Source organism: Takifugu rubripes, chromosome 20, assembly GCF_901000725.2.
Source record: "Takifugu rubripes chromosome 20, fTakRub1.2, whole genome shotgun sequence".
In the NCBI taxonomy this organism is placed as follows: domain Eukaryota; kingdom Metazoa; phylum Chordata; class Actinopteri; order Tetraodontiformes; family Tetraodontidae; genus Takifugu; species Takifugu rubripes.
The window spans coordinates 13,646,181-13,785,453 of record NC_042304.1 but is presented as its reverse complement, the minus strand read 5'-3'; the positions used below and the strand labels follow the sequence as shown (position 1 = coordinate 13,785,453).

General features: G+C 44.0%; 11 protein-coding genes and 2 long non-coding RNA genes across 30 annotated transcripts in view; 6 read left to right on the top strand and 7 right to left on the bottom strand.

The window, feature by feature from the left end:
• dnajc6 (DnaJ (Hsp40) homolog, subfamily C, member 6) overlaps positions 1-11,272 on the top strand; it is a 20,203-nt gene extending 8,931 nt beyond the window's left edge. For 3 of the 6 annotated variants that reach the window (XM_029828517.1, XM_029828518.1, XM_029828519.1), the window contains 16 exons: positions 865-914; positions 1,092-1,240; positions 1,860-1,982; positions 2,275-2,408; positions 2,671-2,865; positions 2,942-3,059; positions 3,507-3,586; positions 3,663-3,856; positions 5,056-5,421; positions 5,543-5,686; positions 6,151-6,252; positions 6,384-6,521; positions 6,597-6,908; positions 7,042-7,190; positions 7,347-7,523; positions 9,390-9,527. In XM_029828517.1, coding sequence (XP_029684377.1) covers positions 865-914; positions 1,092-1,240; positions 1,860-1,982; positions 2,275-2,408; positions 2,671-2,865; positions 2,942-3,059; positions 3,507-3,586; positions 3,663-3,856; positions 5,056-5,421; positions 5,543-5,686; positions 6,151-6,252; positions 6,384-6,521; positions 6,597-6,908; positions 7,042-7,190; positions 7,347-7,523; positions 9,390-9,491 — 2,533 coding nt within the window. In that variant the 3' untranslated portion in view covers positions 9,492-9,527. Of the gene's footprint in view, positions 1-864; positions 915-1,091; positions 1,241-1,859; positions 1,983-2,274; positions 2,409-2,670; positions 2,866-2,941; positions 3,060-3,506; positions 3,587-3,662; positions 3,857-5,055; positions 5,422-5,542; positions 5,687-6,150; positions 6,253-6,383; positions 6,522-6,596; positions 6,909-7,041; positions 7,191-7,346; positions 7,524-9,389 lie in introns of all 6 variants that reach the window. The other 3 variants (XM_029828514.1, XM_029828516.1, XM_029828515.1) reach the window with 3 other exon arrangements.
• Positions 11,273-14,059: 2,787 nt separating this feature from the next.
• On the top strand, positions 14,060-35,090 carry lepr (leptin receptor). 4 transcript variants are annotated; one of them, XM_029827573.1, is made up of 21 exons: positions 14,060-14,149; positions 23,338-23,395; positions 23,940-23,992; positions 24,643-24,864; positions 25,697-25,823; positions 26,112-26,302; positions 27,555-27,703; positions 27,851-27,992; positions 28,804-28,964; positions 29,076-29,175; positions 29,371-29,470; positions 29,748-29,962; positions 30,153-30,304; positions 30,699-30,852; positions 31,085-31,167; positions 31,248-31,458; positions 31,869-32,075; positions 32,147-32,230; positions 32,315-32,408; positions 32,613-32,688; positions 33,270-35,090. In XM_029827573.1, the coding sequence occupies exons 2-21, from the start codon at positions 23,382-23,384 to the stop codon at positions 34,092-34,094; spliced, it is 3,360 nt and encodes a 1,119-aa protein (XP_029683433.1). In that variant the 5' UTR covers positions 14,060-14,149; positions 23,338-23,381; the 3' UTR covers positions 34,095-35,090.
• Positions 35,091-40,629: 5,539 nt separating this feature from the next.
• On the bottom strand, positions 40,630-50,656 carry lurap1 (leucine rich adaptor protein 1). Its single transcript, XM_003974409.3, has 2 exons — positions 50,040-50,656; positions 40,630-44,874 (listed from the first exon to the last, which is right to left on the bottom strand). The coding sequence occupies exons 1-2, from the start codon at positions 50,250-50,252 to the stop codon at positions 44,065-44,067; spliced, it is 1,023 nt and encodes a 340-aa protein (XP_003974458.2). The 5' UTR covers positions 50,253-50,656; the 3' UTR covers positions 40,630-44,064.
• A 295-nt stretch (positions 50,657-50,951) lies between these two features.
• On the bottom strand, positions 50,952-53,312 carry LOC115247287 (uncharacterized). The gene is made up of 3 exons (XR_003886343.1): positions 53,279-53,312; positions 53,079-53,187; positions 50,952-51,071 (listed from the first exon to the last, which is right to left on the bottom strand). It is a non-coding gene; the product is annotated as an uncharacterized lncRNA (long non-coding RNA).
• On the top strand, positions 51,480-57,144 carry ttc22 (tetratricopeptide repeat domain 22). The gene is made up of 10 exons (XM_003974410.3): positions 51,480-52,023; positions 52,767-53,206; positions 53,714-54,014; positions 54,141-54,196; positions 54,265-54,380; positions 54,485-54,603; positions 54,761-54,922; positions 55,046-55,198; positions 55,273-56,597; positions 57,049-57,144. The coding sequence occupies exons 2-9, from the start codon at positions 52,944-52,946 to the stop codon at positions 55,810-55,812; spliced, it is 1,710 nt and encodes a 569-aa protein (XP_003974459.2). The 5' UTR covers positions 51,480-52,023; positions 52,767-52,943; the 3' UTR covers positions 55,813-56,597; positions 57,049-57,144.
• On the bottom strand, positions 54,526-56,627 carry LOC115247286 (uncharacterized). Its single transcript, XR_003886342.1, has 4 exons — positions 56,611-56,627; positions 56,376-56,467; positions 54,653-54,820; positions 54,526-54,590 (listed from the first exon to the last, which is right to left on the bottom strand). It is a non-coding gene; the product is annotated as an uncharacterized lncRNA (long non-coding RNA).
• Positions 57,094-58,543, top strand: LOC101073173 (cornifelin-like). Its single transcript, XM_003974411.3, has 4 exons — positions 57,094-57,177; positions 57,543-57,639; positions 57,718-57,905; positions 57,977-58,543. The coding sequence occupies exons 2-4, from the start codon at positions 57,573-57,575 to the stop codon at positions 58,106-58,108; spliced, it is 387 nt and encodes a 128-aa protein (XP_003974460.1). The 5' UTR covers positions 57,094-57,177; positions 57,543-57,572; the 3' UTR covers positions 58,109-58,543.
• Positions 58,544-59,292: 749 nt separating this feature from the next.
• Positions 59,293-60,599, top strand: LOC101073404 (placenta-specific gene 8 protein-like). The gene is made up of 4 exons (XM_003974412.2): positions 59,293-59,434; positions 59,616-59,772; positions 59,845-60,035; positions 60,106-60,599. Exons 2-4 carry the CDS (start codon positions 59,685-59,687, stop codon positions 60,304-60,306), a joined length of 480 nt encoding a protein of 159 aa, XP_003974461.2. The 5' UTR covers positions 59,293-59,434; positions 59,616-59,684; the 3' UTR covers positions 60,307-60,599.
• A 438-nt stretch (positions 60,600-61,037) lies between these two features.
• On the bottom strand, positions 61,038-65,537 carry ttc4 (tetratricopeptide repeat domain 4). The gene is made up of 10 exons (XM_003974413.3): positions 65,223-65,537; positions 64,964-65,081; positions 64,725-64,886; positions 64,565-64,642; positions 64,333-64,457; positions 64,155-64,241; positions 63,860-64,068; positions 63,617-63,698; positions 63,360-63,442; positions 61,038-61,489 (listed from the first exon to the last, which is right to left on the bottom strand). Exons 1-10 carry the CDS (start codon positions 65,331-65,333, stop codon positions 61,390-61,392), a joined length of 1,155 nt encoding a protein of 384 aa, XP_003974462.1. The 5' UTR covers positions 65,334-65,537; the 3' UTR covers positions 61,038-61,389.
• A 159-nt stretch (positions 65,538-65,696) lies between these two features.
• On the bottom strand, positions 65,697-68,424 carry pars2 (prolyl-tRNA synthetase 2, mitochondrial). 2 transcript variants are annotated; one of them, XM_003974414.3, is made up of 4 exons: positions 68,267-68,424; positions 67,341-67,677; positions 66,907-67,152; positions 65,697-66,812 (listed from the first exon to the last, which is right to left on the bottom strand). In XM_003974414.3, exons 2-4 carry the CDS (start codon positions 67,662-67,664, stop codon positions 65,931-65,933), a joined length of 1,452 nt encoding a protein of 483 aa, XP_003974463.3. In that variant the 5' UTR covers positions 67,665-67,677; positions 68,267-68,424; the 3' UTR covers positions 65,697-65,930. The 2 variants fall into 2 exon arrangements, with proteins under 2 accessions (XP_003974463.3, XP_011613440.2); XM_011615138.2 differs by lacking the exon at positions 68,267-68,424 and adding an exon at positions 67,766-67,834.
• A 2,553-nt stretch (positions 68,425-70,977) lies between these two features.
• insl5a (insulin-like 5a) lies at positions 70,978-72,643 on the top strand. Of its 3 annotated transcripts, none has more exons than XM_029827571.1 (2): positions 70,978-71,456; positions 72,101-72,643. In XM_029827571.1, exons 1-2 carry the CDS (start codon positions 71,279-71,281, stop codon positions 72,247-72,249), a joined length of 327 nt encoding a protein of 108 aa, XP_029683431.1. In that variant the 5' UTR covers positions 70,978-71,278; the 3' UTR covers positions 72,250-72,643. The 3 variants fall into 3 exon arrangements, with proteins under 3 accessions (XP_029683431.1, XP_029683432.1, NP_001116338.1); XM_029827572.1 differs by having other exon boundaries at positions 70,985-71,456; positions 72,104-72,643; NM_001122866.1 differs by having other exon boundaries at positions 71,279-71,473; positions 72,085-72,249.
• Positions 72,644-72,925: 282 nt separating this feature from the next.
• Positions 72,926-102,943, bottom strand: sgip1a (SH3GL interacting endocytic adaptor 1a). Of its 5 annotated transcripts, XM_029827997.1 has the most exons (26): positions 102,741-102,943; positions 101,940-101,984; positions 90,969-91,032; positions 90,531-90,555; positions 90,391-90,402; positions 89,876-89,938; positions 89,636-89,696; positions 88,973-89,151; positions 86,507-86,518; positions 85,301-85,322; positions 85,098-85,188; positions 84,894-84,976; positions 84,101-84,181; positions 83,699-83,761; positions 82,425-83,180; positions 82,184-82,302; positions 81,760-81,913; positions 81,097-81,156; positions 79,002-79,061; positions 78,178-78,289; positions 77,825-77,980; positions 77,059-77,194; positions 76,777-76,979; positions 76,601-76,665; positions 75,832-75,996; positions 72,926-75,742 (listed from the first exon to the last, which is right to left on the bottom strand). In XM_029827997.1, exons 2-26 carry the CDS (start codon positions 101,947-101,949, stop codon positions 75,720-75,722), a joined length of 2,775 nt encoding a protein of 924 aa, XP_029683857.1. In that variant the 5' UTR covers positions 101,950-101,984; positions 102,741-102,943; the 3' UTR covers positions 72,926-75,719. The 5 variants fall into 5 exon arrangements, with proteins under 5 accessions (XP_029683857.1, XP_029683859.1, XP_029683860.1 ...); XM_029827999.1 differs by lacking the exon at positions 81,097-81,156; XM_029828000.1 differs by lacking the exon at positions 84,101-84,181.
• An 8,430-nt stretch (positions 102,944-111,373) lies between these two features.
• pde4ba (phosphodiesterase 4B, cAMP-specific a) overlaps positions 111,374-139,273 on the bottom strand; it is an 87,220-nt gene continuing 59,320 nt past the window's right edge. For all 3 annotated transcript variants that reach the window (XM_029827721.1, XM_011615144.2, XM_029827722.1), the window contains 9 exons: positions 126,758-126,870; positions 119,364-119,457; positions 116,887-117,170; positions 116,635-116,799; positions 115,931-116,030; positions 115,675-115,829; positions 115,445-115,567; positions 114,717-114,899; positions 111,374-114,637 (listed from right to left, as the gene is read on the bottom strand). In XM_029827721.1, coding sequence (XP_029683581.1) covers positions 114,206-114,637; positions 114,717-114,899; positions 115,445-115,567; positions 115,675-115,829; positions 115,931-116,030; positions 116,635-116,799; positions 116,887-117,170; positions 119,364-119,457; positions 126,758-126,870 — 1,649 coding nt within the window. In that variant the 3' untranslated portion in view covers positions 111,374-114,205. The remainder of the gene's footprint in view (positions 114,638-114,716; positions 114,900-115,444; positions 115,568-115,674; positions 115,830-115,930; positions 116,031-116,634; positions 116,800-116,886; positions 117,171-119,363; positions 119,458-126,757; positions 126,871-139,273) is intronic.

Genomic DNA, 139,273 nt, shown 5'->3' with positions numbered 1-139,273 from the left:
TAAACAGAAATTCTCTGCCAGAATCTCCTCTCTCCTCCTCTAGTTCAACTCTAATTGAGACAACAGCATTTAAAGTGACCAGCCTGCCTTTTCTATTATTGTCTTATAGTATGATCAGAATTCAGTTCCAGTCATGAGATTTGTCAGTGACGTCTCACTGATGTCCTTCTTGGGGGTGGGCCTCTACTTTTTAAATCTGACCTGCTTCTGCCTATAATAGACAAAGTACTATTTTGGGAATGAAGCAACCCCAGATTTAGAGGTCACGTGGACCAGATCTTCCCAAACACTGGACAAATTCACCTAACCCTAGTCAACAATTTGTCTTTCTTCAGTTTTAGTGGAGGCTTGTAGTGTATGTTTTATGTGTAATACTGAATACTAACTACGCCTCAGGACACATTTAACCTCCTGTTACTCTAAAGTAGACTAGTTGAGTAGCACAGCATTACATAACCGGGTCTACAGTTCCATCAGGGCCATATGGCGCTCCTCCGTGAGCACGCAGAGAAGCCCCAGATCAGCCCTGCTCCAGGGATTTTCTCAGTCGCAACAGCTCGACTCAATCGGATGCACATTAGCCTGCTAAAGTGTTTCGCGTGATACTTAAAGCAGGTTGCCAGGCTGTCATACTGTCGGGTGAAAGCTTTAGATTTAAGATCCGTCCATGAAGTTGTATTTTAGGAGAGTGCGGCCATTTGTGTCCTTCACCAGGAAGGACTGCATGTATGGTATTTGCAGTACACATGTTTCATTCATGGTTTGATATCATATAAAGTGATGTAAAGCCTGGTTTGTCTTAAATACAAGAACCTGAAAAGCAACATGTTGATCGACCTTTGGCTATTTGGTTCTTTGTTACAGGTACACTAAAGGGGAGCTGGACATTGCCTACATCACATCACGGATCATAGGTAACCATGCCTGGAATTGGATATATTTTAGCCTGTTTAGGTTTGATCTAGTCCAAAATATCTGAAAGTGTTTTTTACAGGCAACATTTGTCTGTATCGACCAAAACAAGCATCAGACTCTGAAAGCTGGAAACACAATGAAACCCCTCATTTAGCAGCTGAATTTGCTTTTCCCAGTGATGACCTACCCAGCGGAGTCAGTGCAGATCGGTTACCAGAACCACGTGGAGGATGTTCGCTCCTTCCTCGACAGTCGGCACGCTGACCACTACACCGTCTTCAACCTATCACAGCGCAACTACCGCGGCGCCAAGTTCTCCAACAGGGTGAGTTCTCTTCAGCCCCCTGAGGCCACAGATGGAGCCACTACTGGACGATGACTTCATTCCAAGGAGGGAGTGAAAAACTGAGGAGTGGCTGCAGATGTGGATAAAGCATCTGACAACAGATGATAGATATTTTAGTTTCATTCTTCCTTCTTCACCATATGAAGATGAATAGACTAAATACTAATGTCCAACATTGTAGAGACAGAGCGCTTTTTATTTGGATTATAAGTTTGCTTCTGTCTTTGAGAGACTTTGGGAGATAGATAAAGCAACATTTTATGCCAACTCTGTCACACCAGCTGCAGCTAATCTGCTTAATCCAATCATCCCATCTGAATTGCAACTCAGCCATAAGAATTAATTTGGATGAGGACTCATCGGGGCTCTCTGTTGGTGAAACACTGACACCCTTTGGTTTCACTTACTATGTGCATGGTGGGCCTTGTTCCGCTTGTGTGAAAATGCTGATTATTCTTCATGGCAACACTTTTGTTGCCCTGGTGCTGTGTTGTTCCGAAGCTCCATCATTTCTCTGTCTCTTTTCTTCTGCCTTAACTGTCCTTTCCGCCCTCTGTCGTGCCGTTTTTCCTCACTTTTCCCTTTTTTCATGTCCCAGGTGTCAGAATGCAACTGGCCTTCTCGTCAGGCTCCCAGCCTTCACAACCTGTTTGCTGTGTGTAAGAACATGCACAATTGGCTCAAACAGAATCCCAAAAACGTCTGCGTCATCACCTGCTCAGTAAGAGAAAACACTCATACAAAATTCAGCTTGGTTAATAGCTATGGTGTCATAAAACTGTAGCTAATTTGTTAAAAATGCTTGACTTGATCAAAGTTGGTCAGAGCCGTGCACATACATGTGTTGGTTTTGTTATTGCTAAACTCCTGTGGTCGGCCTGGGACTTGGCGAGTTATCTTCTTATATAACTTTCAGGAAACTTATTTTCTTCTAAATATAGTTTTCTCTTAAACACTGAATGAATTCTATTACTATAAAGGCATTCATCATTTTCTTTGTCTTGGGTGTTTAGGACAGCCGAGCTCCTTCGGGTGTTTTGGTTTGTGCCATGTTTTGCTTCTGCCACCTCTTCAACAACCCCATCCCGGCCATGCAGCTGCTCAGTGCAAAGAGACCAGGCTCTGGGCTCTGGCCCTCACACCGCAGGTACGTATGGCAGCGTTGGTTCTTGTGAGACATACAAACACCATCAACAGTAGTAAGATGTTTAGACCTTCTGTATTTGGCTTCAGTAATTTAATAGTCCTTCTGCTCTAAGTACAAAATTTAGCCAAACTCTCATAAGAAGTTGAGGACGTTTGATAGCCATGAGAGGAAAGATGCGTTTTTAAATGCAGAGTAATAGAGTAAAAGATCAGGAGTGTATGTGAAGTGACACAACAGCAGTGCTTTCCTTCTACCTGTGCAGGTACATAGGCTATGTGTGTAGCATGGTGTCAGAGAAGCCCAGTTTACCCCATTCCAAGCCCTTGGTGATCAAAGCCCTCACCATGAGTCCCATCCCCTGCTTCAATAAGCAGCGCAGCGGCTGTCGTCCGTTCTGCGACATCCTCATCGGCGAGACAAAGATCTTCACCACCGCACAGGAGTACGAGAGGATGAGGTGGGCTGGTTAAAGTGTGGACACTGAAGCAGATTTGGCCACATCCCATCAGCTAAATCAACTGAATGTTCTCCAGAGAACACCGGATCCAGGAGGGTAAGGTGGTTTTCCCTCTGGGCGTGAGCGTGCAAGGAGACGTCGCTGTTTCTGTTTACCACATGAGGTCGACCATTGGAGGGCGCCTCCAGGCCAAGGTAAAGTTTGTGTGATTTATTCTGTGGGTGGGGGGGTTGTGGTACCCGGGTGTTCTAGCATCCAGCATCGATCTGAATTTATCCTACACATCTATCTCTATGTCTTCCATTCACTATTAACCTTTATCCAGTAAACAAGAGGTCAACAAGAGGTTTGCAGACTATACTAATAAAGCATCATACAAGCAAGTCATCATGATATCATTGATAAAATACTGTAAAAATGACAATTAGGCAACAGATTCTTGCAATTACTCTTTAAAAATAAATAAAATCCTAGTCCAAAACCTACAGTCGAAGTTCCTGGAATAAGATCCAGTCTGATATTCATTATGTTCCTTTCAGCTTTGTGGAAAACACATTTTGGCACAATTTTTCATATCATTTTGTGAAACACGTTTCCTTATTCTGTGCTTATATTGTAGCTTTAATTTGTTATGCTTTTAGGTGACCAACACACAGATTTTCCAGATCCAGTTCCACACTGGTTTCATTGCCCCTGGTACCACCATGTTAAAGTTCAACCAGTAAGTTAATCTCTTATGTGAAGGCAGCCTCAAAATGCAGATTTTCCCATCATATATTTATAATCTTTCCCCTCAGGCCAGAGCTGGATGCTTGCGACTCTCCTGATAAATATCCTCAGCTTTTCCATGTGATACTGGATGTGGAGGTGGAGGGGGTGGACAAACAGAAAGACCTGACGCCACCTTGGGAGCAGTTCCCTTGCAAAGATCTCAGTCCCACCGTGCTGTTTTCCTGCCATAAAGAACATCAAGACGCTCTGGCTATTGCTGGTACAGTGTTTATTAATATCTTGGAGATTGATAAATCTGGGTTTGATTGATTAATTGATTGATTGAGAAACTGGTTTGATTCACACCATTATCACATAAGGTTAAATCCTTGATAGACCATCAGCATGTGTGCAATCTGTCTTAATTTGTCCAATCCAAGTCTTGAATTCAAAGGTTTTTTACTGCTTTTGAACCAAAGATGGTAGATTGAGGAACAGACTGTCTCACTACAAATGGATAATCAAAGGATCCCTCATTATTTGATACAAGTGTTCCTACTGTTACTTTTCAAATTAGTAAGAAAAATGGGTGCATTTAGTTATTGAAGTATGAAGATTATTACCTTTTATGTATCATATTCACCTATTATTTTATTAATTTCATGTGTCATTTCTGTGCATTGTCATTAATATGCTATAGTTTTGTTGATGGAATTTCAAAACCAAGTTTAGCAAACAGATACAGTATACAATTAAATCATGAAGTCATTTTCGCTTATATATAGTAGATCTGGTGGATGGTACACTGTTGTGTGCAGGATATAAACAGCTTTACGGGAGTTTTCATTCATGTGAAAACCACTAATGAACTCTCATTTTTGTCCCTGCAAGATGAGATGGAAGGATTGGACTTGGAGGGTAAGAGAGTAGAGGACGCCACAGAGCCATGAGAGAAGCTGTTCAGTGCAGTGACAGTAGTCCAGAGGGGGTTTGCTTCAATTCAATCATCAAAATCACTGTCTGTAATTGGAAATTCCCTTCAATTCATGGATGATTTAACTGAAAGAAACCCCCATCATGCCCGACGTTATTTCAGTTTGGTAGATTGTAGAATTTTCCAATAAGTAGACATGTTTTAGAATAGTTAAAACATAAAAAAACCCAATGATTACTAAATTTAAATATTGCTCCAGGTTAATAGCAGCAGAGGTCTGTAGTCATAAATGTGCTCCCTGTTCCTTCATTAAATGTGCTTCTTCTTTTCCCTGTGCATTGAATTTTTTGCAATAAATAGTCACTCAAAATAATTCTAAACTGCAGCACAGAGTACAGGTAGCAGAGAGCGCCGTAACAGGGGACACTAGTCTGTGCTTTCTGTAGCTTATCTGTAGCTCATTTTTATTTAATTCTCATATTTTGCTTTTCTGCACCATCTCCAGCTCAGTTGCCTTTTCTCTTCTTCTATTTCTATCTCTGCAGAGCCAAGCCGGCCACACGGAGGTCATGATGGCCACCGTGAAGAGAGCGAGCCCTCCGACGATGAGATGCTCTCCCTGTCACATCAGCGGACCAATGCCGGCACAGCCCCCCAAAAACCCGACCCACCCACTGCAAAGCCAGCAGCACAGGAACCTCCGGAGGAAGTGGACCTTCTTGGCCTCGATGGGGGTGGAATTAGCTGCCCGTGTCCTTCATCTCAACCGCCTGCAGCCACAACCACTGACCTCCTTGGGGACTTGTTTGGAGGGCCACCCCAGCCCACCAGTGGGGCGTCGTCTGCCCAGTCCACGCCACATAAAGTCGCCCCAAACACCGCCTCACCCTGCCCATCTCCTGCACCACCAGGTGAGACACATTACAAACTCTGTAATTGTATTCGTTTTAATGATACCTGTATAACTTGTAATTATTTCCACCACAACAATAAAATGCTGGTAAATGATCCTGAAATGTCCGTTTTCCTCAGCCTTTGATCCTTTTGGAGCAGGGCCCATGCCCAAGCCTCAGGACGTGATGGGTTCTTTCCTCGGACCAGGTAACGTGGTGCAGACAGACCCCTTCCTGCATGCTGCTCGCTCTCCATCCCCCACTCTGCAGCCTGCAAGCTTCGGTAAGAAGTGACCCTCTGGCTCTGCTTCACACATGCACATTTTGGAGGCAGTGGGCCCAGCATCGGGGTAAGGCACGCTGACGCATGCGAGTCAGCTGCCGAGCATTAGCCTAGAAATGCACATTTGATCATGCATCGAATCTTTCTGCTCAGCTTACCCACACAAAGGTTTTCCTGTGTAGATTCCTTCACTGTTGTCTATTTTGCGCATGAAGTGTTTGGCCTGTTGTATGATGAGTGTTTGCAGTTTGTCTAATTTGCGGGATTCCACCTCCAGTGCAAATTCTGTCATTAATTTAAACGTGATTTGCTGTTTTTAAGTGTTCATCGCTGTTGTGCGGAAGGCTTTGTTAAAGCAGATCCATATCAAGACTATAAAATGTCCCAGCCTTTTAAAGCTCATCAGTAAAAGCAGAAAATGCATTTGCAGCCTATAGTTGATATTCCCTCTCTTTGCTGAACAGGCCGGAGTTCCCCAGTACCCACCACCACCCCCACTGTCAACATTCAACAGCAGAATCCAATGGGAGGATGGGACTGGAACAGACCTGCAACCACGAGCACAGGTGCGAGCTGGCAATGTAACCCACTGTCATGAAATAAAAATGGGAGGTCACAGACCTGAATAACAACGCCTGACACTAATACTTTATATTTGTCTGAATGGAGCCTTGTTTCATTTTCTGATTGTTTCCAGGAGCTGGTTTTGGTGTGGGCAGCCGGTCGGCCACGACAAGCCCCACCGGCTCAGTGCACAGCACCCCCACTCACTCCGTCAAACCAAACACGCTGGACCCATTTGCAGACATCGGCAACCTCGGGGGAAGCTTCGGAGGTCAATTTTAAGACACGCACCCACTTCCTTATTCTCACCTCTACGCTCTTAATGAAGATTTTTAATTTTCTTCAGCAGGTTCAGGATTCTCCAGCAAACCCACCACTCCTACTGGGCCCACCCCTTTCATGCCTCCCATGGGCTCCCCATCGCGGCCTCCTGCATCCCCCCAGCATACTGCTGGCTTTCCCTCATGGCAGCCAGGTCCTGGCAGTGGTGGAGGATGGGCACCCCAAGGACAGGGCACTCCTCCCCAGCCAAAACCCAGCCCCAGCCACACCCCCATGTCTCACAATTCCCCCCAGAATCGACCCAACTACAATGTCAGCTTCTCTGCAATGGGAGGGGGCTCACCCAGCACAGGGAACAAAGCACAGGCTGGCATGGGTGAGCAGGAGAGGATGAATCACATTGGATGGCTGTTTCCTTTAGATTGTGTCGAAGTTTAGAGAGCCATCAGTAACTACAGCACGAGGGCAGGATGTGAAACTCATTTTGTGTTTTCTTCGCTCTGTAACAGGTTGTAAACCCAAGGCCTCAGATGCCAACTTCGACGACCTGCTGTCTGGTCAGGGTTTTTCAGGAACCAAAGACAAAAAAGGGCCCAGAACTATAGCAGAGATGAGGAAGGAAGAGCTGGCCAAAGAGATGGACCCTGAGAAAATAAAGGCAGGGAACTCTAAACATTTCTCATTTGCAATATGATTAGCGTGTATTATATTGTCGTACGCTGATGTAACATGTAATCTGATTCTATCTTTTTAGTTCATGCATCGGAGCATAACTGTTTTTCTCTTTGGTTCTTCCTCCCTGTTTGTAATGTAGATTCTGGACTGGATCGAGGGGAAGGAGCGTAACATCCGTGCTCTGCTGTCCACCATGCATACTGTCCTGTGGGAGGGAGAGACGCGCTGGAAACCCGTGGGCATGGCTGACCTGGTCACACCAGAACAGGTCAAGAAGGTGTACCGCAAAGCAGTCCTGGTCGTCCACCCTGATAAGGTGAGCAAAATGAAGTCCCCAAATAATTTACAATTATTTACAAGTATAAACTGGCATAGACTCCAGACTTTTATTACAACTTTATTAGCAGCAAAAGTGGGTAACTGCCACCCAGTGTCCAAAATGTGTACTGCACAAAGTGGACGACAAAAAGGAAAAAGAAAATGTGTTGAAAATGTTATGGCAATGTATTTTACTAAACATTTATAAATGCTTAACAGCTGCACAGGAACTTTTTTACACAGGAGAGGAGCAAAGACAGGACAATAACGACAGCAATCAAAACTAAGATCACTGTAAACATGGGATAACCCAGAGATTTTACCATAGAACCCAGCCAGTCTGATAAAGAGCTGCTGTCCTGGTGAACAGATTGCCCGGTCTCAAGGAGGTGAGAGACGATCTCATTGATCGTAGCGTTGTAATCAGGTACAAAGGTGCAACATTCAGAACCGATGACAGCACAAGTTCCTCCCTGGGCTGCTAAAAGAAAATCCAGCGCTGCTCTGTTTTGTAAAGCTAAAAGTCTAACAGAGGCGAGTTCACTCGAGATCAGTGTGAGGGCGCGACTGGTTTCATTCGCTATAACTTCAATTGCGTGTGACAGATCAGCGATTTGGTCCAGTGAAGCCATGACCCCATAGAAAGGAAGAAGGGCTCCCAGGGCGTTCTTGAACGGTGTTTGATGATGGGTCCCAAAGGTGTCCAAAGTTCCTCGCCTCGCCCTTTTGCGAGGAGCTTTCTGTGGCAAGGAGTGAGCCACTCTCATAGCCGGGATGATGTAGGCCAAGCCGCAGCGTCCATTGTAGTTCACGGGAAGATAAGGGTATGCAAGGTTCCCACACACCCAGTACATTCCCACTGGGGAGGAGATGGAGCATTCGGCAGTATGGTGAGCTAGAGCACTAAGCCTCACCTCTCCTGCAGCTTCCACACAGTCCTGAGGTGCCGAGTTCAGAGGATTGAAGTCCATTCTGGTAAAACGCGCGTCTGACCTGAAAGTCCGAAGACAATCAGAGTGTCCGACAAACATCTCGCCGTCGTTCTGGAGACACCATGGGAACGGCTGAGGATTCACAGCTACAGGGACGGGCTTGGGTATCTGGAGGCATCTGTTGCAGTTGGAATGTCCTCCTGAACAATTGAGGGACCTCATTTTGGACAATTTGGAGCACTCTGTGTGAGAGTAAGTCTGAGAGAAGGGAACATGCATCAGGTGGCACGTGTCGCAGTCCGACGCTGGCAGGGCCATGAGAGGCAATCCTTCTCCTGCAGTGCTGGGCATGAGTCCACAGACATAACAGCTGGAGTTTGGGTTTATGTGGCCGGCCACTTGCCACGCCATGTTCAGAAAAAGATTGACGTCGTCTATGCGAACGTCGGGCGCTGTGATGTGGGGACCTCCCACTGTGGACTCCACCAAGACCAGGATTAGTAAATATAGGATCAAAGGCATTTTAGAGAGCCAAGGAGCCACAAAATCTTTGACTGAGATTAAAATAATAAAGAAGCTAGAGGTTGTGTCATTCGAATTTAAGCATCAGTCCAGAAGGAAGTACATTCCTGCGTTAAAGAGAGCGAACAATGTCCAGAAAACAAATTAGGAGGACCTGCAAATCAGTCTTACCCGTGGTTTCTGTCTCCAAACCAGCGTTTTTTTAGTCTACGGTCAGTGGATGCAGACTCTGAGCTCACTGGTGTGCATGTGTGGACAGAAAACCTTCCTTTTACTCATCCCCTTTTATCAGAGCAGGAGCACAAACACACTCCCAGGAGCAGTCAAAGGTCACCCCAGGACCGGTTCAGTCATCTAAACATTATATTGCATTTTATAAGACTGTTTTAAGCGTGTTTTTTTGTTGGCAGGCCACAGGGAAGCCCTACGAACAATACGCCAAGATGATTTTCATGGAACTCAATGATGCCTGGTCAGAATTTGAAAGCCAAGGACAAAAACCACTTTACTGAATATGAGAGAGAGAGAGGAAGTGAGTGAGGGGAGGACGTCGCCGTCATCAGATCAAGTGTGACCCCCACCTTTGATAAGCAGACATCCTCATCACCCTGAAACGTCTGCGTGGAAGGACTACTCAATACTGTTTAACTATCATGGTGCAACTCTATCCTCCTTGTCGTGTGATCTTAGCCCTGAACCATCCCTCTTATCAAAGCAGATGTTGCTGGGGAGTCTGGAAAAACAAACAAATACTTGATTTAAATAAAGAAAAAAAAGTTGCAGTCAAATGACACTGAAGATAAGAGAAAATGTGTCGATGAGTAAAAAGAAGAAACTCTGACACGACTAGCAGGAGGCTGAAAAAGTACAACAAAAGTAGACATTTAATACATCAACAGTGTTTAATTTGATAAATGTGGGTAATGCAAAGAGGTTGTGAAGCCACTTTAAGCTTGTCTACTAATGTGAGCATGTAACCATTGATTGTGAATGATGATTCTGACTGCGAACAGCCTTTTTCTGCAGGCGGTTTTCTGAAGTGAAACCAGGTAAAAGCAATAAGATGAACTGAGTAGGATTGACATGCATTTCTGCTTCACTCTTCTCAACACTCACTCATTCAGCAGAGGAGCTCTGCGAAAGCACAACCCGCCAGCCCGACTCCACGGCTTTAAGAGTGCTCTTTTTTATTTTAAGTGTCTTTTTTTAATTGTTTTTTATAAGATCCTGCTGCATTTTACATTGAAACCAACAGCACACATGGGCCAATTTATAAAAGAATGTAGGGTAGAGTTAACCAGGATGGCACTTTTCTCTAAATGCATTTCTGTAAGATGAAATGTGTGAGAATCCCTGTTTGTTCCTGTTTCCCTCTGTTTTTACCTTAATTCTGCTCAGATGCTGCACATATTTCACATCATCATGTATGTGAACTCATTTCATATCAACAGTCGGGTGTAGCAGAACAGAATACGGTGTTTCCCTATAATAGATTTTCACCTCCAACCTTGTTTGAATCTTCACAGATTTGTGTCATATCCCCAAAATTACATCTGTGAGGAAAAAATTCAAAATGCAGTTGCAAAATGTTTTCTTTCATGGTTTCATGATCGTCCATCTTCCATTTTCCTGTTACCTATGGAGCTCTCAATGCGAGGGCTCTTACTTTTAGTTTAAACTTCTGCTTTCAACAAATGCAAATGGGACAGATAATTGTTTCCTGCACTATACTCTCAGTCTCTCTCCAATCTTAGACCGTTATTTTTTAAATCCCCGTTCACTATGAGCATTTCTTTCCTGTGCTTGCACATCATGATCATTCCCTTGTTGAGGCTTTTTAATTGATGAAGAAATCAAGCATGTGATTACAAAGGAACTGGCCCTGACAGCTCTGATCTAAAGGCTGCTGTTTCCTTTGGTGACTTAACAGACAGGGTGTAGTATACTAGATATGTGTATTTACACTGAGGCCTGACATGTGATTGGACTTTGAGTAGCTCCCTCGCTGACTCAGCCCCCTCTCTGCAGTCACATAGCTATGTTTAAAAGCTAACCTCTATATTGTAGTCAATGGATGTGTGTTGTGTGACGCCGTCGTATGAGTCAGAGTCTGATTTGGATGCAGACGTTATGTATGTATGTATGCTGTAAGTGTTTGCCTGAATGCTGTTCAAGTATTGCTAAACTGTAAAAATTGTTTTCGTGCTCCTTTTGGTTTCTGGTTACCATTTACAGTATGTACATAATGATCATGTGCAGTGCACAAAGAAATAAAGGAGTAAAGAGAAAAGAATGAGATGCATTTAGTATGTGGCTTTATCGTGTTCTTCATTTGGCCACTAGGGGGCAGAAGCGCTCAACTCACGAACTGATATTGAAGAAAACTGACAAATCTCACACGGTTATAGATTATCAATGCATTCTTTAAGGTATTTTAAACATGTACTGTTGGTGTGTTCTGGTTAGTTAATAGACTAGTTCCTATATAAAAGGTAAACTGGACCTTACTAGACTTCATCCCTAAGTGATCATTGGCTAATTCTACTTTGATCTGAAGTATTTATTTATTTATTAAAGTAAAATGGATCACATTCTCCACAATCCTGAAGGGACTTTGGGGAGTTGAAAATAACTACATTTAGTGATTCACCATGGAAAAAAAGGTCCCAGCAGCACTTCCTCACTGAGATGCCACTCCATCATACCCAGAATGGAAATTTTAAGTCTTTTGGAAGTGTATGAACATATTTGTGCCAGACATTTAAATTTGCTGCTGCGCTTTAATGAGCTTAAGTTATTTTTAAACCTGTCGACTGACGTGTTTCAATTAGTGGATCCGTTTCTTTTCTGGTGGAAAATTAAACCAACATCCCAGAAGAAAATAAAGAGGACAGTGAAGGAGGTGGATTTCTGCCTCTCCATCACCCTCGTGTGTGTGTGGGTGGTGGTGGTGGTGGGGGGGGTCCTTCCTGAAATAATTTGCTAATTTTAATATGATATAAACATAACTTGAGGAGACCGCTCTGGATTTTTAGAATAACCAATGAATTAACACTCATTTTCAAACATAAATTTAATTCTAAAGTGAAACAAAAGCCATCATCAAACACAATGACTTTAGATTTCAACACAGGCACATATGAGGTAGAATTATGTGAGCTAAACTTCTGTCAGACCTATTTTTCATCTAAAGTAACAGGGAAATATGCATGTGGAAAGCTGTTCCACATGCATATTCAGCTGTGTTCTGTTCCCAAGGCTCCATGTTGCCATGTTGCCCTCCGAGGGATTCCTCCCCGAGGATGAGGAGGTGGTGGGCGGGGGGGGGATTAAAGCGTGTGACTGTGCTGGTCGTGAAAGGAGAAAGTTGAAACAGGAAGTGACATCATATGACAGCAGGGTGTCATCAGGAGCTGGTTGTAATTACTGGATATTTTGGAAAAGCCAGTGGAGGTTTGAGCATCGCGACGCGTGTTTCCCCAGCGAGGAAAGAGCGGCTGTCACGCTGTCAAAGAAGGGTTTGAATCATTTTAAACATGGAGGGGCTTCCCTGCTTCACTCTGTGGCCTCTCTGGCTTCTTTTGTCACATCTTGCATTTGCTTCGTGCTAATTGTGTCTGATGAACCTGGTATCTCCTCCATAATTAAAAGAGGGAAGTGATCCATGTCCTCTCTGAGTAGATCAGTGATGATGTTATTTCTTGTCATCCTCTCTCTCTGTATCCATCTACAGGTCTAGCCGCCTTTATAGCTGTATGTTGGCCTACTGACCTTCGACCCTGCTGACCCACTCTACTCTTATACCAGCAGCTTGTATTATTAATGTATCTCTATGATCTCTGCCTATTCTCTCCTCTACCTGTCCTCCCCCCTCTCCTCTCTCTCTACCCAGCCAGCCATCAGCAGGAGGACCCCCCCTATATGAGTCTGGTCCTGCTCAAGGTTTCTTCCTGTTAAAGGGGAGTTTTTTCTTGCCACTGTTGCTTGTTGGGGGTCAGGCCCTGGGATTCTGAAAAGCCCCTAGAAACAATTTTGATAAATAAAGATTGATTGATTGATCAGGCTTTATCTTGTCGGATATCTGTTAAGAATCACACAGTTGAACTCGTGATTGAACTGATCATCTCTGGGTGTCGGTAGGGTCCACTTGGCCGCAGAACTTTGTTATCTTCCTGGCAGTTTATAGATAGTGGCCTCCCCCTTTGGCTGCAGCCAGCTGCAATGGAAACCATCAATGGCACCAAGTTAAGCTGGTTTTAAAATAGAAAGACTGTTGTTGGGGTTTGATTCTGAACTCTTAAGGTGGTTGGTTTTCTCCAGTTCTATTTAATCTTGTAAATCAGAATAGAAACATCTGATTATTGAAGAACAAACCATAAATGGATGAAGAGTAGGAGCACAGATGCTCTGTGTCATAATATGTGCCTTGCCTTTGATTTGTAGCATTTATTACTTTTAATTTGTTAAAGTTGTCTTTCAAGCCAAAGAGTAACACCGTCTGCATCAGATATCAAATGTCCTACTTGTTTGTGTTCATGTGATATCTGATTTACAAAGCAGCCTCAGTAGCCTACATGGGATTTCCTCACATCTGTCCAGGAAAGCAACATCTAAGCGCCGCCTCGAGCGGCCTGTGTCTGCAGCAGGTTGGTCTCGCCTGTTGTCAGGTGAACTCACGACAGCTCCATTTTAATGTCCTCGCACCAGCGACTGCGGCAGTGTGATTGTTGGCATCAGAGGAATTATGTGATCAAATATCAGTGGCTACTGGGAAACAGTCACCCAGAGGCAGACGGAAAACCCCTCTGTAGTCAACCACAGGGGTCACCAGGAGGGGTGGAACGCTTTCTCACCAACTGCCTACAATAATAAATGTACAGAAATAGATGCGGCCTTCGTCCTGTAAAGTCACATATGTACCTACATTGCTGAATATTTAGATGAGTGCAAACGCCTATGTGCACGTCCCGGCCTGTGCACGGTGTTGTGACGGGTGTGTATCTTGACACCGGGTGTCAGAAATAGCCCCTCATGCCCAGTGACACACCACTCCACATAAAGCTGCACACTCCCGTCTGCCACATATGTTCAGGATATGAGGAGGCAGGCAGGCGGGATTGTTATTCTTCATGTTATTACCTCGGAGATGTGCGAGTTGGACCCACAGTTGGTAAGTAATGGCCCTAAACATCACAACCATATGAGAGAAAAGACACAAAGTGTCTGAGGAGACATGAGCTGGCAGACTTCTTGTTTACCTGAGCCAATACAGGCAGAAATTCTAACAAAAAGACCAAATCACCCATGTTTTTTGTTGTATCATGCAGTCTCACTCAGTGTATTATGTGTGTTATTACTGCAAACCTGTGATTAATGATGTTATCGCTGCTTTCAGGATTCATGTTCTAGTCCATCAATTTAATTATTCACTGGAGAGAAAAAAGCTTTGGGGTATTTTATTATTCTGCATTAGTTGGTCTAAATATATTAAAGAATAAGCTTGATTAAGTCCCTGGAAATACAAGAATATGATGGAAAGACAACAATTGTGATTTATCACATGCAAATCATGAGCAATAAGTTGGTTTTGCAAAAGGGCTGCTGTATCGGAGGGAGGGTTTTTGAGTAGAAACAGGTTCGGTGACCCCAGCTGTGAATATTGACTCAGCAAAGACTGCTGGTTTCTTCAGAAACTGTTTTTTTTGTTTGTTTGGTTTTTTTTTTGAGGATGAAAAGCTTTCATTCAGAGTTACAGCGACAGAAAGAATGCTTGATATGGTTCTGCAGCATCTGTTAAGGGGACTGAAGAAGTTGGTGAAACAAAAATGGCACAGATTGCTTTCTAAACACTTTTCTTTCGGCAGTGTCAGGGAAATATAGGTGATAGAGATCACAGATCTCCATGGTGATGGAGATCTATGAGCTGTGGTGTTTGCTCACTTGGACCTGCAGGGCTGAATTTAGAGAGAAGCTAAAGCTGTAAATGATTCTTAACCCTGTGTTGATCCAGTTGAACTTCATGAGAACACTGAAGGCTGTCACATTCAGTGCTTTTCTTTTGCCTTTGCTGTTGAACTATACTAGTACTAAATAACTATTTTTTCCCCAGTATAACAGATATTCTCTCAGTTTTGCCTAATACCAGAGTTATGTTCTCTACCTTTGAATGTACACAGCAACACTTTTTCCATATAATTAAGAAAAACCTTTTCTCAATATGTTTTTTAAAGTGAGATGAAAGGAAAAAGCTTTTTCCGTTTAAATAGGTTCTTTGTACCTGCACATTTCACTTCAAGGTCACAGGGAGATGGTGGATTGGCTGATCTGAACCATTATCGTTATGTTCCTCTGTGCTCTAATTTTGGTCGGCAGTGTGTTCCTAGAAGCCTGAAAATGAGATTTCTTATGTTGTTGCTTCCTCTCCGTGTTCTCAGTCTGTTTTCCATCATTATCGGAGCACCACTAGTTATTTACCACCAGGTAAAAAGTCCTCGCATCAGGCCTGATTTTGCATTATTGTGGTGACCTAATTAATTGATGAACACAAAAACAAGGAACTGCGTTGGCAGAGTGTTCCTTGGTCGTGACTCACCAGAGAAGCAAAGAGGTCGGGATGCATTAATTCAGCAGGAATGAAAACAATATGTTCATGCAGTTCAGACTGCAACAACCCAAAAGTGAATGGAATATAACAACAAATGTGTTGTTTCTCTGTTCTCAATGAGGGAATTATGAATTTAGGACCTCAGGGTGCTCATGTAATAGGCCCCTGTTTCACCTGAAAGAACAAAGAACAATGGGCATAACTCAGAGAGATGACTGGATGTTGTTTCCTGTTGCTTGATGACGCAGGTGTTGATGAAGACATTAACAAAGCTACAGACACAAGTGTCTGCTCGGGGAGCTGTAGGCAAAAAGAGAAAACTTCCCTCTAACTACATCCTTATACCCAGTCTTACATCTTCTAGGTCTCCTACCTGGCAGGTCCCTCCTCAGCATCATTCTATCACTGTTCCTCCTCGTACATGTCCAAACCATCTCAGTCTGGCCTCCAAACATCTAACATTTGTCCTCTTTTCTGACCATTACTTCCAAGAACCTCAACATCATCTTGGCCTCCTCTGGCAGTTGTCTCCCGTCTCCAAACCACGCAGTACCACTGGCCGGATCATGACAACCATCAACAGCCCTTCATCACACCTGACACGTTTCTCCCCTCTGTTCCAACATACTTGTTGACCCGAAGCACTTAAAATCCTTCTTTTCTTTTTCATCGAATCCCCATAACTTCACTGTTCCACCCGGATCCCTCTCCGTGGGTCTGTTTTTCACAATACTGCCTCCACCTGTTCTTATTTCTTTGTTTTCATTTTCAGGCTGAGAGAGAATGGCCCATATGGTCCAGATGTTCAAACATAATGACTCATGACTCATCAGCCCTTTCTCTCATTCTGCTTTATTGCGTTTAATTTCTTCCAAGTTTGTTTTCACTTTTCCCCGCAAAAAAAAAGAAAAAAAAAGTGGACGACCGTGATTTTCTCTAAAGACCAAGTGAGAGTTACGCTGTGAGAGAAGGCATCATCAGTGGCGCTGGAATGAGTCACGCAGTGTGTGGAGATTGGATCTCAGGGACAGGTTGTGACTGTGGTTTTATTGCTCCGTCATGCTCTGATGATGAAATTACAGCAGATTTTAGAGCCGAGAGTCAACACAGCGCCAGCATTTTATCACAGCGTAACACACACGCAGGTAGAAAAGGATCTCCTCTCAGCCCAGAGGGTCTGGGTTGAGCAGCTGATGCTTAAGCTTACAACATCCAATATGACACCTTCTCTAATACTGATACACGTTCACAGTTCCTGCTTGAAGTCTTATAAACCAAAAAAATCAAGATGTTATGAAATGGTAGTGAGATACTTAAGGCAGCAATGTGAAGAAAGTCATATTCAGCCTTCAGTTTCTTACGAGAAACCTTGTCAGCAATGTGGCTAATGGTAGCCTGTAACAACTCACGCTGTGTCAGACGCCCACTCTGGTCAATTTCTTCCTAATGTTTAAATCATCCATCTGTGTCCATTTATACAACACCCAGATTTGGGGAAAACTCGACACAATCGCTGAAGTCAGCTCATGAATAGGCAGACGTAGCAGTTGAGGAGACGTGGAAAAGACATCAGAACTTCACTGTGTCAGCACGGCTGCTGCTGATCTGGAGGACGAGGAAGCCAGAAATTAACATGTGAAGGTGCCTCAGGTCCTCATCTCCTGCTGGTAAATGGAAACGACCTGTTGTGACTCAGCACACTGCTGTTATCATCATCCATCATCCATCCACCCTCCCAACGATCCACCCAGTGATCCATCCATCTATCATCCATTCATCCACCCACAGATCCACCCAGTGATCGATCGATCCATCCATCCATCCATCCATCCATCCATCCACAGATCCAACCACCCACCCACAGATCCATCCATCCATCCATTCATCCATCCATCCACCCATAGATCCATCCATCTATCACCCATTCATCCACCCACAGATCCATCCATCAATCCACCCACAGATCCACCCAATGATCCATCCATCCACCCACCCGCCCAACGATCCACCCTCCCAATAATCGATCGATCCATCCATCCATCCATCGATCCATCCAACCTCCCAACGATCCATCCATTCATCCACCGACCCACCCATCCGTCCACCTACCCACCGATCCATCCGTCCACCCACCCACCGATCCACAGATCAACCCACTGATCCATCCATCCACCCACCCTCCCAATGATCCATCCATTCACCCATCGATCCACCGATCCACAGATCAACCCACTGATCCATCCATCCATCCACCCACCCTCCCAATGATCCATCCATTCACCCATCGATCCATCCAACCACCCACCCACAGATCCACCCAGTGATCCATCCATCCACAGATCCATCCACCCATCCTCCCAATGATCCACCCACCGACCCATCCATCCATCCATCCACCGATCCATCCGTCCGTCCACCCACCCACCGATCCATCCGTCCGTCCACCGATCCACAGATCAACCCACCGATCCATCCATCGATCCATCCACCCACCCACCGATCCATCCACCCACCCTCCCAACGATCCATCCGTCCACCCACCGACCCACCCACCCACCGATCCATCCGTCCACCCACAGATCCACCCACCGATCCATCCGTCCACCCACCCACCCACAGATCCACCCACCGATCCATCCATCCACCCACCCTCCCAATGATCCATCCATTCACCCACCCTCCCAATGATCCATCCATTCACCCACCGATCCATCCATCCATCCACCGATCCATCCATCCATTCATTCCTCCATCCACCCACCCATCCACCCTCCCAACAATCCATCCATTCACCCACCGATCCACCCTCCCAATGATCCATCCAGTCACCCACCAACCCACCCAGTGATCCATCCATCCATCCACCGATCCATCCACCCATCCACCCATCCACCCACCCACAGATCCACCCACCCATCCATCCATCCATCCATCCACCCACCCAAATATCCACCCAACGATCCATTCATCCAGCCACCCACCCAAAGATCCACCCAACGATCCATCCATCCAGCCACCCACCGATCCATCCATCCATCCACCCACCGAGCCATCCAACCACCCACCCACCCACCCATCCATCCATCCACCCACAGATCCACCCACCCATCCATCCATCCATCCATCCACCCACAGATCCACCCACCCAAAGATCCATTCATCCAGCCACCCAAAGATCCACCCACCCACCGATCCATCCATCCATCGATCCATCCACCCACCAACCGATCCATCCACCCTCCCAATGATCCATCCATCCATCCACCCACCCACCCACCGATCGATCGATCCATCCATCCGTGCATGCCCTGCACATACATTTTAATCCCATTGAAACATCATCCGGCACCTCCCTTTTGAAGAAATGAACAATATTATTATTGTGAATATCCTATATTAATTATGCTAATTTAGCCTAGCACTAAAACAAGACTGATGTCTGTCCATCACTGTGATGTCTCCTGAACAAGAGGTGCAGATTCACAGGACACAGACTGTAGTCAAATCTTTTGCATGGCTAAATTATGAATGCAGAAGGATGAATATCCACTTATCCTCGGCAGCCTGATTTGGATAGTGTGGCAAACAACAAAAGGACCTCAATGTTAGGAGTCATTGTTCTTATTTTTGGGTGATGGAGGACAGACGGTATTGCTTCTTGTTTTCATGAGTTGCCTTTATAGCTTAATTTATTTGTGATTGTTTATAGAATTGCATCCTTCAGATACAAATAAGTGAATAAAAGCAGTTTACATGTTAAACAGGCTCTGCAGCCATATCAGATGTATTTAAAATAGGTGACATCATCCCCCCTGGATGACATCACCCCAACCAGTCCCCAAGCATGACATCATCCTCTTGGTATGTACTCACTGCAGTGCTTGATGCCCCCTCATGTGGAACTGATTAATAATTCATGAGAGGCTTCCCTCTTTGTGCTGCAGAGACATTTTTCCCACCACAGCCATGAAAAAAAGGCTCCACTCATCTACTTCAGTGACGATGCTGATGCCTAATCATTCAATGGAAACATGAGAGTGAGCTGTTGTCATGTTGATATCAAGCCTATGTCAGCTGTGTTTGAGATGCACACCACCAAATAAATAAATAATGGAGCAGAAGTAGCAGAATAAATAAACATAAACATAAGACTTGGAAATATCAACTGTCAGATTTGGAGATTAAAATAAATAAATACAGAATTGCTGCAGATTCATGTTATGTGAGTTGCTGAAAAGTATTTTTTTAGATGCAGAAAGTACAAAGCTGACAGGATGAGTTCAGTCTTGCTCACAGGTTGGGATGATGTCACTGCAGAGAATGACGTCACCCGCCCGTTTGGATGGGTCCTGCAGGTGTTGCTGTCCGACACGCTCGGATCAGAAAAACACAATGATAAGATGCTTCTGTGCTTACAAGAACATTCTCCTGAGATCCGATTCAACAACCTAATAACCCGAGTAAAGGTTAAAAGTGAGACTTGCTTTCTTCCTCTTCTTACTGATGGGCGTGAGACAGACGCTGAGAAATGCCAGCGGTGGTCAAAGCAGTCTTCAGGGCATTGCAAGGCTGTAATGATGCAGATCCATCTCTATAAAAATCAGTGGGTCGTAAAATTAAAGTGGGGGTGCAGGGGCGAGGAAGCCGTTTGAAAAATGAATTGTTTTTTATGCACGGTGACGCATCCTTCCTACGTCACAGGGCAAACATTGATGCACCTAATATCTCACTGTAGTTTTGTCTTTTCTTCTTCTTTTTGCTCTGTGGTCCATGAGTCTCATGGACTCATGAACAGGCTGTGGCCCATGAGACTGTGTGATGTTCATTTGGTTAACACAGCTGCCCTCACCCTTTCTGCAAACAGTCCTTTCCCTTGTTGGCTTTTCCAATGAGCACCTCAGTCTCTCACTTTGTAGACATGCAGGTCACATGACGTGGAAACAGTTTTAATTTAGACCATTCTTCTTTGACAGATTAGTCAATATATTGGATGGATTCATCACACTAAAATCTGCTTTTGTCGCCATGATACAAAATGCACCCACACACATTTGATGAAGAAATTGGGCTGCTCCAATTCTGATTCAATTTCCCTTAAACGTTTCTGCTGAGATTTGCAAACCACCCCCGTTCTTGAAATCACTGCTGTTTTTATGCAAGTCAGATGTGTGGAACATCTGTAAGGGTGAGGTGGATGGACATCTGGAATTCCCCACAAGACCATTATTCTGTTACGGTGGATATAATTCCAAAGAAAGAGAGAGAGGTCAAAGGGTTTCCATCCAAGAACTTACTACAGTTGAATAACCCCTCTGCAGCAAACTGAAAGATAGGCTTTGACCAAAAATTAAAAAAACAAACACCTGTTTGCAAAGAAAAAAGTTCTTTAGCTCTAAGGAGATGTGTTTAGTGATGACAAACAATTTTAAGATGTTGCAAGTAGCATTTAAGCGATAAGTTTAGTTAAGAAAAATTAATCTTTCCTTTAAAATGACTGCAGATGGAAATCAGTTAGAGTTCAACTGAGTAGAGCTGCACGTTTACCTTGACTTTTGTGATTCTAGCTGATGAAAGTAGACAAATAACAGCTAAACTTCTGCGGAGACTAGAAGTCTACGATTTCCGTCAATGGAGGTTTGTCGTGAACGCGTCACGGTGGGCAGGGCGCCGACGCAGGGCGCTGGGGTGACGTCACAAAGAGGTAGGCGTGTGTGTGCGTGTGTGTGTGTGGGTGTGTGTGTGTGTGTGTGTGTATGTTGGGGGGGGAGCGAGAGAGAGAGAGAGAGAATCCAGTTTAAGTAATCAGACTGGCGTGTGGATTATTTACTCTCCTGGCGGACCAGTTCCCTTCTGAAGCATCTTCCAACATCGACGTAAGTGATCCAACTCTTTATTACGACTCTATCACTCTAATCTCTCTGACGTTATTTCTGTCGCCTCTCGGACCCTAGCCTCAATAACACAGAGGTGGGGAATTACGCACGCTCTTCTCTTACTTTTTATGAAATAGTAACAAGGTGCGTGGTTTTAACAGCTTTCCGTAAAGTACTGTTGTGACTGTGCGCTGCTTCTGCTGCTGGGGGACAGGGACAGAGACAGAGACAGGGACAGGGACAGGGACAGGGACAGAGACAGGGACAGGGACAGGGACAGGGACAGGGGACAAGCTCCGGCGCGCCTCCGGACTGTGAGTCAGCGCAGAATGAATGGTTGGCACAGGGCGCTGGAGCGCGTCCCTGCAGGAGACACGGGCCGGAGCAGCCCTCCAAACACCTGGACAGAATAGTTTCAGGATATCTTCGTCATTGTTTCCCAAGAGAATCAGGCAGGTAAAGCAGCTCCGTGACGATAGAACCGGCACCAATTCAGCCATAACCCGTGTTGCTACTACGCGAAATCACTAGTCTGTTATATATTGATAACGCTATTAATATATTAATAACGTTATTAATATATTAATAACGCCAACTGTTGACTGACTTTGGCTTGTCGGCAAAGTTACTCAGAGTCCATAAAACACTAGGTGATGCTGTTGCCCACTCAGTTTGGAAAATAATCTGTTTTTGTGATATAAATGAGAGATTTCACACCTTCCACGCCAAAAACAGGGTGCTGGGGAGAAAAGTCACTTGTGATTTAAATTGGTTTATAACAAGCGTGTTGCTGCTGGCGGTAAAGGATGACGATCTGTGCTGATTTATCGAGTATTTTGTATATTTAATCGTGTTTCCACAGTGGCAGCTTAACACCTGATGTCGACAAAGGCTGGCAGGGCTGCATATGTATCCGTTTTGGCACATTTTCTCCATAATTAACGGCTGCTTGATGAAAAACAACATGTTCCATCATATTTAAGTCGAGCATCTAAGGGGATCATGAAAATATCTTCCTCACTCAGTTCATCCTTATTTATTTTTTCTAATGACAACCTCAGAACATTGTGACTCCTCAAGCAAATTCGATTTTACAATTGAAACCTGAGGCTGTTCTCAGTTAAGCCTTCAATCATTTTATAGCTCATATTTATCACTAATATGCTCATTTTTTCATACATATGGACCACTTTGAGCCCTTTAACATTCAGTGTTACAGCTGTATAACGGTAGAAAAAGTTTAGTTTTGAGCCTGGAGGTGATGCCTGCCCTAATGTGTTTATAGGCAGAGCTTATTTTGCTTTTCAGCTTATCTCATGGCAGAATCCAACGAAATTTAGGTTTCCTAAGGACACCACTGTAAGTTTCTACTTTAAGAGTGAGAACACACAGACGATTCACATTGGTTCCACATCGCGCACCCTGTCGTTCAGTGATGGAACTGCACGATGTTTGTTTTTAGTACTCTGTCTTATTTTCAATTTATGGAGTTAAATGAAGGACTCAGTTCTCATGGATTCGATATCATCTTTAAGTATGAGAAACACAAGTCAAATGGGGAGCAATCTGTTGCTCTGAGGATTATTTTAGGAAACCACGCTGACACATTTTCACAAGAATTGCTGAAATGATTGAAGCAATTTCACTGCAGCTCTGATTATTGTGCGCTCCGCTGTTAAATATTACAACTGCAAAGATGCGTCCCTGGGGCAGCCTGTGTCTGAGAAAGTGTGGAAACAGAATGGCTTAAAAGCCGCCTGGTTCCGCAGATAATTTGAAATGTTATGCGGATTGATGCTTTTGCCTCTGCCGTCGGGTCCTGTGGTGACACAGCTCTCGTTGATCAAAACTCAAAACTCTAAAATCCTTCTGTGTCCTCAGGGAGATTCACCGCAGCTGAACCTGAGCAGAGCCATGCTCGCATTATGAGCTCCACAATGTAAGTAAGAGTAACAGAAGCGCACATGCCGTCCACGTCTTTATTGTTGCATCACACAATATGATGAAGGGGAAATATGATTTTTCAGACATCATTCCATAGGATGTCTGGCTTAAATTCAAATGTTAACGTATGGAAAAGGGTGTTTTAATTTTATATTGAATCGCACTTAGAAAAAAATGTAGTAACAGGAAGTGTTTAGAGATAATAACATGATAACCACAATGCAGATAAGGCACCCATGCTACAAGTCATGTATTTGGTTGCCCTTTATCTCTCCACATCGAGCGCCTGGCACAGTTGTGTAAGATCCTAAAACTTTCTGAAGCACCATGAACGTGCAAGTCTGACTTTATTCTGCTTTTTCATACATGTCTGCACCTGCCACCTCAGCGCCGCTGTAACCACGCACATTACCTCACGTTCATGTCATTCATCAGTCCCACTTATGTGGAAACTAAAAAGCTGCAGGGTCAATAGAGACATTAAAACCCAGAAACGTCTGATTTTTAAAAAAAAATGCTTCTCTCCCGTGTCTCTTCAGGTTTGGGCGTGTAACGCTGAGCGTCATGGTGCTTGGATTCCTGCTATCCAGAGGTGGGTTCCCACACAATCTGCCAGCTTGTGGCACGTCAAGAAGCAACAGTCTGTTTCTGAGCACCTGCTCATAGAAAACGCTCCATCGCCTCTCCGCTTGTCACGTTTTTGCTCATTTTTGTGGGGGTCTGGCTTTATTGAAACATATTTCCCAAGTGTGGCTCCTCTCAGCTCTCCTTTGACAGTCAGTGTGTCATCAAACCCTTGTGATGACGCTGACCTGAGCTAAATCAATACGGCGATGGTTGTGCACTAGCGAGGAGGGATCCTGTCCTCTCAGCTCTGAGATACAGTGATAAACACAAAGTATGATCACAGAATCTAAGCGGGGTCAATTTATCTCCCATGTTGAATATCATGACACAAATCCTTGCAGTAATAATCCCGTTTTCTCCAGGTTTTCATCATTTGTCATTTGAGTTTTTTTCCACAAAATGCTGAAAAATGTAATATTTAAAAAAAAAAGAGAGACATGTGACTACTGTAATATTGCACCACAATAGCTCAGTTGTTAGCATTGCAAAAAATTTAAGGGGAAGCAAAACATGAACTTTAGGATGACATCTACCTAAAGCTCACGATCGGTCCTTTTTCTGCGTGTTTAATGATTAAAAAACAACTTAAAGCTGTTCTTGTTCTTGTTCTTGCAGGTGTTCTGTCTCTGGAGAACAGTGATGCAGGAGGGCGGCATTCGGGTGTCCTGGACCTCCCATGGAAGGACGAGCTATGCTGTGAGTCACGTCCAGCGTCCACCGTAGAAGGCGCCTCCGCCCCCGCGGAACGGCCCAACGGTTCTAACAGGAGCCTCCCACATGACTCACAGTGCAGCTTCAAGAACTTGACGAGCAAACTGCATCCACTCGAGTTCTCTGGTAGGAGCATGCTCTTAAGAGTTTCTTTGAAATCGCACCAACCCAAAAAAAACAAGCAGTATTGACAGAAGGGGTTGTACTTCCATCCCAGATCCTGGACAGACATCATTCAGTGTTAACAGAACATGCACCCCAGCAGGGATGCTGCCAGCGACAGACGTCAGAATAATTCTGTAATTCTGTTAGCGGCGGCGCCGTTTGACACTGATAAGAGATCAGCTTGAGGGGCTTATTGTTATTTAATGGCTCTTTAGATGGAATCTCTTCCACACGGATGGAATTACATGAATCATGTGTCTGTAATCACCCTGGCTCATGAGGATTCCCTTTTATTACACAGAGCTGTGGATTTTTCATCACCTTGAAAATGTTTTCGCCTCAGATTCCCAGCGAGAGAAAGAGTGTGGAAGAGTGTGGGCTGTTGAGTTTGAGTCACTGTTTGCCTCGATTCTGTCCTCGCGGAGGTGCGGCATTAAAAGGACATTAAGGAGGGTTTGTTTGTACGCATTGATCTCTGTGATACTCCCAGATCGATGGCGATTAGCTGAGACTTTCCACCTTTTTTCAACAATAATTAAACAGTTAAATTGCAGCTAACCTGTCCAGCCGCACAACTGATCAATTCAACATTTACAGGGCAATTATTTAGCTTTGACGATTTAGTCACAGTGGGCAAGATAAAAAGGAGCTTCAGTGTATTCCTGCTGCAGCGCCCAAAGCGTCAGCGGCTCATTTCTCAGAACATCAGTCCAGATATTTTCTCAGAAGCCCCTATTCGAAGGTCGCGCCGGTCGGCTGATGCCACTAACATGCTAATGTAATTTCTTGTCAGGAACGTGTTTGGACATTCTGTGTGGAATTGATGAAAAATGGGAGAATGTAACCTGCCACCTTGAACCGCACGCGCTGCCATTGAGCCTGCCGGACGCAGGTCACATGGCAGTTAGCTTACAGCGTCGGTGAGTACGAGACATTTTATTCTGTTTTTAATCACCTTGCCTAACGGCCCAGTAGGTGGTGTGTTTACATTGATCAGCAGTGGGAGGCTGTGTGATGTCAGTCTGGGGCTGAACCACCTCATGTAACAGACTCATTAGATACGTCACAGACAACTGGACTCATTCAGCTTGTTTTTTAACCTTCAGGCTTTTCCTGTGCATCGTTGTAAATGACAGTTATATTTAAAACCAACCAAGGTTGTTTGCGTGCATAAGCATTATTTAAATGAAAGCATCTTGCATCCACAGCTTCCAGAAAAGCCAGTCAAGAGTCGACAGCGAGGAGGCCGCGTCCGATCCTCCCGTCTTCTGTGAGGCGGAGGATTCTTTCACGTGTTCAGTCGCCCTCGACGCTGAAAGCAGCTTCCACGCGGTGGTTACGGTCACCATCGCTGACGCCAGAGCGCCATCGGTTCTACTCAGAGTTCCTGCACGGCCCGGTGAGACTGTTTGCGCCTCTGTTTAAAGCATGTGACCGTCAGATGATTTCCTTAAACACTGTTGGACCAAAACCCAAATGACGCAGCACTTGTTGGCAAATACATTTTGCGGTGGATTTTTGTGTTATGGTATAGAAAAGAGAGATGAGTCAGATGTTAGAAGCCAGTTCCCAGTAATGTTTTGAAAGTCGCTCTGTTCCTGGCATCGAGTCGAACATGCTCGTGCATGGAAATTGTGAAGAACTCTTCAATGATTAAAACTACATTCCCAAAGCTTCAAAGGGAAGACTCGGGCATTTAAGGAGAAAGTCTGGTTCACTTTTGAATGCCAGACGTGACAAGATTAGCTGAGTGCAACCGCGTGCTGCAAGGTTAGTGCACTTGGCATATCTGCAACGTGGAGTTTTTTTTTTTTTGGGGGGGATTTCCTGTGTAAAAAGCTTGATAGCGATCTCAAACTAGATCGAAAGCCAGTCAGATCAGATAAGAAAGTTAGTTAGTGCCAGTTAAACCTCTGCTGGTGGTGGTGCTTCCAAACAAAATACACAAAGGCTGAGAATGTCAAATTCGTTGGAGCTGAAAGGCAATATTGGGGCTTTGATTACTAATTATGTCAACAGAGCAACGAATAACCGTAAGCGGCAGCGAAAACGCCCAACCAGACAAAACCCAGAGGACCAAGTAAAGGCCCTGACAGAGAAAGAGCAAACCTTATAAAACCTTCCATCCTGGGTTGATTGTCACCAGCTGAGGGAGATTCCAGGTGTGTTGTTGTGCTCCTGATGAGCCGGAGAAGCTGCGATCTACATCCTGATCACCAGCTGATAACGACGAACCAGGAGAACCTGCGATTTAGACCCTAATTGGCAGTTTCAATAAAACGGGTAGATTTAGGTGATTAACACTCAGACTCACATTTCTGATGCCCGTTCAAATAATGTTTCGACATCACATTCACACATTTTTAGTCAATTTCAACAGAAAATATTCATTATTGTAGCTGGAGCAGAGACGATTGTCAAGCTTTTGATAATGATAATGACATTGTGAGCTGGTTTCTCCCAGCGGGAAGGTTTAGGTTATGACGTTTAAGAACCCCGAACGAGTCTTCTGACTTTATTGTTAACCGTTTTATCAATGAAACTGATCATTTCTGATCAGGATCCTTGAGAATACTGACTCTGAGGGTGTTGAAAATGGGTTTTTGATGCACATTTATAGTGACAAATGTTCTGGTTTTCTTTTCCTCCAGTAAAACCAGCTCCTCCAGTCAACCTCTCGCATGTTCAGACCATCGAGGCCGAGCTGATTTTACACTGGGGTGACCCGAAAGACATTAAAACAGACCTGCTGCAATACGAGGTCCGATACTCTCCCGATACCATTCATCCAGCCTGGCAGGTAACAATAACACGAAACTGAGAGCTTATAAACCCTTTTAATCCCATTTTTTGTTCATGTTAATCTTTGAAATTATAACACAGGAACACAAAACGAATGTGTTTTGCCCTTCACACCTTCCTCTGTCTCCTGTTTTTATGTCTCCAGGTTATGTCCGTGTCTGGAGACACCAAGACGTCTCTGGACCTGAAGGCCTGCGTGAACTACACCGTCCAGGTCCGCCGCTCCAGCCGGAGCGATCCTCCGCTGTGGAGCGGCTGGAGTGAAAGTCACCACATCTTCCTGGATGGTAAGAACCATTTTGTGGAGCTCCGTTCCAAAGCTGGACTGGATCATATTCAGGTGTGATTCCAGCTCGGGTCTTGCAAATGTTGATGGTGAAACTCTGGGAGATGCAAAACTGTGCTAATATCGGTGCACTTGAGCAGCTCCAGGTCAGTTTTTCCATAAACAGTCAGATTGATGAGGTTCCTTTCTTTAGTTGGTGTTCTAAGCCTGACTTGATAGCTGTTAGCTGACTCATTTCTTCTAAGAGGTCTGGCAGTTCAGGATCCATCCTTACCTTTAATGATCCTTCTGGCAGATTTATGTCAACGGCAAACTATTAAAAGGGGTCAGGAGCTTATTAGCCAGAGCTGTAAAAGAAGAGCTCATTAGAGTATGGTGGGCATCAATAGAACTGTTCTCAAGGACACTGCTCCTCCACACGTCAGCCATTATGAAATGAAGGAAAATATCAATGAAAAAGCTCTGCTTTGATCTGCAGACAGTGATTTTTTTTTCCTTCAGCAGATTGTTCAGAAAACCGCAAAATGAGAATGTTTGCCAACTCAAAATGGTTTCTTTTCTCTTCATTTGTCTGCGACATGACACAGATGATTCACGTTTGAGTTAGTTCCTTTGTTTGTGCAGACAGGTTGCTGCCGGAGGCGTGCGTAGATGTGGTTACGTCTGACAGTTTAGGGGGCGAAAGAAGCACTTTCTTTTGTAGAAATCCACGAAGAAACTTTCATTGAATGAAAATGACTCAGTCATCTGGTTAGACCTGTATTATTCAGCAGGCATCTACATTGTCTCCGAAATGATGAATGTGTTTGCAGAGGTGAGCTACATCCCTGAGAAAGTGGTGGTGAAAGCGGGGGAGAACGTCACGGTTTACTGCGTCTTCAACGACCACAACTTCAACGCCAGCACGGCCTTGTGGACCCTCAACTTTGACCAGGAGCTTGATTACAGCCTGTACCACCCCATCAACCAGTGGGTAAGCTCCAACTAGCCCAGCCTCTCTGCAAGCATGTCGGTTCATTCGATGAACTTTTAGATAAGTGAAGCCGATGCAAATCCTTTAGGAGTCTTGGTGTTCCTAAAACAGGTCAGTCAGGTCACGATGCGTCCCTCCGAGACGGGGATGTACGACCTGCTGCAGTGTACAAAAAAGAGGATGATCGCGTACAGCCAGGTCTACGTAGAAGGTGAGTCCGGCACCATCAGCACACCCAAAGATGTGGACGCCATTTATGTGCAGCCAAACCACCATCTTAGAACAGGTGGAAGTCCAAGTTTGTTTGCTTTGATGGACAAAGGCAGGAATGAGCATGGCGACATGTGAGCGACGCAGAGCAGAGAAGCCATTAAAGGTGACGCTACGATGTGACTGCTTGTTTCAGGAGCTTCCATCAGCATCAGCTGCGAAACCAACGGCGAAATCGACGCTATGGACTGTAGATGGAACAGCACACAGTGGCTGAACCCCAACTTCAGAACCAGGTCGAGTCTCCTGTTAGCATATGTAAATATACAATATTGTGGGATCTCACTTTTACCAGAGTCATTCGAAAGGAGGAAGTCTTGGATGTTGTTGACATCATTGCTCTGTACTTCTAACAAGTGCGGAAGTTGCTTCACCGGAAAGAGTTTAAAGCGATAGCAGACCAACCATTTTATGTGGACGAAGAACTTAAATAGTTTAGCAAGCTCAAGCTAGAAATAGTGTGGAAGCCTGTAGAGAATATAGGCATCTTATTTCCTTTTCTTTCTGTGGCAGGTGGGCTGACCTGTCCTGCGATGTTATGGAGGAGAGGGAAAGAGCAGGTGACAATGTGGGCCATGAAGGCCCCTCATGCCTGCAGGTGGACTCCAGGAAGAGACTGTGCACCATCCAGCCTCTGAGGACCAACTGCTACAAGCTGTGGCTGGAAGTGTCATCCCACCTCGGACTGATCAGGTCTAAGCCTGTCTACCTGACCCCCAACGATCACGGTGAGCGATGGAACCAACACCTCGGGACTCATTCTGCTAAAATGGCTCCCCCTCTGTCTTTTAACCTGTTTCTGGGGTTTTAACCATTCCTTCTTGGGCTGGAATTTCTGTGTTATTGATTGTAGCCAATAGAATCAATAGTCCGTTCGGTCAAAAGACCAAACTCTCGCTTGTCCTTCAACTCCTGCAGTGAAGCCACACACACCCACGGACGTGAAGGCCGTGAGCAGGAGCGGTGGCGTCCTGAATGTCACATGGAAGCGTCCTTATCTACCCGTAGAGGTTCAGTGTCAGTTTCGGTACCACTCCCCCTCTGCCGACCATCCCAAACCGGACTGGAAGGTGAGCTTGCACCAAATGTGAAGTTCAGATTTCAGCTGAAAAGCAACCTAATGGAATAATTCCAATATTGAATCAGGCCAACAGCAGAAAAACATACCGGTACTGTCCCAATCGTTCGGGTCAGGACCCAGCTGGTAAAAATGTCTCCCAAATGGCAGATAATCAATAGCCTTTGATAAAGCCAATTATGGGTCTGTATCCTGTTCCCCTTGATGAAAATTCCTTCCTTTGGAATGCTATGAGGAGGAAGATGATGAAGACATTCTCTCTGTTCATATAAAGCAGAAACATAAATGAACCAGATGCTTCCTCTTCAGATGAGATGTCACCGTTTCGTTTCTGTCAACGTTGCACCAAAGGAGAGATGAATAACTCTAAAAGGTCGCTGCTGCAGGTCCAGGCGATCGTACGGGAGCCATGGGCAGAGGTCAACGTCTCGGATGTGTGCCGGGTGTTTGTGGTGCAGGTACGCTGCATGCACATCAGCGGCGCCGGCTACTGGAGCGAGTGGAGCCCCTCGGTGTACTCCTCACCTCAGAACAGCAGAGGTACGCTCAAAGTCAATTTAAAATCCTAAAAAATCACTTTTTAAAAGCAAAGCTAGCAGAAACAGGTGTGTTCCATGTAAAGATCCACCTAAAATTATTTTTAGGGTGATGTGCTAATACTACTTTTATTCCTAATATAGGCTAATGTTAGCATTTTACCTGTATAAACAATCATACACACAAGTTCTTATCAGAGGTAGAAACTCTTGTGTCTTTGGCCCCTCCCACTTAGCCCCTGAGCGCGGCCCTAATTTCTGGAGATTTCTTCAAGACGATCCGCACAGAAAGCAGACTAACGTCACTCTGCTGTTCAAGGTACGCAGTCCGCAACCAACATTTGCAGGCTTAGAATTAAACCAAAGCATTAAACCGTGACCCTCGCTGCTCCCCGCCAGGATCTCCAGACATCGGGACAGCCGTACTGCGTGGAAGGGTTCCTAGTTAAGCGACTCGGCTCCACCGGCCCCGTCCAAGAACCCATCTTGATGCAGTCTTCTTACAGTTTTGAGTGGAACCAGATGCCTCAGACCGTGACCGTGGAAGCCTTCAACAGCCTGGGAAGCTCCAGCGACAACATCAACATGACGCTGGAAAAGTCGCCCAAACGTGAGTCAGCCGCCGTCACCCTGGTTAAACCTCGAAAGCTCCACGTGCAAATTATTTTGTTCTAAACAGGCAAAAGACCAATTTCCTCAGAATTGCGCTGAAATCTCGACCACGCACTGAAGTTCCGCACAACTAATCACATTTTTCTCAAGGGATTTTGTAACTGACATTCAGATAAATTCCCACTCTGGGTAGATTAAGAACGTGCGTGGAAACATCTCGGTGGAGGTTCCAGTTCTGCTCCGATGGAGGTGCAGCTGCCATTAGCTTTAAAGCACAATGGTTAGGTTGGCCCTCAGGACGGACCCTCCATCTGGCCTTCTGGTTATTGTGCAACTGACGTACAAAACGACGCTTCTTCTAAAAACTGCAGCACAAGCAGACGGAGTCATGTGTTTGGTCGTTGGCAGGCCGCTGCGTGCATCACTTCAGTGTGACGGTCATCAACAGCACCTGTGTGTCTCTCTCCTGGACTCTGATCGACAAAAGCTCCCCGCCGATCTTCATGGTGGTCCAGTGGTCCCTGCTGTGGAAACAGGACTCGGGCCGCCCCAGGGGCCAGAGCACAGACACGTGGGTCAGACTGCCCTACACGGACGGTCCCACCTACCTGGGAGGTAATGTCTGGTCTGTCGTTGGGCTTGACAGTGTGTGAAATGAGGAATCTTAACATGTTCTGTCGCATCAGGACATTTCTTTGGTTCCGAGGACTACGGCTTCTACCTGTACCCCGTGTTTGCTCATGGAGAGGGGGAGCCGGCGTTCGCCACAGGTAGGAACCAGCAGGTACCTGTGACTTGTCAGTGGTTCCAGTGTCGTGTTTAACAGGTTGAGGTGTGTTTTGTGTCTGTGACAGCCACCAGAAGAGACCCTGCCATCTACATGATGTTGATGATGATCTCTTTCCTCTCCATTGTCCTGTTAATCAGCCTCATCCTCTCCCAAAACCAGTAAGCTTTCAGATCAAAAAAATCACAACATCATGACTGGTTAGCTCCAAAAACAACCCCAGAAGTGCAGATAAAGATCTAAGGTCATAGAAGCAGCACAGTGGGGTGTTTTGGAGCTGCAGCTCTTCTGAGGCACCACGATGAGAAGACGCAGATGGAAGGAAAGAGTGATGGAAGCTGATGATCACTTTCTTTGTTCTTCAGGATGAAGAAGTTAATGTGGAAAGATGTACCCAACCCAAACCAGTGCTCCTGGGCCAGAGGAATAGACTTGAACAAGGTACGATGTTCCCACACACACACACACACACACACACACACACACACACACACACACACACACACACACACACACACACCCAGTGCCCATGTGGAGGTGCTGATTGGTTGATTCCCTTAGCTTCGTGAGCCTGTTCACGTGTTAAACTATCTCCCTGCACCATTGGCAGATACTGAACCTCTTATCTTATTTAAATGTTTCCAGTCCCCCACAGAGGTTTGGTGAATAAACACACCAAAACAACCAAAGTTCTCCTCCTTTAATGAAGAATGGTGCAATGTTTTCTTTATTAGTTTATCCATCACTTATCTCGGCTTTTATTACACACACACACACACACACACACACACACACACACCCGGAGGAGACCGGCAGCAATTATCTCTATGCTAATCAAGCAATAATAAATGAAACCTCTTAAAAAGTTGCAGACAGACAGACAGACAGACAGGCAGGCAGGCAGGCAGGCAGGCAGGCAGGCAGGCAGGCAGGCAGGATATTGAGTAAACCCACATTGCGGCTTTATTTGTAACACGTCTTGAGCTCAACAGAATACCAACAGTTTTCTCTGCCTTTTCCAGGCCAACGCCTTTGACCACATGTTCCACCCTCCAGAAGGCTTCCCGGCCTGGCCGCTGCTTCTGCCCCCTGAGAAAATCTCCAACCTCGTCATCGTGGACAAGGCTGATCTGTCAGCTCTGAGCACCCCTCCCGATCCCAGCGTGGCCTCGTCGGTCCGTCTTCACGGGGAACCCGACTCACCGGTGGGACAAGCCTGGCCTGAGGAGAGCCATCTGCTCCCAGGTGGAGATCGTTCTTCTCCTCCAAATCTGGATTATCCAACCGGTTCAGCGCCAGATGATGGCAGCTGCCCAGCAGGTGTGACCGACAGCTCGGCCCAGTCGTCAGTCATCTATACCGCGGTGCTGCTCTGTGGTCCAAAGCAGCAGCAGCAGCATCATCATCTGCACGACAAAGATTGCAGCTGCAGCAGCTCCAGCGATGAGGGTAATTTCTCTGCCAACAACTCCGACATCTCTGCATCTTTCAACGGCGGGCTTTGGGAGCTGGACGTCCCACGGCGCTCCTGCTGCTACAACTCCACGGAGGAGCTCTCAGAAAAACCCGAACAGGGCGACAGGGACGTGGGAGAGGAGAAGGACTTGTATTATATCGGGGCGGACTATGGGGATGAAGACGAGGAGAGCGAGGAAGAGCTCAATGCTAAAATCATTCAAACTGTGCCGCTGAACAGCGAGGGCTGTTCCGCAGAGTCGCGCCGCCTGCTCGAGCTCACAGAGTCCAAATGCGACTTCTCTCCTCTGTACCTGCCTCAGTTCAGAACTGCCCCGAGCTGCACGAGGCAGCTCTCGGCTAAACCGCAGGAGGGACGATGCCATCCGTGAACCACGCACACTGCACTTCTGTGCATATTTCTTTCCATCCTGTAGCGACATGAGTCAGCCTCGACCAAAAGTGGGTTTCTGTTGAATGCTCCGTCAGCCCTGCTGAGGTGCAGGGCTGCGAAACCGGACAAGTACCTCAATTTACATTAGAAGTGTGTGTTCATCAATGCTGCTATTGTGTTCCGCGGGACCCAAATCATGGTTAGAGCACAAGCTTCTTTCTTTCTTTCATATTTTCTTCATTTCTTTCTTTATTTCTTTCTTTCTTCCAATACTTTTGAAAATGTAAAGCCTCAGTTTTGTGGCTGTTTTTAAGCACTGCTAACCTCAGATGAGTCACACGACACATCTGATTTTATCAGTGTGACTGGAAAACATGACAGTAGTGTATTTTTAAGCTACTGGAACCATTGGCTGCACTGGTGCTACTCAGTGAGCAAGAGCAATGTAAAAGGTGTGAATGAGAAAAACCATAGACGAGTGGATCCATTCATCTGTCTCACAGGTGCTTCATATGCTCATGCTTCAAAGACAATAATCAACGCACAACAAACAAGTGAAACAGCTGTTAATCGGCAGTTTTTCCAAATACATAGGACTACATAGGGAACACAGCTCTGATATCCAATGTTGGTGTGACTAAATAGTGATTCTGAAACTGGAGTTTTATATATTTCAGGTCATATATTTGAATTTCCTGTGGTGTGGTGTGGCGTCTGCACAGACTGTCCATACAGAAGTAAATTTTTTTTTAAATGTACTTTGATGTAATGTTTTTGAGACTCTGTTACAGCTTCTGAGAAATGTGACGTGTATTTTATCTGTGTTTGTTGCCAAAAATACACAAACCTGGTATAAGGTATAAAGGGAAGACAAAAGAATGTATATTTAATGTCAGAGGAAGGCAGAAAATTGATTTACCAATTTTATTGTACATAAAGATGCTTTGTCTATTTTTATCAGTGAAAATAAAGTGTTTTGTGCCAGAATATGAAATGTGTAGGATGTTTAAGAGAAGAAAAAACAAAAATGTTGTTTTTAACTAGTGACATACTGCCCTCTTGTGGTCGGCTTTTCAAATTACACCAGAAAAGCAGACGTCTGTGCAGTAACGGGTATTCTCAGAAAAGAAACACAAACAGGAAAAACACTGGGAGTAAAAACGCTGCTGACAAAATATAAGATTATAGGCGACAATATGAGAAAACATCAATGTCACAATGTGTGGCCCCTGGAAGTCCAACAGTTCTGAACCAACAAGTGCTTCATGCCAGTAAATCTGACGGGGGAGGGGGGGGGATTCAGTTTCAAATATATCAGCTGTTTGGTTGGTTTGTTTAATTTGGCTTGATCATATATTAAAGTATCTAATTGAAACAATGGATTCCAGAACTTAGGTCAAGACTGCGTCCGTCCACGCTGCAGCAGTTTCCACGTGTATTTCCACTGTATCGCCGCTAGAGGTCATTGTGGCCCCCGTGTAATCACGTAGGACGTTAAATTTAAGAAGTTGAAGTCCGACATGATTTTCTTAGATCAATTGTATAATGGTGAAATTAAAGCAATGTGGGTGGAAATATATTGGTAATCTATAAAGTAATATTTTAAAAATATCTTCAGGCAGCCACTGCAGTGACACTACTATGAACACGAACCTAACAATGTTTTAAATCATAAACGTGCTTTAGGCAACTAAGGAAATGTTTCTTTATCCGTATGTAAAATAAATAAAAAAAACAAACAAACTTAAGTTCCGATGTATTTACAGATTCTAACCAGCAGAGGGCAGGACATCCACTCTTCTGGTGTGCTGCGTGTAGGACGTGGATATTTAATGGTCCTCTCTGCTCCAGTGCTGGTTCTTTTGTATTCACCATACATGGACACAAAAGTGTGGGCAGAGCCTGACAGACAGCACACAGGCCCGATGCCCTGCTTGGTTAGCTCTGGTAAAAGGAAGAAGGGAAACATCAACAGAGGGGTGAGAAATTAGAGTTTCTCTTCAAAGCTTTTTTTTTTTCCCTCCCCCAACAAGTGCATTACGATGACTTCTAAACTTCTGAGACGCTGATCAGAAAGTCTCTGGATGCAAGTGGTTTGAACCATGATGGAAGGAAATGTATTCATGTATAAAAAGATCAAATAGCCCCGATGAGGATATTGCGTCTGGTCACCTAACCCCGACTCCCCGTGACCTACCAGCAGCAAACCAGTTTCCAGCTCACTGCTCTGATAACCAGCAAAGTTCCACGGGGTCTCGAGAGAAAGGGCAGCACATGTGACAGCACTTTTGAGCTCTGTCGATCTCTCAGCTGTGGCAAATTAGCAAATTAGCAACCCAGACCAAACAAGAGCAGACGACCTAAGGAATAAACATGTCAACGTTTAAAATACTGCAAAATAACTTAAAAAGGAGACTAGTTCTCAAAAACATGGTTCAGGCAAAGAATCGGCAAAGTTACTCTTAAGACTGAGCTTTTCCTCATTACAGCACATTACAGACAACAAATGACTGTTAATGTTTGTGCTTTGCAATCCTGTTTATGGCATCTATATAAAAATCAGGGAATATTCAACCATTTATATTCCCAGTACTAATCTGATGCTTTATTTTGTGGTATATTTCTCCAGGAAGCGGTGGCATCATTATTCATGCTCCAGCTCTTGTCATCAAACCCATTAGAGAGAATTAGGAGGAAGATTATCAGTTTGACGCTGTAAATCCTTCATTGATTTCCTGACATTAATTCGTGCATTAATGGGGAAGGGGTTTAGCTACCGAAGTGTGTCCACGTTACTTCTGAAGGCCTTAACATTTGGGGTAAAGGTCAGATTAAAGACCACGGCGTTGGTGACGGGGACTCGCTGTGCCCCCGGTCCCACAGTTTCCAGCCTCTCTGTTAATGTGGGCTAAAGCTAAAGCTGAGTGGATGTATCATGAGGCACGAAAGCATCTGTATCACCAGGTGGAGGAGAGCAAGAAAAACAGGGAGCGGGTTCCAGGCTGAGAACGGAAGGGGAGAAAGGCATGTCAACAGAAGCTGAGCTGACCTCTGGGACCTTTTGTTGGGGCCCATTCTGTGCTGGATGCCTCCGAGAGGATTTGGGAGACGTGCGTATTTACTCTGTCAGACTGTAAATACGAGCTTCAAGTGTCTATGATGGCTGCCGCTATTTTATTTAAGGGGGAAAATGAAGCATTTTAAATTAAATTTAGCTGAACGGAGCAGTAGATCAGTATTTCATAGTGTTGTCAACCATTCTAATTGCTTCATCGGGGAATCCAGGACCAATAGAACATTTAATTAAAAGGAAAACGTGTTTTTCTTACGCTGCATGTGCGTAATATCCTTTTGCTCACGGGGAGGATCATTAATATAGAGTTACATGGAGCAGGTCTGGACTTTTCAACACTTACACTGTGACGTAATGAAATACACAAAAGGTTCAGCATGCGGAGTTTCTGAGCGGTGGAAACGTTTCTAGATCAGCAAAAGTTGTCTTCATCACTCACTCACTCACTTTTTCCCTCCTAACTGGGTCGGAGGGACGAGATGCCTCCAGATCAGTGAGTATGTGTGTCACAAAGCATGTTTGTCTCTGGTTAACAGGGTGAAAGGAGCTCAGCCGAACGACCTCTTTTCACTCTGACACTCATTTAAGGTCTAATTGCTTCGAGGTCCACAACAGGCATGTGGCAGGGCACCACCCCGAGCCTCCGTGCACTTGTTTTCATGATCTGACCTCCCCTCATCCTCTCAAAATATTCCTTTGATGTGAAATAAAGTAAAGTAGGATTTTAGCCAAAGGGTTGAGGTGGGAGGCAAAGCTCCAGTTTCAGAGACAAAATTAAATATGACACAAATAAATCTGTTTTATTTGACAACACAAGGACCTCAAAGGTATTTCAGTTGTTGTGGTGGAACAAGAATGTCAGGAACACATGATCAACACTCAGTCTTTAAGAAGATTAGCGCTACCACAACCTTGAGCGGGAATCCTCAGCTTCATATTTCATGTCGGCCACCGGATGTTTGCTGCAGACGCACGTTAACCGACGCGAGTAGCTGATGTACGCGCGCGCACTGCTAATCTCGCTAACACAAAACAGATGGCTTCAACCCACTCCTACTTCACTGCAACCATCTCCCAATAGCCACTGAAAACTCTGACAACTGCTCCCAGAAAGGCCAAAGCCGGGTTCCCTCGCTCGGTGGGAACGCCGCGGCCTCGTTCCGCCCCTTTGTGTGTTTCCTCCGCTTCCCATTCAACTGGAGTATAAACGCTCCACAGTAGCTCGCAGCTAATGGGGCCGTTTGGTGCTGATTCTGCCGTCCGGGGAGTTAAACAAGCCGGACAGGAGTGAGACATGCAAAAATAAGGGTGGATTCTGTTGCTGAAGCCGAAGGGCGCCCGATAGATCAAAACAAGTCACGAGTTGTGTGTAGAATTTCTTCCAGGTTACTGAGACGGACTCAAACACACGGAACTGTGAGGAAAGAGTCCAAAGAGCTGTTGGCTTCTGTCAATCTTAATCATCGTCCATCAGTCCAGCAGCCTCTGCTGACACAGGTGATAAAACCCAGGCAAACGTGGCTTATGTAGGTGTGTGTGTGTGTGTGTGTGTGTGTGTGTGTGTGTGTGGAGGGTGGCAATGAGACAACACAGGTGAAGGAGAGGAGGACACAGGTGGAAGACATTAATCAGGCAATCAGGAAGAAACTGAGAACAGCTCTGCTAATTAAAACAGGACCCCAACGAAACACTGGGAGACGTAGACGAGCCAACTCAACACACACACACACACACACACACACACACACACACACACACACACACACTCTAAAATGCCACAGGTGAACCATCGGTTTTTGAGTTGAGTCGAAGGCCTCAGTGAGTTACAAATTCCATGAATGAATCCCATTTTCAGTATTTTCGAATTTATTCCTGGAAATCCGTCCTCATTCCCGCGTCCTCAGTTGAGACAACACAGGCCCCGACCTGCGGTTTCCATCCTCACCACACTGGGGCCGGGGAGAGGGGGGAGCAGGCGCGTCCAGTTTTGGAAAACTCATTTGAAAGGCTGATGTCAGGACACTTGTGGTACCGTATACGACTGTACTCTGCCCCGTTAGGACCGTCATCCCTAATCGGATAGGACTGCTTTTTCTGGTCAGATTAGATTGTATGTTGGGAAGGAAGGAAGGAAGGAAGGAAGGAAGGAAGGAAGGAAGGAAGGAAGGAAGGAAGGAAGAGTAACTAAGCAGCCTCGGCTAGCTTCTAGCTCAATTTTGTGATGTTTTTGCTGATTGTAATTATTTACACCTAAACTCAGTCATAAACTTTCACAATAAAGTTTTTTTTCCCCGTTAAATTGAACAATTTAAAAGAAAACCAGAGTCAGCTGATGTCTTTGTCCATGTGGTCTCCATCAGTGTCTCCTGGGTCCTCCACCCTGTCTTGGAAGCAGGAAACATTTCTCCTTCCCCACTGTTTCACTGTGCTTTTACAGCCTGTCCTTGTTTGTGCGCATCACACACACACACACACACACACACACACGCACACACACACACACACACGCACGCACACACACACACACACACACACACACAACTTGTCAGCCTTTTTAAATGAAGACAGGTTGAAGCGCTCGCACTTGCATGACCACTTGGGTGACACGTACAGCGCCGACACAGGCGCCAACGCCGGCCACAAACCGTCGGCCTGCTTCGATTAGCAGAGCTGTGCATTTCCAAAGAGCCGCTGTCAGTACGGACACAAATCGATGGCTCGGGCTCCGCTTTCTCTCCGGAGCAGCACCGGCATTCCAGAGAGTTTGGACTCCATCGTCCTGTGCAAATCATAACATTCATCAGTCCTGTTAACACACCCGTTAAATATTATCAGTAATATAAACCTCGACCCAGCCAATCAATGGGAGGCTCCATCTAGTCCCATTAACCAACCTGGAGTGGGACATTTACCTGCTCCTGGAGTGGGATCACAAACTGGGTTCAGATTACGCAACACTTCCAGATTGGTGAACTTCCAAATTGCTCCCATTTGAAAGTATTTGCTATTTTTTTTGTCTTTCAAAGCAGGGCCCCTGGGGTCTGTTGGGAGCTTCAGAAGCTTCAGACACCAGCAGCGTCTCCTCGTTACAGGCCCAGATTATTGTTATTACACATTAATGACTCAATCACAGGGACTGCTGATCCCAGACCAGAAACATTTTTCCCAGGCTCCATCTTCCATCACCAGCATAATAAATAGTGGGAAGCCTTTAAAGTATAAATATTCATCCTTTGGTTTATTGAACTTCCCATCTCCTTCCACTCACGGAGGGGCGGCGAGGCTTCCTCCAACAGGAAACATCCCGATGCTCCGAGCTAATGCGCTAATGGACGTTCTCTGCAGGAGGACGGGGCCCCGAGTATTGATTGGCAAACGGAGGTTATCAGTAAAGATGGAAGAGCCGGGGGACGGAGAGCAGCTCCAGCAAGATCTGCTGTGCTAATAAAAACACAGGAGCGACATTTAAAATAGGTTTAATCATCCACTGAGCTCACACACGTTACACACAGTCTTATCATTTTATGAGTATTTGTTCAACATTTACACTTTTTGCTGCACAAAGTAATAAAATGCGTCGTACTGGAGAAATAAAAGCATTCCCCCTCACTCAAGCGAGGACTTCGGTCGTGCTCGGTGCCATTTACGTTCTCGTCCTCTGGGAGTTCTTTTTCCTTCTGGACCTGGTTCATTGTGGGAGAGTTAAGTCAACTTGTACCAGGAAGCAGAGGGATGAATCATAAATAAAATTCAAGGAGAGGAAACGTTTAATGGCTCTCTGAGGATCTGTCCATCAGGAGACGTGCACATGAGATGAGCTGTGCTTGTGTGTGTTGTGTTTGTGCAGAGGAGGGAGGAGGCAAACAGCAGGAAGATTGTGTTTAGCTGCATGCGATGCTGCCGAGCTCACTGTTTATCCCCCCATTCTGCCTCTGGGGAGACGGGACAATCTGTCTTTTAGCTTCTGAGAAAGGAAAAAGGCTGGTGGGGACGGCTGAGCGTGTGTACTGATGTGGACAGTGTGAGAGGAGCGTCGCTGCCACGGAAATCTGTCTCTGAAAGGACAGAGATGTGATTGCTTTGGTGGTTATTTGGTCTTGTGTAAATGTCAATAAACCGGTTGGTTAGAACACACAAACACACAGGAACTGCAGCCTGTGGTGCTTTTTATGTCCAAGTGTTCCATTGTCTCATGGTTGTCAACCCATAATTACATCAGGAATGGGTCGGTAGGAGGGCCGACAATAGAATCTGTAACTGTACGCCGAAACATTGACGAGTTATTCAACATTCTTGTTTCTTGACATTTCGCTAAACGCGTCATGACTGCAACAGCTGGCACAGAATCAACCACAGCCAGGAGAGCTGAAGCCTGCCCGTTTTATCGTCATGGCAACCGTGCGGCCGTCCACTCATCGACGTAACGGGGCTTGTTGTCTTGAGCCCAGAATAGCTGGGGGTGGCCTGGCACCTCCAGGCCCAGGAGGACACCATCAGATTATGAGATGAGCCTTTGAGCGTTGGTCAGACTCCCGTTCTCATCCTGGCACGCAGCCATTAATACGGCTGTATTAAATAATCAGGCCACAAGCGTTTCCACCGCAGCAACAGCCAACGCCGTGGTCAGTAAGCGGTTTACTCTCCTTATGAACCATACCTCCATATAGCTGGACGTAATGGGTTTTACAGCTTGGGTCCCTGCACAAAAAAGTATTTTCCCACATAGGGAACAGGCTAATATGAGGAGGGAAACCACAAAGAGGCAGAGCAGACAGCCTCCTGACAGCCGAAACACATGCTAAACAGGTAAGTTGGAAATGACTTCATGTCTGTAACGTGGCTGGATTATATATTATTACAATGATGAGGACAGTTAGAATGTGACTATATATAGTAGCATTCTGCAGCAGTGCTGCGGCTGTAGTCATTGACATTTAGAGGGAGAGATTCATGGACCAGTTTCACCACCGCGTCTCCCAGACTGGACTGAGGTGTTGGATCCAGTGAAAGGGCTCAAACACACAACTTGTATTTAGCACCTGTCCTGCATGTAAAGATGTTTCGTCACAGCTTTTGACAGCAAGTCAATTTAGGGTCGTTCTGAGTTGCCAGACTGGGGCCGGAAGAATTAATGATATAGTTTAGCTATTAGCTGCTAATGCTGCAGATTTCTCCTCTCCCTGTTAACATTATGCTGTTCCCTATATCGGCAACATCCAATCAGATTGCAGTATTTTAATTAAAAACTTTAACAACTTGGTATAGCTTTGTTTTCTGGCAGAGCCATTTCGATCTGTCTCTGCACAATCTCGCCCATGCACAGGCGCGGTGGCCATGTTGGACCTCAAACATCAGCAATAAAAGAGAGACAGACTCAATTTTAGTCGTTGCATCGTGCAGCGGGCTCAGATTTCAGTGTTGAGCCCACTATTGGAAATTTACCTCTATGATTCAAACAACAACATTGATACACCACATGATTTACTTTTAATCCTGGAGAGAAAACTTCTGACCGCTACGGATGACTCTTCAGGGCACGTTATGTTAGAGAGTAAACACGAGCTACGCTCTTGTGGTGGATTTCACTGTCACAGCAGGAATGTACCAGCAATACCAGATGGAACCACGCAGAAAATGCTCTCAAAAATTTGGGACGACTATTCCTATCCCAAGCACGTGCACATAAACACACACAGATCTTCTCTACACAAAAAAAACTGCATTTCTCCTCTGATTGGATGAGCTCTGCTGCCTGTTTCTCACCATTACACCAATAAAGTTCTGCAGAGGACATGCAACATCCACCCAGACAAACACCACATTCACCAGCTAACAGGGCACACAGGCTCTAAAGAGGAGGCAGAATGAATAAAAACATAGCCCATAAACTCAGATTAATGGCAACAGTGCAATCATGGCAGGAGGGAGAATACAGACACGTGTAGTTAAGGTTCACATCCATTAGGCACAACATCTGCTTAGAAAAACAAGGACTTTTTTAAAAAAACTGCAATTTTCGCCTACAGAAGCCAGAGCCTCTCCCCCTCCATCCTCAGTGCAACAGCCTGCGTTTTTAAAGACTTTTTATTTGGGGACATTAACACACACACAAGGACTCCATTGGATAGTGTTTAATACTTAGATTTCTCTTTCTGATTAGCATTATATAGTATATTATATTGTATATTGATTATATACCGTGCAGAACTTAACACTCATTTATGATTTGATGGGGAACTTTGGTCAACTTTGGGTTACAAAGAGTCTGTTGTTTTGAGTTTAAAGGTGTTTCCACAGAGCAGACAGCTCAGTTTGTTCCAGTTTTTCATTTATTTGGGTTCTCACTGTTAAATGAAGGCTTCCAAAACAACTATCCTTGGATTCTTCTGGGGTTCCAGAAGAGGGGCGCAGTTGGTCTACAGGAAATACTGAGAGATGGCTGGACTGGAATCAACTGGACTGGACTGCACTTAGTGGAAACATGGTTTTAGTTGTAGGGCTGAATCAGTGCTCATTTTTGAGATTTTAACATGATCAGCTGCTTTGGATGAGGGAGACTTATTATTAAATAATTAGATTTCGAAATCAAGCATACGGAAATCACTTTCCGGCTCTCTGGCATGGCATCGGAGTGTGCTTTTGAAAGGGAACGGAAAGTACGGGGAAAGCAGGGAATGCACGGCATGACCCTGAGACAAACTCTGACAGGGGGGGTTTTAGTTGTTGCAGAAGGTTTCAGGTGCGTCCACCTAAAAACTGACATCAGTGTTTCATAGAAAGTCACGGCGGTCAGTCATCATCTGTTTGACAGCCCCAGTGTTGAGTCCGTATGTGCGTTTGACCAAAAGATCTTCTTCTTCTTCTGTTTCAGTGTTCTGGGCCTCTGTAGCTGTCCTCACAAAAACGTCACATCCTCTTGGGACTGCACCCACCGCCAGTGGGCATCGTACTCCAGGTGCATTTTACCGTTCATCTTACAGGTATCCATGTCGATCTTCCCATTGGTGTACGGTTGCAGTTTGGGGCTTTGGGTGGTCCCGAGTTTGTCCTTGAGGCCTGGACAGGTTGGGCCGCCTGTCTGCTTGGTTGCTTTCTCCAGGACGCCGTTAGACTTCACTACCTGAGTCTGTGCGTTGCCCTTGGAAACAGGACTTCCTTTACCTGCCTCCGCAGCCTTGGTGCAAGTGTCAAGCTTGGGGGCTTCAGGCTTTTTCTGTGGAGAGCTGAGAGGGATCTCTGATACCCCTGACCCAGTCCCTGTCGTCACATTCACGGGAATAACGCAGGTGGTGCCAGTCTCCAGCCCTCCTTTCACCTCTGTACCATTTTTAGCCCCGCCCCCAGTTTCACTTATTCCAGCCTGACTTCCAGACCTCGGCCCGGCGGTCCCGAGGACTCCCCCCATTCGACTACCGGCCGTGATGACCGACTCTGAGCTGGATGGACAGTACTCGTCCATGTCATCTGCCAGGGTGTCCAGGTAGCTCCCGATGGAGATGTTGTCCAGCCTGTCATTGGGGTCTTGCAGGCTGCTCCAGGAGCCCCTCCAGGAGGTGTCGCCCAGGCTGTACTGACTGCTGGTCAGGCTGCTGCAGCGGCTCGTCAGCGTGCTGCGCTCTTCCATCAGCCACTTCACCGCCTCGATGCCTTCGTGGACCGCCAGCAGCTGCTGCAAGATCTTCACGTCCACCGAGCGCAAATGAGCCTGCAGGCAAAACAGCAAGATTTAGCAGGTTTCTTTAGTCAGTGCACATTAAAAGAAACTTTTATTGTAAAACTTTAGCTCTCACACAGTTATACCTATTTATAAGTCTTAAACTCGTGGCTGTTTACAAGTATATGCCTGTAAAATTGTGATTACATTAAATTACTCGCTTCGCTCATTTCGATATCGTGATAAAAATGTTGTCAAAGTGAAACAGACAAACTGAAGAATGGGACTTGGAGTCTGTAGACATTTATTTTAAGCCCTGGCTCCACAGGGAAGCACAAACACCATTATAACGGTATTAAACCTTAGCAGTTCACCATAATTGGAAGTAAAATCCAAGACAAGCTGCTGGGCTGAGTGTGTGCAGTAACCACTGTGGAAACAAATATGGAATGTGTAGAGGGGAGAAATGTGGAGATGGAATTAAATAAAACAAAAAGAGGCCTGAGAGCAATGAGCTGTGTATGTGGTGCATTTAGCTGCTCGTTAACTGCAGCAGAGGCGGAGATTAAAACTGGAAAATGTACAGTAACCGTTCCCGAAGATGATTCACCATAATATCATGTTTTAAACAGCACACAGTGACAGTCAGGGCCCAGAATCAGCATCTCCTGATGTGTCTGTGGGTGAAAGGTGGAGAAAACTGACTGATAACTGCAAAGAAAAGGCTGTAGTCAGGGAAAATCCCTCTGCAGACTACACAAGCCAATATCGACGATATCTACACCGATATTCCAAGATTGCAGATGACGTCTGCTTGAAAATGTAGTTTTTGAGCCTCTCTGCTTCGAACTTTATCTGTTTTCCCACGTGTTCCTGCAGAGGTATGCGAGTATTGCGTCAGACTCTTCCCCTCTCACCTTAATGATGTCCGTCTCTCTGTTTTGCACAGCCTGGGTCTTTATGACCTTTACGTTAATCAATCAGGTAGTAAAGGGAAGCTATTGATTCTCCCAGTCAACCACGCTGTTAATCTCTGTTTCTTCCATCTGTACACAAGGTGGTCTTCAGAAAATAAGTTCTGACCTCTCATGTATCAGAGGTGGCGTCTTTTTACTGGAGTCACAGTTCAGGACATCCAAGATTGGGGGCTTTAGGCTAAAAGGATCCACTTTGTTCTCTTGGTGTGCCGATCAGACTTTCTGTGGTAAAAACCACATACGTTTGATTTACACGAGCGTGTTACCCTCCAAAGGTTTGCAAAAACATTTCTAACGTAAGATCCTGTTATTTCTCCCGTTTTATTTCTCTTTCTTTCATTTGTCGAAAGGAAGTTAAGTTTCCCTTTGGGAATTTCTGTGATTTATGGAAGCATTCGTTTCCCAGAGGCTCCTTCCAAACTAAACCATCAGCACTCTCATCCAAAACATCATATTGAAGTGAAAAACAAGCCAATTAAATTACTGGGATATTCATGCTTTTGCAAGCTACTTTTGTTTCCCAACAGCAGAGTGTCTGATGTGTGGAAATTTCAGACGTGTGTCATCGTCCACGGATAAATGTGTCAGAACAAATTCCATCTGGACACGTTTATCTGAACATTGTTAGTGTTTTAACCCAATCCAGATGAGCTCAGCTCTACTCTGCAATGCATCAAATAAAACCTGACAATCCCAAATAGGAGCTTAGGATGCTACTGCAACTTTCCTGTGCCTACGAGTCCTTTATGCTACATAGTGAGGAGGATTTGGAATTATTTGGGCTGGTCCTCACACCAATAAAGGGCTGCTGGAGGGCTCAGACTTGGTTTTAACAGTTAAAAGTGGGTTTTGGGGCTGGGGAATACATTATGTCTCAGAAAGATACAAAAACAAAACTCTGTGTGTGTGTGTGTGTGTGGCTGGGGCCCAGTCAGACCTTACGGGTGGGGTTTTGGGTTGAGGTCTGAGGTTTTCTGGACAGAATGCCTGATGCGGGTGGCAGTAAAAGTAGCTCCACATCTGTCGCTTCTGGCGCCAAACTCAATGTTCTCTCACACTCGCAAAATCTGTTGTGACGTACGCGTCACACTACCATAAGGTAACACCAAAAGGGAAAGAAACTCGTCCCTTAATTCCTCTAAAAATGCACGGCGAATGTTTCCTGTGGCAGCAGTTGGCATGAGGCGAACATCCAGGAGGGAACAGCCTCGAGCTGAAACACCATTAATCATCTTTTGTCATTTTATGCCACCGATTTACAGCCAAACCGATTTTAGTTACCCAGGCATGGGGCCAAACACGGTCTGTTTGATCCATAGGATTCCTGCAAACCCATTTTCCTGCCTTTTATAATCACGGGTGTTTGAATTTGTGTGTAGAAATGCATGGGGGGGAAACTCTTTGTTACTATTCTGCACTTAAGTTTCAGTTTAACAGTCGAAAAATCTGCCGGTAACTCCAGCAGCAAGTAAAACCTGTGTGGATATTTATCTCCCCCCACATCAGTAATAAAATGGAACGACCCAGGTTTCCGCTACCTGAACCGGAGCAGGCTTTTTAGAGGTTCTGGTCTGGCTTTTATGAGCAGAAATTCAACATATTTTTTACATTGACTAATACGTGAGGTTTTATTTTCGTAGTTTTGGCAATTGTTTAATCTGTATTAATAATAATACGTTTGAAGCCCCTCTTGGCTGACCGTCTGTCTTGCCTCATCCATCTTTAGATGTTTTTGTAGAGCCGTCTTCCAAGTCTTGTCGGACTGGAAAATTAAGCAGCAAGGAGGCCCGGAATAATCTCTACTTTGGGAGTACGTTATGGCACCGCAAGCAGCATGACAGCCGAAACGTGACGTGTGACGCAGGCTCTGCCACGCGGCGTGAGGAGGCCTCCCAGTGCTGCGCAGCTACCGAGCAGAGTGCTGATTCACCACCAGCAGATGACACACACACACACACAAACCCGTTCTCTCCGGCACCAGCAAAATAAACACACTTCTGCGTCTGCACAGTGTCTCCTTCTCTTTGTCGTGTCCTTTCTTTCTGCTGTAGCTCAGGCCTGGTGCAGACATATGGCGACCTTGCAGCGGAGCCAGCAGAAGGTCTCCGTAAACCGCCAACTGTTCCATCTGTCGATTATCACCTCTCTAAAATATCATCCCCGAGTCTTTTCATCCTCTCTGCTTCAGAGTTTTATTATTAAAGAGAAATAGTGCTTGCACTGTGGCTCTAAGAACGCTCCACCGGCTATTGCTTTTGTCTCTTTCACTCCCTGTTAGGAAAAGGCGCCGACACGAGGAAGACATCAAACACATTTCTGAGAGGCGGCGGAATCCTGTTGATCCAATTCCAGAAATATAAGCGTCCGTGTCAGTTTAATAATGTTAAATACACAAAAACTGGGAAATAAAACACTGTCAATACTCAGCTGCTGCCAATTTCCGTGTGTCTGTTAATATTAACTCCATCACCACACCAGCTAGCATGTACGCTAACAAGTCTGCTTGTTCCGAACTAGCCGAGAGGACCTGAAGATAATCCAGGGGCAAACAGATTTCCACTGTGCATTATTAATGAAATAAAGACATTAGTATCATGCTCCCATACTTTTTATGAGCGACAGGTTTAAAAATTGTTGCGGACAGGAGGAGGAGGTCGGGTGACTGACCAATGATATAATTTGACATTAAGCCCAAATGAATGCCCCAGAGGAGGAAACCAGCAACCAGCAGACAGAAAAAGGAGACTGATTCTGATTGTGAGTCCCTGCAGCTCATATCCGCAGCACAAGGCTGACTTTGCACTGTCCTTCATCTGCACGGGGACAGAGACAGAGCGATGAAGAAGCAGGAGCAAAATTCCCTCACTTCAGGAAAAAATACGGAAAAACACCGTGTATGTGTTGGGAACAGGTAAAAAATGGACTAATCTCATAACATTCACACACAGACTGAATGTCACTTCCACCCAGTGAGCGAGTGGTTCTTAATCAAGCCCCCTTCAGGCTGCAAAAACCCACATCCTCATTAACTGACAGTAAAATAACTACATTTTAAAAAATTCCACTCGTTAGAGGGTTTCTGCTTCCAAACTCACACTTCAAGCACGTGCTGACATCAGCGTCTTGACAGCCAGGCAGGTGTGCTGTTACAGCCCGATAATTAAGCTTCCTACATCAAATGATTCAGCTGTATTCGTTCAGGAACGACTTCACTGCAGACAGAACCTGTGCTCATCGGCGTGTTACTATGGCTACAGATCTCTGGCGGCAGCGACGTCCAGGTGAACGGGACAGAGGGGCTGAACACTGAGAGCTGCCATTGGGAAATAAGATGAGAAATCTCCATGAAAGAACAGCCGTTGGCATGGCAGAGAGCCATGAATCAATGACCACAAAGAGACTCTACTCATTCAAATCAAGTCAAACTTAAAAACACATTCATACAAAAACCCTGATAAAAGGCCAGCGGGAACATAGTCAGCATTGCTGTTAGCATAAAGTACACGTACGCAGTCTCTGTGTGGCGACTGGCTGCAAAAATTTGACAAAAAGTAGATTTGTGATTCTGAACGGGACGAGTGTAAAAATATACTTATTCCTGCCAAAATTTGCACAAGAAGACTGACTGTTCCACAGTCACTACTGGTTGCCTGGCAACTTCACAGTGACGACAAGGCTCCAGGAAGTTGCCTGGGACCTTGTCATCACCCACTCTAATAACTGGCACACGAGCCCCCAATAAGATCATCATGCCTTTATCTCCCATTCCTCACTTTATCGCCACGCTAAATGAATCACACTCATTTATTTACAAATGATATTTGACATATAAGGACATGTGTGACAATAAGAACTTGCTTGTTTTTAAATTCTGCTGTGTTTCCACGTGTATATGAATTAATGAATAAAAACATTTCTGTTTTGCATGCAAAAGAAGTAAAAAGTGTGTCAGTTTTCAATGATTTATTATAATATTAAGACTAATAATGCAGCAGAGAAAGTGAAACCTGGGCTTTGAATAAATCAACAGGGCAAAAAGTTGCTGTTAAGATAGAAATCTAAGATTTATCCGTAGCTCAAATATGGTTTTAATCACATTCGGAAACTAAACATGACATTTTATCCTTTATTTAATCGACACCAGCTTGTCATTTATTTGATTAGTCAATACTGTGGAGCCTTTCACTGAATTCCATCCTGGACAACAGGGCACACGCACGCACGCACGCACACACTTACCATCTCCACCTTCAGTTTCCTGATCTTCTCGTCCAAACTCATCACCCCCGGCTCTTTACTGCCGTCCTGCGCGGTGCTCAACTTGGCGTCTCCCCGGTAAGAGGACGCCTCTTCCCGCATCCATCGGAGCAAACCCTCGGGGGTCTTCCGGCCAATTTTCACCTCTATATCTTTCAAATCTGGGACGCTCTCGCTGACTGTGCCTTCATCCATGGCGCTGAAGACAAACGTTCGCCCAGGTCTCTGGAGACTGTTCCCTCCTACAGGACTGGGGCTTTGGCATATGCGCCTCCAGCTGAGAGTGACTGCGCCAGCGGAGATAAACAGTCGGACAACATCAACGCAAATTCCGCCACAGCGTTGCTGTCAGCAATCCCTCTCCCAAAGTCGCTTTTTGTCAGTGAAGGGAAAATCAAATCAAATTTTATTTCCTGGGGTTTGCTGGTTGTGTCCACCTCGGAGTCAGCTGCTGTGAGCCGCTGGAGATCTTTAAAACCGAGCCTCACTGCGCAGATTCCACCTGCATGATGAGAGCAACCAGCAGCCGCAGAGAGCGACGAGCCCTCAGACTGTCAAGCTGTCACCGCGGAAACTTCCGCTTCCGGTAAGACCTTCAAAGTAAAGCATAGGAAAGGAAGTGGCGCCGCCTGCCAAAATAAAAGCTGCGATGAGTCTGCTTTAAAATATGTTGAATTAGTGGCCTTTAATAATCCATCAGTTGAATTTGTTAGTGGAGATTATTGATAGTTACATTAAATAACCAGAAGTTGAAGGGAAATTTTCTACTAAAATCCCAGTAAAAAATTCTATATCTATAGTTTTATCTAGAATATCTTTCAAAAGCTTTTTAGCTTTAAAAAATGTAACTTTTTAGGTGTTCTTTATGAGAGTGATTTCTTACCCTCAAAAATGCCCCAAGTCACTAAATTTTGTTGTGAGGGTGGACAAACAATTCCACTCTGGCGCTTGGATACTTGGAAAATGTCACCAATCCCATCAACTGGTGCAGTTGTGCTTTGAGCTTAGATGTACCTGTGATGAGGCATCTTGAAATAAACTATTCAGATTCACTGAAGGCACAAATTAAAGTTAAACATGTGAAGTCTGCATTAAAAACAGAGATTAATTAATATTTAAATCAGGATTCAGGATTAGCATGGTGGTTCTTAACATGGGATCTATTGTTTCATCTGAGAAGGAGAGTACAAAACTGAGATTACAGCATCATCCAAACCTCCTGTGCTTTAAAAAAGGTTAAAAACAGCTGATAAACCACCTTTCAGGGAGAGTTTAGGGGCTTTGTTTGATCCTCTATAGTCCCTGTCAGTGAATCACCCCTCATCCCTGTTTCTTTTAAAAATATGCATCACTCCAGCAAAAACAAGAAATTAGGTTAACAAGGGGTTACGTTGAAAGCAAAAGCACCTTTATCAGCACGAGGGACACATTCTAATCCAGCTTTAAGAGCAGTATTTCTAAGGTTACGGGGATTAAGGGGGTCACCATCTTCTCCATAATACCTTTGTTTTTGTCGCCTACTCGCTGGGCTGTAAATATCTACAGTAAATTCTGCATTCATCTGCGTACTTGGTGCACAGAGACAAATCAAAGTTTCTGCATTGTTGCCAAGCAGCCAGCCTACCATCTGTGAGGGCCACCATGGCAACAGCAAATGTTTTAGATTTCTGTACTCCCACGTTGCACAAATGCAAAAAGGCTGCCCACGAAGAGCTACAATAAAGCGGCAGGGAGGTTGCATAAAACCTGCAGGTTCTCTGATGGTTCAGCAAACCCGCCTGCTGATGTGGTGCGGAGGCCCGAGCTATCTCCTCAGATCTGTGTGTGGCTGTTTGGGACCAAGCAGCCTAAAATACCCACTGTGTGTGTGTTTTCACCTGACCTTTTTCCCTTTAACCAAACTCATCTCTTCCTCTTTTCAGGAAACCTCCGACGTTCCTGAATAATTCATCGATCATCTTCCCAGGTCGGTGAGCAGCAGCTAAACACGGCTGCAGTCTGTGGTTTGTCATCCACTAGCGTTAAAATCAAAGCTTTAATCGACGTCCCAACATTTTGTCTTACGTTAAGATGCTTTTCTCCAACATGCAGAAATGAATGCACTCCCCTTTAAATTGTTTCTCTGCACCCAGTTTTGCATTTTGGAACATATTGTCATGATCACACATCGATGGCCTTACACATACTTTCAGAGAGGAATCTGATCATATCTATTATGGTATGTGATAAGTACAGTCTTTCGTTCTACAAACAAACATTTTTCTTTATATCGGCCTCAGGCATCATTAAAATGGTCGAAATTCTTTCATTATTGTACAAATAGTGAGAATGTTTTGTTTCCTTTGTCATTCTTGGTCTCAATGGTTTACATTCTTGTGCTGCTATGGCAACATGCAGAGTGGTGGAGGTGTAGTGTGTAGTGAGCTGCAAAATTCTAAATCACTATTCTCAAGCTTGAACTTCTAAATACTGTATAATTATAATGAATGTAATATTTTGTCAGAATGAACTTTAAGAGGCGTCAACTGATATTTCGATGGGATAAGAAACAAACTAACAGATTCACAAATCACTCATTCAAACGACTTTTTGGGCCAAAAGGCAAAAGACTTTTGACTCGTGGAAAAGGCAAAAATTTCACTTGGCTTGAAAAAGTGTGGGGCCGGAAATCGGTGTCCCTCCAGTTTACGCCACCTTCAACACTCCCAGGAATAACCTGTTGGACCTGTCGGCATCCAGATGACAGGAGTGGGTGGATGTGTTCAGTCACAGCACACAAGGCTAGGCAGCAGCAGCAGGTATTTTATTATGAAGGCTCAAAAAGGTTAAGAGAAGCTGAAATCGTCAGAGCTTCACCTCTCCGTTTTAACAGCAGCTGAGAAGAAGATGGAGGCAGAGAGCGCGGAGGATATCGAGTTTTTGATGGAGGACATGGATTACATCCCCGGACACTTTCACCTGGACCTCAACCTCAACTGTGACCCCGCTGGGCCGGCGAGGCTGAGACTCAGGGACACCTACCTGAAGCAGGAGAGCCTGCGGGGCGAGCTGGAAGCTGAGGTGGGATATCTGCAGTACGCTGTCCGCAACCTGCTCGGCCTGTTGGCCTTTCACATGGAACGGCTGGACACTGCGGAGGAAATATTCAGGTGAGGTCAAAAGGCTTTTGTTTCAAATAAAAGGCGGTTTCAGATGCAGAAGATTCAGAAAGATGGAGTCACCCTCATACACCGCTGCTGATGAACATGACACGCTAAACAGCTACACAGGATAAAGAGGCTTAATATAACCTTTAAATGAGTGGAGTAAATCATCAACCGAAATCATGGCAACGTATTCACAGATTTAAAAATGATTGGTGTCAGCATGTTTGCACTGAAAGGGCTCGTTTGGCTTAACAAATACACACGATGGACTCGAAATGTTGTCCTAGCGCAACTGCGATTGTATCTATTTTGTTAACCCTTGACAGACTGTGGTGAAACACCGCGATGCAACTACTCATCCAGGTGTGCCACAAGGGAAAAAAAAAAAAATCTTATAGTGAAACGCAAGAACCAGCAAACACCTGATAGTGATCCACATGAACCAGGAGGCTACGACAGAAATGCAAAATCAGTCCTATTGAAGCTAACCTGAGTTTGTTTGACTTTCAGAGGCATTTGTAAAGAAGACCCCGGTAACCTCAACGCCTGGGCCAACCTGGGATGCGTGTACGACAAGATGGGGAGAGAGCTGGACACGGCTGAGTGTGTGGAGAAAGTCTCACACCTAATGGGCTTAGATGGTGGGGGGGCCTCTCAGGAGGAGACCAGGCTCCTGGCTGCTCGATGTTTGGCCGAGCAGGCTTATGTCTACCCCCATGACGTGGAGCTGGGCAGCGAGGACGTCCTAAGAGAGAGGCTGACGGCGGCTCTCAGCCACTACAACAGAGCCCTGCACTATGGGGGTCAGCTGGTGAGGCAAGATCACATCCTAGCGGAGTAACACAATGCAAATATATGTTAATTTAGAGAGCACATCAAACCAAAACTCAGCATGCAGATGACTATACACATTGTTGACAGATCAGATGTTTTTCAGATACCAACAGAAGAAAAAAGAAGCTGGTATTTTAAAATGGCAACCATCTATATAAGGTAAAATCTAGAACCGAGGGTGAGCTCTGTGGAATATTGCCTTGTATTAACGTGTTCGCTTGCTGTAGACTGGATGACATTGTAAAGACCAAAGAGGACTCTGAATATTCCAGACTCTCTCACTACAACAAGGGCCTGAAACTTCTCAAAGAAACACTCAGGTCTGAGAAAACACGAAACAAAGGTGAAACCATCCTGAGAATCTGCGTGTAGCTTCCCTCTTGTGCCTTTGGAGAATATTTACAGACCAGGAGGAATCAACTTAAGCTTTGGATTCTGTTCCCTCAGCTCTTGCCTGGTGTTACGTTGGCGTCATGCTGGAGAGAAAGGACGAGTTCGACACTGTTCCCATGTCTGTGCACGACTGTGGTTTCTCAGCCTCTGATCCTCTGTCCTGTTTTGGAACAGTATGTTTACCCTCGTGTTCAGATGCAACATAACTCTGAACTATTTTACCTCCAGAATGTGGTAACTGCTGGGTGGAGTCTGAGATGCTCTTAGCTTCAGGAGAATGCCGTGGTGTGTTTTGACGATAACTAACAGCGAAACCGTCCGTGTGCTCAGGCCATAAACTTGGCCAGCGGCGATGCGTTCACCCTGAACCTTCTGGCAAAGATCTTCTTTCTGTTGGGGAAACATGAGATGGCCACTGGGATCTGCAACATGGGCCTCAACGTGCTCCCAGATCCAGAGTTCAACTGGCAGGCGTACTGCACCCGAGCCAAGGTACTGCAGCCAAAAATACACAGTCACAAGGCAAAACGGAGCGAATGGACACATCAAATCAGGCTCAGGAGTGATGAAAAGGTTTTGATAAGGGTGCGAGAAGCTTAACAGTTTTTCTTGTAGATCAACATGATGATCTATGTCAGGGAGTTGGAAGAGGCAAAATATTCCCAAGGTGGGCTCCCCGACCGACAGAGGCTCACTGCGGCCAGGCAGGACTTGGACAAAGTCCTAACAGTGCGTCCGTGTCTTCGGACCCATCTGGAATTGGCCCAGGTAAAGATGCAGATTTGTAGTGAGCAGCATGTCCACCAGCATCAGGAAGTTCAGTGTTTGTGGCTCTCCCTCAGGTGTTCTACTACATGGGCGTAGATGCTCTCCAGGAAAGCCTTTTGGTGGACGAGGCTGCGGTCAACAGTGCACTGGTCAGTCTGTCTCACGCTCTACAGCTGGAGCTGGGTGAGAGCCTGCCGGATCTCCACATGCTCAGAGGACGCTGCCTCCTGTTGAAGGGTGAGGAGCAAAACGCTGCCGACTGCTTTAAGAAGGCCATGGAGTTGGAGAGACCAGGAAGCAGGGACACCACAGCCCTGCGCTGCCTCCTGCAGGCTCTGGTGGCTCTGTTCATACAGGGAGGCCCCGACCCCAACCTCACCATCACGCAACTGGAACTGTGGCTGCAGAAGGCCGAGGAGATGTACCCAGAGGACTCTGTGAAGGCAGAGCTGAGGCGTCTTTACAGGACTCACACATCCGAGGTCACGGAGTTATCCAGAGCTCTGATCCAGACAGGAAGGCTGAGTCTGGTGAGACGGTTACTGGAAACTCTGGTGCCTAAACAGCTGGTGAAGAAGAAAGCTGCACTAGGAAGGTCTTTCTCCTATGCATGAAATAAAAGTGACTAAAACGATCCAGAGGCCTAATATAGAAGCATTTCACAAACTAACAAAAAGTCAAGGACAAAGATGCTTGTCAAAGGCTGACAAGTATTCTATACTTTGTTATATTTGTTCTGGTGTGAGGACACAGAGGTGCTGTGGTCGGTTCTATGCCTTTCTCTCTCCTCTCTTTTATTCTGGTGCTTTATACAGCTCCTTCACACGGACCACAAACACACAAGATCCAATAAATGGTTACTCTAAGTTTCTGATGGGTGGGTGGATGGATGGATGGATGGATGGATGGAGGGATGGATGTGTGCCTACCGACCTGTCCGTACTCGAGACATTTGAATGCTCTTCCACTAGTAACCACTAGGTGGAGTCATACACCATTTAGTTGTAAATCCAGGTTTCATTGATTGAAATAACTCCTGAAATAGTATAAATACTTAATCGAAATCAGGATTTTAAAAGGCCAAAACAATGTTTGTTTTTGAGGCAAATTACGCGTTTCTTGTAAAACGCTAAATAAATTAACTGAAACACATCTGTTGTGCATATTTTGATCATACTTGTGATGATGCAGCGCGTATGTAGCTGTGGTCGGGGATGTCGGACGCTCAAGGAAATGGATGAGGCTCAACACCACACCTTCTCTAAGCTTCTGTGACAGAGGTGAAACACAGCACCGTGTTTACACTCAAACCGGTGTGTGAAGAAGTCAGGCAGAAACTTTATATACCCAAAATAGGTCTGGTTGGTACAAAGCATGCCAATATTAAGGAAGACTACAGGTTTGTTGCCTACCTTTAGCAGAAGTTGTGTCTTTGGCTTCTCATTAAGCATCAGAGCAGCAGAGAATTATAATAAATGCAGAACAGCTGCAGCAGGAGGGGGAGGGGTTAGATTACTGTCCTGGAACAATTTAACAATTTTTAAGCCTTTGTGATCCTCCCTGTTATATGGTGCACTTTATAAAACCTATTTTATTTTTTGGGGTTCTTTAAATGAGTCGGCTTTCTTTTCCGTGGGCAGGCGTGAGCGCCTCAGGTGCTTTTAGGGTGGGTCAATAAGCAGAATACTGCAGAAATACACCCGTTCAATCTGCAGACTTCAATGCATTTTTCAACAACAACGGAAAAGAAATTGCTTTCCAACCGTAATAAAGTGTGGAAGAAAATGTGAGGAGTGGAGAAATGTTCATAAATAAACACTTGATTTCCATGCCTGCGTTTGTTTTTAAAGCACTAGTGGACCCAACACCTCTGACTTCAGGTTCGACTGCATTGTTTCAGATTTTGTTCAACATACTGTACCACTCCTCTCGCCAGTCATACTTCTGTCACTACCTTCGAGGTAACTAGGCTTAATCAGGTAAGGTTACAGGCTCGCTGTTAAAAGAGACAGTTTTGCTTGCTTTATTTTACAATTTAAACCGACCTTAATCAAATAAATCATATAGATTATGAGTAATTTACCACGCAAGGTTATAATTATGAATTTGAATGACAATATAGGACTGCTGAGTGGATCTACTTATCATTGAGTTGTGCTTGTGCCTAAATGCAGATGTTTCCAGAAAATTGACTCAGCTTTTTTCTCCCCAAAACAAGCTGATTGTTTCTGAATTGACCCTGTTATGATGAGAAATATAAATATAAAAATACAGACCAGATGAAATTGTGCCTTATAGAGTTGCTATGTAAAGTTACAAATCTTCATTTCTGCCCATTTCGTAGGTGTTTTTGGTCTCTGTAGTGTAGGAAACAATGGCAGTGCACGCAGTGACTGAATGGAGCAGCGGCCTCCTTTCATGCTGTGATAACTGCAGTTCTTGTAAGGATTTGTCCCAACTAAATGAACATCTTTTCTCCTTCCCTGTGGAGAGTTTGCTAAAGGCTGCTTGTTTTTCAGGCTGCTACGGGTTCTGGTGCTGCCCCTGCCTCGCCTGCACGGTGTCAGGGATGGTTGGAGAGAACCGCTGTCTCCCATTGTGTGACATGTTCAGCCCCGCCATCCTGTCTTCCTGTGGGGTGCCACTGTTCATTCCTCCCGCTCTCCTGTCCTTGAGGGTCGGAATCCGGCACAAATACGGCATCAAGGTAAAGGACGTGCGAGACCGATGCCAGATTGACTTGGAATAAAACTTAATGTGCTAAAATGTTTTCTGCAGGGTTCTTACTGCAGGGACATCATGACTTCCTGCTTCTGCGTGTGGTGCTCCTGGTGTCAGATGCATCGTGAGCTGAAATACCGCAAGAAGAACCCCACTGTGGTCAACATGCAGCCGACCCCAGCCAAGTAGCCTCCAGGAAACCCTCCTTTAGACCACTAAAACCACTTTGTAGGAACTGCGGTTAAGAGGGACCTAATCAGAGCACTGGGTTGATTTTAAACTGCGTGGCACATTTTGAACGTTTGGTTCCTCTACTGGTAATTGTGCAGCATGAACATAAAATTAAATCCAACATCAGTGCTGTAAAACTAAATCATGTGGATGGCTCCATTCCTAAATGACCAGAATGCTTTTTATTTTCTTTTGATTTGGTGGTAGAGGTCCAAGGATATAATCTTTCTCACCTTTTCCAATAAAAAAATCTATCAAAGTGATTATAAAAGTGATTTATTGTAGATTATTCTGTTTTATCCACCAGTTTTGTGTAATAACTATGCAAAAGTGTTCATCAAGTATATTTAAATAAATAAATGGATTCTATGTCAAACCATCATTGGACATCATGAGAAGAAATAACTTTTTCTGTCTGTCTCCTTAAATGTAAAAATAGTGAGCAAACTTTGCGTGAAAACACCAGCAGAATGTATCAAGCCTCCAATATTCTGTATTATTCCCCACAAAAGGACTTTGTTCAGGGTTTGACAAGAATAAAAAATGGAAAACTGAGAATCACTTAGGAATGTTTTAATGCTGCCCAGGATCAGCATCATTGTAATGGAAGAGTCCTTCCTCAGAACACATCGTGGTACCAAGACATGATTTACCAGATCAGAAAGGAAACAAAAAACACCACGCATGTGACAGCTCATAAGGGGCCTTCTCAGCTGAGATTCATCACTGCCTCACAAACGGAAACGAGAGAGAGCAGAATTCTTCCAGCATGTCTGGAACGTCCTCCCACTCCTCTGGGACTGTCAGGGGATGTTCTGAACCAGCAGGTTTGTGTCGACGGGCTTGTCATCAGCTATCAAAAACAGGGCAGGACAGACCAAACCCTGCTCATTTGACTGACGTGATGATGTGGACTTTACTCCTTCTCATCGCTTCAGGACAGATCTTCTTGATGGAGATCTGCTATCGAGAGTGTTTTAATAAGTCGCAGCAGCTTTATTACGCCGGGCTCGCTGTGATGGAAGCGCTGGGTGTTTGTGATGATGTAAGATGCAACACAGGAAACATTAGAATTTGATGTGAGTGTGAAGACATTCCTTAAAATAACTACACACGTGTCATAAAGTGCAGCTGTACAGCATTGTTTATGTTACATCCTTTGACCTGACAGACACACACACGTGCGCACGCACACGTGACGTCACAGCTGATCCAGAGTGTAACCTTTTAGTCACAGCTTCAGTTCAGGGTTCAGGATCTGAGGAGGCTCTTCAGCTCTGTCAGGTAAGACCTTTAAATGATGAATGTTTCATCTGACACCCGGTCAGAGCGATACAGGAGAATATTCCACAGTGGGGGGGGGGGTACATATTCTGTAGTTAACCTCTATTGAGACTGACTTTAGCGTATAAAGAACAGACAACTAGCCTGCTGCCATTTGGTCTCTCCTTTGAACTTGCTGCAGATCAGTCAAGGCTCTAGAGTCCCCGATACATGAAGATTTAGATTAGAAGTGCTTGTCTGTGCGGACAGAATGAGAATTGAGCATCTGCCAACGGCTCCAGAACCGTGGACAGACTGGCACACCAGCGTGTGCGACTGCTTTGAAGATGCCAGCACATGTAAGGATCAATGACGCCGACTGGTCTTATCCAGCGCGTGCACCACTCTAGCGTGTCTGTGTGGTTCTGCAGGCTGCTACGGCTTCTGGTGCTGCCCCTGCCTGGCGTGCACGGTCTCATCCAGGTCCGGGGAGAACACCTGCCTCCCGTTATGTGACCTTTGCAGCTTCAGCCTGACTGCAGCCTTCGGGATTCCGCTGTTTGGCGCTCCTCCTGCCGCCTTGGCTCTCAGGGCTTCCATTAGAAACAGATATAAGATCAAGGTGTGATGCGAGCGGAGCAATTTCCAAAACTCTGGGTGAGGATTAAAATGCACCGTCTCACTTTTGTCAGGGGTCACTCTGCAAAGACGTCGCCGCCTCCTGTTTCTGCGTGTGGTGCTCCTGGTGCCAAATGCTCCGGGAGCTAAACTACAGGAGGAATAAACCCACCGTCATCAACATCGTCAGTGTGCAGCCAGCTTCAGCCGCGCAGCCTAATCCAGTGATACACACATACCCGCTACACACAGGGGTGCTGGTGGCCCCACGCTGAGCCTCCCGTCGGCCTCGCCGGAGGAAACGTGAGCGCCGCTTGTTTTCTTTCACACAAAACGACTCTGACATTCCACTAATTTAACCTCTAACTCAATTATGAGAGCAGATGCAGATTTATCTTTACAGGACCACTACGGATGCTGTGTCAAAAAATAAAGAAAAAGATTTGACTGCTCGTGAATGATCAGAAACTGCCTGATACAAAAGATAAACTATTTCATATATAATCATTGCTCAGCTTTTTTTATTCCACAAAATGTTGGATATAAAGTAATAAACCTGTTAACCCCACTTTCACTATTATTATTCAAGTAATTCTGAGTAAAAACTGTGTTGGTAAATGTGAGAAGCAATATTCAGGTGATACATGGACCTAAATATCAAGAACCAATATGTGACAGATTAGTCAATAATTTTCTCCTGCTTATTGACAAATATCCTAAACTTATTTAAGTGCCTGATTTTATATGCAGTTTTTTTAATTGTCCCTGTTAGATGAGAAACATCCACGATTATGATGTGTTGTGGTGTAAACTAGTCTCAGCAGAGTTAAAGGTTACCACAGAGCCTTGTTGACTCATTTCTGATTGTTATTGGTTTGGTCTGCGTTTACCTGTTTGATTTTATTGTTTTTAAATTGATACGGTTTGTGGTATTTAGGTTCAACCCTGTTTTAGTGTTTAATGGTGCATTTTTATGATCAAAGAAAGAAAAAAACAGTTGAATGCATTGATGTTTAACTGTTTAAATTTTTGCACCATTTATTTACAGCCAGTCTTTAGGTGTGATGTAGTACAGATGTAGAGCTGGTTTGTTTTCTTTGCATGTCTGAAGCTTTTAAGAGGGAAATACAAGTGTAAAATCATCGTCAATGGTCGATTTCAACGTGAACCTTTCCACAATCTGATAATCTCTGGTAGTTACCATGGTGATAAAAACAGATTAAAAAACAGCCACCTGTGTTGGACCAAACCAGACACATATATCTTACTCTGTCATTTCGGTCCCGGACTATTTTTTCCCCGTTACGCTTCTTAGATGATTGAATTTCATAATCATTTAGATTTGAAGTATGATCTTCTCAAGGCCTGTGTATCTTCTTCCCAGTTAAAAACTGCTTAGAGAAGGTGGAACCCTTCACCAGCACGATGAAACTGGGAGTGCCTTCCTTCACAAAGAGCCTGTAAACATAAGATGGGAAATCAGACCAAAAAAAAGTTAAAACACAAATCATAACAAAGACTTATAATTCTAAAGTGTCCTCTTGTACATGCCTCGAAAGCACTGGACTGTAGATTAAAAAAATGAGCTATAGGAGCACAGAAGAAGAAAAATTTGGTGAAATTCGAACAGCACTTCCCCCCTTTGTTTCCTTAACAGGAAGAGAGACAGTCAGCAGCAGCCAGGTAATTTAATGAAAATGTCTGCAATAATCAGAGCAAAAAGGAGCCACAAATGGGCTCAGAGGGAAAAGAGTCATCATTTGACATGACCATAAAAATCACTATCAGCCTTTAGAACCAGGAAAACAGGCTTGGCATGGCCACATTAGTAATCAACGGTGGGTGAAATGGTTAAAATAGAAGATCAGGGAGACATATTGACAGATATCAGCTGAGATTTTGTCCCTGGAGGTCAGCTTGTCTGTCAAAGCAGGAACACCCCCTCCATCAGTCACTGATGATTAAGGGGTGTGGTGCAAGTGTGTTGTGCACCAGGCTGCTCCACCTCTAGTCTACTGGCGCTTGTTTAATTGTTATTCTGAAGTGTTAGACCAGACCGGGTGGGAAAGGCATCTGTGGTGGTCTGCTGTGATCTAAAGAGGTTTACACATGGAAATTGGCTGTTTTTGTCCGATTTTCCCCCTTCCCGGCCAAGGACGGGAAATGGCCGATTATCTTATGTCGTCTAAGATTATCCTGCATTCTCAGGCGTGTCAGGAGCAAATTTGTCCCGATAATCAGGGCCAACCATCGTAAATGTTCAGTCTTTGTGTGTGTGGTCAAAGCTGATGACTCCCAAGTCAGGAATTTGTGAATTGTGACAAGGAACGGAATGTAGCCAATCAAGAAGGGAGCTGAGGAACACAAAAGCAGGAGACCCCAAGGTAGTTTTCTCTGTCAACTGGACTGGGTTTCTTCTCTTATCACTGGGTCTCCTGGAATGGTGTGAATGGCCACCACCTCTGTTTAAGGATGGTTTTTCCAATTTAAACAGAGGTGGTGGCCTGAGGCAATTCCTATCACCCACATACAATGCAGTCCTCCACTCCTTCCAACAGCAAAACAAACATTCACACCATTCCAGGAGACCCAGTGACTCATCACCATGTGATCCAGCAGACAAATGGGAGACACCTCAACAGAAACTAGGTGAACGACCCGACCAACGACCCTGCTAACGACTCTCAGGTGACCACCCAGATCATTAGCATGCAGATGGTCCACAGGGGCTATATATTTTCAAGCTCTCTCCCCAGCGATTTCAGAACTGAAGAAGCCTTCTGGATAGAAGGCGAAACGTCTTCAAGAGAAGAAACCCAGTCCAGTTGACAGAGAAAACTACCTTGGATACAATGACCTGGATGACTGAGAATTTACACAGACAAAAGCAGGAGAAAATAAAAACAAGCGCACATGTGCATGCTGCTCCTCTCTCTTCTCCTGAGATAATGGGAGCAAACCACACACACAGTACGATCAAAACCGTGTGTGTGTGTGTGTTGGGGGGGTTAGAGTTAGGGTTGGGGGGGGGGGGGCTGCAATGCATGCATTCTGATATTGTCTAAATATCCTTCAGAGTTTTACGCCTGAAACAGAACTAAAGTTGGGCTTACTGAGGACATAGAATATGCCAGGATCTCTAAGATGGTCTAGATCTCTTTGCCCAACTGCTGACAGGGAAAGTGGTAGACAAACTTTTGCCCGTTTGCTTGCAGTGCAGGGACAAAAGTGATGGTCACAGCGATTAAAATGTTTAAGCAGAACCACAAACACAGTGTGCTGCCACCGTGAAAGAGGTCAAAGCTACAGAAAAAGAAACAGGATGTACCTTTTATGCTGCAACACTTCCAACAGGGAAATCTCTGGGTTGACTTCATATAAATTCTCTGTCATTTCATCTTCAAAGTACAGCTACAAAGCGAGACAAGGGAGATTTGATGAATTAGAACAGAAGTGAAACTAATATTTCTGATAATAATATAACAATCTATTCTATTTTTGAACTTCAGGATTGCGAAAAATAAATAACTGTGAATAACATTTTCAAATAAATAAAACATTCGGGCTTTCAGTGGGGATACAAACCTGCAAATTTTGTGGAAGATATTTTCGGTCCGCATCCCAGGGCGGAAGTTCTTCAAACATCAACGTTAAGTGATCCCTGAAACTGAAACGAGCAAGAAAAAGAAACAAAGATGACTGCGACCCGTTCATTAAAAAGTACAGTCTAAAGATTGATTCATTTTTACAGCAAAGGTTAGCAACAAATGCTAACTGCATTTATGTTGTCTACATTGAGCAGGAAAACCAAGTGAACAAGTGTTTTACCAGGTGTTCTCACAGAAAGCAGAGATGAAGTCAGTCTGCTGATGTTCAGGATAGAGGAAGAGAACCGGCCAGTGCAGGGAGCCCTGCTCATCCAGGAAAACCTGAGCACCCGTCACTGTGCTCGAGCTCAACGCTGTGGATGAACCTTCGTCTTCACTATCCGACCCGCGCTGTGGTTTCACAGGTTCAAGGAGCTTAATGCCTCGATCCTGAATATTCACAGAAAAAAAGTCAGTTGTTGGATAGGTTCAACTGTTCAATTATGGAAGTATAAAATCAGAAATCTGAACCTCACCTTTATAGCGGTTTTAAGTGCTTCTTCCTCATTGTGCAGCTTCTTCTCCTTGAGTTTGGCCTTCCTGGCATCTCTCTCTGCAGCTCTCTTGGGTACAAAAATGAGGTGGTTACATTTGTTTGGAACTACCAACCTCCAAAATTTAGACAACCCCCCAGCTGTTTAATAGAATTTATACTCTGTGTTTATCTGCTGCTGTTCTCAGCTCTAGCAACTTGTTGTCAGCAGGATGGGCTTTGAGTCCCTCATCACACCACTGGATGGCCTCTGCATAGATACGCAGCGCTATGCAACACTGAGCACCTGCATAATCACACACACACACACACAGAATTGTTTTATCTCTTTTGGGTAGCAAATTGCCAGTGGAAAACACGCACATGGTGTATTTTTTTTCTTCCAATACACACCTCTGATTAAGGCTTTAAGATGGTTTGGTTTGATTTTCTTTGCAGCTGCAGCATCATTCAGTGCAGAGCGCATGTTACCTGTGCCACAGAAACCAGATAAAAGTGTATGAACACATCTGGTGTCAGAACATACATGCAAAGTTAAAAAAGTAAAAATTACCCAGGTGGAAATGTGCTGCAGCCCGGTTGGTGTAGAGAACAGTGTTCAGGTCATCGTCCTCACATTTCTTCTTTAATGCCCCACTGTACGCCAAGAAAGCTTTCTCGTAGTTCTTCTCTTTGAAAAACGCATTTCCCTCATCTTTCAAACTTTTTGCTTGCACTGTGGAGTAATTATTAGAATAATTATCCCAAAAACTGCTTTCCTGGTGACATTGTTCTGTGCTCCAGGTCTCCTACCTTCTGGAGGTCTGTCGTCATCGTGGACAATCGCCTGTAGACACGCTAATTCGGGGTATTTTTCAGGATCAATCTCATCTGGGGCTTTTTTCATGAACATTGGTACTCTATCAAACTCCTGTGGCATGAAAATATCATTTTATCACGGATATGTCGAAAACCAGTTAGCTACGTGTTTATGGTTAGAAACACTGACGCTAAAACCTACTATGTGCGCCAGTAATGCTCTGATCCACAACAATAACCGATCATTTCTCACCTCTTCCCAGTTGTCTTCGTTAAATGCATTCTTGTATTTAATCGTTTTAAATTTTTCCATGAACTCATCCATGTCATCGTCGCTATCATGTTGCAACCCCGTGGACGCCATTTGGGTAAATAATATATATATTTTTTAAAGTTCCAAGAACTCTATTCAGTGTGTCAAAATCGTGACCGTATCAAATTATAAACTCAATTTTTAACCTATATTGCAAGTTTGATTGCTCCGCTGTACACGCGTGCATTAGGCGGTGCAACGCGAACAAAAGTCCGTGTGGAAACACAACAATAGTTCCACCACTGCAACCGTGAGTTGGTAGTTGTAGCCTCCCTTTGGATGATTACTTCTTTAAATCCGTTCATTATAGTTAATGACATTTTAATAAATGTAATTGGTATCTATAAAAAGTACTAGAATTATCAAAGTACTTAATAGAGCAATTTTTTACAATATGGTGTAGTTAGGACATGAAAATGTTCAATTGTTTTTAATTGCAATGGAAAAAATTAAATATATTATTTATATAAACAAGTTTATGGTGATCAAAAAGTAATAAATAATAGTTTATTGAGGATGAAGAACCAAGACAGCCAAAGAGCATAAACCAAATCCTTATTTACCCACACCTTAGATTGTACTTACTGGATGGGAAAATATAAAAACAATGCAAATAACCCACACATTCAGTTACTTATAACATTTAATTCATATAGTTTCCACTCTTCCCAGAAGATCTAACAGTCCTTCTTTACTAAGAAACATAATCTCACCTGTCTTTTGGCAGATCACCTCAAACCTGGTTGGTTCCTCTAGGGCCCCCTGTCCCACCACAATTACATAGGGGTAGCCCAGCTTGCTGGCATCTTTCAGTCTCTTTCCAATTGTCATCTGTGTACGATCATCAAGAACAACTTCACCTCTCAAAAGAGGTAAAGCATCTGCCAACGTCTGAACCAGTTCCTCAGCTATGACTGCAGCCTTGTCCGCCTTGCTGCCCTTTTTTGGAGGGACAACACACACCTGGTATGGGGCGAGAAGGCCTGGCCAGCGGATTCCCTCCTCAGTTGACATCACCTCAATGGCTGCAGCAAGAATACGTGTGACCCCAAGACCATAGCAGCCCATCTCAGCAACGGCCAACTTGTTTTGGGCATTGCTGAATGTGGCATTGAAAACATTTGAGTACTTTTTACCCAAGTAAAAGGTGTGACCAACCTCTATACCCTTCGATTCTACTAGCGTGCCAGTTCCGCACTGTGGGCAGTCTGTACTGTCTGATGAAACGGTCTCTACGTTAGCAGCAAAGGAGCAATTCCCACAGAGAAGAAGCCGGTCCTCCCCAATGTCCGCTGGCAGCTGAAACTCGTGGGAGAGTTTACCACCGATGTTCCCAGTGTCTGCTTGCACCTGGACGCAATGTAAACCCAGCCGAGCAAAGAGTCTGGTGTACGCCTGGCACACAGATTCATAAGTCTGGTATGCTGCTTCCTCGCTGACATCGAATGAATACATGTCCTTCATGTAGAACTCCCTCCCGCGCAGCAGGCCAAACTTTGGCTTTGGTTCATCTCTGAATTTGCGAGTGATCTGTTTATGTTTTTTCAAAAGAACAAATAAAATGTTATAGCATAACTGGCCATTATCACACCAAATAAAGAATAGAACTCAGGACAGATGGTACCTGATAAAGAAGCAGGGGGAGCTGCTTATAGGAAAGGGATGTCTGATGAGCGACCAGAGTTGTCACCGCCTCCTCGTGCGTGGGGGCCAGACAGTAGTCTCCATCGTGACGGTCCTTCAGGCGCAGCAGCTCCTTTCCCATCAGGTCCCAGCGCTTACTAGCTTTCCAAAGTTCAGCTGAGCACAAACTAGGCATGTCCAGCTTCTGTCCACCAATCCCCTGCATCTCTTGGTCAATAACTCTGATCTGTAGGGAGGAGTTATCATTTTGTTGGGTTTAAACTGACAAAAAGTGAAAAAAAACCAAAAAAATAAATAACAGCAAAAGGCAATATTATACCTGACAGTTCTTTAAACTAATGAACAAATGAAAGAAAGTAAAATAATGAAGACACTAATTATTTAGAGCTAATTACCCAATATTCAAAGTCTTACCAGTTTCTCCATAGAGCGAACAGTTGCAGGGAGGTAGTAGTAACAACCTGGATTGGATGGATGGATGAGTCCAGCCTGCTGCATCAGCCTTTGACTCTTACAGGTCATTTCTCCCTGTAAAGAGGTGTTCTGGCCCACCTCGTGCAGATTTGATGGTTGGTAGAGACGAGACACAAGAAGTGTAGGCTTCATGTGTCTGGAATTGGTGGAAGCAGAAACCGTAGCATGCTCTGCCCATGATGAAAGGCTCCTCCTGGAAAACAGTGATCTTCTATGGAAGCGCTGGAACACTTTTGGCCAGATTTGATTCATTATGGGCTCCATGGAGGAGTCACGCCTGAAAATATATACAACAGTCTTTCAAACATTGTCCAATCATCAAATACGTTATGAAAATGTCACACATTTGCAAAACCAACCCTTACTCAAGATGGAACGTTTATACAAACGCAGCTGCATAAAGACACTGCAGAATGACAACACGAGAAAAAAGTTTGCTCCCATGTGGAGAAACACGCATGCGCAGAAAAGATATTTCCGCAAATTCACAAGAAAATTAGTACATGGTTCAAGTTATTTCTTTACTGAACTCGACTTTTACTACTCATAAAATAAGCTACTTTGGTGTTCAAGAGAAAACCTTGCTATTTTTTTTAAGGATTATAACTTTAAAAAAAAAAACAGTCAAGGTCGTTAAACTCCACACGTCCTTCTTAATTCCATGGAATATTGGAGACTTATTTATGAAAATGTATTGCACATATGATACTTGCATAATAAATCGTGGGGACTCGATCATCATGCTGAGATGCCAACAGAATGGACTTATGCTACTAAACCGCAGCCCTGATAGCCAAGGTAAAGCTCGCTTAACCCAAATGTTCCACCACGCACATTCGATCCAGACATCCCAGATTCCTACTCACCCTTGCTTCCTACTATAGATGTTTCTTAGTCTCCCGCTCAGTTAAATATCATGTCCCTTACACAGACGACAGACTGCACAACATTAGCAGTTTGCCTTCCACAGTATCATTCTCAGCTCTATGACAGAGAGAACGTCTGTTCCGGGGTTAGAGCGCCACCCAGCGGCGTGGAGGGGTACCGACAGGGCGACCTTGTGTTCGACAGGAAAAAATATATAGATAGATTTTAGGATGTTGGTTTACGTATAATTTGAAGATATTTTCAGTTGCAAGTATTTACTGTTTTGGTATTTTGAGAAATCAAACAAATTCCCCATAATAAACAGCAAGTTCTTACAGTTATGTTGCATAATTTTTTTATTGGCACTTTATTGAGCTGAAAGCAGGGAACATTTCATACAAAGGTTGATTTTCAGCCACATTTAAACACATTTAATGAATCATTTTCTCAGTGATCCTACACTCCTGTTCCTATAAAACGTCTTTAGAATTTTGAAACACCAATATTAGCACCTTTTTTATATGTCACTTTTTATATGTCACGAGTTTTTAAATTTCTAGTGACAAAAGAAAGAGACTTCTGATTAGGCCTTCCCACAAATGTTACTTTCATCCATGTCAATCAAAAGGCTGGATCCACTGTTCAGTTAGATCAGTGAAAAGTTAAAAAAAAAAAAACCTTCTTAGTTTACTACTTCAGGAAACCTTTGCCATGTGTTGACATGATGCTGCACAGCACTCTCCGTTAATGTACTTTTGCGGGCTTTTATAGCATTTTATGTCAATTTTAAACCATTATTCCCCCAGTCAATGACACACAGGCAACGATGCTCCTGTCACATGGCAAACAAAGACCATTTCAGGTGGACATGATGAGGGCACCTCTCTCCCTCACACACACACACGCACACACACACACACACACACACACACACACACACACACACACACACACACACACACACACACACACACACACACAGTGGTGGTTTCATCTTTTAATCTTGTCTGTCTTGTACTTTGGTTTTCAGGAAAATGGGCGACTGAATGTCTCCATCAGATATTAAGAATTCCATTATCTTATCAGAAAGCATCAGTTTTGGCTGTTTTATGTCATAAATCCAACAAAAACCTCATTTTTGTATTACAAGTACTAAGAAATAGGTTTTTTGTTTGTCTTCTTGGCCGTAGAGAATTCAACTTTAACTAAAGGAAGTCTAGCTGAATCTTCTTCTGAATTCTCTTCCACCTGGATGACTGAGAACATTCATCCACTTGATAATATAATGATAACTTGATTCATTTGAGGCACCTCTGAGTCTACCAGACGCAAGTCATGATACTAGTTTATTGCTATATTACACATTAGCACTGGTGTAAGTTTTTTCAGTGTTAAAGATGCATAAAACAAAACATGAAGAATTAAATTAAAAAAAGGACTAATAATCATTGAAGAAGAGATATTTAATATTCTAAATATTTGGAAGGTTGTGAAGGACATTTTTCATTTTCTATTCCCCTGAATTTATTGTGATATCATTAAATATTGTATAAAAAGATGTTAGACCAGGATGTTTACTGATAATTTTAACCTTTTTATCATAGCAGCCAAATTTATAAATTCAGTCGTGACTTCTCTGTGATGAGAAGAACATGCAGGAGCTTTGTAATCAAATCAAAGCTAACAGCTTCCCACATTGATCCGAGGAAACCTTTTCAGCTTCACTGCAGCTGCTGCTTTGTTTCTGCCACACATTTTTTTTAAAAAGGACAGAGGAAATACAATAAGTAAAGACATGAAACCCCAAAAGGGCACAACTAAAAATGAATAACAAGCACATTAAACCAGTGATATATTGTTCACCTCCTAAAGTTCACCTCAAATGTGCCCTGAAATGTGAACCTGAAGCCTGAATTTTTGTGGCTGGTGTCCTTCAGGTTAAAGAGGAGAGGTCAGCAGGAGTCTCCAAATTGCCCCTCAGTGCGAGTGTGAGAGTGAATGGTGTGTGTTCTGACGGTGACTTGTCCAGGGTGTTCTTGCTTCTCATTCAACGTCCTCTGGGAGAGACTCCAGTGACCCTGCTTGACCCTCATCAATGATTGTCTGGAGACAGAAGATGGAAGACTGAATAGCTAAAATCATCATTTTAATATAAACACACATAGTAATAGTTTAACAAAGCAACACATTGCAAAACAAAATCCCCGTGTCTGATAGCAAATACGCAAAGGCCTCAAAGGTACACCTGCATTGTGAAAAGGATGCCTGATCTTCCAGTAAAAAATAACAAATATAAACACCGTGATAGCACGGACGCTGTTGTACCGAGGAGGAACATCAGTCCTCCCTTTTATGATGCAGGGACATATTTAACCATGGTGAGACCCTTCAGCAGACACCACCATCATCATAAAGACCTGCATGATGGACTGTCAACATTGACTACTTTCGCCTGGTGTGGCTGTAAAGGCGGCCATCAGAGTGCTGTAAAGAGATGAAACAGCTGCCTGGCTGTGGAGGGGGACCCGCTTCACGTCGCTTAATTAGCCACGCAGCTCGGTGCAGGTCTGGGTAATCACCATCTTAAATCACCCTAATCACAGAGAGGATGAGGACGCGCTCCGTTAATGTGATTGTCAGTTGATGCTGATGGGCGTCATTCTTAAAGTGGTGATGGTGGAGATGACCGGAAACATCAATGGCTTTATTGTCTGAAAGAGAGCTGCGTGCGTGCGTGTGTGTGGGTGTGTGTGTGTGCGCGGGGCCATCCTTGTATTAGATTGGGATCGGCTCTGGGGCCAGTTAGAGGAAGGAGGTGGAGAGAAACCGAACATGGGTGAGCAGAAAGGTTGATGGTATAAAATCCAGAGGAGCGCAAGCATCGCGTCAGCTGGTTCACCGTCGAGCAGCCTCAAGAGGACCCTCGGAGAGCCGCAGACGCCAGGCAAGAGCAGGAAAAGCAGCTTGAAGCCCCAGAGTTACAGCTCCGCTCAGACCGTCAGGCCTCCAGCATGAACGTTCTGGTGGTTTTGCCTCTGCTGCTGTTGGCAGTGGTGCAGGTGGAGCAGGTGAGGGCGGAGGCCAAGGCAGTCAAGCTCTGCGGCCGGGAGTTCCTGCGGGCCGTGGTGTACACCTGCGGGGGCTCCCGCTGGAGGAGGTTCCTCAGCGAGACGGACATGGACGCTGATGGTGAGACAATGTTTGCTGAAAATTTTAATTTTCCTTGCGTCTTTTGTACAAGTTTTATTTTCCGACAGTGCGTTTTGAAATTGAATTATTGGGTTTGGATTCAAGCTCTGGCACGTTTGTTCTATTTTCTGCCAGACTTAATATATATGAAACCTTGTGTGGAACTTAAGCATCTGTTAGACTCACTGACTTTTGCTTCTAAATGAATCCTGATTGATGCCAACAATGTCTGCTTTCTTTAGTTCAGGAGCATGTGCGTTACGGTGCTGTGTGGACGGTTTTACCGTCCTCTGAGTGTCTGCAGAGCAGTGGGTGTGCAGCCCTCCTTTACCTCATTAGTCTGAAGAAACTCACAAATCATGATTAAGCATGGCGGAGCCTCGTTCCACTGGCAGCTTCTCTCTTTATTACCCTCTGTCAAACACAAGCAAACCCAGTTAGCCACCGGTCCTGCTGGTTACTGTACGTAAAGTGACGCTATAGAAGACAAATGGCTGACCTGTCCCTTTATTTCCGTGGCTCTCAACCACACTAGACGGTCCTACTTGGAAATCCTGTCAGGGGAATAATGATGCCGTATTTATTTTGTTTATTGGCCTAAAAGCTGAGGGAGAACTGGATCATCATGTGTTTTATCATGCCAGCAGGAGAGCAGAACAGTTTGGAGAGCCTGAGCAGCAGCAGCAGCAGCAGCCTGAGCCCCCACCTGACCAGACGGGACTTCAACAACATAGTGACCAACATGTGCTGCCAGGTGGGCTGCAGGAAAAGCGACCTCACCTTCCTCTGCTGAGGCCAGCGCCGATTTTCCTCGAGAGACTCTTTTCTCTTCCGTTTCATCTCCATAGAAACCAATCTGAATGTGCTGCATGCGAGGGGCTCACACACACGACCGCTGTTTTCCCAAATCCTCTTTGATATTTTGGTGACGTTTCACTTTGTAGATGTAAATGTTTTTTCTGTGGGCCTTTGTGGAGATGTTTCTGAGCCTGAGCTGCAACCATAAACAATATTACACCACATTAACGTTGATAAAACTGGGAAACAACTGAAACTATCCCTGCATTCACTCAGGACTGTATCATAACACAACATGGGCTTCATATCTTGGATCTTTGTCTTAAATTTCAGCTGTATTCTATGTGTTTATGGTCAAATAAATGTTCTGGCACTGGGCTTACATTCACTGGGGAGTGAGAGGTTTTCTTTAAACGCAGGCACCTGCAGCCATGTGTGGAAATTAACAAATCATGGAGAAGCTTTTCTTCTCTTTTCTGTGAATGAATGAAAACATTTAACACAATGTTGGAACTTTAAATTTGTGTCAGAATCATCAGGATAAAAGGATCTCCCTCTGGTATATCCACCTCCAGAGCAGTGTCTCCAAACAGCCACTAGCATTCCTGCTAATGCTGTTCCGAATACATTTAGCTTATTTTCAGGACAAAATACACAAAAGAAACCGTGGCAGATATCCAGTTATGACTTTTATTGGTTTTTGAAAGAAGCAAACTAAGTTTTAATCTCAGTGCTTTCATGTACTGTACAAACAGCTTGCACATGTTTGAGGTGAAAGAACCAAAAAGAAACCCTCTGTGCATACAGCACACAGAAACACACAGCTGGCCCCCCCTCAGCAGTAACACTGACACCCGAAAGCACAACACGTGGGTTCAGCCACCTTCTTACAGCCTTACAGAGTCTAAGATTTGGAACGTAACACGGAAGCTGCCGATACAGGTACCGAAGATGTAATCAATCAGAGATCGATCGGATGTGATCGGTCAGGTGGTGTCCTTGGTGATAATGCTGTCGTGAGGGTCGAGTTGACAGATTCAAGGGTCAGAAGGTCACCACTTCCTGGCAGCCTTGCCGGTCCAGATTAGAAGAACAGGCATGACTGAGGAACATCATCCGATGGATCAACAGAACACTCATCACCTTACAGGCAAAGAAATGAGGCCAAATCATTTGATTTGACCTTTTTCTGATTTTAATGATCACTTCATTTCCAATCAAAGCACCCTGACAGTAACTGATGTCTTGACATGACTGCTGTTTGATTTATATTTTCACCCAAGGGGTTTCTATGGTGACCAAAACTGGATGCCGACACACAGTAGAGCTCTTCAGCCAGCCTTTTTTCCCCACCTTCAAGAAAGTCAACATTTATCAGCACAGTGGGTACTTTTGTAACACATTGAACTTTTTTTTTTTAAATTTTCTGTTTAAAAAATATGCAGCTTATTCTCCTTAACAGGAGACTGACTGTCTGGGATATACGCACACATGAAATATAAAAGAAAAATGAAAGCATTTTGGTCAACTTAACCTCGCTCCACTACCTCATTCGACTCAGGTCATCTCACAGAGACAATTACAAATATGCAAAATAAAGCCATGGATTCAAGCTCTGGCTGGATGGTCAGTGGTGCATTCAGGGGTTCAGAGCTCAGGCTCCAACGAGGTGAAGCGACACAGGACGGAAAAGTGGGTAGAGTGGAAAATTCAGCATTAAAAAGGTGCGTTTCTCTTTCAGCTCCACGAGGTGTGACTAAAGGGAAATAAAATCTGGTCCCACTTCTTAAATCCTGATCCTCTTGCGGTATAAGTTAACAAACCTCTCCACTACTTTGTTACCGTCTTCCTATTTTACTAAAATGAAAAATTAAGAATTTGGGAAATAGGTAGACTTTTGTTTAACTGAGTTCTCTCATTATTAGGTCTGTTCACCGGTACAACGGAGCCCAGAGACAGCTCTCTTGTAAATTCTTGGAAACTATTAAAGGGGTTCACCTTGTTTCACCCAGAATAACCAAAGAGCAAGAGTCTTTGATTCGACAAGGTCAACAAGCCTCTGGGCCGTTCCCACATGGTTAGAACAAACTGAACATGTCTAGCAGGAGGTCAAACGAATATTCACCAGAGGAAAATGTGGTCTTACTATACAATGCTATCAAAACTGTGATGATTAGAATTCCATCTGCACCAATATCTTGAATGTCTTCGTTCAGTTTCTGGCCCCGTAGCCAAGCTAACTGTCTCTGGCCTCACAATCGGGCTCACAAACTGTTTCGATCATTTAAAATGTTGAAGTGACAAAAGAAAAGCTGATTTCCCAAAGTTTGAAGTGTGGACCTTGTCCATGGCATCACTAACTCTACATTAACACTGCTTTCACAAAGCATAACACAGTATCCAGGAAGATATTTATCTTTTTCTTTTAAATTAAAGCCCCAACCCACACCCATATATAGCTGAAATCTTCTCTTGCACTTGAGTTAAAAAATTATATCTCAAATAAATTCAAAAATTATAGCTTATACTGTACACAGATTACTCAACTACACAGATAACAAAAATGAGAGAAATTCCAATATTTATATCTTTAAGGGTCATACCGTTCAAACTATGTATACAGAATCACATTTTATACAACAAATCATGGTTATCAATAAATAAAACTAGAATCCTGTCATGTATTCTGAAGTCTAGCGCTGTTGCCCAGGCAACAACAGAAAGGCTATATGACAATACAAGGAAAACACCGAAAGTCCTTGAACATATACAGTATATTAGTTATTTCAAATGACACTTTGTACAATAATTTTGTTCCGACGGAAAATTCCTATTTTGAGACCAACACATTGCAGCTGCCGACCAGGCTTCCTGTCTGAAAGTTGCAGAGAATGAAAATTACAGTGTGATTGACTGATCAGTGCACGTAATTCTAATATTACTTAAAAAATGTCACCCTGTAGTACCAGTCGGTGATGACATGAAAACTGTGTCTCCACCCATCATCTGGAAGCTGTGTCAAAACCTTTGCTACTGTATTAAAAATAAAAGAAACACTTCTGATGATTCAGTTGCTGTGAGTTTCCTGCATCGGACTTAATAGTTTTTAAAGATCCTGATGATGTTTGATATCTTGAAATCTCTCTAAGCTTTTCTTTCCATTTTTTTTTTTTTGGTCAGGCAGCTGCTGTAAAATAATAATGATAATAAAAAAGACCAGCGCACGTTGAACAGAAGAGAGCGGACACCCATGGGTCAGCAATATGGATGTCATGAAAGTAACAGAAATACAGGAATTCGATGACCTATTACAGTTCCACGAATCTATATGGATACAATACTGCTGGGTAGGCTGCAGACCTGTTGAGAGGAGATGAGTGGAAAGTCTGTCTGGTGTCAGCTTGTCCTCTGGCTGAACCTCATACCGCTGTGGTCGTTCAACCGTGCTGCTCCCAGGATCACGCTTCAGTTGTCTGCCAGGTATTTACCTGAAACATGAACAACATGACGTTTTTTGGTGGCTTGAAATTTTGCCATAAATGGTTGAATTACCTAAGCGCAATGTTGCTAAACTGACCTGCAGCAAACCTCTTCTTGATGAGAGAGAAGCGGTATCCAGGCCCGGCCAGCTCAATATCACAGCCTGAAAGTGTGCTGCCCTCACTGGTGAACTGCACCGCCAGTGGAGCCGGCTTACTGGGGCCTTCGGTGAGCTGGAATCGTGCTAACAATGACCCTACACCTGAGAAAAGAAAGACATTTTTAAGCTAGACAAAAGGAGCGATTTCAAGGTGAAGGAATCAGACTCTGAAACAGAAGTTGGTTGAAAGCAAAAAGGCAGACTGGTTGTGATGATGATAAAATGAAAAAAGCAGCAAATGGGATTTATTTGAAAAGTAAACTGATTATCTGAATGTTTTTCTTCAATAAAGATAGCAGACGAGACACAACGTAATAAAAAAGTCTGTAATGTTCAAAAGAAGCACAACTGAATGTGTCTGAGCTGCATAAAAGGAAATAAAACTAAATAACGGAGTTTCTCTGCCTCCCAGACTGAGTGCAGCCGGAGGCTTTGTGCTTCCAGCCAAGGTGCGTCAGATGTACTAATCAAACTATGATGAATTTGCTGAAAATAGAAAGTCTGGCTCTATAAACACAGGCTTACGAGTCAGACGTCAGAGATGCGTGTGCTGACGCTACTGTAGAACCACTAATAAACACAAGGGGGCGGTGTTTACTTTACGTTTTCTTTAGGCCTTGTCGAGGTTTTTCATCACACTTTTTAAGAACATATCTTTTTAAAAAAAAAATCATCAATAAAACGAAAGCCTAATCTAAAGACATACCACCGTTTTCCGATTTCTGTGAGATGTCGGGAATCTTCCAAAGGATTCGTTTCTGCTCTGTGTTCCTGTACGAACCAAGACACAGAAAAACACATTCATTAAGCAGATCGTAGGACCAAAAACCTGTAGATAGTAATAACAAATTACTTGCAACAGATGTTACATAAAAACTGTACCATGCTGCAGGAGGTAAGATAGCCTGAAGCTTTGTAACCCCTCCGTCGACTGGAACGAGGAACTGAACATTGTTGAGGGCCATTGGCGTCGCCATGGCTCCTCCATTATACTTGTAGTCTATCCTCAGATCAGTGCTGGTGGGTTCACATCTCCAGCTCACTGCCAGGTTCAGAGGAACTGACTGAGGCCCGTCACATGACACCTGCCCACAGTTCAAGAACACACAACTTAGAGCAACAATACCAGCACGTTTCATCCAAGTGGTCAGAAACCACGCTGACCTGATACTTGAGCATGTCCACGTTGTAGTACGTTGCTTGTGGTTTCTGCTCTGCCACCTTCTTCAAATGGGTTATCAGGTTCGGCATGTTCACCCAGAAGTCCTTGGCGTCATCTTTTGCTTTTGTGGTGGTGTCACTGGTTGGAAAAGTTGAGAAAGATATCGTGTGAATACCTGAACAAGAACAACACAATGTTTCTAGCAGTTAAGGATGTGAATATGCACAACAGTCAACAGTTTACATATCAGGAACATCATTTTTGGATTCGTGGACTAGATTAGAAGCTCTTCTTCTTAAAAACTGAACTATGATGATATCATGATGATTCAACAAGCAGTTTAGATGTTTGTCATGACCTTAGTCAGAATTAGTCATCCTCACAGGTCATCACTAACAAACCAGTATGTTCGATGCGTTCATTTTAAATGTCGGTGAACGACAGATCTAACCTTAACTGGTACATTTATGCTCCCATTTATTGTGTAGTACAACTTTTGTTAAAGCAAAAAGCTATGATATGATATAAACTGGAATGAATTAGAGGGTATTAATATTGAGGCTGGACATCACAGGTGACCCATTTTGACTATATAAGTCATCCTCTTTCAGGTGATAAATACTTATACCATATTACAAAGCATAGATCTGAATTGAATTCTAATTAATAACAATAAAATAAATGAATGTATGGTAAAAATTCAGTGTCAGTGAAAACCTTTGATATTTATCTCTTTGTTCAGACAGTTAGGCGATGATGTGAATTTACCAGCAGAGGAGCTGAGGGTTAGGCAACACATGCTCCAGTCGGCTGTAGTTTGTTATACTGAAGGTTAGCACAGCGGGGGACGGGTTATTGGCAAAGTGCCGGGTGATTCCTGCCGGAAACGACAGAACCATCTCACCTATGATCTTCACAACGCACCTGAGATGAAAAAAAACAAACACTGTAACAAAACAAGCATCCTGTATGTCTCATGTAGCTTTGCAAGCTGATTGATACCAGAAACAGATGGCTAACTTTTTTATTAGGAGCAGTAACAGTGGCAAAGTAAGTGTGAACCCACTGTCTATCTTAAAATACATGAAATTGTTCTAAATGATAACGGGAGTTACACCTACTTGCTTGGATCTGCTCCTTTAAAGAAGGCATTGACCGTCTCTGTGAAAGCAGCGGCTACAGGCAGCGTGTCCTGAGCCCCCATGGTGAGAGGACTGGGCCCTCTGGAGCAGCCTGACAGGAACACAAAAGCATACAGACACACAGGTACAAAGGAAAATAGGTGTAAAGCACACAGAGGAAGTGGGTTGTTTGGAGAGAACAAACAGAAAATATAGAGTTTCCAATCCCCAAAACTCTACTCGTCCTAACAACACCGTGTGGATGAAAGGAGCAATGAGACACGCTGTGTAAACTACCGTGATGAAATAAACATGACAACAAATATAAAGTTAATATCACTGGATGAAAATGGCCGTTCATTTCTCTCTGCTCACTGACTGCGTAATGAACCACAGCTACCTAGAATAGCTCTCTTAAATGCAGGAACAGTACGTTATAAACTGACATGTGCCATGAAACAGAAAGCCAAATGAAGCATTTGGCATAGAGAAGAGTGCATGCTTATTTCCAACATGCTGCTGAAGCTCAGTTTGTCTGACAAGGACAAAGATCAACAAATTAGTGTACAGGAATGTGATTCTTTAGGGCTTTGATAGAAAATTATAATGAACAATTAAGAGGAAGGCTGTAGAAGAAAACCAGGCTGCAGAGTTGAGCTGTTTAGTGGGGGGGCTGCTAGGAGTAAGCATGGGTGGAGGGATGGAGGGGTCTGTGAGGGAGGAATGGAAAGGAGAGGGCAGGGCCAGGCAAGAGAGGGGGGAGCTTGCACAAACGAGCTTCAGAAGAGTGTGCGCACACACTAGCCTGTGCAGAGATAACTTACCTTCAAAGGTTAAATAAAACTTCCCTCTGTCAAACCATACAAGGGATGGCTGGTCATTCTCTGTGTGGGGTGGGGGGGTGCAGGGAGACGGGTCAGGAGAGAGGCACAAGGAGGAGGAGGAGGAGGAAGAGGGATGACGGAGAGGGAAGTGGGTGAGAAGGGGAAGGAGAGAAGGACAGTAGTGTGAGTCTCACATGGCAGGTCTATCAACAAAGGACAATCTAAGACAGATGGGGTCACATGGGTGTGATGGGCCCGTTTGTGGGGGTGCGCGCATGCGTGAGGACAGATGAGGGACTGCTGTGTGCAGTGATAGACATTGACCTCATATATCTACTAAACTACACAAAACCACGCGATATCTGATTTTTTCCTCTGACTGAGGCTTGTATCGTTCGAATTTAGAAAGCTCCCTTGAGTAAGGTGAGCCTGCAGGGGGCAGCCTTGAGGCTGAGCAGAGCAGGTGACTATACTGCAGATTCAGTGTCCCAATTAATGCTCTATGTTTGTCACTTCTGGTGACGACGCAAACAGTTTGAGTGGAGGTATGATCCAGAAACTATTTAAAGATCCAGGAGGAATCACATTTCTGTAATTTCCATAACAGCCAGTTTTTTTGTTTGGTGATAGTTCTTGTGCACACTGGCTTGATTTGTCTTTCATGCTTATATTTACTGAACTGGAGTGTTCTTGTGGTCCAAAACCTGCATCTTTACGGTCCTGGTTAAATATTTGCATACAGCAATCATTGTGTAATTGTGAGCACATGCTGGTGATGCCACAAACCAACCTTCACAATGTTGTATTAATCACTCATTGGTATTTACTTAACCGAGTCAGTTACTTTAATCCTGCTGTGAGAGGCAAATGATTCAGAATAGAATAAACATACAGAAGGGAACATGTAGGTCCCTGGAATTATGCAGAAATGGTTTATGTTCAATGAGAATATGACTTCAATGAACAAACTAGTGAAAAATGTGGGCGACTGGTTCAGTCTGACAAGTATATGTGGCAGAGCAGGATATACTTGTTCCTGTTCAAACAACAGTTGTGAGTGAGGTCCCAGCAGCAAAGGCTGGGTAAGAATGATGGAATGACAAGAGCAGCAGACTCATGAAGAGGACAAAGGGCAGACCTGTGTTCATATGACGAGAGAGGGCTGTGTGTATGTGTGTGTCTGTGTGGGTGTGTGTGTGAGTGGCAGGTGCAAAAGGTAAGAGTCAGGGGTCGATTGTGGGAGTAGAGCGAGTTTAAGCCCAAGTAAATAATATCCGTACTGCTGCTCCAAATGCTGTCTGACTTGAATACTAAACAGCTAGTGCTTGTCCAATTCTAATGGCCAGACTTCAAAAGAGTGTGTGAACAGCAGCTTAAACCAGACGGTACGAGTTTGATGTAAGTAAGAGCAAGAACTCGCAGATAAGGAGCTCTTCAGCTCATATGCATGCTTAAGTAAAGGCACTCTGCTAACAGTCACACAGGCACATATCACTTGCGCACAATGTCGCCAAGAAAACAGATATCAGGTTGGCAAGACAACCACTTGTGCACAGTCATAAAACAGAGAGAAAGGTCTCATGAGTGGGCAGTTCGGGGGTACACACGGTGCGATTTAACACAAAGCTGTTATGCAACAGGTAGGGATTTAGTGTTAGCAGCGTTTTCATTAACTCTGGCAGATTCCCTCTGTGATTCCATGACAGAGTAAAACTCCCAGAGTGACTGGGTGATGCCATTCACATCCTTTACACGAGTGGAAATGTGTGGATATGATTCACAAACAAATGTGAACAGAAGGGAAATGAACATGTGGTATTTCCCTACATCTACAAGCATTAAACCACCAAAAATGTAGGTATTAGGATATTGTACATCTGAAAATAGTAGTGTAGTCGTAGCTGTGACTGATTCTGAGGCCAGAATATGGGTAGCTCAAACCAGTCCAACCATCCTAATACCTACGCTTTTGACTGATAACGGCAAATCTCAACAATGGTCTTTAATCTTTGAAGTGTACTCTGGGTAGGGACAAAAAAAACTCCTTCCCCAGCCATGACCCAGCTCCTCCTCTCTGGTGTGCTTGTTACTATACCTGCAAATGAATCAATGTTTCTCTCAAAGGTGGGCAGTTTGTCTACATAAGCATCCTCTTCTAATGAGACAAACGACAAAATAAAGAGACAAATGACCAAATAAAAACCATCAACGTAAGACAAAGCAGAGGAGCTCCCCACAGTTTCTGCAATAATTAAGCAATCAGTAGATGACAGCAACATTGGGCACAATGACTTCCACTATCGGCTGATATCATTATTAATCAGACTAAATTCTCACTTTATGTAAATGCTTTAATTCATAATGACTCAAACATGAAACATCCTACCAATATTTATAGCTCTTATCCACTCACAGTCATTTCGCACCAAATCTAAAGTTAAATCCAGGGCTAGAAACTCTCTCAAATTAAAATCAACACACTGCTTCATATTCTCGCCTCCCACTCAGGCTTGTGAGTGCAAATACACACGTTTGCCTATTTCAGAAGATTTGGTTTGTGTTCAGCTGTAGTATAACTAACTTTAGAGAATTTAGGTGCAAAATATAGCTTTACTTTATAGACTTGTGCTAATCAAATACAGCAGCAGGATTTGACCTGAAGTGTAAATTATTAGGATAAAAATGGAAACATGAAATGAGTAATTGTGTCATTTGTGTCCAAGACACGGCTCACACCGCCTGTTGCAGGAGAACACACCTGACACAGATACGGAGAGCTCTCTCCCGACCGTGGGGGTGGTGGCGGCACTCATGGAGTTGGCGGAGGAAATGGAGGAGGTGCTTTCGGCTCGCGCCAAAGGGGCAACGGGAGGGGGGCTGGCAGAGTGGACAGGTGGGCTGAATGGACGATTCTAAAAGTCAAACAGAAGAAAGACAGGTTAAACCTTAAAAAACTCGGTAAGAAGCTTGGTTTTCTTCATCCTTTTGCACAGTCCTGCCTTATGTTTTCACTATTCATCCACTGTGTTCAAGTTTAGCTCCGAGTCTCAGAAATGTAACGGAAACATACAACTTGTCAGTTTAGGGTTTCTTAGCTACAGCTGAACAATGAGTGAACTAAAGACAGCACCAAGGGTCTCAAATATATCCGATGTTCGGACTGCGGCAGTCACAGCGCTTACCTCTCCCACTGAGGGCTTTCCTGGAGGAAGTTTGGGCCGTGACGGGGGTCGAGGTGGAGGTGGTGGTGGAGTCGGACTGACTGAGGATGGAGTGGCTGGACGCACTGGGGAAGAAGATCCTGAAAGAAACATTTATTTAGCCGATGACGATACAGAGAAATGGGTAGGAGACAAAACCCCGAAACAGGGGAAAGAGTCTGGGAAACTTGAACTGAGATTTTCAGATTCACAGCTAACTCACCACTGCTCCTGCCATCAGCTCCTGGGGTTGGGGAGGACACCGTGGCCCGGTATGTGGGGGGAGGAGGAGGGGGGTGTGCACTCCGGCTGCTCTGCTTTGAGTCGCTAGGCGAGGTGACATTTTCACCCCCGCCATCTTTGGGTGGGTTGGGTTCGGTGACCTTGGACTGTCCCTCCTGAGACACGGGAGGTGGTGGGAGAGGGTCTGTCCCGGGTCCATTAGCAGGAGGAGTCAATGCTGGAGGGGTTCTGGCTTTGGGAGCAGGTGGTGCTGGGGCGGTGGTGGGTGATTCGATAGAAGGGGGAGAGGAAGTAGGAGGCGTTACGGACTCCTTGGGCGGTGTGGAGGCCGGAGGTGTGCTGAGTGTGGGAGGATTTTGGTCTTCAGGTGTATGAGGCCCTGTAGGCACAGGAGGTGCAGCTGGCTCCTCTGAAGGAGGTGGGGAGGATGGAAGAGGTGGCAGAGCTTCCTCCTTTGGGGGAGGGGATGTAGGGAGAGGAGGGCCAGGCTGTTCTGCAGAAAGTGGAGATGTAGGTAAAGGTGGGGCAGGAGACTCTGGTGGAGGCGGAGATGTGGGCAGCGGTGGCAGTGCTGCTGACTCTTGTGTTTGCAGCCGGTCAGCAGATTCTTCGCTGAAGCAGACCCATGCGTCATCTCTGTCCTCGCCAGCAGGGGGCGCGTCTTCTGGTCCAAAAATATTATCCAAGTCAGCAATTGAGGGCTTCCTGTTGGAACCTTCTGCTTCTGCTGATGCTTCTGAAATACAGACGACCAATGAACAGAGCAAAGGTAAAACACAACAGACAGGTAGAGAATGCAGCAGATATTTCTATAAGTTAAGGTCACTTTTTTCCATCTTAACCGCTTTTCCCTTTTGGAGGAAACACATATGGCGCGAAGGTAGTGCACACCCATGGATGGGTTGCCAGTTCATTGCAAGGCGCTATGTATGCATTTGTGGGTTTGGGACCTGGCTCAAGGGTACCTCGGCAGTGCTCAGGGGCTTAAACCAAGAACCCTCTACTTCTTAGTCCAGTCCCCCAACAGACAGAGCTAGCACCGCCACGTTTGTTCTTGACTTAATTACAATTGATTATTGTTAAAAAGCTCTTAATGTGGGAGCATGCACTAAAATTAAATTCCACAATATTTTTGTCAATAACCATGTACGCCTATAATCCAATCCAGCCCAACTTTATTTCTAAAGCACTATTGAAATGGCCTTAGCATATATATAATAAAACAAATGACTAACACTGAAAAAGAATTCATACCGGCATCATTTGTGGAGGAAGGACCAGTCGTCGGGACATTCTTGGGTGGAAGTGGAGGCGGAGCTAAAGAATAAATAAAAAACATTGTGAATTACCCTGGTGAAAAATGATAGCAATGATAGCAATGATTGTTTCTGGGCTTCATTCCACCAACCATGCAAAAACAAACAGGCAGTGAGGGCACTGATGCAATATGGCACCAACGGAACCCTTTAATGGAGTAAAACACCACCACAACAAAAACACTCACTGGTGAAATGGATGATGAAATGAAAGAAGTTAAAAATTAATATCGTTCCCCTGTTGCCACATACAGTGAATGTTGCGTGTCTGCTAGTCGGTGAGGGGTTTGGGCATCATGAAGTGGATGTCATGACGATTTACAGGAAAGCGTAAACTTACTTCCTGTTGGGAAGGGTCTTGTCAGAGAGGAGTCGGGCTCTGACAGGGGAGTTGCCCAAGCATCAGACTCAGACAGAACCACTAAGTTCAGGACAGAGAATTCACTGGGCATAAATAATGTGGCAGAGGCGAAACATCACAGGTTGCTCTATCAATAGACCTTCAATACAGAAAACACCCACACACTCCAAAACCCACTTTATTATTTGGACGGTAACCCTGGTTGTCTCTGAACGTCGCTACCATTTCTTTCCATAACTAAAAGGAAAATGTAGCTGCATATAAAATAACACACATTCAGTTCTGCATGGTGAAATATACAGTAAAGTTAGCAACGTCATTCATAGTCTTTCAACTTAAATGTCTAAATGTTGTGTATGAATGGAATTTGCATCCTGCTGATTTCAGCGGGGTTTTTTTTTTTGCCAAAGCAGTTGCATAAGAGCTCAGACCACTCCTGCAGCCTGCGCCACTAAATCCTGGTGATAACGGGTGACAGCAGACTCTGAATATTAACAAGCACTGGAAACCGATCGCCCACCGACAAGTTCAACTTTGACCTTTGCAATTGCTAATAGTGTGGAACTGACTGGCAAGCCTGCGGGCTAAACAATCCTGTCGGAGAAGCAGGAAAAAAGGGGGCGGAGCAGAAAGACTGGGAGGAAAATCCGCTGTGACAACCCAGGAGAACGTCAACGGCAGCCTCAACCAGATCATGAAAATGTTGTCGCAGATTGTTTTTCATCGCGATTTGAGTTTTAGAACAGGGGGATATTTATTTAAGAGGGGCTACCTTCAATCTTTTGTTCTCCAAAGGCTGTGTCAAGAGGAGGTCCAAATAAGGCTGTTGAGTCTTCACTGACTGGTGTTTGTTGGCTGGTAAAACAGAAACAGAAATGAGTAGCTACAGTTACTGTATAGGAGTGAACGGTGCAGAAAATTTGGCCTGTTATCAGTAAAATGATGCACAGTTTGTGTTTCCCAATGAGATGATTACCTGCTGGGGGGCTGCAATGCTGGAGCTGGTGGTGTTGGGGCCACAGGGGGTACAGGAGCGACGACACGCCTCGGCCTGGCAATCTCCTCACCTGGAACGACGTTCAGAACTTTTATACATGGAAATTTCGTGTCAAATACGTTTGCACGTATCATGTGCACTATAATTCACCATCGGTTCAGGTAAAATGTGGTGATACTTACTAGATGTGTTCCTTTTCAACCCCTGCAACATTAAATAAAGAGTAAAATGAAAACATTAGGACATATATTATTATATATTCTAGAGATTATTTTACATTTATGCCCTTTAAAGGGATTATTAGTCTCAAGATGGTTTTATTTGATGAGACAATCATTGTAAAGAGACTATCCCCAAAATCAAAACAATGTATACTGTCACATTCTAAATTTAAACCTTAAGACACAATGGGCTTTGGTTTATAAAGTCAACTATTAGTGAAAATTGGTGAACAGCAGGTGGGGATTCAACGATTGGGTTGTTTTAATAGCTTAGTAGGAAATGACATCACAGGCTGTGGTGGAAGTGTGGTCAATGACAGACAGGAATGCAAAGAAGTATTTGAACATTCTAACTAACGTACGCTGCCCAAACCACAAATTTCTACTGGACACGCTTCCTGCCGGTGAGAGCTTCACCACGGCACCTGAACCGCTGCCATTTTAACCTAAACGTTGGCCAGTCCAGAAGCGGCTTCCATTTGTGGGTAACACATGGACATACATTAAAAATGGAACTTATTATTTCCATTATTATGATTTCAATTCCACTTGTTGCACAGAGGCTAATTTGCAAAATAAGGCATCAGTGTCCAAATACTTCCTTTACTATCTGTATGACTCAACTAAGAAGACATGATGAATGATGAAGGTGGAAAGCGAGAGCGATAAAATAAGTCATTTTTATGTTGGAGATGCAAAGGCCACTAATATTGCTTCTCCAGAGGCAATATCGGACACCAGAACACATGCATGTGCCACTTCATCATGAGAGAGACGAGGCCAGGAAAAGCAGAGTGCAAAGAGGAGGAGAAGGATGGAGAAGGAGGTGAGAGAAGTAGCGAGGAGCAGAGGGTGATGGGAAGGGTCTGAAGTCAGACATCAAAAGAACCCATCTGTTAAAAGTGCAAATTTTCTCCCTCTACAGAGACCAAGCGAGGCGCCTTTCATATTGGAAAACAAGTACACAAGTGATTTGGGGAAACCAGTGAAAACTTGTTCACATATTTATTAATATGTTTAAAAATGAATGTAAAAAGGAATCAGCTAAACATCCCAGCTCCACATTGAAACAGACTCCAAAGGCCAGCAGAAGAGCAAGAGAGAGAAGCAGATGGCTTTTTTTTTTGTCAACCTGACCCCAGGAAGTCAGAAGAGAAGGACACTTACCGGGCTACGTCTCTGTGACCAGCAAAAAGGAAGAGAGAAGAGATACCTGGTCAGAGAGTGACAAATCAGTAAGGCAACATATTCATACAGTAGGAGAGAAGGAGCTTTCACCTGTCTGGTTCTGGGATGAGCATGATAGCATGTTTTAAAGTGGCAACGAGGTCTTTACTGCTCTCAGATGATGTGAGAAGTTGCTTCTGCCGTCAGGTCATTTAAGCCTCTGACAGCATAGAGGCAACTCAGTTTGTTGCGGTATTTATTGTTGTAAATGGGAGTATTTTAAAAATCCTGAAGGAAAGATACTACTCATCTTTGATAAGCACATACGAGATGTAGCGCTCAACGCGCCACCTGAGGAGGAGGATGAAATATAAAATGATGCATTCAGAGGACATAAAGCACCACGTCAATGCAGCTATGATGATACCATGAGCTGTATTTCTGTCTTCTCCATCATTCCTGCCCTCTAACATCAATTCGAAGCCCTTCATTAACTCCTATCTCTTTAAAACATGTCACAAATGCCATGTAATCATTTTGCATTTCCTCTCGCTGCCGCTACGCTCCACTGCTCTCTTTTGAAATCCGCGTATCAGCCCGAGTCACATCCCCATTGCATCAATCCTCTTCCTCACCATTGTACTTGTTCCAGTTGTTCAGTGAGCCATGAGCGAGGTAAGTGTGGGTGGGACATGCTGGTCAAATAAACTAGTCTTAGGATAAACTGGAGCATCGCTCAGCGTGACCCTGCGTGTGCTAACCAATCATTTTCTCCTCCTATCACACTACAGGAAAGGAGTGGTTGAGGCTTTTAGGCTGTGTCAAGCACAAACAAAACCACAGAATTACAGCAGATGTGTTCTAATATTTAAACATGAGCTGTAAGATACATCAGTGGCATCAATGGTGCATATGTATGTAATGTGAAGACTTGATTGTAAAATGTGTTTTCATGTCTTATCCGGCAAATATCCGGGTAACCTATCAAAGGAGGGGTGCAATATAAGATGTCTCTGCATCTGCTATTATTGGTGGACCTGTTACACAAGCTAAGAAGTGAGCTGAAGACCCCCAGGAACCAATTAAAATGAGAGTTAACACATCTTAGTCAGCAGAAACCACAACAGACACCACCACAAATCAACAGCAACACCTGTGCATGAGGACATTTTCCCAGAAACCCTGTCAAGCCCAAAGAGAGAGACTCCACGGTTGGAAAGTAAAACCAACAGGTTCATTTGCTTAGATTCTTAATATTGAAAGTGAATATACATGTTTAGTAGAGTGAAATGGAGAGAATGAATGGATGAAGCTGCATGTTAAAACAAAAACTAGCAATGGCAAAGCTTCTCTACAGAGGTTAGCATCATTAAAAAAGATATAGAAGATAATAATATAATAATGATCCTGGAGTTAAAGTTAAACAGCAGCTTTACTTTCAAAGGCCGTCTAAAAAAAAAAGCATAACCTATTTAATTTCAATCAATTCCGTTGTTGTCCAGAGAACGCACAATAGAAATGAACCACTATTAAATAAATATCTAAAAAACCAAAAAGGTCCAGTTATTAATCTAAAATAAGTCAGTGATATTAATATCTGCACTTAAAGAAGCGCAAAGTAACAAGTTCATCCTCAGGTTCAAATTTTACTGATTTACTGCTCAAATTTGTTCAAGGGAAAAGAAATAGAAAGCCTCCTTTATCGTGGAGCCTTGCAAACATTTGGCCGCTCTTTTTTTCATCCGACATTTCATTACGAGTTCACAGCCAAGTTTAACCGGAGTTGCCAAAGAACAGGGAGGCGTAATTTCTGAGTATGTGGAAAAAGCACAGCTTAAGAAAAACATTCTGCTAATTTGAAGAGATGATGGCTAAACTACCGACAAAACCTTGCAAACTGTTTCCAACACACATAGGAAGCCCTATTATTAGCCATGAAGGGTTAACCAGTCAGCAGCTGGACACATTAAATTATTCAGTCTCGAAGCTCAAATGACCACAACCGATCTCCCGACACAGCCGACGGACACGCAGGTTCATTGTGGCCACTTTCCAATCTGAATTATTCAAAGCAGGCATCCGAGCTAACTAAGGAATGTCGGAATTAGGGCGGAAAGGGCCTTTCTGCTAATTAGACCATGGAGAGGAATGTGTGTTTGGACACATAAAGTGAGCTGCTTCAATGACACCAAGAGAGGTACACCCTGCTATTTGGGGGTGGTGCATACAGCATCATCTGGTTACTGCTGTGCTGGAACATGTGAAAATAGTGGGAATATCGACATCCACTCAAAATACTACATGCAACATGTGGACAACACACATAGCAACATCTGTGTGCGTATAAAACACACACACAAACTGGTGCTAAAAGACCCACACGCATAAAACAAGGAAATAGAAGACACAGATGGTTCATAATGAAAGCTGGCAGTGCGAGGGGGAAGTGATGTCGGGGTGACTCACCACAGGAGAAGGAGACAGAGATATGTTGCCGATGGAGGCCTTGAGCTCGTCGACCGTTGGAGCCGTTACGACGCGATCGGCCAGCAGCGGTTTGATCTTGATTTTGAATTTCTTTCTGTGGTCTTCCTCTTCTTCCGACTCATCGGAGGAGAAGAACGGGGACTTCTTGGTGACAGGAAGTGATTAAGCATTAAGGAACCAGAGCTCAGTCCAACATTCAACCCGCTCGCTCTCTGATGCTTCAAACTGCAAGTTGTGATCAATTTTAAGATCTGACGCTGCGAGACACCGAGCTTTCCTGTCGCTTCTACCAGAGGGAAGTTCTGCTGTGAATATAGACTCTGGAGAGAGAACTGCAACATGACTGCAGAACCATCACGACTAATATTGAAACAGAACAAAACTCTTCATTACTTGTGAGAAGTCTCACGTAGGGAATAATTCCAAAAGGAGGACTCCTCTGCAGCTTTGCTGATGGTGCCTGGCGCATCGGTGACTCATCTTTCTGCTTTTTATTTAGAACTGGGCTAGCTGGGTCTTTTCACACACCGGTTGGTGGTTGACACACATTGTCTTCACTGTGACACGGAAATGAATTGGTGTCCCGACGCGTTCACGGTTCCTATTTGCCGTGTGAAAGACTTGGTAACGTTGTAAGGATATCTCCCTCTGGATCATCATCGGGTCTGATGCTGTAGCCCTCGTCGTCCACCTCGGGGGAGTTCTGAAACACACAACATCCAACAATCTTAGTGGCTTCTGGTTATAGGTTCATTATTAAGGTAAATGAATCAGGTTTAAGTAAAGTCAAGCAAGGCTAATCCTTAAAAATAATTATTTAGCCTCTGCAGATACAAGATTGTTTTGTATAGTAATAGTGATCCATGTCCAGGCTTTACTTACATATCTGTCCCAGTCAATTTCTCCATAGAAACCATTTGGAGCCCCATTGCTCTTCTTCTGAGGCTGAAAACAGACAGGCGGTTTGATTAAATTCCCACCAGACAATGATGTACAGCACATTCAATATCCTGCACAACTAAATGGTCTTCTGGGCTTCTGCTACCTTTATAACTGTAATTCCTTATATTTCTACTCCTTATATTTCTAACTATGCGAGCTCGGTATCACATGTTAATCATCACGCCGATTGTTGATCTTGTCAAACAGCGCTGGATTATATTTCAAGAATTCTTGCAGCTCCGAGCACTTGGGGGAATATCAGGATGCCCTTTTTGTTGTGTTTTCTCGGAGCCTCATTGGAGAGCTTGTTAATGAAAAGGTAGCTGAGACAGCAGCTCTGGTGGCTGACTGATGACTGGAGGAAGACAGTAGTCAGCCTCAGCACTAATCTACTCACTATCTATTCTAAAGACTCCTACTATAATCCAAAGAAACTACAGATTAGAGTTCAGTACCTCTTGTGGTTCCTGACAGGTACAAAAAGAAAGACAGGCAGTAAATATAGTGGCTCTGCACATACAGGCTGGATTTCCTCCAGTATTACATGTTTAATTTATTGGCTGATGATCTAATAGATGTTATTTGAGTTACTTACACCCCCATCTCTGTCCGGAGAGCCCCTGTGAGGATTTAAAGAAGAGGAAAGATGTAAGAGCATGACACTGCAAAAGAGAGAGCTTCATTTTGATACAAACTGCGCTGCAAGCTAATGAGCTGAAATAGTAAAAGGGACATTCTCAGAATGGAAAAATCACACCCTCAATCCCACACACACTCATTCAGATGCAAATTCCATCATCAGGAGGTTTTAACAGCAACAACTTGCCATCTACTCGGAGCAAGATTCCCACAGCCAGTGGCTCTATTGACGTTCATTTAAATCCTGCTGTTTGCATTCTTCTAGATGATTTCAAATGATTTAGCTTAAAAAGCATGGACATAAGATAACAGATCCAAAGTCGGCTCCGTCTGATCCAGGGAGCTCTCCTACACTCAAATACAGATTATGTGTTAAAACAATCATGGAACTCACGTGGAGTCATTGTCCTTTTCTTTCTTCCGTATCCCAAACGCCTTCCTGGTACGTTTTTTCAGTCCTGAGGCAGCAAAGAGAGAGGGGTTATCAAGTGTCAACCGCGTCCATCAACAAGGAGGTTCAAGGATTTTATGGAGTATTGAGTGGCTGGAGCTGCGCCGCATTCCAGGCAGACCCAAATATGCATTCATGGTCATAACAAATGGAGTCGAGGCCTCGCAGCGCTCAAGGAATCTTTCAGCGATGCAAAATTCATTAGTGTGAAAATCGATGTGTTGGGACGCTCTGGACAAACAACCGCGCTGGTAAAATGCAAAACATTGATCTATAATACACTGTCAATCACGAGACACGTGTGTGTATAAATACAGCCTCGTATAGATGATATATATAATGATATTGTAAACACACAACCTTTTATGCTTCTACTGTGCAAAACTCCAGCAAAGATGTCAAGACAAAAAGTCTGTATAGGAGGGACATTCAATTTCTTACTTCCAATCACCAAAGATAAATGATTCTTACCCCAGATGAAAGCCCAGTTGTCTCCCTCCATTTTGGGTCAGTATTATGACTTACATTCTTCTGTCTGGTTCTGAATTTATCATCTAAAGACCCGTCTCTACAGACAGCACACATGCATACTGATCTAAAGAACAGCAACATGAGCTCCCCCCCACCACCACACACACACACACACACACACACGCTCGGCCTGTTCTACTCTATATTACATTTCCTGCAACCTTTACTAGTTTACGTGTTGTCATGAGACAACTTGCAGTAGAGAATTACGTCCCACTGACAAAGACAAGGGCTTGTTCTTGCACACAGGAAGACAGGCGCACGTGTTCCATGATTTTAGGAATATGTACAGAGGTGTTTAGACAATTCTCAAGAAATTGAGCTTGTTCAATATGGAGATCAGGTTTTAGACAGCATTTAGCACCCTGGAGGCAGGTACAGGCTTGAGTGAGGCCCTGAACATACTGTCATGCTAATGTCCTTTCTGTTTGTATTAGCAGGTCATTCTGGCATATTTGGAACACAATTATTCACCTTTACTCGTCACCAATAGCGGAATTTATTCTGCAGAAAAGAAAGTTTGCTACTTTCTCTTTGAACTTAAGCTCAATATCATATTTTTTGTCATTATTACATAATAAATAGTTTAAAAAAAATACTATTATAAAAAAAAACTAGATTTGCAAATATTTTCTGCATTATTTTATCATTTCCTTGATAAAATAAAGCTGAAATTGTTTGCAAATGTAATAGAGAAATGATAAAGTACTGAAAGCCTTTAGTCTAGGTTTAGGGTACAACAAGAGGACTGAATTATGCTGCTGTGAAAGAATACATGAATCTGCATGGCAGGGATAAATTAATGGAGAAGGAAATAACAGAGCATGTGGTACACCCTGTTTAATGACTTAATAGCTTCCGCTCAGAGGGACTCTAGCACAAGTGCTAACATAATTAGTGGTCCTTTCTCAGGGCACAGTAATGCAATTCTAGAGAAAGCTAAAGGGCACGGAGTCAAACAGGAAGTAGCGCTGCCAAAACCAAATACAAAATACATGACAAGTGAAGTAAATAGTGTATGTCCAACAAGTAGTCTCAATTAAACGCCTGGTTTAAAATCTACACACAGGATAAACTGGGAGGGGAGGCTAACTTGAAAAGGGTGGAACGCAGTAACAACAAGCTCACAACAGGAGAACAGGGTGTTATTACTACAGCTGTATGGTCCACCCCTCAACCTAGAAGAGTCAAGAGGTTTGCACCAAAATCAGGAAAACTTTCCCACCATTATGTGGTTAGAAATGTGCTGGCATGTGGGCTTATTTTAGATGACAGCAGATTTTCTCAAACTCTGTCAGTTTGGGACTAAGTTTACTTCTCTAGGGTTTTCTTTTTTCCTTGGGTTTTATGTTTGTTTTTTATTTCTTTTTAGCTCTATGTTGGGATGGACTGAACAGATATCATTTAACAAAAAAAAGGAAAATGAAAAATGAACAGGATCCACAGGCACTCCAACAGTGTGTGTGTGTGTGTGTGTGTGTGTGTGTGTGTGTGTGTGTGTGTGTGTGTGTTGGTTTTGCAGCCATCTAAACCTAAGCAGGGTGGAAACCACCATTCCACTGTCTGGGCAGGAGAACCATGCTGTCATGCTCCCTTCAGCTGGTTTTAATACCTCATCTAGAGCCAGAATTGAAGAATAATTCCTCAAGCATCGGTTCTTGGTTTTTACTAACACATTAAAGGGAAAAACTGATCACAACCTCTTATTCAACATCAACATAAGTAACATTTTATAAAAGCAATATGCATGTTACAGCAGGCACAGGAAAAAGAACGCCACCAAAATGGATCACATGTGCATTTCTTCCTGAGCGTGCACGCAGAATGGCAGGATTGGCAGTGATGGAACAAACCGAAGGCTGGCAGGTACAGACGCAAGCTAGCAGATAAAAGCAAGCAGATAAGTAGATAAAAGTATGGCCGTCGCACAGAGAGGCAGGTAGGAGCGCTGCAAACAGCATGTGTGAAATGCTTTCGTAGCAGTGACTCATTCGACCTCCTGGGCCTGAGAGGCAGCATGACGATGAAGACACAGGTGATAAAGCAAAGCTGCTCAACACTTGCAGCTGCACAAATGTTGGCCTTCCAATGCTGAGGCAGAAATTATTATCAGGAGGTGAAACGTGGCTGGGAGAAAGCAGCGGCCATCTTATTCCATTCATGTTTCTGCAGCACTCGGTCTGATCTTAGATGCTGCCGACACTTTTTCATTTTAGTCATGATTCAGGAGAATAAATGAACAGATACATTGATAAATGAAGGCTATGAACAACCTATCATTAGTGGCTGATGTTATCTGTGACACATAAAAGCATCTTATAGGGATAAATGAGTTCCAATACTGAATTCCCTCCGTATTTTATATATACCTCTTGGTTCCTACCGGTATTGTACGAATCGTTAATAGGAGAACGTGTAACTCTGCACAGACATGAATTACTGAGGCTCTAAACAGACAAGACGAACCAGACAGCCGTTGGAGTTGACAGAGCAGCGAGCTAGAATCAGGCCTCAGGTAGAGGTTAAACATGACAAGTGGAGAGTAAATATTCTGCCGTTTTGAATTTAGTTGTAGATCAGGTTGGTAATGAGGTTTAGCGGGCTCATAGGCAACCAAAATCCACATTATTACCAAATAATTAGTTATTAAGCAGTTATTAAGTCTTGCAAAGCGCTTCTGTGCTACACTGATAATGCCATTTATTTCTGAGACTGGGTTAGAGCGTTACTTTGGTGTTCTGACGTTAAATGTTACCTGGCTTTAAAAAAAAGCCTCCACAACAGCACCCACAATGGAGAGCCTGAGTCTGCGTTAGCATCAACAACGAGATGCTGTCAGCTCGCTTCTGTACCTGTGCTAAATTTAGGCCTCCACTGAAATGTCCAGGTGGCTGGAAGACATTAACTGAAACCATTTGCCAAGTAAACAGACAGAAACTCACAGAAACGTCGAAGGGGTGGATGCTGAATGTCTCTTCTACAGCCACAGAAAAACTAAAAGGTGCCATTTAGCGTCGTTACGCGTCTCAAATGAAAGTGGGTCAGGAGCAGAACGCTGACAGCTGGTGCAAAGGACAGTTTACCACAGGATGTTGTTGACAAATGCAACGCTGCTCTAAATACATCTACGATCCAAAACATCCATTTATAGTTACATATTCAAAATTTAATTGATTGTTGTCTGTCTGTCTGTGTCTGTTTACCCCCCAGTTTCCCTAAAGCATCCACCCAAGGACAGCGTAGAAACCCCAACCCTCCAGGCTTTGAACAGTATTTTCAGCTCTTAGACACACAGAGAATCTGCATCCCTGCAGGATCGTGCATCTGTGGAGAGAGAGGAACAGTTCTGTCTGACTACAGCTGATGCTCAGAGCTCTCATACATGAAAACAGCAGATAAATCACACTTGGCGGTTCATAAATATATGAAAGTTCATCCACGCCGTCACAGATGAAGCTCTTCTTTAAAAATCTGAGAAGCGCACCGTTTTGTACGATTGTGTGATATCTTGTGTATCGTGTGCATTGACTGAAGATGAGTAAATGAGGTCACACCAAAAATGAACAGCTCTTCCCTGGTTTGCCCCTTCAAACTAAAGATTCACACTCAATTGTCTTTTTACTCACCAAAATATCTATAAAGTGTATCCTCCTTTGATTGGATTTATAAACTAAACTGTTTTGCCCCAGAACCGTAAAGAGGGTGGGTCCAAATACGGCCCTTCACCCAGTGTTTATAGGCCGGAAGCCTCCATCAGTTATAGAGATGTAATAATACATAGATAACTTTAATGGATGCTGCGACAACCAGCTAGTTTTTCATTCACTCATCAGGATTCACTCAGATGGTTCCCAAGGGTTAATTTAATTCAAAATGCAGATGCTGCCAGCAGCCAATAAAGAGAATGTGATTACTCTGCCAGTGACACACCAATACAGCCCCATCACCAGGGAGACCAACTGGTGTGAGAGGGAAAAAGGAAAGAGGGGGGTGAAGATGGTGAAGCCAGAATCAAAGTTTTCCACTTGAGCAGTAAGTAGTGCCGCGCACGTGCACCGACACGCTCCACAATGGTGCACGTGGTCTTTTACAGATGAGGCGCAACAGAATGTTGATTGGTATCAGTAGCTCAGATGCAGCCTGGTCACATCCTCGTTGCCCCAGAGCTGCACAGGAAATGATTTTGTTTGGAGAAAATAACAACAGTCACAAAACTGAAGGGAGAAAGAAGCACCTGGGATTGTTGGAAAATGGGCCAGGACACTAGACCCATTTTGGGGAACATGGGGGAACATGGAGGAACATTAAGGAACAAGGAGGAACATTAAGGAATATGGAGGAACATGGGGAAACATCAAGGAACTTGGAGGAACATGGAGAAACATGGAGGAACATGGAATAACATTAAGGAACATGGAGGAACATGGGGAAACATCAAGGAACTTGGAGGAACATGTCCTCCATGTTCCTTGAGCAACAGAAAAGTTCAACAGTCTTCGTAGTCCTGCTTATGCTGCTCCTGGTTATTCTTAGTAAATGCACATTCTCTAAAATACTGATATTTTTTGAGCCAATAAAAGGCAAAGTGAGGGAAAATATAAAACATAGCATATAAATCAGAATCTGCAGACATGTTTCTTCATAGCTGTCTCACACTGGGACTGCACATGACAGGGACTTTTAAGGTGTGCTTAAGGTTATATAATATACAGCTTTTTTTTTTAAGCTAGCTTGCAATTCTCCCCCTTTCAGTTGTTCTCTGAAGAAATGGCAAAAAAAGAAACCCAACGGTAAAAATCAATCCCACCACAGGCCTAATGTTGGCTAATAAAAACCAATCTGCTGTGATTCATCCCTCAACTGGCAGAATACTGGCGACACTCCAGCGCCAATTGGGGCCCATTTATCTGTAGCAACAAGCTAAATCTGTGCTGGCTGGGAGAACTCAAGAGGCTGCGAGACAACGGAGGAAAACAAACACAACTAGAGCTGAAAACACATCGACAATTTACGTCGGCAGCATTTGACACAATTCAAAGACAAATGCATCTTTAGCTTGTAGAATGTACAGAGCTGTCAGTCGCTGACATGTGTTCTGATTAAGTAAGAGTTTAAGTGGCCAAAAGGATGTTTTTCTATCTGCTCTACTGGGGTCCAAAGTGACCGGGCTCATGAAACCTGTTGAGACGTTGATTTCAGTTGTTTCTTGTACTTTATTGTAGGCTTGCATGTGTGATATACTGTACATCCAACACACCCATGCTGAGCCACGTTAAACGCTGCTGCTCTGACACGTGCCGATCGTTTGTCTGTCACGCTACTTCCTCCAAGAATGTGCAGCACCCGTTCCTTTGCCCACATGAGTCTCTCTCTCTCTCTCTCTCTCTATGTCTCTCTCCCAACCTTTTAATCCCGCCTGATCACTGCATCTCTTAACTAAACCAGTATCATTCCAAACGCTGCTAATCTCTTCCTGTAGCCGTGTCTCTGCATCACTGTGCTTGTGCAGCGGCTGCTGATTGAAACTGACATCTGCTTGTGCTGGTCTCACAGCCTTCCTGCAGGGACGTACACCAACCCTTTCACCACGGGTCCAAAAAGCTGCTTGGAAAAAGCACCTTACGGTACCTTCCAACTTCAAAGCAAAGTCTTTAAATTTGAAAAGGAAACAGTAAAAAGCTAATTACAGTCTATCAACATTTTGAGATCCTTTTTTATTTATGATATGTAAACATGGTGGTTAAAATTTCATGTATTTTGAAAATATATTACTGGAGGAGCCAAGAGTCAAAGCCAAGGGACCAGAATGCATTAGGAATCATAGTGTATTAATTTTATAAGGCCAAATGCATCCAATTTCCCTGAGGGTTTCCATGAAGTGGTGTCTATTCACTCCTTTTCAATATTAAAGAATCAATGTATGCCAACGCCAATGAAAAGCAAGAAAACTAAAAAATAAGTGCTATGAAATCCAGGATGGACTCAAAGCAAACTTAGAATGTTTTTTTTAAATTACCAATTAAATCTCATGAGCCTTTGGCCTTCGGGAAGATAAAAAAAATCCCAAACAAACAAGGACCTATCTCTAAAAACATTCAAGCATTTCATGATGATATTTCCCCTCCTTCCTCTCTTTATCTCTGGAATTCTCCCTCCCTCTGGGAGTCTGACATCCATTGCTGCTCCTACTTGATCATTTGGACTCATTTTATCTCCATTTTAACACATTTTTGGTTTTCTTTTTTTGCCCTGTGGTGGTTTAAGCACTTTCACACCTCCTTCCTCAGCGCCAGCCTGTCTGACACTACAGGTTCTAAGACAATTTAGAGTTACTGGACTCACACTAAATGCTGATTCAAGCCGTGAGCTAAGCTACGAGAGGACTTCTGGATTGTAAAGTTCAGTTGTTGTGGATGGAACTTCACGACAAGGAAAGGGTCATGGACAGAGATTTGACTTAGCACCCAGCAGTCACTGGCTCAGCTCTAGAGCCCTCAGCTCTAGAGCCCTCAGCTCTAGAGCCCTCAGCTCTAGAGATCTCAGCTCTAGAGATCTCAGCTCTAGAGATCTCAGCTCTAGAGATCTCAGCTCTCGAGACCTCAGCTCTCGAGACCTCCGCTCTAGAGACCTCAGCTCTAGAGACCTCAGCTCTAGAGACCTCAGCTCTAGAGACCTCCGCTCTAGAGACCTCAGCTCTAGAGACCTCAGCTCTAGAGACCTCCGCTCTAGAGACCTCAGCTCTAGATATCTCAGCTCTAGAGAGCTCAGCTCTCGAGACCTCAGCTCTAGACACCTCAGCTCTAGAGAGCTCAGCTCTAGAGATGTGCAGGTGGGAGAAAGTTTCAGGCCAGTTGTCACTCCAGAAACCAGAGCTTCGCAGCACTTCTCCACAGTAACAGACACGTGGGAAAATGTGACAAACAAAACTTTTTGTTTGTTCTTGATTCTCAGAGGCCCGTTTGGAGGAGATCAGCAGCTGGGACAGAGAACAGCCAGGTTGTTCAGGACCTTAGAATAGGCCGAAGTCGACCCTAGAAGAGCACGAGTGTCTCAGGGACAACCACGTGAATGTAATGCATGTTATTACAATCATGACTCTCATTCATTACATGAGGCATCAGCAACAGGAAGAAGAAAACAAGAAGCTCTGTATTAACTCCAAAATGAATGTATTTCATTCATTCAGAGCAATCTAAAGCTGAAAAGGCCTTTCATGCAAAGTTAAATCTGCTGCTCTCAAAAGATGTCCCTCCTACTGAGCTGCAATGCAGGAAATTCCAAAAAGAAACAAAAAAAAGGCCAAACATTATTGTTTACATGCTTTTATTTTTCTATAGTTTCAGTCAACCTGCAAATGATGTGTTCAGGCAGACATTTGGGCCTGCATCAATAAGCAGCAACAACCACTGAACTCTACCATTAAAAAGGGTTTTGTCTGCACGGATGGAGCCCGTAAATCATATGTTGTTGTTGTTGTTGTCCCTCCACCAACACAGCAAACGGCTGCTTAACAAACAAACAACCTTCACATTCGGGCGTCTCCGAATGCAGCACGTGAATCAGCCTCGTGGCTGAAACCATCTGGCAGGAGAACCATCCGGAGAACGGAGCACGTTAACATGCATCATACTTGGATGATTAACGTCGTGTTATTCCGTTTGTTGCTGTGGGATTGTTGCGTGTTAGCTTTAGCATCTTAGTGATTCCATTCAACACAAACTCCAAAAACAGCCACTTCTGCTGGCCCTCAGCATTGGCTTTGTGTCCTCGCTGCCACTTACTCTGCAACATTACAGTCAAGTGTTGGTCCAAACTTCAGCCCTGCGAGCTTTAAATACACGAGAGTCTGATTCCAAACTGGGATTAACAAGACTAGAATTCTGAAGCATGGCAACCAGAGGAAACCGGGCAACGGCGCTGCATTACCGACAACATGTTGACATGTTGACTCTGTTCTGGATTCGGTTCTCTTCATTTTACTACAGAAAATATGTTTACTAAGAATGATTCTGTTGGTTCATTACAACGTCAGGGGCTTCCCAATTGGGGGAATCAGTAATCGTCCTTCTTTTTGTTGCTAAATTTGAAATAGAAAGTGCAAAAATGTTACCAGGCAATAGCTGGCACAAATTGATTTTAGTGATTGATCTCAGGCTCATTTTTATTAATAACTCAGTGTGAAACTCTTCCTAATACCTCCTAATTCTAAACTCTAAGGGAATCAGAAATCCCCTGACGCACCAGCACCACAGCCACTGGCACCAGTGTTGGGAAAGAAGAAAAATGAATGTCAGAGCTCCCCAAACTCCAAAATTACAGATGAAAACAGGAATAAAGAGAATTGCAAGGCTCTGATTTTATATTATTTGGGTAAAATAGTGTTATCGTAACTATTTTTAGAATTCAAGGTCAGAGTTTAAAGATTGTAGCACATGAAGGATTTTCTCTGCTTTAATTAGATGGAAGCAGGTTGTGATTCTCTTATAATTGTTGATCTACATCTAACTACTACTAACGACTGTAACTACATAAGCACATCTCAGCTACCCTACGTGACACCATGGGACAACCTTGTTGGCCTTGGCAGGAGTCTTTAAAAAGCAGAGCTGAAAAGGATTATCATCCAATTTTAACACCTGACTGTAATCCTGCCTTCACACAATCTATGCTAATCCTGGGCTAGCCATGCTAATGGGAGGAGAGAAGTGGGCAGGCAGGGTTGTTTTTGGGGGGGGTTTCTGGTAACCGTTACTTAACTTGACTCATGACAACTGTGCTGACAGTCCAGGGTCATTACAGGGACTGGGATTGGGAGCCGTAAGTCAAATAATTCTTCACATCTTTACATAGACTTTGAACTGAAACCAAAAAGCATATTGGGGAGAAAAAAGTGACAAGCAGCAGCAGTCTTGTGTGCAACATTGTCATGAAATATATTGTAAAGACTGCTCTCATTTTATACACTAAGTGTAAATAAAGCCGATACACAAGGGAAAAACAAAGCACTCAAATACAGTAATAAACAGCAACAATGTTCTGATTGCCAAGGAACATTTTGGGATTGTCAATGATTTTGCTAGATAATGTGAACCCATCAGTATTAATCAAATTATGACCCATCACGATCTTATCTGTCTTTATTTCCAAATTTGGAATGCTATTGTTGCAGAGTAATGAGCCAATAATTCAGTTAAATGTACCAAAAGAATTACTGGATTAGATTATGATTTTGACACACGCTTTGATTTACTTTACATCATTTCCTACATGGAAGCGGTACATATAATTGCTGAGATCACCATGATGTCATGGTGACAGTAAGAGACCTAAAGTGGTCTGAATTTCTTCCCTTTTCATGTTATGTTTGTCTTAACATGAGCTTTTACCCTTCCGAACGAGACCTAACAACACAAAGAAGGACAGTATTCCTCTAAGCAGCAGACATTTACTCAGTATTTTAGAATAAAAACTTAAAATGACAAATTGGGAAGGTTGGACGCTCCAGAAAGCAAACGGCATGAGCAAAAGTGGCTTTTGAGTATTTTATGCAACGTGAAAGCTTACATAATGCAAGGCTGAGTCAAGGCACATTAGCATACTGGCTTCTATTCAAAGAAATAACCAGTGGTCAATAAATGTGCAGAGCGATGTCTGAACGATACGAAAGAAAATAACAGCCGATACACAGTTACATAAAGAGATGGATAAAAAGGCTTTCATGCAGCAGCTGCAGAGCTGGAGGGACCAATTTTTCTCCATCACTGGCCTTTCCCCCTGATGATGTCAGCAATTAAAGGGACATGTAACTGAAAGAACCATTAATGCTCTGCGTCCTCCTTACGTTACATCCAACAGCAGTGGATCAGATCCACGGAGGGTCCATACAAATACACATGTACCGTACATACATGCACGCACGCACCACTTCTGACATGTAATCTGCAAGAGCGGCGGGTAAAATGGCAGTGTAGCCTGAACAGACAGTGTCACACTGAGAGGCTACGTCGTTTCGAGTTAACCATACAAAGACAATTTATACAAGTGAGCCAGCTGGGCACATAAGCCCTCCTGCACAATAAATCCAAATAATCCTTTATGGTGGGAAGCAGGAAGGAGGGGCTTAAGATACTTTGACATATGCACACATACCCACCAAAGGGAATAAAAAGGTATGCAGGGTTAAACCAGCCTCACCACAGTGCCTTTAAAAACAGGCTCTACACCAGAATGTATGCTCTGAAAAAGGCAGCATAACATTTGGACCTCCCAAATGCACAAACATGCGCACGCTGGCTAGCAAATAACGGACAAGGGCATGACAGGGGATTTCTCTGATTTACCACAGAGATCACCAGAAGGGGGGAAAAACAGGAATGTCCTCACCTTCCATCATGGTTGCAGATTTTCATTCCTTTATCTCCACAGGGCCTGAAATGAAAGCGGGAGGCGTGAGGAAGAGCACAGGACAACAAGCCCCCGGTTACCAGAAGGATGCAGCAGAACTGATGCACAGCAAAAGAGCCGTGTGCATGTGGCTAACGCCCTGGCTAACTGCGAGCCTCCAACACCCCCAGACGTCGCCTGTCAACTAACCCAGGAGAAAGAGAGACAGAATGACAGAGAGGGAAGGGAGGGGGGGTTGGGGGGGGGGGGGTCCAGACTAGCTGCTGATCAAAGCTAGGGGCTTAAGCCATGTAGGATGCTGCCGCCACTGCTGCGGCTCTAACCTACACATTCAGCTGAGGATGCTGAGAGGTGGGGGCCAGGCTAGCTGGAGGAGCAAAATAAATAAATAAAAGAAGCAGGGTAGAGATGGGAGGGAGGTAGAGGTACTGAGAAGGAGGGAGGGTGGGAGGGAGGCTTGGATGTGTGTTATGGCAGAGGGTGGGGGGGTGGGGGTGGTCGAGGAGGGGCGGAGGCAGTTTGCTTAGGTCAGAGGAGGCCTCAGCCAATCACGGCTCGCCTTTCCAGAGTCACATGGCTTCCAGCTTGAATCTCCTGACAATATGGCCTGAGAGAAGACAACATTAACCTCGCGTGGTCGACAAATAACCGCCACTGAGAACCAGCACTCACTCGCACTCACACACCCAAAAAGGGCCACAGACACACACAGGTGAAATACGGTTGCACATGTAGGATTAAAACACACACACACACACACACACACACACAACGTCTTACCTTAAGTCACTGCAGTGTGCTGAGGCTGCTCAGGTGACTGGCATTTAATTAGTTCCTATTGCTAATTGACAGCTCATCTTAAAGACACACACACAAACACACACGCATGTGCAGCCTCTAATGTCTAAACCAGCACGGCACACAACAGTTGCCCTGCACCATCCAGCAGTCACTATTCCTGTTGTGGCAGTTTGCGTGTCCCTGCCTGATACCCACCCCTCTTTAAAAAAAGGTGTGGTTTCCCTCTGCCTGACTGCTTGCTTTCACTCCCCCTCTCAGAGTTCCCTCCCACCCTCCCCTCTCTTTATGCCTTTCTGTGCCTGCCTTCCTTTGGCCCCCGCCGGCCTCTTTGCTTTCAGACTGCACTGGGACAAGGATCGATCAGCGTGACATCATGCCAACACCGGGCACAGTTGCAACCAATGAGCGGGAAGGTCTGATGACAGAGGGTCAAACCCCCCCTCAAGTGGGTTTGTTCTTCAGTGTGTGCTAATTAATTATCCAAGAGAGGGTTAAGGGGAGGCATGTGAACAGGCCAAAGAGCAGAGAAGACTGACAATTAGGTTTATACAACAACAAATCGCACAGTTAACATGTGTGTGTGAGATATGCAAGTTGCCTCACACACATGCAGATTTATTATTTTGGACCATTGGATTGGATCCATTGGATCTCCACTCATATCAGACTTAAGAACTTTTGCCTTTTATTTACTGTCATCTTATTTCCTGAGTTTGTTTTTTGTCAATCTGACTTTTGCCAGTTTGACTTCTCCCTCTTCTTATTCCCATCTGTCTAATTTCATGGCAGATGCCCCTAAAGAGGGGGTCACTTCTCTTTTGTCTTCTCACTCTAAAGCCTATTTAGTGATACGTACTTCCTTTTTTTGTCTTTCCACCATTTAAACTTTTACAGGATAAAGGTATCAATTTTTCAGAACTTTTAAAAGTCTATTTCTCATCATTTTATCACCTTTTTCTTTATTCCCGCAATACTGTGATAAAACCAGTCTTCTCATACGCTATGCTGCCATCTAGCGTTCTAAAGGGATACTTCAACAACATTGTGTAAGTTTAGTAAAGGGAGATTTAATATTTTAATTCATGCAGTATTCACTGCATTGTTGTTAGAACCAAATGTCATTAAAGGTAGTCTGTAGATGATTAGAAACAGTACAATTTCTAATTTTTTCCTAAAGAAAAATAGGAATCATCTGAAGTGTTTTAGCTACAGTACAAACAGGTGTGCATCCTCTTACTCATTTACAGGCTATATCACGGGCAACTCGCATTATGTTTCTCTGTCTTGTTTACCCCCCCCCACACACACACACTTTTTTGTAATCCTCTCATCCAACCTTTTTTCCCATCCTGCATTTCACCTCTAGAGGGCAGCATTGCTCTAGTCTGTTAATTTTCCCGATACATTCAAGACATTTGCAGCTCCAAACTCAAGCGGGTCACCGTAACCCAACGTGTGTTGTAGTGTTGATCAAAAGTGGTAATTAACTGGTATTGCTAATTAGGAGGCGGTGGGAACAGCTGGACTGAAAAACTCACATAAGCATGAGCTGTGTGGAAATGTCAGTAAGAGCTACACATTATTGGCTTGGGAGTTAAATTTGCCTTTAAGATGCCTCTTGATTAACATGAGGTAGGACTTCCCTGAGCACATTGCAACCGTCACGTATCATTTCCAAGGGCTGTTGGCTACTTCCTGCACACTGCCGGTGCAGCATCCCCACACACCTCCACCCTGTGCCATCGTCCACCACTAAGTGCGCCTTGATGAGGGATAATAATTAGGCCGCAGCCATTAAATGTACACAGACAAACAGCCGCCCACTATCTAAGTAGGAGGGAGTGTAGTCTAACCAAAACATCTCACTCTGCACTGGACACTGGGGGAGGCATGCCTGGCGATAAGGTGTGGCGCTGGCAGCGCGCCATGTCCAGGGCCTACGTGCCATCCAGCCACTCGCGCTGCTTTCTGTGTTATAGTCAGACAAACATCATTTTTGAGCAATTACTTCAAAAGCTACCCAACCCGGAGGGTTGAACACGGACAGACACGAAAGGCAAACACAGTCCATATAATTAGCAACCATTTTCTTTTTATTTATTTATACAATTTTGAAATCCTTTTTGGTTTCCGGAGGCATTTTTCTATCAATAGAATATAGAATGAGCTCATATAGAATGACACTATTCTATCTACACTAACATTAAGTGGATGGCTGAACTTCCCTCAGCCCTTATTTCTATAGCTTCTTTCTAATAACAGACAATGAGCCTGAACTTTTCTATGACCCCCAAAACCCATTTAAAGTCCACCCTCCTGCCTAGACCCCCCCCCCCCCCCTATTTTCATAAAAAAAAGGGCTGGAAAAGATGAGCTCATCCATCTGATACTGGGCCAGTGTGGTCTGTAGTCTCCCTAATGGTCCCCATGATGTCAACACCACTCCAACAAGTCCCTCTTACTCTCACCAATTACCATTTGCACACAGGGCCCAAGTCTAAACAAACAGAGGACAACTTGCTATACAATCAACTTACATCTATAAACACTGTTGAAGTTTAAATCAGGCCACTCCCGAGAGTGCCGGCTCGGCTGGAGCAGTCAGGCTGAGATGACAGAATGGAACCAGATGAACTGACTGCAGGGAGTTGCAACAGCCCATTTTAACACAGCATAAATAGCACAGCGACGAGAACCTCGGCTCAAGTTTAATTTTACTTTCACTTTACTTAACTTGATTATGTTTAACTTTCGAATGACCTCCACGAGCATAAATGGTGTCTTTCATCACCCTTCTGCCAGAAGGTAACCAGGTTGAATCTCTAATCAAAGTAGTAACCATGAGATTTTTAAAATAGTATAAACGAACATAAACAAGACTGAATTCAACTTCTTGGTTTTTTTCTGCATTATTTACTCGTCAGTTGTTTATTGGCTGTGGGAATAGTGTGCACGTTCCTTGCCAAGTGTCTGGACTGGAAGCCAATGATGGAACCCGGATCAAAAAAGCAGGTGCAGGCTAATGTGAACAGTCACGTGCGAGGGCACGCTGAGTTTAATGTACAAATTTAAATGCCACTAGAGCTTGCTTGGTTGTAAATAATTGCAAATTGATGTTGCAAAAAGTCTGATTTGTTGATTCAACTCTGCTCAAGGCATCAACACTAAACCTCTAACAAGCAGACAATTAGTTTCCGATGAAAAGTTAATTACTTTTTATTTTGGGCTCATGTTGTGATAAAGTGAGTTTGGCTAATCACTTGAGGGGAATCGAATATAGGAGAAAAACTATTTTTCAGCTTTTACACAATAAAGGCAGACAAAAGGCATCATGTGCTATTATCATGTCTTCATTCCAAATGCTTTTATAGTCCAACGGAACGGTCAGGAGATGATGACATCACAGCACGCCAGAATGTTTCACATTACTCTCTCCTTTTCTTAAAGACAGATAATACTTACAGGTTGTTGGAGGAGAGTTTAGATCCTTTACTTCGTACATTACTGCGTACATTATTGATTTAGAAATACATATTTCTGCCATTCTTGCCCCCTGTATCCTAGTTAACAATTGAACAGTACAACTGTTTTTGCAGCATGTATTATACTTTAGCTCATTTTAAAATCAAATTGACACATACGTGTGCTCATATTACATTTTTGGGATTATTTTTGTTGACATGTAACCTCCCCTGACCCATCATTCATGCTAGCTCTTCCTCCAATTTCTTCAGTGTAAACTAAATGTGCTTATGGATTGCGATGCCACACTCAATTTAGCACGCGTTAGCCAAAAAGGATCGACAGTAAAAGCGTGAACAGCATTATCATTCTTCTCTCTTTACTCACATAAATAGAGCTTATTTAGTTGTTTTATAGATTTGTTGTCACGTGTACCTGGAAATGGTGTTTGCATTCAATGAGTCTGATTACCGTCTCCCCAAACTCTCTGCTAGGAACAAATCAAATCAGCCTATGGCAGTAATTACCTCCAGCAAACATTTTGACAACAGGCCCAATAGTGTTACATAACAAAAGCATTTCCTTTGTTCACCTGCAGTTTGTATTTCCAAATGGGTCCGGGAGAGAAAACCACCATGCAAACTAACCAATAATGCATTTTCTAACTCTATTTAAAACAAACGGCTACAATTGTAGAATTATTTTATAACTTTCTGCACCACGTGATTGATAGGCAGCATTCCTGTCCAAGCTAGTCAATTTATAACATTTTTATGAATATGAAGAAAACCAATAATGTGTCAACATGACTTCGTTGTTGTAGCGGCGGTCTTTAAGGGCGTTAACAACCTGCATGCGTACATGTGTGACTGTCTGTCTGGCTGTGTGAGATACAGCCTGCATGTAAGTGGAGATTATACCGCAGACTAATGTCTTAAGAATGTGGCTCACCATTCAACTGTGGCACAGTTGCTATGGCAACCTGATCGACATAGAGGACTTGGCTGCCCATGTGATAGAATGTGAGAAAAAAAAAAAGGCCTGTCAGAATCCCATTACTGCCTATCCTGTCTGGCTCGCCGTCTCCCTTTCACCGCTTATATCCTCTCTTACACACACACCTTCAGTGAATACATTCCAATCATCCCCCCCCCCTCCCCCCGCAGAAACCTTAATTACAATATTCCAACATTTCCAACATACGTATGTTTGATATCAGAGCTTTGGTTTCTGACCGACTGTTGTTCTCTGGGAGCAGTCACAACAGTCGTTAGAGACGAACACGCATGGACGCCATGTTGTCTGTTGTCAGAGAATAATGCTGATACACTTGAGATGCGGTGATGTGGCGGGTACGGTGAGGATTATCTCAGTACAACGAAGGAAATCATCAGCTACCATCTTGATCTAAAACCCTGCCCCTCCGGTGATGTCATCAAAATGGTTTGGCTTCCCTTTTAGATTTAATCTGGTTAATCATGTTTAATCATGACTTTACATGTGCGATTATCACCGCTTCAGTGCAAAGTGAATTAATACTCGGCGCTGCTAATCTTTTAAAACCACTCTGACTAAAGAATGTGTCTTAGCGTTCCGCTCGGATGTCTCCACGCGCAGAATTCATCAACTCCACTTCTGCAGCGTAACCTGGGCAGGTTCGGAGGTCGTGCATGTTAAGATATGTCTACCTGTGAGCACTCATCCCTTTCTCAATGAGGAGCCACGGAGAGTCTGTGGCGTTCCTCCCTGCACCCTCAGCGACTTCATCAGAGCTCATCTAATTGGCTCCTTGGATATAAATAGCCCCATTTATTCATCAGACTTGCTGCACTTCCAGGGATCACGCTGCGGAAACTGTTGAGCGTGAGGGCTGATTTTGGTCTAATACGTGTTTCTGAAATACCTGTTGACTGTCTGGGTGGCCACCAAGATTCTGATTATGAGGAATTTGATTTTGAAAGTCAGCATAGTCGCTGATTTAACGCTCCTCGTTGAACAGGGGGGCAATATTTGAACCAAGCGCTCCTGCGGCGAGCCATAAAAGCACAATGACACATAACTCGACGCCACATAATTTGCATTAAAGAGAGAATTAAAGCTTTTGTGAACATCTACAGACCTGATGTGAACTGTGTCTTTAACAAACCACTTGAGGTGTGAATTGTGGAACATTTTGACCTTCTTGTTGACAGCCGTCCATAAATGCTAACCTTGTTTCCTAATTTCCCACAAACGTAAATTCAGCCAATGTTAAAACCAGTATTAATCCTGTGAATGGTTGAGTAACACGGATGTTAATACTGGCGGGGGCTCCCCGTCCCCTGCAACGGGAGACAGCAGACGCTTTGTCTCCAGAACACATTCACAGAGGATAATAGATTGGAAGAAAAATCCACATTCGTCACTTCAGCACCGTGAAAGAACAATGCGTGGGCTTGAAAACCTTAAATTTAATTACCTGACAGCTCAATGGGGTCTTTGCCTTTTCAGCTTTGTCTATTCAGTCAAGTCATATAAACAGCTCTCTCCCCCACTGTCTCTGTCTCCTACGAGTGTGTCCTTTCATTAAACGCGCCTTAATTGTTACAGCTGTCTGAAATCAGACTGATTTTTTTCCCTCCTCATTATTGATTGTTGTGCGTTTTAAAGCCTGAAAGAACTTTTATGTGACATTTTATTGTTGTTTTTGTGCTGTAAGTTCTAGAAAAGTTGCGATTTGTCGTCCTGTCGGTAGAAGGAGACAAAGTGATGAAACAGCCAAGAACAATTCCATAAACCAGTTTGAAAATCTGTTTCGTAATCCAGCCTTGTGCTGTGACTTTAGAGCTTCTTTCCTCAATAAATGTGGTGAGAAAGGCTGATGTGGAAGACAGAATTGTGCGCAGTAGGTTGGTCCTGCTGCTAACTGGTGTACTGGCCCCTGTTGTTTCAAAGCCCTGGTAAATGTCAGGCTTCATACTGAGAGAAACGCTGCTGTCACATCAAAAAAACCCAAAACAAATCTATCTAAACGGGGTGTTTGGCTGTAACGCTACTCTATTCTGTTAACCCACATCTGATTTCTGTATTTTTTTCCACTGCCCAGGATAGTTAGTAAAGGAAGTTCCTGACCTGCAGACAAGGCCTAAATGTAATAAAGCATATGATTAAGTGACTCTTGTATCCACCAATCAATGGCTGCACTTCCTGTGTTCTAAAGACAACATTCTGTGGGGTAAACTGGGGTCAAATTCCCCCCATTTTCTTTTCTTTAAATTCTGAATTTCACCTTATTTTGTTCAAAGTGTGGAGGACAGAGTGGAGAATTTAAAGACCAATTTGCTCCCATCTCCCAAGTGAATCATTGAATTATTTCCTTGTCTTGGCCTAAAATACTCTTCATCTGCTTCTTTTGTCACACGGGGGAGATGTGCTGTCATTTTCTTTGACTGCTGGGAAATGTTTTGCCCCATTTTCTCCTTTGTTGGCTAACTCTGCCTTCCCGTATGGGCTTTAAAGTCTTTGGAAAGGGCTGGCAGGGAACGCCACCTGTCCCAAATCTTTGTCTACGTCACCGTCATTTTCACATATTCGGCTCGTGCTTTCGTCATTAATACGCAAGCGACCGAGTCAGATCCGATCCTTTCATGTTTAGGCTGCGTGAGAGATGAGCAAGGAGGACAAGGAGGAGGTAATTCAAGGTGTCCATATAAAATTCAAGGGTAAGTGCACAAAAATTAAAATAGTAAATGAGAGGACAGTGCAAAGCGGGACAGTGAGATGGTGGCAGCCGTCTCCCTGGTGATTTAATTCACTCTTGTTTCCCTTTGAATGCAAAGAGTGGTTACAAGAGCAGACAGCCCCACAGCTCTTATGATAGGTCACGAGGAAATTAGATATGAAGGGTCATGGAGAGCGATTACACAAACCTCTTGCCACTTTTTCATCAAGCTTCGGCAAATTCACCCAGTTATTAGGATCTTGAGGAAGAATTCGCCGTAAAATCGAAATTGGGTTGATCTGGTGTCGTGAGGTGTTGAAATCGTGACACCTGGAAAATCTGAAATAAAGCTGAAAATGACGTAAAAAGGAGGAAAATGGAGTCACTGCTGACACAGTGGCGTTCAACTGGACCCTTCCTGAAGAGCATTAATGCCACTTCAGGCTCGTTATTGTGGAAACTCGGCGGTCCACTGCCACGGGTCAAAGGTCACGTTGGTTGTTGGGTTGGTTTTTTACTGTTTGACAGTTCTCAAATGTGCAATAGCCCCATGATACACTGGACTCACCAGCCCTGAAGGCACTTATCAATGATATTTAGAGAAACTTCACACAACACCACCATACGTATATCTGTGAGTCCGAAGAAGTTGGCAAAGAAAAGGGCAACTTTCGACTAGTTAAAAGACTTTTGGTGGCCGCTGTCTGAGGTGACTCTATTGCACCCCAAACATTGACTTGATTAACAGTGAATGTTGTGTTGTAACTAACACTCACGGGTAAGACGGCAACCACATGGGTCTGCTTGTCTTTTGCTTCATGTTGCGCTGTTACAAATGGCCGACGCTGTCGGTGGATGGTTGCCATCAGCGAAGGGATCATAGGAAGGTGTCTTTCAAATGATCTGCATGTGCTGCGTTCATGCACGGTTTTGTGTGCGAAGGCCTCACGTCCCATCGCGTCACAACCGGTGGTGTCGGATCGCGTGAAGGCGCGGAACCGAGTCAGCGTCACTCAGTGTTCCCGTCTCAGCACATTAAGGCTCAGCCTGTGACGATGCATTAATGTAGTGACATCCAATTAGATCAGAGGATATTGTGGAGCAGACACCAATTCTAAATAATAATTTATGACACTTGAGTGTTATTTTATTATTTGGATGCTACTCATTTTTAGTGAAAACCCAGCCACAAAACTAAAGGTATCATCTGAATGAGCTAAATTATGGCTAGCCACAGTAGCACAGACCCTCGGGCCATAGTGTCCAACATACTGTTCTACTTATCAGTCTTTTTTTAACCAGTTCTGGACGCAGGTGCTGTGCACGGCCTGGTCGTGGCCACGGCTTAATGAAACATGACAAACATGTGGGAACCCACCAGAAGCATGACTGTGACCCAAATTTGTTGCTCACATTCGTCCGCGTTGGGTAGACAAACAGCAGAAGCAGATGGTTTGAATATATTCATGCTTTTTTTAATCACTTAATAGAAAAGTATTTCAGATGTTGAACACAATATACAATACTGTATAGCCTAATACCATACATTGTGTGAAACATTTAATAACCCACCGGCAACAACTGGTGGACTTGAACATAGTGACAAGAAAGGAAACCCATCTCTCATGCAGATAGTGCTAAATCTGGCTAACCATTTGGACACAACTAGGACCGAAAAAGCTTGAACACAGAAACAATGTTAATACTGACAAATCTGAATTTCAAAACTGCTTTTTGGTCAGACAGAGTTCACACATTAGCACAGGTACACAATATCGTTTTGTTGGTAATTTACGTCAGTGTCCGCCATGTAGCATGCTACTGATAGTGTCCCTGTGTTACCTACTTTTACGTGAAGTGGATTGAGTGTAAAAATAGACAGTTGCTTTGTGTTTGTCCGTTGACCCTGTCCTTGCATCGGCAGGCTGCATTCAAACTCCACGTTTCATAACTGGAGTTGTAGCAACCTCCTGCGTTCCTTTGCCAGCCTGCATGATCCTAAATTCAAGCCTCTGCAGTTTAACATGTTCTCCATGGAGCCACTGGGCTGCCAAAGTGCTGCTGCCAGATGAAAACCTTGTAGCTCAGTTGGCTAAAACGTTTGTCGCATTCAATGACTCCAGAAAGATAAAGTACAGGAGTAAAATTTGGGCAATAATTAAGGATTCACTAGGATTGATCCCATTCCCCTCTTTTAAAAAAAAATTAATTGATCATAAGAGAATTTAAGTTACAGGGTTGTCATGTGACAGCAACAATTTCTTTTTAGCTGCTGCTCTGTTGGGCACTCAAATCTTTGTGCGAATATATGCTTATATATATATATTTATATATAGAAAACAAGACTCTAATTCAGAGTCTTCTACACATTAGACACCACCACTTCCAGGTAATGCGAGTGCATATAAATTAAAATAGATTTTACACTGAACCAGTATTTCTTATTTACAAGCTTAAAGAATAGAATAAATACACACTGTTATAAACAGCAAAAAGGACTAACTTGAGCTCCTAGCAACAAACAGCAGAGACAAACTTGAGGAATGATGGGGATAAGGCCAAAGACGACAAAACACACGCGCGCGCTCACACACACCTGCAAAAAGCATACGTCCAGACAGAACTCAGTCCCATTTACACAATGCACGCATGCTTGCCGTTTAAACAAGGGTGAAAATAGATGAAGTACCTTTGAGTATATCAGTAAACCAACACAGAAATGGAGAAATAGAACTACAAATGCAGCAAGAATGTCTTTAAAAACACTACCATTGAAGCCACAAGAGCAGAAAGGCTGCAAACTCCTTCCAACCATGTTTGAGATGGATTCTTTTTGTTTGTTTTTTTGGTATTCTGAATGCAGCGTTTCCATCTATGTCAAATCCTAATAACCCAAATGTCCTGGAAACCAGATATAGTGAGGGGGGAGGGTAAAAATTTCAATTGACGTCAATGAGCAGATGCAGAGCGTTAGGGAATTCTGGAGCACGGAAGAAATAGCTGGCCTGATTGTTTTGGGGTCATCTGTGGAGGCTGGACTGGCTGGAAAACGATGGGAATAGTCGCTGATGAGGGCACAAGAGCAACTTTAATCCTCTGGTTGGGGCTTGATTGCAGAGGAACATTACATCAGATCAGCGTGAGGTCAGTACCTGTTCCAGCTAACAGGATTATGACTACTGCAGCATACCTTTGGGTATAAATCAATTCCCTACTGAGGTGCATTTAGGTCTCTGCCGATTTCAGCTCTCATAATTCTGGCCAGCATAGCGTAATCATTTGGTTTCTGGGGTCATATTTGAAGGTGGGTTATTAAAGTTTGAACACAAATATACTTCACAGCAGCACATTTCTGAATTTTCTCTTTTAGCTTATTGTGAAGGATTCCGTGTCATTGCTGATCGTGTTGCATTAAAATTTAAGTTTGGTGTGAAACTGTTGGAAGACCCTAATTGTCTGTAGACATTCTTTTCTTTTCTTTTTTACAAAGAACAAGAGAAAGAGGCGGGGTACAAAAATAATGATGGTGACATTCATTAACCAAAGTGGAGTCTGACAAAAACCAAAGAAAATGTGCAGATTTGACAAAAAATGTATATGCGGGTGTTCACGTAGATGACTGTGTCGATGAGTTTGTCAACGTTTGTTTGGATTTCTCTATTGCCCAGTACATGGAAGACTGTTCTTTCTGACAAACCAAAAGAAAAGATTTCGCTTATTTCAAGAAGAAACAAAAAAATATCTTTTCACAGACATACTAGAGTGTTCAATAAATAAAAAACTATTATAAAGACAATAGTAAAAAAGGCACACAAAAGTCCTTTGACAAATGGTACAGGAAAAAAGTAAACACTTTCTGTAACTATACAAATGTGTCCCCAACAGTAGAACTAACCCATACTCTATGCTACTTCTAGGTCATATATTTGTAAAAAATAGTCTTAAGGTACAAAACTTCTCTCAGTAGTGTCATTGTCCATTTAATGCCAGTCCCGGAAATGAAAGAAGCCATTTCCTGTAATGGCCAAAATCCTTCAAACTCCACTCTCAGTGTCCAGCTGTCCATCTAAAATGTTTGTGGTGAGTATTTCCTGAGAACTCTGAAGCCGCTTCCTTGAAACTCTCCACTTCTGGCTTCAAACACCCAAGTGCAAGACGCCCCCGTGCGGGACAAAACTAAGCCTTCGCTTCTGTGGGCTTCTTTAAAAGCACAGCTGCAAGAGGATCCGCCTCTTTTTAAAAACAAAAACCTTCAAATCATCACGCGGGCCTGCTGGAAGCCCTATGTGTCTGTGGGTGAAGCTTCATGCGTCACGATCTCAATAGCCGTCATGGGCTCCATCATGCTGCCCTCCTGCTCCTGAACATCTAAACAGTCAAGGGGTGGGGAGTGGGAATCTCCCAGACTGTCCTCTTCCTCTTCTAAGTCTTCCTCGTCTTCCTCCTCCTCACATTCTTTTTCTATTCCGTCCAGTTCCTCCTCTTCTAAAGTGAGCTCAAACTGAAACTTCTCCCCGCCCCCCTGCCCCCCTGTCCCACCGCCGTGTCCGTGCGTGCTCTGCTCGTAGAAGGGCGGGGAGGGACTCTGGGGGATCATGCTCTGGTACCAGTTCCTGTTGTCCTCCAGTGTGTCCAGAATGTCCTGGGCATCAGGATGGACCAGATCTGCCCAGGTCTCCCACAGAGGATGGACAATGTAGTCAATGAATCCCACCTGGATGGAGGGAAGGAGACCGATTAGAGATTGTTGGGATGCATTAAACCGTTAAGGCCGTTTGTCCTCGGCTGTTTACCTGGCTCTTCTCTACAGATGCTGTGTGTTTGTCACACATGGGGCTGATCTCCATTCCTCTCTCCCTCTCTCGGTCGCCCTGGTGAAAGAACTCGTCCATTATACGATCAGTCCATTGGCGATACAGCTCCAGGGACTTGGTGGGGTTACTGAGGTCAGCGCAGTGCACCATGTTACGCAGCACCTTTAAATCATACAGAATTGCTGTTGAGACCCAGATTATCACTTGAAAATAAAGGTATTAAAGTAGACAGGACTAAGAAATCTGATCAAATACACCTTACACAAAAGGATGTTAAGAACTTTAATGTTGTTTTAAATAGTTTAATTAATTATTAAGCCTCTCCTGACACAGTATAACCAGTCTGGTTAGCTTTACTGAAGCAAAATAATGTAAATTCACAAAAAGCTTTTGGACTTTTTACACCAGTTTACTACAGAATCAAGTAAAAACAACATTCCCTGAAACAGCATTACAGTACTTAAGGGTAAAAAGAAGATGGATGGAGTGAGAAAAGGATTGATCTGGGGCAGAGGTCAGCTATGTAGGAGGCTAGCTAATGATCATTGGCTTTGCACCAATACTGGCTATTGATTAGAGCCATTAACAGCCTTTGACACAAACTTTCAGGCTGATGGTGCAACCGGTCCCTAATCCATATACCGAATGACTTTTTTCACTTCTGGTCTCCGATTTAAAGAAGAAGAATCCAAATAACAACCACTTACTTGTATTCTGTCAGTGTAATTATCCAGCAGCAACACTCCTGAGCTCGTCACCTTCTTGGTCTCCACCATCGTCTTCAGATCAGCCAGCAGACTCATGTGTTTGGACATGTCAGTGGCCAAAACCTGAACAAAAAAAGATATAAGAAAAAGAATCCTTAAAATTTGGACCAAATGAGCGGGCTAGATTTTGCGTTTAAAGAGGAAAGAGGGCGAGGTTGTGGTTGTCTTACCATGTCTATGACCATCTTCCGCAGGGACTGACGTTGTTTCTTGGTGAGGTTCTGGAAAAGATCACAGTTGTCTTCCTGCAGTAGTTTGAAACCCACAGCCAAGTGATGGTTCTCCAAAACGGACTCATCATTGTACATCAGTGCAAGCTCCGAGTCTGCGAAAGCAGAGAAATAGGATATTATTTCATCAGTTAAAAATGGTTAAAATGCAATAAGAAACCACAGGACTGCATTTGTGGTAACTCTTCTGACTTACTGGTATTGATCAAGAATTGGTTTGATACACCAGGATGGTCTACGTCGTGAATAGCTGCAGCAAAGATGGCTGCCAGAATTTCAAGATCTGTGAAAACCGCCTGAGAAAATGAGAGGAACAAAAAAATCGCATTAGGGTTAGCATAGCATCAACCATCAATGATTTCCAAAACATCAGGTAAGAGATGACTGACCAAGGCTTTAAAATGCATTTTAAGTGGATCCGAATTTTTTAAAAACCTTTATTGTCTTCAGAACCTGTTTTCTGTGAGCATGCTTCTGTGAGGAACATCAGTGTTTGCTGGATTCTATAGCTCAAATTGAGGTTAATCTGACCTAAAAACCGGGGCATTCTGACCTGACAGCCAGCCACTCCAACCCTTGCCAGTTACTGCGGCTTCAGGGGAGCTGTGAGAAAATGTATGCTGGCTGAAGAACTAATAGTTGTGTCATGAAGGAATGAGTTTCTGGGGAAATATGGGCAGCAGGGATGGGGAAGAGATGATTCAATGGAAGGGCACTGAGCTCAAAGCATGCATGGTGATCCAGGAAAATCACACATCTCACGTCATCTTACACCTATCATTTTATTTTCCCTTATTTTTGAGGGTGCAGACATGTTACATAATGCAGCCAGACCGAACTGTGCTCCTACTGGAGATTTAAAGTGACACCAGAATGAATTTGTTTTTTTAAAGAACCTACATCTAGGGCCGGAGTGGAAAGGAGGATGTGTGTAGACTGGGCCACGTCGGCAGCGTGCAGGCTGTTGTGGTAGGCAACATCAGAGTGATAGTGATCTTCTAATGTCATCATGTAGGCCACAAATGTATCCACGGGGATCTTGAATGTCTTCAAAAGGTCGCGTTCCTACGAAACAATTACAAAAAAAGACAGAAGCATGGGTCACTTCACCTACCATCAAATCCGAACCGCTAATTCTTTGATGGAACATACCTGGAAGATGGCATACATAATGCAGGTAAGAGGCCGATTGTGGGAGTACTCTGACACGGTGAAGATGTTCAGGCCCCATTTGTTGAGATTCTCCAGTTCCTTGGACAGCAACTCCTCGTTGTCAGTCTTGACACCAAAGCGCGAGATGCTGCTGCTGGACAGCGAGGGCCCGTGCGAGACCTTTTTGACCCCGCTGATCTGCGTCATCAGCTGCTGCTTCTGCTGCTTCTTTTTCTCTCGTGTCTTAGACGTTGGTGAAGGGATCTCCACCTCATTTTGTTTGTCTGAGGGGCAAATTACAAAGTTGCTGTGAGTTTTTAGTCCAACACAATCTGGATTTTAATGTGCACTCAAAAATCACCGACAGTAATCAGCTACCATAAGAGGCCTTATTTCACATATTAGCCAAGCTGTGTCTCCCCCATGGCCTGATTGAGCCTACATTTCTATTTTTCTTCCCCCCTCTTGTTCCTTTGATTCCCTGTGCTCATAGGTCAGCAGAGAGGTTTTGAATTCAACTAGACCTTCTGGAAATGAGCATTCTTTTCTAGCTCCCTTTGTGTTTTATTCACAAAAATTCAACTGAAATCCTACAGGGAGTGCTCATTGTGATGTATGTAAGATGTGCACTCATCCATCAAGCTTCATCTCAACTCATTTCTGGCCAATCAGCTTTCCCCTGTGGAGGGTTATTCAATTACCAGCTGTAATTCAAATAATCACTTTCACTCATGCTCTCTCTCCCTCTCTCCATTTCCTCTGCTGGTCTCTCTGTCTTTTGCTGTCTTCAGTCCACCACCGCTAATTGAGAACAGGCAATTAAGTGCTCTCAGACATGCGCTCCGTGAAAAGAGCAATACATCGCCCACCAATTTTTTACAACTCATCAATTTCCCCACTGCTGAGACGAGTGTGTGTGAAACATGCACCTGCGGCCATAAAGTGGGATTGTGACATGGATGTGCGACAGCTTCATCTGTATTTCTACAGGAGATGCAGGCCACTGTACAGCAAACAGCATTAACTAATGTAACGATCCGCTCTGGAGGCTTCTCACAGTTGCTGCAGGTGCAGCCCCCCTGCCTCACTCACTCATTTGCAGATTTTCAGTTTCACGGTTTGACTGTCTCAACTCCCATCTTATTTTAGAACCCAATCTCACTTCCAGTGTATTAAAGGGAAAATGTGTTGTATTTCACTTCTACTTTCCGCTCTTCTCGCACCTCCCACATTCGCTTCCATTTCTTTGGATTCTTTGTCATCCTCCTCCATGTTCTCTCCTGTGAGGCATGAAAGTGTAGGAAAGGTGGGGGTGTTTTTCTCTTTTAGGGGGGGAGTTTTTCCCAATATGTTCCCTTAGGTAAGACTGTTCTGGTGCTGTTCAATCAAAGGGAATCGTGACAAAATTGTGTTGCTGCGAGGACAGCTGCAGCAGATGGGAATTTTGAGTTCGGCCCACAGATTCAGGAAATCTGGAGGGAATTTAACTTTTAAAAAGTAGATGTTTCACTGAAGCGCATCATGGGAATGACCTCTGCCTGACTGGCATGTGGTGGGAAATGACATTCCTGTTAGCCTGAATGGATGCACCATGACACCATTTTGAACCAGAAAAAAGTGGATTATTGATGTGATAATAATCTTAATGATGGAAGGATTAAATGGTCATTCTGGTCAGTTCAGGCCACACCAGGCCAGCTGCGCCATTTTCCCTGCTCTTCGTTTTTTCTAATCTACCCCCGGGAGGGTAATCCCGATTCCGTTATCGCAGCGATAGTCATCTCTGTCAGTGATAGGTGGAAGGAGAGGTGTGGGGACAACAAGGTGTCCCTCCTGACAGAGATGCATTAAAGCAGTGATGACTCACAATCTGCCGAGTTTATCGTGAGCAGAGGGGGATCCTCTGTACCTCTGTTTTCTCCTTCACTGCAGACAGCACCCTCGCTCCCTCCCTTCCTTGTTTGCTTCCTCCCTGTCTTTCTTCACCTCTTACTCTCATTCTCTGTGATACAGAGATTAGGCCAACGACACTCCATCAATTAGGACTCCAAGAAGATGTCTAAAGATCAAATAATCCCCTAAAAATAATAAGAACCATTGTTTTTAAGAGACAGATCGATGGATCTATTTGCATGTATTGCCAACACCATCTGGGTCCAACAGCCAATAAACAAGCTCCCTCATTTGACTAATGAAACTTTCAGAGAATCTCCCTAGAAGTCATATCTCTCGTAATTCCCATGTAATGGTGTGGAATTTCTTTCCATTTCAATTGCCATCTTGAACACTTGTGCCTCACTCATTCAGACAAGCTTAATGGCGCAGTGTTTTATGGTGCGCCCCCTCAGTCTTTTAGGTCTGCCAGGATACCTTGCACAACACAGCACAGTGAAACCAAAAAACCTAGCAGCAAAATGCAAAAGTGTAAAGATTCATTTATGTTTTCTAGATTTTGAGGGCAGGTACACAATCTTTACCTAAGAAGGTGTTGGAGATGAATTCGGAAACCTGATTCCCAGAACGACTCATCTCAGAAAGGTGCGTCAACTCCCGATTCAACATTCTCTTGAACTGCAGGAGAGAAAAAAAAGAAAAGGGAAAAAGAAAACATGTCATCAATTACCACTGTGGGAAAACCTGGGAGAAATTGCATTCCATGGAAAAACACGGACTCAACCAGGCTTAGTATGTTTTTGTTGTTGTTGACAGAGCAAAATCAGTGGGGGACCCTTCTAATTTTCCTCTCCATTTTCTTTGCTATCCGGTCATTATTTTACATACCACCAGGGAGGTCTTTGCCTCTAAATTCCCCTCAAGGCACTTCCTGCCTCAAAGTTCAGTTTTATTACATTCATTTGCAAATTTAGCTCATTTAATTGCATCATAAATGTTAGTGTTGTTGAGAGCACAATCCCCTCGCTGCTCACACCAGAACAGTTTAGGGATTTTAATGTAGTTTCCACATGAGCAACACTTTAAACTGAATGAAATATTTTAAAGAGGGCATGCATTTGACAGTACATGGATACCCGGGCACTGCAGTAGGTGCTGTTTATGACGGATGTGCGTGTGTGCACGTACATGCACACTGACATCAAAAAACAGACACACAGCTCTGCAGAGTGCTCAAGATGGAGCCTGAGCCACACAACATCATTCTGTAAGACCTCCATCACCATTACAAATTCATTTTTGGTGCAGTTAGGCTACTAGCAGCAGTCAGACTCTCCTAAAAAATACACAAGTTTATCTTAATAATGTACAGTTAAGGCAACATAGGTGAATTTTAAAAAGATTGCATTATCCTGAGAAGCTACGTAGCGCACCACACACCTTAATGTACCCCCAAGACACCGACAGCAGGTAATTTGCTTCAGGCATTTTGGACCCCGTTTTTTCGTTCCTACACAAAGCCAGAACTGTAATCCAACAAAATCCAAAAAAAGAAAAAAAGAGGCAGATGAACAGGATTTTTTCAGTTCCCAAAAGGTCCCCCCAAAAAAATCCTTTCTCTCTCTTCTAGTATTTTCCTTCTGAGCAGCTAAGAGAGCAACTTAATGGATGCTCGTTCTCCGTCTCAGCAGCAAAATAAGGCCAGCTTGGAGTCTCCATGTCCAGGATCGGATGGAGGGAAGGTGAAGGCTGGAGGAAGGGGCTCGGTAGATGGGCTGAAGCAGCAGCTGGAGCTGTGTGCTCGGGACTGTGAGCATGCTAATGAATAATGGAGAGGACCCAAGGAAGAGGAGGGGACGAAAAAACCCAGAGACGGAGACGGGGGAGGAGAGCAGAGGAGGAGGCAGGCAGGCAGAGATGTTCATCTGACTGGAGGGGGGGTTCCTCCACTGGATTTAGCACGCTTCAATGCACATGCTGCTATAGCGCTCACGCCCCCTCCTACCCTGCTTCTCTGTCTTCTCATTCCCTCCCTTTTCTGTCTCTTTTCCTGCTGTAGTCTGCCAGCCCTAACAACATGCTCTATTCAGAACATATGATTCAACAGAGTCGGGAGATGGGGGGAGCCCTTGCCGCAGCTTGGCAGCAATGCGAACACTGTGTTCTGAAGGGATGTTTTGGAGTGGTTGATATGCCAAAATATATAATAAATATATTCACAACAGCTGATTAACCCTTTATTATTCACGTGCAAGTGCAATGTCATGTAATGTAATAATGTCATGTAGTAATATCATGGAGTCTTATGGCCATGGCTCTTCAGCGTCACAGGGTTCTGAGATTTTGAATGCAAACTGATTTTTACCACTGTTATCAACCAAGTGTCAGTTCCCTCTAATAATTCCTCAGTTGCACAGGAGTCCATTGGCCATTGTGGAGACACACAATTCTGCTTATTTTCTGCATCCCAAATCTAATAGTAGATGCTGTCAGAGTGTCTGAACAAAGCTATTTTTAGTGGCCAAGAGACAACAAGGGAAAAGCGACCAGCGAGAGAGAAATAATTGCACCTTTCCCAATTATGTTGACAGCAACCCACAGTTTTTGCTCTCTTTCCCCTTTCCAGAACAGCCCAACGCCATGGCAACAGCATCAGGCGACTGGGTAAGGTTGTTTTTCAAAGGAGGAGAAAAAGAGAAGAGGCTTCCCCCCCTTCCCTCTCAGGCAGACGTGGAGGAGCTGCTGAGCTGTCACGAGGACACGCCACACATATTGCCTTTCCCTGCATCCACAGATGCACAGAACAAAAGTCCCCTCCCTCCCCCCGTCTCTCCCTCTCTCTACACCACTTACATGTCAATTTCTCTCCTGCCTGCCACTTGCCAACGTGGTCATCAATCTCTTTCTGTCTGTCTCGATGGCAGAATCAATGGGCTGTCCTTGGAGCAGGTGCTGACACCGCTGCACTGGACAAGGATGGAGCCACCAAACAGGAATCCAGTGCTCCATCACAAACACTGGCCAGTTCAAGACACGTGTGTTCATCTGTGCATTCAGTCTTGAAACTGTTTATGAAATCCTCAAGGATGCTGTTGCCAATGAGGAAATATCCATAGGGTTCGTTAAGCCAATCCATGGGAAAATGTAAACAGAAGTTCCCAGACAACCTTTTCTCAACCCCAATCGTGAGTGGAAAGATGAGTGGGAGATCAAAGCTTTCCCAAGAGGGTTCCAGATTATCCTCCCACTAAGGGAAACAACCAGAAGCCTGGAGAATGTGAGAAAGAAAAGCGGGAAAAAGAAAAAAAAACAAAGAAGAGGAGGCCGTTCTTTATATAATAGCTCACTGCAAAAAAATATAGAGAAACCAAAACTAACAGCGAGGGATGTCTCTGCAATGTGTTGAAGATCTATGCTTCCTCAGAGGCTGAAAGAAATTCTTCAGTGCACGCTCCCACATGCGCACACAGCCTCAGCTGGTTGTTTACCTTTAAACCTCCTTAATGCACGTTTTAGATGCGTATCGCTATACAAAAGAGTGGGGACTCTGTGGCAGGGTTGACTTGATTTTATTGTTATTTGGAGTCAGAGAAGAAGTGGTTACCTCCAAATGTTACTATGGTGCATGAAGCAGAGCATGTGGGAGCTCTGTGGGCACGTGCGTCACATGCTCTTTTATCATGTGAATATATCCATTTGTTTAGAAAAAAGGACATGAATCATCTGTTTTGGGATTTTTGTCAATGATGTTTCCATCTGACATTGAGCTTCTGTGCCACTAGTAGGTGCACTGTGCACGTTACGCTGCGAAGGAGCCTTGAGAGCGCTGCCTCTCATCTTAAAAATAAAGACTGGAGTTCAAAGTCACTGTTCAAATCCTTTTTTTGTTCATTTTTAAAAATGTAAAGACAAAATAGACTTTGCATTTTATGTTAACAGGCGAAGGTGTGAAATGGTGGGTTTTGTGTTGGTAATGTGTGTGTAGATGCTCCGGGAATATGCGCTTTGCTCTAGTTTTTTTCTTTAAAACCATAGACCTGCAAACTCAAAGCTTAGTGGTTTAGCTCACTTCAGCGAAAACTATGACGCACTCGCTGGCATTATAATAAAGGCTCACCATGACATAACTCTGTGAAGTTCAGGGAAACTACCTACATCTGAATTCTGAGCGTATTGAGTGAAGCTACAGAGGGCTTAAGAGAGACGGCCCGACAGCCTCTCACTTCCTCTGACTCATTCGCAAATGTTCAAGACCTTTGTGTGATACAGGGGGACCTGTAAAAAATGCGTACGATGGGTTTGGACCAAAATGAGACGCGAAAAAAATAAAAAGTTCTGCTTAAGAGATCCAGCATCACTCAGGGTTGTTCAAGGCTGCAGCCGGCTCAGATGTGGTGCCGTTTCTGGCTGAAAGTGAACAGTCAACTGGCTGTCTGCTGAAGCTCGGGTCGCTTCAGAGGCAGAGAGCGTCCCTGTTCAACATACCACAGAGGCAGTTATGTATGAGTTATGTATGTTGTTGAAAGGCCGAGGAACGAGATGAACAGAGCCATCTATGAAACATTCAGACTGTTGCTCAGTTGAAACAGAAAAACTATGGAGAAACTCCCAGAAACTGCACTGCACAGCTGGTTTCTCGTTTGTAGAAGGTTGTTGAATTTAATCATTTTTTAGGAAACCTTTTAATGAGCGACCGGAGTGAATTCCGCAGCACTTTGCACCCTCCAGCTGCTTGGTGCGATGCGATGAATTACGCCTTTTGACTCATTCGTTTCTGTCATTTTAGGTAACATGAATGACGGAACATCTGCACATTAGCTCAGTTCACTGCTTCTTTCTTGAATTGTGTCGAGTTCACCTGAACTTTAAACAAGCTGGATGGGAATCAGTTTGATATTGATCTACTTAGTAAGAAAAATAACAAGTGCAGCGTTTCATGGCTCAATCTGCATAGAGAAAATACTAAAAGGGAAGAGGCGGACGTCTATAAGGAGCACTGAATAAAGGTTCAAAGTTCTCTCAGTGCCGCAGCACAGTCGTACGTCTGAATATGAGTTGTTAAATCTTTTTAATATTAGGATGCATCATCATTGCAGTTACACGAAGCACGGTTTTAACCATGTATTATAATTTCCAACAAAAAAAGCATTTTTTTTATGAGTAAAAACTTTGGATAGCTTTATCATCTGCACTGGTAAATAAAATTTAAATCCCTTCACATAACAACTTTAATTTACGCTAAAAATCTAAAATCTTTTTTTGGAGCTCACATTACACTTATTTAGCAAAAAAAAAAAAAGGTTTTGTGCCAATGTCTAAAAAGAGCTGAATAGGCCAAAAGCAACTTACCTTCCTCCAACTATTCATCTTCCCTAGTTTCCTCTCTTTCTTGTCAAAGCAGCAGGCTCCCATGGTGCTGTGTGTAGGGTGCACAGCAGATTGGAAGTGCAGTTGTGTGTGTCAGTCTGACGAGAGCTGAGGACGGAGGCTTGGCTGGCTAACGCTGGAAAACACCACAGCTCCAGTGACTCACGTTGGGCTGTGAGGTCTGACTAGGCTTTACCTCACACCCCGTGTATGCAGAGCACTGACTGCTCCGTGTGTGTCTCATACACACTTCATGGTGGGGGTGGCCCCGCCTCTAAGTTTTGAGCCTTCCTGTTTTGCTGTTCACGACTCCTCCAGCTTTCAATATCGCAGCGATCGTTCTGATTCCAATCGTTTGATTTTGTTTTTCTTTGAAAACTGAAACCGCCGTTGCCTTTACGCCATCCCTGGTTTAGTTCTGTTTAAATATAGCACAGAATTTGAGAGAAAAAAAGTTACTACTTTAATTGATCCAAATTAATAATATTGATAAAACTCAACTGAAAGAGCTAAAGAGCCTGTCATGGAACTATTTGCTCTCACCTCACCAGGAGAACTACATGCACACAATTGTGTTGAATCATCTTTAACAAAGATTGTTAGATTTTTATTCCGGTAAAAATCATGACTCAAGTCTTTGAAACTTTCCTTAAATGTAATAAACAAGTAACCAGAAAACGCATCATTAATGAATTCCCAGTTGCTTAGCTACTACGATGTACAGTGAAGGCCTTGACCCGGCTTTATCGGCCCTCCATCGGTGGAGATTGTCACGCGCTGCGAAGCGCCGCGGCCCCTCCGCTTCACCTCCTCTTCTAGCATTCCACCCCCCTCAGACTCATGTTTCATACTCCGCACAGCTTGAATAACAGTTTTTTCCATCCTCAATTCAACAGGTATCTCAGTACTTTTTAACAAAACCATGTTGATCGTAAAGGACCCGCATGGCGAAGGGGCAGTAGTTACGTAGTCTACTGATGTAGTTTGCTGAAAAACAAGGCTAAATGTAGGACAGAGAAGATAACGGCAATGTAAACTTATTTTGAATAGACACACAAGTCTGGCTGCTGCCATGAATTCTTCAGAATTGTAGCCAGGACTCAAGCGTCTTGACGCCTTCACCCACATAGACAGTTACTTAACCCAGAAAATCTAATATTGTGACAGCACATGTACTGCAGACATGTCAGTTCCTCGGCTGTTATCATCTATTTAACCTGCACGGTCTGTTCTGAAGCCGCATATACCCTAAACAGAAACAGACATAATATGAGACAGGACACAGACGGAACATCGCAGCTTCCAGTAACACTTCAACATGACCCATCAATGATTACTTCTTCTAAAATCTACCAGCTCATGAAGGCCGGTACTGTTCAGTGTCGGCCGTTAACTATGAGAAGGTGTACCTGAAACTGCTGAATTCACTTCAACATGTCACGTGTTGTATAACCGTATGATTATCTTGGCAGCTAAAGGAGCCGGGATAATAAAATGTCTGGAGGAAAAAGCTGGATCCATTCTCACTTCATTACTCCGTACTTGTGATGATTTGAGGGTTTCTCAAGCCGGGGAGGCTCCTGAAATCAATCATCACCAAAAGGAAAGTCCAAAAAACCAAACCTTTGGCCTCAACTCCATATTTGTGCAATTGCAACAGTGTAAAATACTTCATTGTGCAAGATGAATACCAAGGATGATCGATGATCCAAATATCTGCGTATGTAATCGGATTCTGTGGTTTTATCATCTTCATTTCAAAACAAATTCATGTGAGTGTCTGAGCTGGATGCGTGTCAGGATGATGGCATCCGAACAGGCAGGGAGGGACGTCTAAAGTCATTTAGTGGGACCAGGAGATCGGGAAGAGAGTCGCTCTGTCCAGGGGGCTGTGCGAATTCATACACACACTTCATCCATACACACCTACAGCACAAGCATACACACTTACATGTCCTCTCTCTTCCTCTCTGGCTTATTGTTTGACCCCCAGTGGGATCCCTCACATCCTGTTGTCCAGTTTTATGAGAAATAACAAGCTTATCCTCTTGACACACTCGACAAACTGTTTTCTGGCTTACTTACGCACAGCTGCTACACAGCTCATTTCCTGTGAGCCCAGCGCCCATGACTGCTCGTATTAGCAAGTGTCATTGTATTTTTGCGAAAATCTGACATTTCCTATAAGTTACCAGCTTTTACAAAAAAGGTAGTGGCTGATTTATGTCACATTAGGGCGACATAAAAGACAGTAATCATTGTGAAACAGGCACACTCATGTTGCGGCATCTGCCTCACCCACGTTTGGAACTGAAAGCTGGTGTACGTAACACACAGTTGGTGAGAGAGAAGACGAAAAATTCACAACAATGCTCCCAAACTAGTAGAGCCCCTGCAACTGCACTTGTCATCCCTGCTGAGGCCCCCTCTCGTGCACCAGGCGCTGCACATCTTCACACCTCTGTGCTCAGAGCGATTGCGCCATATCATGGAATTGTTCAGAATAGCTCTGTAGCATTCGGTGGGTGCTGTACTGCGTGGAATTTGGTCTATCGGGGGTCAAATGGAACGAAAAATCGAGAGCAATAAACAAACTTGGAGCCTTTCCTACCTTGGTGGAGGCCATATCGCTGACAGAGCGGTAGGTCTGGATGGTCTCCAGCTGGTCCAAACACCAGTCCAACTCCTCCATCGTTTCCATGGCCAGCTTCTGGTACGCCTCATCTGTCAACAAGCAGCCGCCGCACAGAGACACACAGTCAGAACACACGTTGCACATGGAGCCCGAGCCCTGCCCAGCCACTCCCAGGCAACATCCACCCACAGGTCCAGCATGGGGGGCCTGCTGCTTCTGCTGAAGAGGGGGAAAAGCTAAAGCTGGCTCCTGGTTGCAGCGCTCCTTCATCATAAGGAGGTCTAGCTGTGGCGAGCAAGTGGGACTCGCAGCTGTCAGCGGAGGAAAAGAAAGCTACTGTAAGCCCTCTCTCTGACGCACACTCAAATTTCCTCCCGGCATACGTGAGCCCCCCCATCACCAATCCCCCCAATCTGACGACCTCAGCTCATTTACATAAAGTCAACCCCTACAGCAGGAAACCAGATACCAGAGCCACCACAGCGCGCGCACACTTTATCCGACCTCCCAGGAAGCACAGCAGCGACCAAAGGCAACACAGAACTTCCAGGTTTCTTCACGGTGAACCACTGTTTTGGGTGAACTGTTAATTGAGGATTGTTGACGGTGGAGAGGCAACATGACTAGACAGAGACCAGCACTGTTACAGCAGCTTACAAACTAATCTGCTTCTCGTAGGCCCAGCATGCTGTGATGAACAGAAAGTACACTGTAGGACCTGTTTTCAGTTATGCTGTAGTTCTGCATTGGCTGTTTATTTAAAAACATACAAATAAAGACAGAATGTGTAACTTAGTTTATCCTCTTTATGGGGTTAAAGATGTGGGCAGTGTTAGGATTTTTTTTTGTTTAGCTAACTATTCTTTCATTTAAGAGTTTTTAAACTTTTATATAGAGTTAAACTCCAATTAAGAGTTTTTTAAAAGTCAACATAAAAAAAGATATTACATTTTAGTTGGATATTACTGTGCTTAATTCGTTTTTAATGCAAATCTAGGCATGCTATCCAATTTAATTTCAGTGTATAAAAAACGATTTGTTCGCAGTGTAAAGCTTGGAAATTCCTTTTTATGATATCACTGAGCCAAAAATAAAATCCATAAAAATAATTCAATTATAGGCGTAAATGGGCATTCCAGCATTAAAACATATGGGCTAGGTAAACGTAAACATAGACAGTTGTTGACACATAAGGGTTGAAATGCTGGAATCCATCCATTTGGAGCGCATATCACACACACACACACACACACACACACACACACACAGTGGTCCGCTGTCTCCACTGCATTATGTATATCCGGGGTATCCTAGCTGCAGAGCAAAACATGGCAGCAGGGTGCGCACTACGGCGACCTTAGCGTGGCTACGTAGAATGTGTCCCCTGCTCTGATCTCAGTGCCATCAAAGGCACGAGCCTGTTTGCTCTCCCAAACATGAGAGCCACCTGGCACTCGGCCCGCAGCTTCCCCTCACTCTGATGAGGGGAATGAAAGAAACAGTGCGAGTGTGTATGTGCGAGTTTAGTTTAACTCCCAGCATTTGGTGGCAAAACTCATGGCATGTCCCTTCCCCATATCCTCCCTTCTGAGGCGGTTTTGGGCGTGCGAGTGTTTTTGTGCAACCATTGGAATTTCTGCTGTTGAAGATTGAAAAAAAATGAGGAAAATTGAAACGGCGTAAAAGCACCTAAACAAGTCTGTAAACTGCGTCGTCTTGTGATGTACAGATATCTTCCCCATCCCAAACATGCTATTTTAATAGTACGGTAAACCACACATGCACATTGAGAATCACATAACTGTGGTTTTTAGATAAGATTGATTCTAAAAACAAGAATAGAGTCATAAAAGGAATAATAGATGCCTATAAAACTGTGCTGGGGAACCACAATGAGGACTTCACAGCTTCAGATGGACAGAGTGAAACAGCATTCAAAAGCCAAATGTCTGCCAACACACACACAAACACACACCGCAGCGCGAGTGGGGATTTCCACTGCCTCCCTTCCAACACAAAGGTCCTTCTGATCAATGCTCAGACCAATGTGGTCTCTCCCACAGCGGCACACAGAGACGCATGTACAGCCTAGTGAGATGTATGCATTGTACGGGGTTGCACACAAGCACACAATCGCGTACTTTACAGCTGAGGGAGGCAAGGCGGCCCGACTGGAGGGGCAAGGCGGGACTGCACTGACATGAGGTCAGCCAGACTCTGATCCAGTTAAGCCAAACATAAACAGGAAAAACAGGCTAATTTACAACACAACGTTAATATTTGAAAACCTACTTTCACAGCATTCAGTGTGTTCTCTCTCAAATACCATCTACAACGATGGAAATTCACAATAACTGCAATTTAGGTAATAAAATCCTGAGTAAGAAATGAAAAAATAGGCTGAACAAGATGCTCACTGGTCTATTTGTGAGCCAGTATTTTTTTTTCTTCCAGTGAAAAGGACGTCGGCCTTCTGGGCTGCCATGTCAAATTCACGATTTACAGACTTACGTGGTTTACTTTGAGGTTTCTCTTCTCTTGTGCCAATTATCTGAATACAGCCAGTTGGTGTAATCTTCTCGAGCTTCGGTAGATAAATGCTCTGATTAAGACAGAACACAGGCATGATGGGTACTTCAGTGGTTCTTTATCTTCCTCTTCAGAAATCTGTTATTGTTCCAGGACTGTATGGGAGTCAAGTGGATATCTTTTAGCTTCTTCACCTTGATTTATGGCTGTGCCTGGAATCCATTTAGCTTCAAACAGCAATAATCCATAACTTATGCACATAACAAGCTTCAAGCTTTCATGCTGGTTCACTGGTGTGTTTGCGCTGCTCCAGAAAAACCTTTAGTAGGTGGAAATGCATATACAATATACAAATACTTGTATTTTGGCCAAGTTCTGCATGTCAGACTATGGTCTGCAGGGTACTTAAGCTAAAACGCAACTAACTGATAAAATATTGGTTTACCTCTCCTCGATGCGGTTTGTTGAGAAAGGGTGATAAAGCTGATGTGACGCATTACGCACAAAGCTAGACAGTCATCGTCTCATGAGGATAGACTCAGTTTCCTGTCTGGAATGTGATGCGGGATGCAGAAGCCTGTAATGGCCCCAAAAACATGCAACGGCAGTAAAATCCGATCAGAGATGCAGGTCAAGAGGGCCACAAGGTACCATCACTCTCTGTCCACCCTCCCCACAGCCTACGCTAATATGTCTGCTTGAGGGCTGAGGTGCCACATTTCCAGTGAATCGGCACATTAACAGACCACACACATGAAAGGAAACCAGACTCTGACGCAGGCTGCCTGGCAGCAGGTTCTGTAATGAGAGTGATGCAAACAGTGAGGGCTATTCTAAAATGGTTTCTCTGGCCTTACAAGAAACAGGGCACGCACATCTGAATTCTAATCATCTGGTTGGTTACACAACGCTATCAAAGACCAGCAGTGTGGGGTTGTAGCGCTGCTCTGCCACTCGTCGCAGGCCAAACTATGACTTCACATCCGCCGAATTTGCGAAACCCGTCGCTGCCAGGATTTTGAAAAGATGGGCGAGCGGCAGCGGGGAAGATATTAGGGGCGCGTTATGAGGTTCGGCAGTTTTTATTCACCCCTGGCGCAGCGCTGCCTGGCTGGGTTAGACAAGAGATAAAATGACATCATCAGTCTGTTTGGTTAAGAGCTCAATAATGTGACTTACAGGAAAGTGGAAAATAAATAATGTCCTCATAAAAACGGCCAATTTTCCTCATTACAAACATGAAGGGGAAAACGACGTTGCAATTAAGGAACTGGCATATTCCTATGAATTTGCAGCAAACATTAACATTCAAACCTTTGCGGGTAAATTTATTAGTGTCGGTAAATTATACAGATTTCCTTTTAATGCGGTCACCCTCCAGAAGCAGCTCGGAGGACACCGAGTCATGCGTTGAATTGTGATCTGTTTTACTGTGGCAATAAAAGCTAAAGTGAACCAGCTGCAAATAAATTCTAAAAGAGCCTTTTTGTATCGAGGGGTTGAACGAGGCCCGATTCTTCAGAATCTTAAATGAGAAAAACTTTCTCTTGGTGGAACTCCTCCTGTAGATTCTTGCAAACCAATAAAAATCCCAACTTTCACTATTAAAAGCAATAAAAGATTTCAGGCAGAGCCACATGGGTGAGATGAAACTGCCATGCACAATGTTGTCGGTAAACCTGTTGAGGAACCCTTGGTAAAGGGTTCCAAGTGAATCAGGAGCTGGAAAACAGTTCTCACACAAGGGCAGCCTGAGCACCATATGGGCCTGTTCCAGTACGGGTATTTATTCTTTTACATTGTTAAAATCTTTAAATGAGAATTAGCACTTACATTTATGATGAAATACGAGCCTTTTTTTTCTTTTTCTTTTTTTTTTACAGACACTCAACAGGAAATGTTTACTTGTTTGCAGGTGCACTTGTGATGATGATGACGACGGTAATTATTTCCGTTTTAGTAGCGCGCGGTGCATGCAGAACATCGCGATCCGAGACAGTAAAATCAAAACCTACTTTCCCGACCATGGTCTCCGTTATGCTAGGAGAAAGTCCGTTTTATGTTGAAAAATCTCACAAAAAGTGCGTTGACTGGCTCACATGTAGCAGTTGAAGCAGTGTGTGTGTGTGTGAGTGTGTGAGTGTGTGTGTGTGTGTGTGTACCTCCTTATTACTTGGACATAGTGTTCCATGTCCTCCACATAGCATTCACATGTACTCATTCCTGTACGTTCCACTACCGAACTCAGTGGGAATGCAAATGGAAAGCTATAAATCTGCATGCAACTACTCCCAAAGGGTGGACCGTGATGCCGGATTCATTGCTGAATCCCTGGAAAAACAGCGGAAAGGGTTCTGCTGTGTTGAACTGTCTCAGTCCAGGTGGAAACAGGAAACAAGAAGCAAAAAGTTCCCAGGTAGGATGGGACGTTGAAATGAGCTTAATTTTAGAGGCAGGGATGGGCATGGATCTATGCTTTTGATCCCGCTCGGAAGCATACGTTCAAATTCAGGGAAAAACAAAAGAGTTTCTGTTTGAAATGTGCAGAACATCGTTCATTTTGAAAAGTAAGATGAGTGGCAAGAGGTGTCTTTTGCACGAGATTGTTAGGACGTCGTGCACACGTCGACGTGTTTACACAGAGAGGTGAAGGTGTGGAGCGCCAGGTGACTCCCACCCGCGGGATGTGCTGCCGCAACACCGTCCTGCACAAACCTTCTGCAGCGCTCTCTCGTTTCGATAAAACGGACCGACGTCAGCGAAGCGTTTGTCTTATCTGAGGAGCACTCTGTCCTGACCCTGACCTGCTGTCTGCTGCTGAGAAACTCACACTCCTCCACACCGCAAGACTCTCTCAACTGCAGTAACATATGCACACGCAAACACACACAAACACACAGCAACAGAGCAGACTCTGTCCACGTTTCCTGACGTGAACTCACAAATCAGTACGAGCAGTGCTGACGGGGCTGAATGGGCCTCATTGTCAGCCTGAACGCTTTTTTCATGTTGATAAGCACAGATCAAGGAGCAGAAACCTGGGTGGCAAAATATCTCCTCTTGTCGAGTATAAGTCTGTAGTAGAAGGAGGAAAAAACTTCCATATTATTAGATCCTTAGTTGGAAATTACAGCCTGATGTTTCCTCATAAGAGGCCCAGTGACTGGACGTTAGAATGGTCCCAGTTAAAAACTTGAAAATGAGCAAAGTTCAGTCCACCTTTCCACCAGATGTTTCTTTATTTCTTTTTTTAAAGGATGTAGTTCCAGTAATGAGGATGTAAACAACGTTTGCGGGCAACCAGACTCAGCCATCCTGCTTTAAATGTCTTGGCTTTGTATGTATGAATAACATTTTAATCGGAGTAAAAAGAAAATAAAATGGTCTCAACACTTTCCAGCTGTTGCTAAATGCTTCACAAGAAAACATGACATTATCTGCTCTGTATTTGGTGCAGAGGCCTTGAGATGGAGCCAAGCCGGACTGGTCCAGGTCAGGACAAAGCAGACCCTGGCTCAGGTCAGAACGGAGCAGGCAGAGCCACGAAGGCACCACAGGGGTGCGATGACGAAGGGGTTTGCGTGCAAGAAAGGATCAGCTTCTCCAGTAACATATGAAAACCAGCTGAGAGAAACCTCAAATAACCTCCTATGGCTTCCTTATGATGGGTAAGCATCGTGTGTGTGTGTGTGTGTGTGTGTGTGTGTGTGTGTCAGAGAGAGAGAGAGAGAGAGAGAGAGAGAGAGAGAGAGATACTATTGACACAGGTGAGCAACCAGAATTATTGTGCCCGTCTGTACTGGCTACACCAAAATTCCTGATTTAATCAAGTTAAAATCATCTTGTCTTGATCAATAAGTTAATATGTTAAAGTCATTGACTCACAGTGTTTTCAGGGATTACAAAAAAAAGATGTAGGATTTGTCTGCTGTTAATAATTACAACATTTAAATTCAAGTGGAGGGCTTATTTTTACAGCTCTCCCTTTACTCCAGGACAACAAAGGAGGCAGTGATTTTGGTGTTTCCTGGTGGAGGAATGGTTCCCAAATAACCAAACAAAAGAGCCGCTCTGAAGCAGAAGGCACTGGGATCCATCTGCGCTTAGCTGAACAGGCCTGCTTGGAAGGGAATACTTCAGGGGAAGGGCAGCAGTCTACTTTATTACTGTGCTGACGTCAATGGCATAATTCAAATAGTTACAGAGTGCGAGCGTCCAGCTTTCAGAGCTGGGTCTCTTTCTCTCTGCTGCAGGCTGCAGCTAAAGCCAGTCATGGAGCTACGGCTTCAGACTAAGCTAGCTGAAGCTAAATGATAAAACAAAACACAAGTGGACTACAGGGCATTCAGAGTCTTTCCTGCAGACTCTGCTTCCTCTGAAACATCATATTTTGGTCCTTTTAGATAAGGGAAGGAAAAGCTTTTAGTTAGGAAGAAAGAGGGAAGAAATTTACATGTAAAAGAAAAAGGATATGAAAACACATTTCGACAAAACGCTTTTCCCTTTTACTGTAAGAGGGAAGTGACACTGATTGTGTGGCTGCGTGTGTTTTCTGTTTTCAACAGTATTGACAGATTACCATTATTTGGTTATCAGATAAGCACTTCAACAGTCAACTGGTTGGGCATTGCCAATAAGGGCTTTGAGAATTGTTATTAGCATGTCCCCTTTATATATTGAAACATGCATCTGCAATTAGTGTTGGGAAAGATTTAGACACTGCTCCGCATGATAATGTTGCACAATAATTCACGTGCCAGAAAATGGACTAAAAATATTCTGCAAACTCTTTATGGCGCTGTCAAAAATTCATGTCAGCTTCCCCATCACCAGGAGTAATTTTGAAAATAGCAAGCAGGCACTTCAATTGTTTGAAAAGCAATCATTAACAGGCTTATTTATTAAAATCTATTAAGGCTGATGTGTTTGACAGTTGGGTTTTGGTTGGAGCGTCTTATTCTAATTCAATGCTTAAACCCTGATATTTAGGATCAATCTGATTTTGGAATTCATGTTTAACTTGTCTTTGTGTGAAAAAAATGGAAAACACAAGTAATATTCAAATTTTAAAAAAGGAAAGTGTCTGTCCAAGCCGAACCATTGGGCAGCTACATGAACAGGCAGATATAAACATTGTAGTGGTTTTCTCTAACCTAGCTGGATCTCCTTCAGAAAGAGGCCACAGGCGTCTGAACCAGCAGGTTCCTCTGAGTAGCAGCTCTTCATGACAGAGGAGATAAGTAAAGCAGGGGTCAGACCTGAGTATCCTAGTCACATTCCAGCACTGGGATTGCTCGTAATTAAAGCTCAAAATACCACAATAGAATCTCACACCTTTATCTGTTGGGAAAGAGATGCTATCAGCAACAGACACAGGGTCTCTTTCCCGTCTCTCTATGGAATCCTCTTTACCCTTTTCTAATTTGAAAGCTCGTCCCCATTTTCCAAAACCTCCGACCTCTTGGCGGGAGGCCTAACTGACACCGGAGAGGGTGGATAATATCCTTTATTGGAATGTAACAGTGGTGGGCCGTCAGGGCCTGCAAGGCCTTCTCTGCTGGCCTAAAAAAATCTGAATCACAGACTGATGTTAAGTATATTTTCAAAATATACTTAACATCAGTCTGTTTTGTCCATGAATATGTATTAAAAAATTCCAAATGGTCTGTCCGCTTCCTTTCATTGCTAGCCCCCTGGTTGCGCTGTTTCCAGACATGTATTTTCATATTTAAGCATTTAACCAATCACATTTCAGCCACTATTTGTTGCCAGGGTCAAAGAAATCTGCCTGGAGGCCTTCACAATCAGTTCTGCGGGCCCTGTAGCATTAAAAAAATGTCGATCAAACTGTTGCTTCAACCAATCAGATTTTGAGTTGGCGACACCAAGGCCCTCTAGCAGGCGTAGGAAACGTCAGCGTATTCACGCGCTTTGATTGGATAGTCAGAGAGTGCACGAGCCAGAGCTAGCAAACTGCATCTGTAGCGAGCTGCACAAGCAAAGATATTGTTGTGTTGATTTAACAGCTGTTTTGTCAACCCACAATGGCTGAAGTAGGAGAAGAAATGGATTTGGTCGCAGATTTACTGTCAAAGCCATTTTCAAGACGGACTTTTCAAGAAAAGCTGGACATTGTTAAGCAAGGTCGGGCAACTCCGAAGCTAGCAAGCCTGTCACAACCGGGAAAAGGATTTGTCCGCCACTTTCAGTCCGCTAACTACGAGCGGTACTCCGGGCTCACAGGCTCCGAGGAACGCTGCTAATTGTCTTGCTGGGAGTGCTTGTTATTTGCCAATGATCGACGTGGTGTTTGGAGCCACACTGGATTTGTAAATTTGGCTTGCCTAACCAAGGCAGCAACGAGGCATCAAAGCACTGCCGGACACTTACAAGCGATGGTGCTTTCCAAAACTTTTGGGGAAACCAGAGTGGATCTACAGCTGAGCGAGCAAGTGCGCATGGAAACGGAGCTCCACAACGAAAGGGTGAAGAAAAATAGGGAAATCTTAAAAAGACTGATAGACTGTGTTTGGCGGTGACCATCCCCGTGTCTACTGCTTCTGTTGAACGGACATTCTCAGCCCTAAAGCGAATTAAAACGTATGCCAGAAATACGACAGGGCAGGCTCGACTTTCAGCATTAGCTTCGATGGCGATAGAAAAGGACGTCTTGATGGAACTGAAATAATAATCTGCACAACAGAGTAATTGAAATCTTCTTGAGGAAAGAAAGGAGGATGGATTTTGTGTACAAATAATCAGGATTTTTGGTGAGTAAAATCCAAAATCCTGATTATTATACTAAAATGTTGCTATATTCCTAAATAATGTAGCGTGTTGGGGAGGGTCAGTGTGGGAATTTCCCAGCATGCTTTGTGGCAGTGTGTCTGTGGGTTCCGGTTGGTGTTAACCCTGTTTTTGTTCGTTGTAAATGTTATCTTTTGCAACTTTCAATGTTAGTGTTCAATTTATTGAGTTCTGGTTGTTGATGTATTTAATTACTGTTTTAATTACTGTTTGCACTTGCACACCATGAGCCAGGTAATGTGTGTGATTTAGGACTTCCCTTTGTTCATGTGTCTTCAGTTCCGTGTATGAATAAGCTGGCAGAAGTCTGTGTCTGAGTTCTTCCGCAACCTAAAGCCCTAACTCGCCACAATAATATTGCAATTTTATGTGTGTCGCAGCTGTACCTGCAGTGAAAGTTTTATGGCCATAAAATAATTATTGAGGGTTGGATTGATTCAGACGGAGCACTACTGAAGGCCTAGATGTGAAATGCACGGCCCGCCACTGGAATGTAATAAGAATAAACAGATGGTTACCTGTGCGTTTTAGACACAGTCGCACTCACAGGGTGACACAGTCTTGTGTACAATGTTTGAAACTAAATCCAGAACTCTTGATAACAAATAAAGTCCGACACCACTAATAAACAACCGAGCAAACTGATGGACGGGTCTGGAGGACAAAGAACGTTCAGGCAGGCCGTGAAATATAAGAACGTCTCTCCAATACAATGTGGTAATGAGCGAAGCTCTTATGCAACAAATTTCCAGCGTACAAATCGTCTTTCCCATCCCTCCAGACGTGTCTTCCCCCCTTTGTCTCCTTACGAGCCTCGGGAGCTCATCAATCAACAACCCCGCAGATAAAGAACTAAATTCCTGGAAAGGTACCAAATCACAAGAACGCATGGATTTTTAACACACATGCATCACGCTTGCAGGTGAGTGCCGCCCTAAATGTACTTTTTAAACCTGAAATCACGTTTTTAAAAAAAGGATATTTGATATTTATTCGTGGGATACTCCAACATCCAGATGCTGCTGCAAACTGCTCCGTTCACGTCCAACTAAAAGAGCGTTTCCATGTCAAACAGGATAGTCTTTGGGTTTGGGGCTGGGCGCTCACGCCACTGAATCATCATCATTATCACCTCCATCATCGTCATTATTGATTTTGCACTGTTCGACAGAACAAATTGTGAATAGTTAAGAGGCAAACAAGAAGATCGTATCCTCAATCCGACCTTGTCCGCCTGCTGCACAGGGCCGAATTCTCTCTCTGGTCTCCAAAACACGTAAAAACCCACTCCTTTCATCTCTTTACAGACTACTCATATAAACCAAATTGGGAGCGGTTCTGCGGTGCGTTTACACTATTGCGAAGTTGCAAGCAAACATTTCCAGTAACTTGTACGATACTGAAGCTGTGGGAGAAAATATTAGTGATGACGTCAACTTGTCTCCAGGGGTCAAAGCGTATAAACGGCCCTGAGATGTGAGCGGAGCTGTTTGGAGAAAGACTGCGATATTCCTCACCTTCTCTCCGAGAGCAAACATACAGCTACCCACAGGTGTCACAAAGTACACACACACACACACACACACACACGCACGCACGCACGCACACACACACACACACACACACACACACACACTGATGGCAGGCTCACACACACACAGGTAGGCTCACAGGTTCACCTGATGATTCCAGGTTGTGTCCAGGCCAATAACAGTGTGCAGAGCAACTGTGGACTGGATCAGGCGGTGGGACGTGCGTTCACCAGATGAGCCGCTGATGCTAGATTTTAACGTGGTGAGTGAGTGCTGGCCAAATAGAAAGGGGACAGTTTAATGTGGTTTAGGGAGTCACATTTCTGGCATTTTTCACCAACTTTGCAAGCTTTCGTGCTTATAGATTCTGTGATTTTTCATTCTCGTGATCATGTCCAGAGGTGTGACCAAAAACCTAAATATTAATATGATCTTCATAGATAATAATAACATAGGACATTACAAACAATACCAAGGAAGTTTGGATGCTGGGTCTTGTGGAATACTTATCTATTACTTTATCTAGTCATCTTTTTATTAATTAAATCATTATCATAATTTAGTCATAATATCATAATTAAATCTGTGCCTTCCATCTGCAAACTTAAAACAGTTTACAAGGAGAAATCAGAATTCTAAAGCTGGTTGAGATCAGAAACGGTGTGTTCGAGGAGGTAGAGTGACGGTCGGGAAACGTTCATGTATCGATTACTGGAGAAACCAGGACGCCAAAGACGGTCAGTGGTGTCCTGTGTCGTACTAACACAACTGTTTGCTCAGTTTCTCCATTTAAGTCGTCAGTTTCCAACTCGACCTCTCTGAGCAACCAAGTCTGTGAAACTTGAGTCACAATTTACATCATATCAGATAAACAAAGGGTTCTTGTGTATTGCCGCACCTGCCAATGTGACAAATTAATGTTTTTTTCTTTTTTAGTATCACGTTTAGTGCAAGAAATGTCTCATCAAGTTTGCATATACAACCTGCTGCATTGAAAAATATCAAATTAAGCATTTAAATAGCCCAAGGAATTAGCCGTGCTGCTGTTTCAAGCTGACTATTTTCAATCTCAACAAATCTCTCAGTGGGCAAAACAGTCCAGTTTGGGGAAAATGTGTTTCCCATGACACATTTATCCCAAGGTCAACGTGCGGGAGAAAATAAATATCCATCCGCCTGTACTGGTGTTTCTGTAAACTCCTACAGTATAGAAGAGAGAACCGTGCTAAAACACTCAGAATAAACAACCAATTAAAGCGTTCAAGTTGGGCTTTTGAGCCAAGAGGGAAACTCTCAGCCCGTTTCCCTGAAATCCCATTACACTTCTATGAGTGGATCACATCCCACAGAACGAGGGTGTGTGACTGCGCGAGTGCCACAAGTGCCACAAGGACACTGCTGGAAAACTTTCTGGAGACCAGAAATTCTCCAGTGATGACGTGCACAGCCCTCCGGAACACAGTGGGACATACAGAACAGGTTCATCGGTGCAATATACACATTCCAGTGGTCTGTCTTTGTTCTGGGAGAGTGACAGTAAACAGCCTTATCTACCACTGAAGAGAACACACTCTTCTCCTGATGTTTGAGCTGATACAGTGTCCTCACTGTCTCTGTGGCCAGC

What these genes read in the sequence shown, in the direction of transcription:
- pars2 (XM_003974414.3), bottom strand. Translation starts at nt 67,664, where the DNA reads ATGGAGCCCATAATGAATCAAATCTGGCCAAAAGTGTTCCAGCGCTTC. An exon ending in TTCGCTCTATGGAGAAACTG is followed by an intron (nt 67,153 to 67,340) that starts GTAAGACTTTGA and finishes TCCTCCCTACAG; the next exon opens with ATCAGAGTTATTGACCAAGA. An exon ending in TCCCCCTGCTTCTTTATCAG is followed by an intron (nt 66,813 to 66,906) that starts GTACCATCTGTC and finishes AAACATAAACAG; the next exon opens with ATCACTCGCAAATTCAGAGA.
- lurap1 (XM_003974409.3), bottom strand. Translation starts at nt 50,252, where the DNA reads ATGGATGAAGGCACAGTCAGCGAGAGCGTCCCAGATTTGAAAGATATA. An exon ending in GGAAACTGAAGGTGGAGATG is followed by an intron (nt 44,875 to 50,039) that starts GTAAGTGTGTGC and finishes TTTTGCCTGCAG; the next exon opens with GCTCATTTGCGCTCGGTGGA.
- ttc22 (XM_003974410.3), top strand. Translation starts at nt 52,944, where the DNA reads ATGGAGGCAGAGAGCGCGGAGGATATCGAGTTTTTGATGGAGGACATG. An exon ending in TGCACTATGGGGGTCAGCTG is followed by an intron (nt 54,015 to 54,140) that starts GTGAGGCAAGAT and finishes GATGTTTTTCAG; the next exon opens with ATACCAACAGAAGAAAAAAG. An exon ending in CTCTGTCCTGTTTTGGAACA is followed by an intron (nt 54,604 to 54,760) that starts GTATGTTTACCC and finishes CCGTGTGCTCAG; the next exon opens with GCCATAAACTTGGCCAGCGG.
- LOC101073404 (XM_003974412.2), top strand. Translation starts at nt 59,685, where the DNA reads ATGAGAATTGAGCATCTGCCAACGGCTCCAGAACCGTGGACAGACTGG. An exon ending in CTTTGAAGATGCCAGCACAT is followed by an intron (nt 59,773 to 59,844) that starts GTAAGGATCAAT and finishes GTGGTTCTGCAG; the next exon opens with GCTGCTACGGCTTCTGGTGC. An exon ending in GAAACAGATATAAGATCAAG is followed by an intron (nt 60,036 to 60,105) that starts GTGTGATGCGAG and finishes CACTTTTGTCAG; the next exon opens with GGGTCACTCTGCAAAGACGT.
- insl5a (NM_001122866.1), top strand. Translation starts at nt 71,279, where the DNA reads ATGAACGTTCTGGTGGTTTTGCCTCTGCTGCTGTTGGCAGTGGTGCAG. An exon ending in ATGGTGAGACAATGTTTGCT is followed by an intron (nt 71,474 to 72,084) that starts GAAAATTTTAAT and finishes TGGATCATCATG; the next exon opens with TGTTTTATCATGCCAGCAGG.
- sgip1a (XM_029827997.1), bottom strand. An exon ending in GTTGAAAAGGAACACATCTA is followed by an intron (nt 85,189 to 85,300) that starts GTAAGTATCACC and finishes ACGTCGTTCCAG; the next exon opens with GTGAGGAGATTGCCAGGCCG. An exon ending in GCTCTCCGTATCTGTGTCAG is followed by an intron (nt 81,157 to 81,759) that starts GTGTGTTCTCCT and finishes TTGTCTCATTAG; the next exon opens with AAGAGGATGCTTATGTAGAC.
- ttc4 (XM_003974413.3), bottom strand. Translation starts at nt 65,333, where the DNA reads ATGGCGTCCACGGGGTTGCAACATGATAGCGACGATGACATGGATGAG. An exon ending in ACGAAGACAACTGGGAAGAG is followed by an intron (nt 65,082 to 65,222) that starts GTGAGAAATGAT and finishes TTCATGCCACAG; the next exon opens with GAGTTTGATAGAGTACCAAT. An exon ending in ATCTTCCACAAAATTTGCAG is followed by an intron (nt 63,443 to 63,616) that starts GTTTGTATCCCC and finishes CTCGCTTTGTAG; the next exon opens with CTGTACTTTGAAGATGAAAT.
- lepr (XM_029827573.1), top strand. An exon ending in TGGATTCCTGCTATCCAGAG is followed by an intron (nt 23,993 to 24,642) that starts GTGGGTTCCCAC and finishes TTGTTCTTGCAG; the next exon opens with GTGTTCTGTCTCTGGAGAAC. An exon ending in CCTGACCCCCAACGATCACG is followed by an intron (nt 29,963 to 30,152) that starts GTGAGCGATGGA and finishes CAACTCCTGCAG; the next exon opens with TGAAGCCACACACACCCACG.
- LOC101073173 (XM_003974411.3), top strand. Translation starts at nt 57,573, where the DNA reads ATGGCAGTGCACGCAGTGACTGAATGGAGCAGCGGCCTCCTTTCATGC. An exon ending in CTGTGATAACTGCAGTTCTT is followed by an intron (nt 57,640 to 57,717) that starts GTAAGGATTTGT and finishes CTTGTTTTTCAG; the next exon opens with GCTGCTACGGGTTCTGGTGC. An exon ending in GGCACAAATACGGCATCAAG is followed by an intron (nt 57,906 to 57,976) that starts GTAAAGGACGTG and finishes TGTTTTCTGCAG; the next exon opens with GGTTCTTACTGCAGGGACAT.